We start from the raw sequence: 144,179 nt of genomic DNA, 5'->3' as shown, positions 1-144,179 counted from the left end.
TAGTTTATTTTTGGCTAAATAATAAACACCTATATTTCTCTTGGACAAATGTTACAGTAATTCAGAAATAATGTATAGCAATGGAGTCTTTTAACACTATTTATGCACGATTGGCTGTTATAAGTCGGGGGTAATATATTTTTACGACGTATTATTGCCAGAGTATATAAAAAGTGTCAAAACACTCTTTTGCTATAAACTATTTCGATTCTAATATATATTTAATTATAAAATATAGAATGAAATATGATAGAACTGTGTATTGGTGCATGTATGGCTCCAATGGTAGATCGTCACGCTTTTGTTTTATACACGCCAGGACCGGAAATGGTAATACGTCTTGCGGAATAGTTCCATTAGGGCGCAAACGATGGCGAATTATTCTGCACAGCTAATAACCAACTCCGTGCGTGTGTAAATTAATTAAGATAGTTATGCTATGTGACATTTCGTTTCAAGCATGTTTTAAGTAAAATATTTTATCAACTTTAAAAGCGCTATTTCTCGATGCGTACATTGCGCTATAAATATCACATGGACGTGACGTCAACATAATATTGTGATGATTGGAACATTGATAGTCATATTAGAACTAGAGATAAAAATTTGTTCGGTCCATACCTTTATTTGGTTCTCTTACGGTGATTGTGTACCAGGCATAAGATACACAATATCATTCAAGCAGCACTACAATCACATCACCAAACTGATGTTTCGTAAATATATACTAATGTAGAACGCTTCTGTCTTATATATAGGGTATTCTAAGATGACTCGGTTTGATTTCCAGTTAAACAAAGAAGGAAATCGAGCTCTGTATATTCTGCGATATATATTTACGCGCGGACCGGTAAGAGAGCATTATGACGTCAAATATGACGTCAAATTGCCACATGACGTTCGATACATTAGTCCTCTGGAAAATGAAGTCCAGCATAATATTTATTAAAATATGTCAATGGGCATGTCAGAATGAAAACAATCAAGGCCTTCTTGTGATTTATCGTCTAATTTACTACGGTTCATCGTTCAGATGCTTCAGTATTTAACCACTCGGGCTAACGCCCTCGTGGTTCAATTCCTACGCATCTGAACTCTGAACCGTGGTAAATCATACGATAAACCACTCGAAGGCCTTGATTATTTGTTAAGTATATGGCCACCACAAAATCGAAATCAAAGGGCGTTTCCCATAACGTCACCAAAAACAGCACCACTTCCGTTACTATATATAGTAACAATCTAAATTAAAGGTATCAAAATATACTTAAAATGTTATGTTATGTATAATGTCGGTTACTTTGTCTTTACTGTCAGTTTTAGACCATAAATTACAGAGCAGCATATTTTAGTGAACGTAAGTTAGAGATATGGAGATATATTCAACAAATATTTACAAGGCATATAAATAACAAATTTTTAAACAAATATGTGACAACTAGTTTCTGATGACTGTCATGCAACAAAACTCTCTCTGAATAGCTTGACTGTCTGAAAATGTCATTACTGTAACCCGATAAACATAGTTTCAGGAGAAAGGAAGTTATAAATTATATCATTATTCAGACTAAATATGGTAAATGTCCCCTTGAATTCGATATATATCCGAACATTAACCGGAAGTATCGTATCGTTTATATCGTAGATCAAAAGAATGTTACCCATTAGTTTGCTTTCTTGCTATTTATATGATAAATACAAAGCCGTCAGTTGCTGGAAAGATTTACTGAAAAAAGAATTTTAGAATCCATATAAGCTCCAATATTACTTTAAATAATATCTATAATAATTTTTGGTGTAAATCGTAAAAAACAAAATAATTCCGTCCAATATTTTCCACTTGCCTTTTATCCATTGTGTGGCTGAAGTTACCGGCACGACTGAAATAAAAAAAAATGCATGTACTTTCAAGTCCTAAAGTGAGATATAACTCACCTGATAGAACAATTATATGAAACAATTAAAAGGAATTTTAATGATGATTCCTTCTAGAAATGTAAAAAAGTCAATGCAACCGTCATTTTATCAAGACGGAATGTTTAAAACAAGATAACAAGGTACTTAGCTCGAAAGCAGTAGCCGTCGAAGTTATGTTCTTTTCCATACACAGAAATGATCATTTGGAATCATAGAATACACCCAAGCAACATTACAGAAGACTTTGATTTCTTCTGTTCATGGGAGTTGGGGTGGGGGTGAGATGTGCACTACCCCTTACGCCCGATAGCATCAACTTATCCATTTCAATTGAAATCTTAAAGTATTGTACAGAGAAACACATTTTGAATATTTAAATGCAAAATTTTAAAATCTTTGGTCTTCTAAAGGGAATTATGGAATCATCAGTTTTAACTGTACAATGTAATTACATGAATATCAGTCAGATACCCTGGATTTAGTTTGCAAATCGCGAAGTTTTGCAAACTCAGCTGTTTTTAGCTTTTCTCCGATTTGTTGATATCTAACGTTTAATTTATATATATCTCAAAAGGTTGTTATCACATATAGTAATTATTGATTAAGAGAAGATCGAGTTGAATTTCAGAACGTTTTTCTCGTGTAACTGATAAAGTAAGAGAAAAGCTAACACGCGATGTTCCGCGGAAAGCAAAATCCCCACGACAAAAAATATTGTACTCCTACGTGAGGATAGATATCGTCCCAAGACTTAATATTATTTGAGGTACATAGAAACAAATGGCCAACTATTCTGTCATGCTCGATATCAAAACATTAAATAAATATAAGTCCAAAATCGCAAACTAAATCCGGAGACTGTGTATTGCCAATTATTTACAACTGGTTATTTGAGACGATCTTATAAACTATTATTTTTCAAAATACATTTGTGAGCTTTTCACTCTGCATTTTATGCATGATACGATCAGCATTAGCCCGAAAATATTTTTGTAATGATACTAACTTAATTCAAAATGTCCTTTTGTTTAAAAACTACAACAACAACAACAAATTAGTATTATTTACCTGCCAGAAAACACAAAGCCGCACATCCTATCACAGCCATGCTTTATCGTCCGTTATGCCATTTAGACAGAAATCTAACAGAATCAAGTGAGTACTTCTGAAGTAATATCTATACTCCAGTGGTAACGAGAATTGTTATTATTAGCTTTAAGAATAAAATACTGTATACAATAGACGCCTCAACGTTATCAAGTTATATGGAACATCCTGTCTTTCCTTAAACATCAAAGATAATATTTGAGCCGTGCCATGAAAAAACCAACATAGTGGCTTTGCGACCAGCAAGGATCCAGACCAGCCTGCCCATCCGTGCAGTCTGGTCAGGATCCATGCTGTTCGCTAACGGATTCTCTAATTGCAATAGACTTTGAAAGCGAACAGCATGGACCCTGACCAGACTGCGCGGATGCGCAGGCTGGTCTGGATCTATGCTGGTCGCAAAGCCCACTATGTTGGTTTTCTCATGGCACGGCTCATTTGATATTGTTTTAAACATGTAATCGCATATTTATGCTGTAGCAAACTGGGTCTGAACAAAAATAATCTATAATCTGAAAATTCTTTAAAAAAGTAATCCAGAAGAATGGGAATATTTATTCAGCTGTTGTTGTTTTTTTTAATCTTTCATTTGAAATTTTAAATCAAATTATTTTAAAGGTTCGGAAACGCCTATTGCAGTGTCTTAAAAAACAAACGCAACTAAATTGTCCACACATAAATAAGCTCAAGGTCTTGTGACCTTTTTATTACTGCAGCTTTTAACTCGAGAAAACATGCACTCTACCCGCTCAATTTAGCGGTAGTGTGCATTTCGTACGTATAGGCTGACTTTTTTTCAAAGTAAAACGCGAACAGTTGGAAAAAAGGCATAAAAAGACACTAATCTTTTAATCAAAAAAGTGACGTTTGGTAGCATTTTTCTGAAAAGAAGACCGATTTGTTTTTTTTTTTTTTTTTTTTTTTTTTGTGTGATTTAAGATGTCGGACGATATTTTATTGGAAACAGAAAACATTATTAAGATGAGAACATCAACATTCACGATTTTGATGGAGAAAATCCACAACCTAAATAAGCATGTACTATTTAAGCAAAAACAAAATAAATGAAATGATATTAAAATCTGGCCTGTACAGTAAAATGTGATAAGTTATTGTTACAAAGTACAATAACTACTTCGTTATGTTTCGTATTACAACATTTTTTTTTCTCCGTCACAAACATTAAATAATGTCAGTTTGAACATATTACTGCGAGCCGGACTAGGCTTGTGTTGTTTCTTCTTCTAATTAGCGCGCCTGCTTAGCTCAGTAGGTAATAACGTTGGTCTACGGATCGCGGGGTCGTGAGTTCGATCCTCTGGCGGGGCGTATGTTCTCCGTGACTATTTGATAAACGACATTGTGTATGAAATCATTAGTCCTCCACCTCTGATTCATGTGGGGAAGTTGGCAGTTACTTGCGGAGAACAGGTTTGTACTGGTACAGAATCCAGGGACACTGGTTATACTCCAGTCCCCAGGGGTGTTTCGTGTGCAAAAAAGTTCCAAAGCTAATTTATACATCAATGTGTAGGGGAATATCTCAACTTTCAGAAAATCTCGGGTGCATTTGCCGCATCATGGTACGTTTTTAGAAATCCAAGATGGCCGGCAAAATTTTAGAAATACACAGATTTTCACTTTGGGGTCCTTATCTTATAGAAATACGAATTGATTTTTATTCTGATGTACTAAAACAATAGAGAACACATTTTGCCACTGATTTAAACCCATTTATTTCAGTTCTTGAGATATATATCGGAAAAAATATTGAAAATATCGTGAAATTTTCTCAAAAAATAGCCAAAAAATGGATATGGTTGTAAATTTTCATTTGGTTTATTTAAAGGTTCGATGATAATAACCAATTTTAGTGATTTGTTAAATTCGACAACATTTTTCATTACCTTAATACCATTTGTCTTGTATAATGACACCTCATTGTTAGCCTATGGCTAAAATAAGAGGGTGGGGTAATTTAAAGTTTTGCTAGGAAAAAAATTATTGAACTGTATGAATTTTCCATGATGATTTTTGTTTCCTCAGTAATATTAAAACGATGTTTACGATGGTTTTATTGGTACTTACAAATGTGGGGATAAAAATACTATATTTCGTTAAAAATAATTGGTGAGTTGGGGTCGTTGCCATGGATACAGCAGTTAAATAACAAAGTACCATTAGAACTGTTTAGGTGAGTTTGGTTTCATGAGAAAGTTAAGAACAATTTATATAATATTGTTTAAATGACAAAAGATCGAAAAACTTTAAGTTTCATTGTAGCGAGACCACGAAAGCTCATTTATAAGTGTATAGGCACTCGGGCAAACACAATTTCGGATAACATTGAAATGTATGTTGAAAGTTTATGTACACTTATGTAATATTTACTACCCCCTTCATTAAATGTAACATACCTTTTTTCATTTAAACTTAATAACCATTCTTTCAAGAAAGTGATACAGCACAAATATGTGTTATTATCTTTACATTTCCTAAAGAACTACTGGTACGGAAACGAGTACATGGGGACTTTTGCAGTATGGCCCTATTGCTACAGTGGCAGAATATGCAGCATGGTATTCCAGCTTTTCGGCAGGTACATCGTTTGGTTGAACATTTCTTGCATGGCCATACTTCCACAAGACTGTCTGGGACACTTCGATGGTTGTTAACTGGTAACAGTAATCCATTTTTCTGTTCATATCCAAATAAGGTTGGATCCACGTCTACATTCTGAAGACAGTTTATCTGAATGTAGCACGTGTACAGACACCGAAATATATGTGTACGCAGAGAGTAGCTACTCGGCGGCAGTGAATTTATGTCGATAGCCTTGCTTGTGTAGTACATGGAATATCTCAATTCATCCATTGTTTTATATTCGGAGCTGTTCTTCAGCACTTTAACGAGAAACCACTCTGCTTTTGCAATGATTTCTTCTAGATTTTGATCAATTATTGTTTTCCCAAAGTCTGACAGAAATGTTTCAAACGATGCCTTCAATGCTGAATGCTTTGTGCCCACTTTACTGGTCGTATCACATCCAGTTAAAATATGAGCGGCCGGAATCACACGGCACAACTCTGGCTTCTTTTCGGCAATCAAATGTAGTGGAATATATCTAGTCGTGTCACCTACTCCAGCGCGCATCCACAGCTCTGTCAAACCACTATTACTTAGCTTTTGGAAGAAATAAAGTGCCAGAATCATAATATCTGTGTCACTTGTAATCACCACAATACGCTTAGCTCCAGAATCCGTAGCATGAAGAGCATGTGGAATAAGACGCACGTCAGCTTCTTCGATTTGTGAGTCCAGATGAGTGAATGCCGTCGCTAGTCCACCGATGAACGAAAAGCACTTTGTGCAAATACCAGATGATGTCGTGAATACACTAAGAACTATCTGTATGTTAGAATTTGAGTATTCTGAGTTTGCTGCAATCCATTTCCAAATAAGCTGCTGGAGTTTTTCTTTGTTTTTCTTTGACAGCCAGAATGTGTCCATATTGACAGGCAAGGGGGTGTCTTCTTGAATTATATTTATATCAACTGGTTGTATGTTCGATCTTCTAGTTCTTTCTGAATCTTTTATAGAGCCTTCCTTGTATGAGTCAAAAATGTAGTCTATCCTGTAGGCATTCTTGCATGTATTTAATGTCATCCTCATAAACATCTCACACAGATCACCAAACGTGCGTATACCTCTTCGGTTTACCCTTCGGTTATTTGCCATAACATCAACGAGGCAAACTGTTTCCTGTTGTGGCCATGCAGATGGTGAAGACTCATCATTTATGTCGATGAATTTCTCCAGCTCATGAAAAGTTCACTTTTTGAAGGCTTTTTCATTAGTCCATCTTCATCAAAAAGGCCGTTTGAGGGAACGATGTCATAGGTAAAGATTGCTTTAAGGCTGTGTCCTCTGGCTTGGTATATCTCTAGGCTTCTGTGTGCAGCGGCCTCCTCTCCACTTCTTTTCTTCTTTGAAGATGTTGCCTAGTTTCTGTCACTGATGGAATTAAACGTTTTAATGCTGTTTCTGTGAATGGGTTCGCTTAAACGTTTATCCTTGACAAATCGTTCTCTTCTAAATTCACTGTACAACATATTTCCTTTGTCTTGAATATTGAGGAGACTTTCACGAACACTGTCGGTCATGACCTCTTGAGTAATAATGTTGTGAAACTTGACTTCAGTGTCAGGGTTAACGTTAAAAGGATTCTCGTACAATTGTATGTACGCCATCATGTCCTGTACATTTTTTTCTCTAGCATGTGTTTCTGATGTTCTGAATTCATGACTGACATTCAGTTCATGCTGAAATAGCTTAGTCCTCCCAAGCTCTCGGTGGAGATTGCTAACTGCTATCATTTCATGGTAGTTCAGTTCCCAGGCAGCCACAAAGGCCTTTTCCGTGTTGTACCGATTATTCCCCTGCTGCTTTTCTGTGATCGGTTAATAGTCTGCTCAAGTGCTTGGTCAGCTGCTACCGCTCTAAATGTTACATTTGAGCGCTTGACAACAAACTTTCCCATTATGAATTCACGATGGATTTCTGGTGCTGTTTCTGGAAGCCTTCTCATATCTTCTAGGTACAGTGAACACCATCGGAAGTAGTTCACACAGTCGAAGACGGCAAAGTATGGCAAAATAGATTGAATGGTGTTCAGATGAAGACCCCAGTTTCCCTCACGGTCGGCTCTTACCAGGTTTCGCAGCAGCTGAACCAATTCAATGAACTGGTCCCAATACTGGAATGTCTCACTTTCTTTCCTTCTCTCATCTCGAAAAACATTGAAGTCTTCTATCATTGAGTTGGCAGACTGCTTGAATTCTTCCATGTACTCTCTGCTGTCAGCCAGTTTACCAGTTACACTTTCATGGAGCTTGTCAATTATATCTAGTACAGGTTGTTAGCGTTCTTTACCATTTGTAAGGAAGAATGCAGACCATTGAAGTCGCTCAAATGCTTCACAAAGCAGTAAAATCCCTTTAAAGGAACGTACATAATTTGATCCCGCGAGAACTGACTGAACAACATTGGGTCCTTATACGGAGTTCTCAAGCCATATATTTTCGGCGCTACTATTATGCAAGTATTTTCCGATACAGCCAAGGAATTTTTTGGACATATGGAACGATCCGAGGCACAAGATTATGTTTTCAAACTCTGCGGGGATTGCCATTAGTATTTCCCTTGCTATGTGATAGACCCCTTCATCGCATGTTACTGGCAGATGGTCTTGATCTAACTGATTCAAGATATCCTGTAAATTTCGAAGGGCGGTGTACACTGTCTGGTATTCTATTACAGGACTTGGAATGACGGGAAGGAAACCCACAATTTTCTCATTCAAAGTTTCATTCGATACTACTGAGTTGAATGCACTCCAAGAAGGTATAGTCTGTCTTTTATGTGCAAGTACGGTTCCTTCATCTGTTGATGATAATGCCATTCTTGTCAAAGTCCATGCTAGATCGGTTGTTCTTGCATTGTCGACAATGTCCTTGTCTACCTGCAAGATTTCTTCAGAGACATGAAAATCTTGTGGATGATCTGGTCGTTTTGCGGGTTTTACATATTGTTAGGATGGATCGAGGGACAAATGCTAAATAAGAAAAGCAATAAAAGTTTACTATATTTATTTTCACACTCAACCTGGTGTAAAAATATGTCAATATTTATCTATATAACAACAATATTTAAATGTAACCATTCATTGAATAATACCTGTATCTTATGAGTATTCATGCTCAATATATCTTCTTTATCTTTATATTTATCTTTATCTTTATCTTATTCTATCTTTACCATTCAGATCAATATCCAGTCTCCAACTGATGGCCATTTAAAATTCGGCCTATTTATATGAATGTTTTTGTATACATTGTGATGTCATCTAGAATCAGGTTTTCCCGTAAAAACTGGGTCGCCCTCTAGAATTCTGGGAAACAAAATGGCGGACATTCACAACGTTGTTGTAGGAGCAACTTTATATAATTAATACAAGATAATACATAAATGATTGAAACAGTAATTATGGATATTACTTAAAAGGGTACATTTCTTAATGTTATTACCAATAATGGTTACTACATATTTTCCGAGAAATATTATTTTTGATTGAAAGAGCATTGCATAAAGTAGTGGGGAACAGCACATCAATATGTTAGAAGCTGCTGGCATTCCAGTTGCTGTTGAATTGGCTTAGAGCCACAGACCACAGACGTGTCTGAAATGCTGTGTTTCCTATGTACAATACCTGACTGTTCCTGAAACAGGACTGATACCGTATCATGACTGCCATTGATGCCAGACAGCGTTGATTCCTCATGATCAAAATTGTCAAATGCAGACAAAGTGAACATGTGTTTATCAAAAAGACTAGGCAACGGCACCTTTCCATTACTGTTTTCAATAATCAAACTGGCCATGTCATTGTGGTATCTTTGAATTTCATTGTAGCTGATGGAAAGTCCATAATGGTTGAAACTGGTGATTAACTCTCTGCTATTACATTTGTCGTGTATTGCCTGAGCGTTCATTGCATGAAGTGGCGTTCTTTTCCTGCCATTGTAGACATGATAGTAAATTATCTGATAAAGTGCCTTCAGTTTTATTAGTTTTCTGTCAATCGTTAAAGGCTTGTCCGTTTCATCTTCACTTTCATCATCATCATCATCATCGTTATCATCAGTTTCATCATGATCGTCATCACCTCCGCCACTTCCATCTTGAGGACCGGTGACATTTGTTAGAGAAGTTGTTTTCAAACTGACATTCAGAAGAACTTCAAAATATTTTAACCATTGTTTCGGAATTTCGGTATTGGTCCATGACTCTTTGAGATCAGTGGCACCACAAAATTTATCTTCTAACTCATATTCTGTCTTGAGCAATTCTTTTCTAAGTAAATTGGCACATTCTTCAATTGTCTTTTCTGTTTGCAAAGTGTTCTGATATACTCCGGTTGCACTCTTTAACATGACTAATGCGGACTTGTTGGCTTGCTTTGATGGCAAGAAGCTTATTTCATTTCCGTAATGGTTGAACAGCAAAATTCTTAGTTCTCGGTTGGTAAAATGTGATATACCGACTGACAAGGACCTATTTATTTGGTTTCTTAAATCGCTCAGCATAATTGTGTTTCCATTCTGTAACCCTTTATTTACACCAGCTATAAACAAATCAAAAATATTCCGTTTTAAAGACTTTGGGTTTTCCTCTGGTAGTGAACATTGCCTATCATCATACTGTTTAATATATTTACGCATACAATTAGTATGGTAAAACAAGTTAGCACCAAACACTGCACATTCATCTGCAGATCACATGTTCTCACATAGACAACATCCTGTAAAAAAAAACAGTGGCTTCCAAAAAAAGTTTGGCTCTTGTACTTTCTGAAATTTTATATTTAATATGATCACCCTTGTTTCTTATTTGACCACAAACAATGCAAACAGTTTTGGTAGATAGATCATCTGGGGAAACCTTTACTCGCGGTTTCACATTTGATCGACTTAGTCTGTTAAGTATGCTATTGTTATTTTCGTCACTCGCATTTGTATTTTTTTATTTATATTTTCTAAATGGTGTTTGTGTGTATACGTTTTATAACATTCATTAGTAACATGGTAAACAAATTCATCAGTTTCTGTTCTCAGCAACCTCTCTGTCACTATATCGTTCCGTATTTCAGCAGCTTCTCGGAGTCTTTTTCGACCGTCGATTGAACTGCGTGTTCCATTTTGCGTCACGTTTTGGCATATGATGCATTTACTCAGGTCTACATCTGAAGACAGACTTCTAGGTCTTTTTGATGGAGCACCATCCATTTTAGTTGACAACCTACAGATAGAAGATATATCTTGTAATTCGTTTTGATGTTTCATTTCTTAGTGTATTTGTATTTATGCGTATTTTATTTTATCTTAAGTGTTATACATGACATTTTGTATAAATTACATTTTAAATAAAACGGCAACGTTGATCGTTTTGATGAATATTAATGAAAATTGCCAGTTTGTTTAAGACTTCTTCCAGCGGTTCAATTGATATGGAGCGGACACATTTATGACAGACAGATACATGAATGAACGGGCAATTTGTTTACAGTCAACAACAATAACCCAATATTGCACGGAAATTACATTTTAGACTGTTTTTTCTTATACCTCGGATGTCTACGTTGTACTGAATGAGGCTGTTCTGTGACGTCAATACTTCATCAGTAATATTTGCGGGGCCCTGTAAAATAGAAAACAGTAATATAAATTTGTGAAACATTATTCTGATATTTAATGTACATGTTTTCATTTGTTTGTTTGTAACATGTAGTAGTAAAACATTTTTATTTTATTTCTATACAGCGATATTTATTCTCTAAAAATTGCAATGCGGTTATGTATTTATTCATCGGATAATCACCTGATAATAATTTTCTATGTTGACCACAGCGACACATCAAACTTGATTGACTCTGCGATCATCTGGAACATGTATATTCATCCGACATATCTGAAAAGTAGTTATCAAACTATAAAAACCACTGCGAGTGATAGGCCTATGAAACCCCCATGAGAAAACCAACATAGTGCATTTGAGACCAGCCTGTGCATCCGCATTGCCTGATCAGGATTCATACTGTTCATATGTTAATTTTCAAACCCTATGGGAATATATGAACCCACCATTAGTACGAATCCTGATCTGACTGCGCAGATACGCAGGCTGGTCACGATCCATGCTGGTCGCAAATGCACAATGTTGGTTTTCTCATGGTGTGGCTCATTATCATAAGGTAACCGTATCATTGTTCATTGCAAAAGATAACAATTATAATTAATGGTACTTCTTTTTTTTTGTCATTCTTTTCCTAGTATTCACGTTATGATACATATTTTTACAATGTCCCGGACTTGAAGGCTTTACGTTAGTATCATAATAATAGTGACTCATTAGCCATGTTCATGGTTTTATTACCTTTAACTTGATAAAATACACAAGGCATTTACATGATGGTAGTTGGACTGCACATGAAGATTCTATGTAGACTGCATCTGAAAAATAATTTATTACATTTTTTTCAGTTAAATTAGTCACCTTTTACTACACAATGTTACCTCAAACAAAAAAGCTTTCCTTTAAAAACCATTGTATATGCAGTCTTATCATATTTTTACTACCGACATATGGAAATCTGTCAGTAAAATATTTTCACATCTTATAAGTCAGAATGTGAAAATTTGATATTTTCACAGTATGGTGTTTTGGTACAGTAAGTGAAACTTTCACCGCAGTTAACTACAAGAAGAAGGCAAAATAACGGACCACTGAACAAGAAAATGGCTGTAAAACATTTTCTTTTGAAACAAACATACAGGTGTGGGTACTCGTTTTCTTAGTTAGACCATTTTCTAACTATCTAGATCAGTTTTGAAGATTTAGGCGGTTTCATTGATAAGCATTAAATGAAAAGAAAATTTACGTTTGTCGTTGAATATGACAAATATCTCAAAATAAATAAACCTTGCCAATCGCTGCAAATTCAAGAAAGTGCCCGAAATAGTGTTTGTCCGAGTACTATTACACTTTCTTGAATCATAGAAGCGTGACCCACCCGTAAGCACACTATTTTTTCTTCAAGGTGAAGTAATTTATTTTATACAGAACATCATGTATAATTCACATACATACACACACACACATATATATATATACTCACCTATCTCATCATGTATAATTCACATACATACACACACACACATATATATATATACTCACCTATCTCTCAGAAAATCGCTAAAAAATCCGTTTCACAACTGACCGTCTGCTGCGAGGCAAATGGCGAAATCGTAGCAAAGGGAGGTAATTGTTTTCAAAATCTTTATATACAGGGGGAATTGGGCTGTAGTTAAAGTAAACAATAAATCGCGAATAATGTATTAACGGTTTTTAATACGTTTATATTTTCTGTTGTGGAAAAATAAGTATAACTTTTTCATTCAATTATAATTTTTTGTCATGTTCTTGTTTATTTTACGTTATTTTTTTTTACAAGAAAAACCCTATTTATTGTTAAAACATAAGGCAGAAATAGTATCCACAAATATCACAGCGTTCTTGAAATTGTAAAAAAATATCAAAAAGAAAAACGAATGATACCAAATGTGATGTACATCATAGAAATATGAACGTAAAGATGATATCCATTCAGGGTTCTTACCAACTTTAAATTGCAGTTTTCTTTCATTTCTCAAATTGATTTCCAAGAAAATTGGCATAACTGTAGTAGAAATGCATTAAACAATAGCTTTCATGATTTCCATGTTTATTTTAAAAACGTTTTTGTAAAATACAAATAAAAACTATGGAGTTTTTTCCAAATTTAGGAACATTTTTGGGTGATTTGCGATATATTATTTTATATTTTTCCAACAAATTCGGCTGCAACGGCATATTTATTGTATAAAATCATAAATGTATTATTAAATGAATGACTTAATCTTATTTCGATAATCATTTACAAACATTATCTTTCAATATGCGAAAAAATATGAATATACGCATTTTTTTCACATTTTGACGTCCAAACTTCAATTTACCCCACCCACTTATTTTAGCCATAGGCTAACAGTAAGGTATCATCATACAAGACAAATGGTATCAGGGTAATGAAAAATGTTGTCGAATTTGACAAATCACTGAAATTGGTCACTATCATCGAACCTTTAAATAATACAAATGAAAATTTACAACCATATCAATTTTTTTGACTATTTTTTTGCGTGAAATTTTCACGGTATTTTCAATTTTTCGATATATGTCTCAAGAACTGACAAAAAATGGGTTTAAATCAGTGGCAAAATGTGTTCTCTATTGTTTTAGTACGTCAGGATAAAAGTCCACTCGTATTTCTATAAGATAAGGACCTAAAAGTGAAAATTAGTGTATTTCTAAAATTTTGGCGGCCATCTTGGATTTCTAAAAACGTACCATGATGCGGCAAATGCACCCAAAATTTTCTGAAAGTTGAGAGATTCCCCTACACATTGATGTATAAATTAGCTCTGGACCTTTTTTTGCACACGAAACACCCCCAGGGACTGGAGTATTAGGTTAATTGCCCGACGTTACATGACTGAAATACTGTTGAAAAACGGCGTTAAACCCAAAACAAACAAATCTTCTAATTTAACAGGTGGTTAATTACCATATTTATTCACTGCTTTTGTATTTTAGAACTACCGGCTATTTGAAGGACGTTTCCTCTTTATAAACCATTTTATGTTAAAGCTCAATGCATCAGTGACGGACGGACGTGCTAAGCGAACACAATATAAACGATAGCTAAAACACAGAAGATGACTCCGGGATAAAATAAGGGACAATTTTTAATGGTACAATAAATGTAATATAAAGAAACAAAACAGAGAAAACAAAAGCGTCTACTTTTTAATCGCTCTTACAAATTATGGATGGATATAACACGGTTTGAAATAATTAAGATTCACAAAATGTATTTATGGAAAGATGTCGGCGACTGGATAATTTATTAAATCAGTAATTAACGTAACTTATCAAGATCTACACCAAAAATATAAATGATGACTAGATAACTTACCATGTGAATTAGGTCACAGACACTTGGAGTCAGGACCCCCTCCCAAATCCACTCCGCGCCTGGTTAAGTTTTGCGAATATGTTTTAGCATTTTACCATGTATTGAACATATGTGACGATCATAAAACGCATTTTGTTACATTTCAGCGTATTTTTAAAAAATGCATTTTTTTTTACCATCAATGCTCTCAATATCTGAAGATTTGAAACAGTATCATGGTATATTATTTTGATATCAGGTCATTGAACTGATATCAAAATTAAGCACCTTCCATATTGATGGACTAATTTTTTACATCAGCTTTCTTCCACATCGGATTTTTCTACAGATCCAGTTTTGATGTTGAATGACTTTAAAAAAAAACAGAGATGAGGATATATGTTGTTCTAGGTAGGTTGTATGAATTTCATGATAAATAGAACAAGTTAAAGCATAGCAAAAGTTCCTTCTAGGGCACATTTATATAAATATATAATGATCTTGTAAAGTTTTGGTTGCAATGTCTGTTGGTCATCAGCGTGTGGAACCCCATTCCAGGATCAGACACAAGGACAAGACCATTCTACATTATTGACATTCCATACCCCCCCCCCCCCCCCCCCCCCACCCACTTCCCTGTTTAATCAAGGAATCAGTGGCGCATTGGTTAGCAGTTTGGACTACAATGACAGCGATCCGGGTCCTGAACCGGATCGATTCCCAGCTGTGGCTAATAACCCGACTAGTGTTCAGTGCTGTGTGATTTACTTTACTTGGTACTGTTTCCAACTGTATCGGTCTAGACTGGATGCTGGGAGATAAATATGACGCCTGTCGTGGGCTTGGCTGGAAATAAGTTGTACCATCAATTCCAGGTGGGGCCTTTCGTCGACTACCCATGTTAAGTAGCGCCCCTGGGGCGTTACATTTTGCACCAAGGGTGCGTTTATTTCTGTACCAAAATACAAAATAATCTAAAATTTTGAAAAAGAACTATGTTGTTTTATACTGCCAATAAATGTCAACTAAGTATTTACGCTAGTTATTTAACATAAATTGTTAAATCCAACAACAAAGTAAATCCGTTACCACTTTCAGTTGAGTAAATACGGCAATAAGACATTCCCCTGGTCAATCCTGTAAGTATTCCAAGGTCAAGGAGTTTGACTGAACAGCTTGAAACATTACATCAGGCTTCTAGGTCAGCTGCTCAGTCAAGTGTAACTTATCAAATTAAAAAGTTCCTTCTCAACAGAAGGCTGTATGAATTTCGTAATAAATAGAATAACATACAACTGTCTTTTGATATCAATGTTATCGGGCTCGGCAGATATGGGCGGAAAGGATTCGATTCACTCACCCCTTCCCAGGTCAATACTAAGCTTGCGCCGATCCAAGGGAGAACCCCACCCCTACCCCCTGGAAAATCCTAAAAGAAAAAAGAAGAGAAGGGAAGAAAATGGTTTTTCGAAAAGGCAACAATAGGACCGCATTCAAAGTGTATATGGCTACTGTTACATACGACCTTGACGTAGTTCATAATTATGTTAATTAGCTCAAAGAAACAAAGAATTTTACCTTTAAGAAAACTTAATGTTATCATTTTTTCCAAAATTTAACTGGTGAGTTCATAAAAACGTGAAAATAAGGGGTATATTGTTTATAAAATTGCAATGGAAAATGTTTTCTTAAATGCTCCTAAAATGCCTCAGAATGCAGGAAATGAAGCGCTGAATTTCAAAATTTTCCGTGTGTGTGTGTGTGTGTGTGTGTGTGTGTGTGGATGGGGGGGGGGGGGTGGATGCCCCGGACCCTCTAGCTGTTCGGCTACTTTTCTATTTCCGGGTAGATATAAAGGCATATCTATCTTACTGGTTATTTATCATTATTAATTCTTTAATATATCTGGGGAATGTGAAACGGTTAATGATTCTACATGACGGGTGTTTTAAAATTCCTAGCTCCGTACTTCCGAGGCTAAAACATAAATATCAGAACAAAAAGTCGGCCAGACGCGCGGCTGTCATCCATCCACTTTTTTTCAAGTGAAAATTAGGGAAATAAAGTGGTGGTTGGCAGACACATTCCACACCACCTGGGTATGCATCTATGTTCGTACTATACATATATGCTACGAAATTGGATTTAAAAATAGAAATGGATGAATGGCGGAGTTCAAAGTGAGGCCCGGTTAGGCTATTTTTGGTCTATAAAATTTGGGTGCTGTGGCCGATTTTCACTACATCTGGCGTGGAAAGCGACAGGTGCATAGGACCGGAGAGGCGTCTTTATGTAGTCTATAGTGTCTGCAATGGTCCATAGTAGTTTCAAAGAAAAATAAGCAAAAACGAGATTTCTATGGATATTTCAACACTGTTACCCACACGTCAATGTGGAATTCGCAAATTTGCACTCCCCTGCCACCTTATTGCTTTCACCTGATGTTTGCAAGGTGCTCGCTGAAGGTCAGGGATTCCGTTTTATTATAAACCGGAAAACCCTTATCAGAAATGATAGACGAATGTTTTTATTTTTGATTTAAAAGGAAAACAACGATTTTGGACAGAATTCGATACAGGTCAATACATGTAAACGTTTGATTTTATAAATTCCGGGTCCGGGGCATGCCCCCCCCCCCCCCCCCCGGAAAAGTTTGAAATTCAGCGCTTCATTTCCTGCATTCTGAGGCATTTTATGAACTCACCAGTTAAAGTTTGGAAAAATAATAACTTTAAGTTTTCTTAAAGGTAAAATTCTTTGTTTCTTTGAAATAATTAATAATTATATGAACTACGCCAAGGTCGTATTTAACAGCAGCCACATACACTTTGAATGCGGACCTATTGTTGCCTTTTCGAAAAACCATTTTCTTCCCTTCTTCTCTTCTTTTCTTTTTTCTTTTTGGATGATTTTCGAGGGAGAGTGGTCTCCTTGGATCGGCGCATGCTTAGTATTGACCTGGAAGGGGTGAGGGAACCGAATCCTTTCCGCCCATATCTGCCGAGCCTGATAACATTGATATCAAAAGACGTTGTATGTTATTCTACTTATCATGAAATTCATACAGCCTACCTAGAACAACATATGTCCTCATCTCTTATTTCGTAAAGGTTGACTTCTGAAAGCAGAAACTAATAAATTCATATTTTACGGATTTGAACATTCATCCGCCTCTGAAATACTTGAATGAAACAATACGGCAGCCACACAGAACTTCGACAATGTTTATTGACTTTCTGATATAAAAATATAATATCAATGAAATAAACTCTTATCTGCGTAAAAATCATCCTCTTGAATAAATCAAAACATGCTTTATTTCCACATTATCAAACATTTGACTCAGACAACTACATGTCAAAAGCCCTGAAAATTTCACTTCCAGTTCCAGACTCAGAGATAGACTTAAAAATGTAATCACTAAATTTACACTTATCCAAGAAATAATGACAACACAAACATTTTTGCTACTAATTAACAAAAACAGATGCCTTAAGTTAGGCATAAATCAAGAATAAGTAAATTGTCAAGTGTATTGTAAACCTTTCCAAGAATTGATCTAATGGCATGTAAACATTGTGATGTCATGATGGACGCTCCACAGTGACGTTATTAAGCGATATTGTCTATGTGATAAATGTGGAGACAAGCATATTTAAAGAAATTGGTTGAGATTACATTTTGTTTTTGTTTTTTGTTTTTAAAGTCATGCAACATCAAAACTAGATCTGTAGTAAAATTCGACGTGGAAGGAAGCTGATGTAAATATTAGTCCATCAATATGGGAGGTGCTTAATTTTGATATCAGTTCAATGACCTGATATCAAAATAAAATTTATAGCAAGTGATATCAGACACTTTGCTGTTTGCTTAGTAGTTGTATGATAAATTACTTTATAATTTAACTTATATCGCATGTGCAAGTAGCTGCGCGGACAAATTGTTACCTGCCAATCTCGGTGTTGATTCTTCGAGTACTGCATCTGACCTTTTTTATTTTTCAAATTTCATCTACAACGCCGTGAAACCATCTATTGATTTCCAGTGTATATCTTCACTTTAAACGAGAGTGCTACTTATTGTTTTTGTTTGTTTTTTAATCGAAAACGACACAATACTGTGCGATACCTATATAGATACGTATCCGCTCTATGGGGCGCCGTTTTACTATTTTATAGGCATTTTTTGATATCAAAAAATCATTTCTTGATATCAAAAATTCGATTTCTTGATATCAGAAAATCATTTCTTGATATCAAAAAATCAGTCACATGAAAATCGATTTCTTGATATCAAGAATTCATTTTCTGATATCAAGAAATCGATTTTTCTGATATCAAAAATTCGATTTTTTGATGTCAGGAATTCATTTTCTGATATCAAGAAATGCTGTCCATTTTCTGATATCAAAAAACAGAATTTTTGATATCAGGAAATGAATTTTTGATATCAAAAAATCGTGTTATTTCTTGATATCAAGAAATCGAATTCTTGATATCAATAAATGATTTCCTGATATCAAAAAATCGATTTCTTGATATCAAGAAATCAATTTTTTGATATCAAGAAATCAAGCCTATTTTTTTGTATCAAAAATTCGGCATTTCACGATCTAAATATAGATGGATTGAACAGGATCATATAGAATTGTATAATCCCCGCTATGGAACGCCTAGACTGTCTTGACATGATGATTATTACTTCATCATGTGCATTTCCCAATATATTCGGTACAAATTATAATCTTTCTTGTAGATAAAACAGTTTGTTATGTACATTTTACTAGTTTATCCGTTACATTCCTTAGTTTGTGTTGTGCATTCACCAGTTTATACTGTACAATTGATAGTTCCGCCCGCTTAGCTCAGTAGGTAAGAACGTTGGTCTACGGATCGTGGGGTTGCGAGTCCGATCCTCGGGCGGGGCGCATGTTCTCCGTGACAATTTGATAAATGACATTGTGTCTGAAATCATTAGTCCTCCATCTCTGATTTATGTGGGGAAGTTGGCAGTTACTTGCGGAGAACAGGTTAGTACTGGTACAGAATCCAGGAACACTGGTTAGGTTAACTGCCCGCCGTTCCATGACTGAAATACTGTTGAAAAACGGCGTTAAACCCAAAACAAACAAACAAACATCGTCATGTGCATTTTCCAATATATTCGGTACAAATTATAATTTGTCTTGTAGATTAAACAATTTGTTATGTACATTTACTAGTTTGTCCGGTAAGTTTCTTAGTTTCTGTTGTGCATTCACTAGTTTGTACTGTCCAACAGATAGTTCGTCATGTGCTTTTCTTAATATGTTCGGTACTAATCATAATTTGTTGTGTAGATAAAACAGTTTGTTATGTACATTAACTAGTTTGTCCGGTACATTTCTTAGTTTGTGTTGTGCATTTACTGGTTTGTGCTGTCCAATTAACAGTTCGTTATGTGCTTTTTCCAATATTTTCGGTACAAATCATAACTTGTCTTGTAGATAAAGTAGTTTGTTATGTTTTAGTAAACAGATATGTATTAATTATCTTTTCAAAAGTTTCCGAAAATAAATAATTACCGAAAAGAACTTATTTAACATAAGTAGTATATTTGTTGTAAGTATGAGAATCCACTTGTAAAGACAAAAATTGTAAGGGTACACGTTGTGTAATTTAACATTTTAAGCAATCAAATGGACAGCACAAACTGGCGAATGCACAACACAAATTAATAAACGTACCGGACAAACTAGTAAATGTACATAACAAACTGTTTTATCTAAATAACAAATTATGATTTGTACCGAACATATTGGGAAAATCACATAACGAACTATTAATTGGACAGCACAAACTAATGTATGGACATCACAAACTAATATATGTACCGGACAAACTAGTAACTGTACATAACAAACAGTTTTGTCTACAAGACAAATTATAATTTCTACCAAATATATTGGAAAATGCATACGACGAACTATTAATTGTACAGCACAAACTAGTGTTTAGTTTAAACATATTTTATTGCTCATTCAATATTTACAAGCATATACAACATTTTTAACAAACACAAACAAATAAGCAAATGGGTCGGGCCACAAGTTCTTACAACATCAGATGACGGCCCTCTCCAACAGATATAACACGAAACAAATTGGCGGGAAAATTAAAGGCTTTGTAAATTTGAAAATGAAATAAAGCATGTATATATTTTATGAGAGAAAGAGAGAGAGAGAGAGAGAGAGAGAGAGAGAGAGGGTGGATGGGGTCCAGCTTCTTGGGAAGTCAGTCTATTATATAAGACATTTCAGTATTTTCAACATTATGTTCTCATTCATAATATCGTATATTAATGTTTGAATCTTGCAGTCTGTTTTATGTATTTTTGAACCTGTAAGAATATAAAATTATTCTCCTCATCCGTATATCTATCGCTACCACAGAGCAGAGTTTCTAAATTTAGCGGATGAAACATACGAGTATCGCGAAATAAGTTAATTCTTTGAGTTTGGAAATAAGTACAGTTGAAGAAAAAATGTTCTGCGTCCTCATTTGGATGACCACATTCACACATAGGATTATTACGAAGATGATTACGAAAGAGATCACCATTTAGGTTACTACAATAATTACGCATGCGTGCATGATATACCGAAATTTGTCTGTCACCTGCGCAGTAGTATTTAGGAATGTTGCGCGCTTTAAATTTTGTCTTTAATTTAGTTTTGAAAATATTATTGATTCCGAGTTTCTTATGTCTAGTTCAAGATTGTTCCAGAGAGAAGTGGCTGACGGAATAAAAGAGGAACTGTATATCTGAGTACGACGGGCTAATGTTTCATAGTCGTTATTATTACGAAGAGGATAGGGAGTAGTTTCAGAAACAGTTGCAGGAAATATATCTGCTAGATAATTTGGCAAGTTTCCTTGTCTTGCTTTATAAACAGTTACAAGTTTTTGAATAGTGCGCCTGTCTTTTAATGAAACCCAACCTATTTCCTTCATTAACCGTTCAATTGAGACTGATCTGGTTAAGCCTGTTACAATTCGTGCTGCTTTGTACTGAATCTTTTCTAAAGCTTGTTTCTCATAGTCGGCACATCCATCCCATACAACAGATGCATATTCTAATAAGGGCCTTAAATAAGATATGTATATCTGATTCAATGAATTACGATTAATTTTAAATTTCAGTGATCTCATTGATCCAAGGACTTTCGAAGCGGATGACATAATATTATTAATATGATCATGCCATTTTCCATCAGATCTAAATGTTACTCCTAAATGTTTATGACTTTCGACAAAGTCAAGACTAACATAATTAAATATCAATGCAGGTTTACGTTCTGACCCTAATGTAAAAAATACTACTTCTGTTTTATTAGGATTAAATTCTACGAGCCATTGCAGAGACCAGTCACTAATTATCTGAAGATCATTATTTAAAGTGCGTTGCATGAAATCTATATCTGAAGATGAGACAGCTAAGGAACTATCATCAGCAAAAAGACGAGCTACACTTAATAGATTATCAGTAATGTCATTAACATATACTAAAAAGAATAGAGGACCAAGGACCGAGCCTTGAGGGACACCGGCCGATACAAATTTTAAATCTGAGAAAGACGATCCGATAAACACTTTTTGATTACGATTAGAAAGGTAACTTTTGGTCCACTGCAAAAGATTTCCACCGATTCCGTTTTGTTTTAATTTGTAAATTAGACCTTCATGCCATACTCGATCGAACGCCTTTGATATATCACAGAAAACCATACATGTTGGTATTTTATTATCGTAAGACGAACATATTTGGTGATAAATATCTAATAATTGATACACAGTAGAATGACCTGGTAAGAAACCCGACTGCTTTGAAACTAGTGAATGCACAACATAAACCAAAAATGTACCGGACAAACTAGTAAATCTACATAACAAACTGCTTTATTTACAAGAATGATTATGATTTGTACCGAATATATTGAAAAAACTGATAATCATTAAGTCAAGACAGTCTAGGCGTTCCATACCCCGCACTGAAAGACTTAATTAGGGGTTATCCCTGATTGCATGTCTATTTTTAGAATAGCGGGAATTTTTGATATCAAGAAATACTGGCCATTTTTTGATATCAAGAAATCGAATTTTTGATATCAAGAAATCGAATTCTTGATATCAAAAAATGATTTCTTGATATCCAGAAATCGAATTCTTGATATCAAAATATAGTCCGTATTTTTAGATATCAAGAAATGATTTTTTGATATCAAGAATTCGATTTCCTGATATCAAAAAATATAACTAATTTTTTGATATCAAGAAATGATTTTCTGATATCAAGAAATCGATTTTTTGATATCAAAAATTCATTTCCTGAAATCAAAAATTCGATTTTTGATATCAAAAAATAAACAGCATTTCTTGATATCAAAAATTCATTTCCTGATATCAAAAATTCGATTTTTGATATCAAAAAATAAACAGCATTTCTTGATATCAAAAAATGAATTTCTGATATCAAAAAATCGATTTTTTTTATATCAAGAAATTCATTTTTTGATATCAAGAAATGATTTCTTGATATCAGAAATTCGATTTCTTGATATCAAGAATTATTTCTTGATATCAAAAAATAAATCTTGATATCAAGAAATAAAAATTTTTGATATCAAGAAATCATTTCTTGATATCAAAAAATGCCTAGAAAATAGTAAAACGGCGCCACATACCGCTCTATTATTAGAAGCAAAATAAACGCGTTCACAGTGTATAGTTTGCTGCCCACGTGATGTAAGTGTCATAAAATACTGTAGCGTCTCATTCTATATTATTTATATCAATGTTTACAAAATAAAGCCAATGTTTACAAAAGAAAGCGTTGTAACGGTTTATAAAAATGCGTGAGAAAAACTGCGAAAACTCGAATGTTCCCGTAAATCTGGAAACTAGAAATTATCAACCATTTAGGTTCAACCATATATATGAAATAGTGGCGTCATTTTAACTTTCGGTGATACTTTTTTTTTTAAATTACAGTTCACAATGTGTGAGTTAGTCGCTTTAACTTGATAGATATGAATTTATACAAACATTTACTAACTTGAAAGGTGTCTGTCAGGGCTTGGCTTGCTAATATTGTGTCCATCTAGTTTAAAGCACCACCTGTTATTAAAAGAACACCTTGGTATTTAAATTTGCTAACGATTTCTATCTGTTAATTATTATAAGTAAACTCTTTAAGCTAAATTATCTAGAAGCTAAGCATCTTTTCTAATATAATTTTTGTTTTCTCCGTATAAACAGCATCCATTTAGAACAATAATCAAACAAAACATGTAATGGGTTCTAAAGACCGCCTTCTGCAGACTGAGAAAATTACACAAGTAATAATATCATCAGCATATAAAAAAAGAGTTTGATACATACTACTATCAATACCTTCTATACCCTTGTTCATGAACGTTTCTTTTGTGTCGTCTAAAACATGACAAAAAGTAAAAGGAATTGTCTACATCAATTGACACTGAATACAGACTCAGAGTCTGCCTGCTGCAAACCTCGTTTTGAGCAATAAACAACTGGCATCTGTCTCTATTTAAAATGTCATGCTAGTCGGGAAATTTGTCCTTCCTTACTTGAACCCTGTTGATAAATTTTGCAGGTTAGGCCATCTTAATCAAAAGTATTCCTTTCAGTGCTAAACCGGTCCCTAACTCCCCTCCGCACGGTGGCAATTTCATTTGGGTGATCCCTATCAATGCTGAATCGCGAGTGTCTAAGCGTTTTTAGCCTGCTTCAGGATGTATTCGGTACCCTGATGATCACGGAATGTCACAATTATGGGTCGCCTAGGTGTCTGTGTAACACTTCTCGCGCGAGCCTAACCGACATAAAACTCTCCAAGGTCTAGATCTAAACAATCACTAAAAACAGAAAGTACTTCATATGTATCTTTAGACCTCACGTCCGCATGGCCGTAGAAAATAAGATTATTGCGCATTGAGCGCGCTTCAGTATCTATTCTATGGTATGCCAACTGTTTCAAGTGACCATTTCTAAGCTAATAATATGCTCCAGGGTATCAACTTTTCAAATTGTGTTTTTATACGCCCGAAAGGACGTATTATGTTATACCCCCGGTGTCCGTCTGTCCGTTAGCAATTTCGTGTCCGCTCTGTAACTCTTGATCCCCTTGAAGGATTTCACAAATGTTCAACACACTGAGACGACGTGCAGAACGTATGTTTCGGATGACCCGCTTCAAGGTCAATGAAACACTTAGGGGTCAGAGGTCATATATGACTTTGCTTTGTGTATATTGCTCTGCATTGCAGTGCTCTTGTTTTTATTTGGCAGATCCCTTTTTTGTTCACTTACAATAAAAAGTTTTGAATTACTTCCCTTTTATGTTACTATAAATAGCTTATTTTGAAACTTTTTTTATTCGTAACAAACCGGTTTTACATTTGTAGAAAGTTTTTACATATACGGTAAAATTATTTAACGTTTGTTATCATTTTTACACATGTGCCCATTTTTACATTTGGGGGTCCTACACTCCAATGTTTAGATGTATTTTGACATACCTGTACCTGGTAAGGATTTTTTTGTGGACTTAGATTTTTTGTTGTTGATTTTCTTTCTTTTGTTGTTCCTATCCTTTGGGCTTCAACAGTCAAGTTCTCCAAATTTTGCTTTGTGTATATTGCAGTACTCTTGTTTTAATTACTTCCCTTTTATGTTACTATAAATAGCTTATTTTGAAACTTTTTTATTATTGGCCGTAGGGAAAAAAACCGAGACCACTTTTCTGTGTTACAACATGGATGGTACCTTCATTATTTAGGTGTATTTTGACATACCTGTACCTGGTAAGGATTTTTTTGTGGACTTGGAATTTTTTTTTTATTTTCTTCCCTTTGTTGTTCGTGTCCTTTGGGTTTCAACAGTTAAGTTCTTTAAATTTTGCATCCATCCTCTTGATGTAACCCTTCGGGCGTATATTGCCCCGCTTGGCGGCGCTCTTGTTTTTATTTTCTCAGTCATTGACAATAAAGACCTATCCTTTTTGTGTAATTTCTCTATTTTTTCGTCGGTATTCGAATAAAATGAAGAGTCACTATTTGATGTTTTAAACGACCTACCTTGAAGTCATGTGCGTAGTGGCCTACAGTACCCGCCGAAACAGTCGATGTACTAGTGGTGAGCTATAGCAGGGAAGAAGTGCATTATGGTATACCGCAAACTGCAGAGAAGGCGCCATTCTTACAAAGTAGTTTTCTATGATATATCAGAACTACGTAGTTCAGCATTCGGGAAAAATCCCAGTAAGTAAGTAAACAATTACTTATTGACGTTTAAGACTTATTTAGACCGCAGTTATAGGGGTTCGATTCCTTCCCATCCACTGCTAAAGAGGGTTATATCTTTAAGAGGTTGGGACCGCAAAGTCACATTCTGTCCATTAGGGGTACTAGCATTCCACATATTTTGTAACATATTAAATGACTTTAAAACGTTCGCGTAAATACCCTCGTCCACCCTCCTAAATCCTTCAAAGTATATAAAAAAGCAATACAAAAACTTTACACTCTCAACAATGACTAAAAATATATGTCCGCCATCTTACTGCACACCTTCGTATATACATTCCATTTTCTGTTGTTTATTTATCACGCTTTTCTTTGTGACCATTACCTGTGTTAGGATATATTTTTCATTCATATTGGGGTCTCCGCTACCGAGTGTTTGCTTGGGTGTTGAATTCTTAACATAAGGAAGCTATCCAGCTGACTTTCGGATGACCGGTGGTTCAGCCCGTGTGCCCGCTCGTGATGGAATAATGCACGCATGTCACATGTAGGCTGACTTCCTTCACCCCCAAAAGCTGGAAAGTTGCCATATGAGTTATAATTATGACGGTTTAACATTAACAATCACACCCACCCCGCAAAACAACTTCCTTGTTATAATCTTGTCTATGTATTTTAGAATAGATTATTCATATATATACTGTTTTAAAGGTGTTTTTTTCGGCGGGGGAGGGGACTGCTTTCTTTAAATGTGGTTGTTCCTTTAATATTTGTGGCTTTGAGTTTTCCTTTGCCTTGGTCATGCAGTACACCCTAGCTCTTTAACAAAGAAGTGTTTATGTCTTATTCAAGTATTTATAACAGTAACAATAGAACTTCATAAAGCTAGGTAATCGGAAGTTTATAAATAAGTAAAAATGTGGTGTAAATCAACGGAATCGTTTTATTTATTCCAAACAAGAGACATAAGATCGGGAAAATATGCAGAAAAAAATCCAGTTCTATTTTTAGATTTCATTTCACTTTTGTCCTAGAATTTCTTAAGAAGAAACCCAGAAAAGGTTGTCGTTTTACGATGATCCACGGTTGAACTTGACTGATTGCCAGTCCTAACCCACACCCTTTCGTTATGGTTGCAATTTACGATACCTGAATTAAACCCTTGATCAAAGTGACTAATGCCACCCTGATTATTAACTCCAGCATACATACGGGCAATTGGTATTCTATCCTTAACAATTTCAGTTTCCACGTGACTTACGTTGACCATCACAGCTGACTGAAAAACATAAATTCCATTTACAGGACAAAGAAATGTATAAAAACCATTGTCAAATCTGTTTCCTTCATTTAAAGGAGTCATATCAAACGGGATAGCTTGTTCTTTTCCGAGACCAGTCGCACCATTTGAAAGATAGGAATTGAATGCAACGTGAGTATTGTTGACATTGATTTCTCGTCCAGTAATTCCTGCTATAGTGGAAGCTGAAAATATAAACATAAAGGAATGAAAAATAACAAAAAATATACATACATGTATACGATAAAAGAAAAAAAGTGAACTTGATTAGTTCATAATTATCTATCTACAGGCATTATTTTTTTTAATTCGTACTAAGATTGTTCTACGAAACCGGTAGAAATCCGTATCCAGATCATCTGAATATTTATCATTGACGTAAATCATCCGTGCAGTCTGATTATGATCTGCATTGTTCGCTATTCAGTCAGTTTTGTTTGTGGTAAGCATTCCTTTTAACAGTTAATAGTACTGTCTAAATTGAAAGATGGACAAGTTCAAAATAGAAATTTAGCATGGTAACGGTTAATAAGATTTGTGTCGGTCGATGTATTGAAATATCTCACCTTCTTCTAATTCCCACATCAGGTAACCAGAAAACGTTGAAAAAAGGTACTGCAAGATAGATGTTCCTTGACTAACTCGCACCCAGACCTTCTGATTCTTGTTGCAACGTACAATACCAGCATTAAAGCCTTGGTCATGTTGGTCATTGGACAGTCCGTTGGCAGATGCGTATACACGTACGAATTGGTCAGCGTCCTTCACTATCTCGGCCTCGATAACACCAAAGCTGGACATTATAGAAGACTGGAACATGTAGACTCCATTAACAGGACATGTAAATGCGTGTTGAGTAATATTATCGTAACCCTGGTGTTCGTTTAAAAGCACTTGGTCAAATGGAATAGTATGCCCTTTTCCAAGGTCGTTGATATTCCTTGACAAATAAGAATGAAATGCCACGTTGATACTGTTTACGGATGCTGAAAATACAGACATTTCGATACTTTATTCATTACCTTGCCATACATAAATTCCATTGCAATTTTCCAAGTTTACGTTAAACGATAGATATAAATATATAGGATCAGCATAGAAGTCCAGTTATTAGAATCCGCTAGTGAAAGAACGCTTTCACAAATACCCAGATAATTGTACAAACTAATCTCGATTTACGTAATTTAATTTAATTTACTTCCAAATAAGCTTTTTAAGGTAAATTTCTGAATATGAGCCGCGCCATGAGAAAACCAACATAGTGCGTTTGCGACCTGCATGGGTCCAGACCATCCTGCGTATCCGCACAGTCTGGTCAGGATCCATGCTTATTGCTTTCAAAGTCTATTTCAATTAGAAAAACCGTTAGCAAACAGCATGGATCCTGGCCAGACTGTCCGGATGCGCAGGCTGGTCTGGCCTTATGCAGGTCGCAAACGCACTGTGTTGGTTTTCTCATGGTGCGGCTCAATTATGTATTGTCTTAGCTGTGTCACGTTTAGTTACATGCAAAAATGGCAACGTTACGTAAATCTATATATAAAGTCTTACCTGGAGTTTTCCAAAGGAGATAGCCAGAGAATGTTGTGAATCCTTCAGCCCTCACAGACGTACCAAGATTGCCATTCACTCTAACCCATACCCTCTGGCCCTTTTCGCAATTTGTTATTCCTGCGTTGAAACCCTGGTCATAATGAAAGTTAGTCTTGATACCAGACGAATACATTCGGAAGATGGGGGAACCTTCTTTAACAACTTCCGTTTCAATATGGCTGTTTGCTTCACTCATTAAAGCAGACCGAAACATATAAACTCCATTCACAGGGCAAACAAACGCATGAAACAACGGATCAAAGCCTTTATTGTCTACAATAGTTTGATCAAAAGGGATCGTTTGACCATTACCGAGTCCGATGGCACTAGCGGATAGAACGACATAAAAAGCCACAGTGTCATTTCCCTCATCGGCCTGTCTTCGGGATGTCTTTGTTACCTGTAACTCTGAAATACATAAATTCAGCTAAAGACAATAAACCTTTAATGACAGCCGGCGTCAAATTCTGTTTTCGCCGTATACAGTTTCGGCATTCTCCAGTTTTAAGGCAAGCTGTGTGTGCATTGAGCTAAATCTACTTCCGAAGAATGCCGAACTGCCTAACAAGAATTCACAATTTCATGGAAATTGCCGAGTATCATTACGGGTCCATTACCTTATTGATAAAAAATGACCAGACTTCAAGTATTTGTATTCTTATTCAGCGGTACGCAGTTGTGATCCTGTTCATCAAAGTCGCCGAAAAATTCTATAGAATTAAAGCATTTCTCTCAGATTTTTAAAATTCACTAAAATTGAAGTGTCAGTTTCTTGGCTTGAATAAGACTATTTAACCCTTAGCCTGCTGGTGGCAAGTGATTTGCGACCAGTGCAGAGCAAGATCAGCCTGATCATGGTCTGCAATGTTCGCTATTCAACAAGTACATTTTCAGTGAACACCCCTTTCAATAATAAGTGGTGCCTTAAGTAAATTGTCACTAAAAAGCATGAAAATCCTGACTATGAACAGTGACGCCTGTCAAAATTCCGTATAAAATAACTGTGCTTTTACGTGCTTAATTACCTATTGTAATCATGGGTTGCATATACACAATAGAATTTGAATAGCCGCGGAGCAGGGCTTTAAGTAGTAATTCCAAAATTTTCATGCAATGCATGTAAAAATACTATCATGGAAATACAAAAGAAAACAACTAGACGCGCCACAAAATAACTGTATTCTTTTGTATCTCCATGATGGTAATTATGCATGCTTTGCATGTAAATACTTGAGAAATGACAAGTATCTAGTTACGCGTGTACAAACTGACAGTCGCATACATAAATACATAAGGCGAAAACAGTGTGTTTTATATCTGTATAATATCATTTGATTAATGTAGTAGTATGCACAGTACTTGATGTGTTAAGATGAGTTTAGAACTTTGTTTTTACAGTATAAGATTCTATTATTCTATGTTTCTGAAACTATACTGAAAAGAGATTCGAAGAAGGAAGGGTATATTGTTTTGCAGATGTCGGTCGATTACAAATGCACTTAAAGCCTTGTACACAGGTGAGCGCTTTAGGGACAATGGCCCTCTTGTTTTTCATACCACATTACAAATGAAGAGCTTCACGTGTTGGATTTGGAGGGTTTACGGAATTGTCCGTAGACCAATCAGTTTCTGGATAATAACCCAAGAATGTTTAGGCCTATGATCATGAAAGTTAATAGGGAGCTTGGTCATGACCAGCAATTGACCGTTATTGATTTTGAGATCAGTAGATCAAAAGTCAAAGTCACAGTGACCCGGAACAGTTAAACCGTTTCTGGACGATAACTTGAGAACGTTTTGGCATATGATCACGAAATTTAACAGGGAGGTTGATCATGACCAGCAGTTGACCCAGTTTGCCAAAAAAAAAACACTAGAGAATGCTTTGGTCTAAGGTCACAGTTGATGCGGAAAAAACTTATATAACCCATAATTTAACTTAACATTTTTCTTGTTTTAAAGGTGCAGTTTGAAATTTGCCTGGTCAGCATTCCATAGAAAACCTACCTATATGTTACATCTTTTCCATGTAGTATTTAGTCTTGAAGGTACATCATATGTTAAATTCAGATCAAATATGGAATATGTAACCTACATTTAAACAAGCACAACGGTGTATAAATCATATGACCAAAATCCCTCACAGTACTCGTGCAGGTGTTTACACGAACATTCATGAAAGTAACATTACACATGTGCAGCTGTAGACTTAGCATAAGTTTAATTTTTCCATCATTTACAGCTTAAGTCTGAATTTAACAAATTTAACAAAAATGGACTATGTATGAAGATGCAACTATCTACTCAGCGCTGATACCAGTGCGAAAAAAATCATGAAAAATCCAATTTTGATAAATTTAAGGCAAGTGTTGAGCGAATGTATTGCATAGACTTAGCCCCATTGAAAGCAGTTCAATGTTAAAACACCGTACTGCGAATACAAGGGAGTGATGTCATGAAAGTGTTTTAATTGCGATATAAACTTGTTAAGTGCTTTCATGAGATTTTTTACATCTTCCTCTTTTAAAGATTATTCAAATTATCAAATAAAGTCACTGGCTCATAATTGCGACCAATGAAATGACAATGCCCTGTGACTGAAATACGTCCCACAGTTTAGGGGTTTAGGCAGTAAACAAGGGAAGGACAGCTTAAATTATATATTTTTATATTCACCATCATTAAGATCCGACAGTTTATTTTCTCCTTCGATTATATTATCGTCCTGTACCATGTCATGTAGTCCAATTTTTGATAATTCTGCGGGTCTACCGACCTGCTTTATGAAATATTTTTCGCGCACGAGGTGAAACACTGCACGCGGACTTTTGATTTGCACAGAGTCTACCCCAGTCCTTAACATAATTAAAGTCCATATGGTACAGCATATTTTGAACATGCGCAACGCATCCATCTTTATTCAGTCAAGTTTTCAAATTACGACATAATAGAATTATACTGATAAGAAAGTGTTATATATTTAAAGATGTCTCTTATTTCAAGCTAGCGTATGTTTGATAATATTAGTTCTTCCGATTATATACATGGATCTTATCTTGTTTCGTTAAGCTTTGTTCGCACGTATTTATCTGCAATTTACTTTTTTTACCGCACCGACAAATTAATCACAAGCATAGTTATATTTTTATATAGGCTAATGTCCAGAACTGTTCGAGACAACAATACACAAGATGGGGTATTTTGGAGGAATATTTAATAACGCAAAACTCAGCGACCTATAGCTGTTGGCCGCGGACTCCTTCCTTCAAAAAAGATGAAATACTAGTATAGTTTTGTTTATGTCGGTCGGTTTGCCAGTCTGTCTGCCGGTCGGTAAGTTGACCATAACAGGTCAGGGTCAGTAGCTGTCTCCTGTTGTTTTGTGAATCAGCACATCACATACCAATGTCTGATTTACCTCGAAATATAAAGATGTAAAGTAAGAATAAACTTCCTGGAAGCTTTGAGCATAACAACCAGTCAGAACCATACATCGCAAAGCAGGTTACTCAAAAACAGAAACTTGTTTTTAGACTGAAACGGTTTTTGATATCGAAAATGATTGAGTCTGCAATAACCAAATTCAAAGATTGATTTGTTGATCAGGAGATCAATGGTCAAACTGAAAATATAAAACAAAAAACTGGTTAATGTGTCGGCCAATTTACCCGAAGGTACTGAGTTCGGGCCCAACTGGGTTACGACCAAGCCTTCTCATATCACACCAGTTTTTGTGTTTTTCAGGAAGCGGACTCATGATTCAAACAAGCTCAACCTTTCTCCACAATTAGCATAAGCTAAAAGAAACTGACAAAAGAATAAAAAGAAGCGAAAGAACAAAACCCTCCTCAGAGGGAGGAATGTATATCATCAGTAGATAACCACTATTGTTCTGGGGTCAGTATGTCAAATGTCAAGGCCACAGTCACCTTGAGACTGAAAATGCTTTCTATTTAATAGCTATAGACCGTTTTGACCTACCTTTGTCACACTTAATAGGATGTGGTCAGTAGATAACCCGATCATTCTGTTGATCAGTGGATCAAAGGTCAAGTTCGCAGTACCTTTGAGACAGAAAATAAATAGGAAGTCGTCACAATTCATAGCATGACTGTTTGTAGTTTATATATGGTTCAAATTGTTTTTGGATCAGTAGGTCAAAGGTCACAGTGACCTTGGGACTTAAAATAATTTCCGCTCAATGACTAAAGAACTGTCATTAACTTCAAAAGATGATTTGCTGTGGTCAGTAGATGACCCCTATTAATTTTGAGGTCAGTAAGTAAATTGTCAGGATACAGTAAACAGTTTATGCTTAATAAGTAAAGCACGCTTCTCCTAAGGTGGTTGCTTGTAGTCAATATACGTTTGTTGGTTTGTTTAGGGTTTAACGTCGTTTTCAACAGTATTTCAGTTATGTAACGACGTGCACCTAACCTTTGTTCCTGGATTCTGTACCAGTACAGACCTGTTCTCCGTAAGTAACTGCCAACTTCCCCACTTGAATCAGGGGTTGAGGAGGAATTATTTTAGACACAATGTCTTTTATCAATTCGTCAAAGAAAACATACGCTTTGCCCGAGGATCGAACTCGACCCCGCGATCCGTAGATCTGCATTCTCCCTACTCAGCTAAGCGGGATGGCATAGTCTGTACATGGCGCCTACTGTCTTTTATTTCATTTTGTCAAAGGTCAAGGTCACATCGTACAAAATTACTTACCCTCTTGCCTCAGGTGGTCCATCTTTGGGCATATGTATTTTACAGACAACTTTAGTTTAGTATGATATAGAATGGAAGACGTGGAATACCACATGTCGCCCGAGAAGAAGTCACTTTCCATATTATGCTTAAGCCGTTTATTCACATCAACCAGAGGATCGACATAGGCCCTTGGCGTTTTCTCAGAGTCACCGTAGGAATATCATATACGAGAATCAATCCTTCGACAGGACAAATTGGTACTTTGCTTATAAACAAATTTTCACCGTAACACAATTACAATGTATATGAAAAATTAAGTTGTGTTGGTTTCAGCTAACATTGTAGTTGATTTGAATTTAACATCGAGGAAACACAAAGTATTCATTTCAAGTAAAATCGATAAAAGGATTACAATTACAGAACGCAGCCAAGGAAAATGATAACAGAGTCGGTTGGATTGAGTCTGTGTATGAGAAGAAATAAAAATGCGGAATACCTCTCACGACCCTATACACCGTTTTAAGTGGAACTCAATCATATCAATAAATTGAATATTCTCAAAGGACCAGAACATATAACAAGACTAAATCCAAATCTTTTCTTTGCCTTAAACATTATCCATTGGTTATATAACCTTTCAGTTGTCGGTAGCTGGTTATGATCTAGCTGCTTAGGTGGGACACGTTTAGATAGTTTGAAAAATCCAAAAGATTTAAATGGAATTCAAACGTTCAAGAATTCAAACCCTTAGCCCTTACCCTGCTAAATTTCTATAATGAACTTGTCAATCTTTCAATTTGGACAGTACCATTAACTATTAAATGGGTAAATCACCAAAAAGATACTAACTAAATGGCAAACAGTGCAGATCTTGATCAGACTGCACAGATCTACAGGCTGATCATGATCTACACTGGTCGCAAAGGCAGAATCAATTGTACCCAGCATAAGGGTTAGAGCAAAACCGCTCGATAGCATATAGGCATACAGACACTAAATAGAAAAATGGCGCGAAAAAAATGGTAGTCGCATAATGGCGGATACAAATAGTCCTCAGTTTTTTTATTGCTCTGTAGAACTATTTTCCTTATTTTCTTTGCAATATTTTTGCTAAAATCACATGACAGATCTATGCTTGACATGTAGGTAGCATTTTCATAATGAAATAAAAACATGACAACAGTTTTAATGGAAACTTAGATCATACACCACCAGTATAATTTGGGGTCTCATTTTAGCTGATTTTGCAGTTTATGTGTTTGACTGAAATTATTTTTCTTGCATCAAACATGACCCCCACTTTTCTTTTGATTTTTAGTTAGCACTGACAATATTCTTCAAGAAAATCTAAGTTACAGACATTTAAAATGGGTCCTGATGTGTGCTGCGGTCATTGGAAATAGGTCAATTTTATATAGAATAAAGAACAACAACTATTTAGTGTGTTATAACCTATAGACGGATTTTCAAAGCTATTGATTGCCATGATGTTTTACCGGATGTTTTAATTTTAATGCGCTTGCGCTCTTTACGTGTCGCAAAAAACTGAAACCTACATTAATTATAATACGAATTGTTTTGCCACAATAAAGAAGATTTTTGATCACACAATTTATTGCATATAATGCCTTGATAAGATTTGTTATTAATCATATCATACCTGAGAAGCCGGCTTTATTCTTATTTTCGTCAGATGTCATGTATAGATCCACACACAAAACAAATATACACCTTGTGAATTACATTTTGAAATGTCATTGTTTCTTTTATTTTATCCGTCGAAGGAGATTTTTTCTTCAAACTTCAAAAAGCTGTTGTATATATTTTTCTCCGATTTGAATGACATCTATTATAAATTCTTAGGGGACGCGGCTCTTTGTCACTGAAGTTGCTGTTTTAAGTAATATACGGGAAATTATTACGTAACTATTATGCAACATGATAAAACATAGGTCACCTTGGTTTAAACTCATCAGAAATGGAGTAAAAGGTAGATTGTTTAATGTTATACGTTCACTTTATAATAAAGTTAAACTATGTGTTAAACATTTAAATGATATATCTGATGTATTCAATTGTGATAAAGGATTGTTAAAAGGGGAGATACTAGTAATGTCCCCTTTGTTATTTTCTTTGTTCATTAATGACGTCGAACTATATTTACAACAAGATCCTAGTGCATGTATTACAGTAACTTTAGAACAACTCTCAATTTATGCATTACTTTTTGCTTATGACAGTTTATTACTACATGCTGTATATATAGCTATCTATTTACATTCGCTCTATTTTTTTCCCTTGAAAATTTTGAGGTTCATTTCGTTTGAACAGCAAAAGGAAAGGCGCGAAAGTTACGTCAACGCGTTTGACGACGTCCGCGTATAGTCAGGGAGGACGTTCCTAAGATGACGTCGCAGTTGTTCCGTCTGGTGAAAATGGCCAGGAAGCTGGTTTAAATGTTATATCAAACAATTATATCAAACAAAATATGTGCAATAATAATTTAATCTTGTTTACAAATGGAAAGGAAATATAATGTAAATATAAGAAAGAATAAAGTTATGTTCTGTTCTGGTGATCAAGACCATACCATTGGACATTTTTTTATTTCGCAGATGTCACCTAATTAGACCGGGTAAAATCCATACTTCACTAAACTTTTAATTTTAAGTTTGACTTTTAACGATATTATCATGTAAGCTAATGCGACAAGTAGATCTCGTTTTGTTTCACCTCCTCTGTTTGGCCAAAGGTTTTATTTAGTTTAAATTCTGTTAGTCTTAATATATTGGATTTTGATAGGGTTATTTCTGTAAATTCAGTTTTACTCTAGTCAGACTATTTTGCTTTGAATAGATCACGTCAAAAATTTAGCCTTCTAAAGGATTTGTTACACCAATTAGGAAGAGACCTCTCAGTGTTACATGTGAATGAATCTAAAATGTAGTTCAATGAAATTGATAAAAGCATATGAGGATGCGGTAGTTTTATTTTATTTTATTTTATTTTTTGGGCTTAATTTTAGTGCTTATTATATTGAGAAAAGATCTAGACCACTTTCATTGTGAAATTTGCAGGTTTTAGTTTTATTTATTTAGAAAATGTCTACATATGCATATTAGCTAAACAGCAAATTTCATAGGAGGATTTTCAGAGGATGTTGTTTTTCATAACAGATTATGTTAATATCTCAATATGTTTTATTTTAACACTAACTGGCTATATATGGTTTTCAAAGCATTGAAATGCTCTTAAGTACTGAAAAGTGAGGTGTACATATTTACTTGTTTAAATGGCATAAAGAAGGAACTGAATTGGTATTATGTAACCTAAATACATGAAATTGTTCGTTCAATTTGCAATCTGTATTAAATTATAGTTCACTGATCATGTAGAAATTGGATAGGATTTTCGGAAACATATTGGACGTTCTCAGTTACTTTAAAATTTCGTCTTATTGTTAATAAATGAATAAAATTCATGGCGTCTTTATCAGAAAATAAAATAGGCAGGTCGACAGATTGTAAAACATAACTATAAACAAATCTTCGAGGAGAGATTCGAAAGTCCTAAAGATGAAATTCCTTTCGACAGCCCAAAACGACACTGGTTCTCACCTTGCCCAAGAAATCACAATTAGATCATAATTGCTCGTACAGAAAGCAAGTTCAAATCTGTCTCAATTGGATTCGATGGCTTCGTCTTTTTCTTTGTTTTTAGACAAAAATCCTATCGAAATAGGTGGACCGGTGGTCTAGTGGTAACACGCTTGACTGTCAATCAAGAGGTCCGGGGTCCGAATCCCGGTCCAGGCAATGGAACTTTCTGAGATGTTCTTGAGTGTCACCCACTTAACTAAGAGGCCAGTACTGGTTCTTTCCAGGAAAGACGGCTTCTCGCGTATCGATGCTATACACCAGACTGTCTACTCGGAATTAGCTAGGCTAAGTTAGCCAGACAGGCCTGTATTGATTTCTCTCTCTTTCTCTATTCATGAGGCTTTGTCTCACAGAGCGATATGAGGATGACTTTGGCGTTATGAGTGGCTGCTATGTAAAGCGCCTTTGAAAAACGCCTTTGAACAAGAAAATGGCGCTATATAAATCTGGTTTAATAATAATACCGTCCCGTCGAGCATTTTGAAAGTTTTACTTTTCGTAGAAGTTTTAAAAACCTATTATAAATAGAGGATATTTGTTTGTTTTTGTGTAAGATGAAATTTTATTTCATCGAGTGAGCTTCGAAAATAGTATTCCACGAGTGGCGAAGCCACGAGTGAGAATACTATTTTCGAAGTTCACTCGATGAAATAAAATTACATCTTACACAAAAAAACAAACATATTTTCTTTTTATTTTATGCTTTTCCGCAACAATAAGACAAATAAACTGGCACTTTTCATCTTATTCGATTAAATGTTTCCCAATGGTAGCCCCAAATATACAGACCAAAGCACAAGTGATCAAATACCAATACCCAAATAAAATATGCCAAAAATATATCGGCAACAAACATATTTGCTAGGAATATTTTCCACCAAAACCCATGATTAATTCATTTCTTTGTTTAATATGATATGTTCTACAGTAAAAAATATCTATTGCAACGTATGTAAATAACTTTTTTACGTAATAGTAGCGGAGTAATATTAAATGTCAAGTATTGATACGGCCGCCATGATCGAAAAATACTCTGAGCGAAGAAAGGATTTGTGTTGTTTCGGAAACAAATACTGGATTTATATTCATTCTTGTCAAGGATAAAGTGCTATTTTTCATGTTACTGAAGCGTATGAAAAGAATCTCTTCATAGTACCTGGTGACAACGACTTAACGAATGCGGAAAATGCTTCATTCAAAGTGTAGTTGGAATCGGACAGGACAGCGTACTGGATGAGAAAACGGAATATTTGTTTACCTGCTCGGCAATAAACTGTTTTGTGATTTTTTGATTCAGTGACAGTTTTTGCTAGGCTGTACACGAATATACCTGAAAATCTACAAATTTAGTGCAAAAAGACCTACAGAACAGACCTTCAGGCTTCACTGAATTTTGCAGATGTTGGCGGTATGTTCAAACTACTTTTGTTTGCTGTAAACAAGGCGCATAGCGAGACGAAATTTAAATGTGTTGAAGTCTTAACTTCAATATAAATTTGATTTGTACATTTAAAATTACTCAAAATGAGCAAAAAATGTTAAATGCAGGAAACTGCATGGAGAAAAGAAAAAAAATATTCAGGGATGTATGCCCATATTCTTTGCCTTCGGTGGGTTTCAGTATCATTTCAAGTCTAGTTATGCGCCTGCATACTGTTGCTTTTTACCTTAGTAACTGATGATAAAAGAGAGTTAACGTAGGAAAATATATAATATTTCTTCTAAGAAATTGCATTAATATAAGCATTTACTTGCTTGTTTTCCAATCCAACATTTCACAAACGTATTTTGCACATGTATTTTGACTATGTAACTTTATCGAAAGAAATAAAATATGTTTAAACTAAGAAATTGCAAATGGCGGCTAACAACTCAAATTTCTTATATTTCATTCGTTTGACTCTCTCTCTTTAAAGACAGTGGTATAGTATATTACTGCAGTCAACAATCAAGTTCAGTAAATTGGATAATAAAAGGTAACATATAAAAAGGTTTTACCCTTGAAGAAGCATTCTCTGTCTGCAAAAATACTTAAAAGCAACTGAATTTCAGTCTTTTTGAAAGCTATTCATTCTAAATTATTGATTGAAATCCATTTTTCTATATTTACCAACAATGACCTTGATACCTAAAATGAAACAAAAACATCAATCTCAGTGAAAGTTACCTGTTTACCAGGTTTGGTCTGCTTACTTCATTCCTAACTGAAGTTATCATGAGACCTAAGCAACTGAAACTATATATATGACCATGGTCTACATGCAAGCTTCCTAAGTTCCAAGTATGGATGCGATACCCTATCCCGTAGTAAAGTTAATGAGCAGAAACAATTCTTCTGTTGTTAGTAACAGCGACCTTAACCTTGACCCCAGTGTTCATAACGCATAATAGTCAACAGTTTCCAAAAAGGCTTTCTATGTACTAATAAAACCTGTTAGATGTTCCTTTGGAAACCAAGCAAAATAATAGCAGACCCGGTTTGATGAGTCTGCTCATGAGAGGTAATGAAATGTGCAACACCTCTCACACCACTAGCACAGACTTAAGCGGAATTCTATTTAAGTATAAATGAGTGTACTCCATGATCCCAAAGGACCAGAAAATATAACAGCACTAAGCTTTGTCACAATATCCCATAGCAAAATAATTTTTGTTTTGTTCGGTTTACGTGGAACCGACACAATTGTAGGTCATATAGCGGCTTTCGAGCTTTGATGGTGGGGGAAGACCCCAGGTGCCCCTCCGTACATTATTTCATCACTGGTGGGCACCTGGGTAGAACCACCGACATTCCATAGTAAGCCAGCTGTATGATTTCTTTACATCTGGTTTTACTCAAGCAATCTGTTTGAAACTTGCAGGACCGCATTTCACTACAGCATTTAACATTAAATCCTGTTTGAAATTTGACTCCGGACGTACAAATAAACGAATAAAACACTATATGTTTGTATATATAATTGCAAAGACAATAAATCTTGTCTTCTTCAACCAATCTAAATGAAACTTTCTACAACGCTTTATTGAATTCCATCAAACCATGTCTGAGATATTACTCAAAACGAACAGAAAATACTACATTTGTAAGTACAAAGGGCCATAAATTTTGTCTTCCTTTACCAATCTAAATGAAACTTGCAGGGCCGCATTGCCCTATAGAAGTTAACATTTCTACTATGTTTTATTGAAATCCTTACATCCATGTCTGAGATATTACTCCCGACTGACAGAAAATGGAATAAAACATGTACGAAGGGCGATAACTCTTGCCTAACTCAAGCAATCTTACAGGGTTGCATTTCCCTACAGCATTTACAATTCTACTTTTTTTTTCATTTTAATACATCACGCCATGTCATAGATATGGTTTCGGTCGGACGGAACCATATCCCTCCGCCTCCAGGTGGGGATAATAAAACAACTTTCGGGACCTTAACAGAAGCCGTAATAGTACTTATAACATAACACAATTTTTATTTACTTTTTTCTTTTTAAGCTGCCGTACGTTATTTTCAGTGATCACATTGATGTCGGATTTTTTTTTATAGTTTACAGATCACGTCTTTTAATTTAATTTAATTCGTTTAGCTCCCCTTTCTTAGTGGTTTATTGTATTCCTATAATTGATAAAACTACTTTCAAAACCCTGACACAAGCCGTAACACCAGTAATATCACTACAGACGAACATTTTAGTTAATATTTTGTATCTGTCGTGCGTTATTTTCAATATTGTTTTTGATATCGGCATTTTTTTTTAATTTAAACATTCCCCAACAAATCCGAAATTTTCCTTTCTAAATAAAAATTATTTTATAGAACTACTTAAGTCAGCAACGGCGTATTGATAAACTAGTAAACAAATGATATTTTTGAAAATATACATTCTCCGACAGCTCCGATATATTTCATTAAGTAAACATTTAAATCTTAATCTATCATTTTAGGCGATTGGACATAGTTTTTCTTTTGGAAGCTCTTTTAACATCATGTCATACATTTTTCCCACTGCTCCTCAGGAAAAAATACCGGATAACCAATCAAATGCGATCTATTTTAACCACCGTTTTCTACTTTCAAAACAAATCACATGCTGCTCTTCTGGTAGAAAGGAACTCATGATATCTGGAGGGGGTGGGGTGGCCAAATGCTCGGATAGATTATTATCAAGTGCTTCGGTATCGGTAGAATCGTAATGGTTCGAAATACTCCAGAGTCCTCACTTTCACTTATACTTTCAGGTTTCGGTTTTTTAAGAATACGGATGAAGCCTGGTGAGGATTTATGGCGCATTCGTTTATTGATGCGCTTGTTTTTATTGAATGGCGGAGTTTCAAAATCAAAACACAATGGATTTTTATTCAGACAGTCACTGCTTTATAAATACCGATGATTTACGGTTAAAAAGTAGCTATGTAGTTAAGTCAGTAGATCGACAACATTTTTGAACTTCTTGATGATACTGTCCCTCATTATCTCCGGGCTATACGATGAAAAAAAACTACATTTTCTTTGTTAGTTAAGAAAGAAACCACCATGTTTTTTGTCACCGGAAGTTAGAAAAGCATTTATATATTTATGCTTCTCCTGAAAAAGGATTTAGTTCTAATTAAACTTTTGACTTTGTTTGAACATTTGATATATTCTCATACTCTTATAATTTTACTTTTATGTTCTTGTCTCCAGTAAGTATGAAAGGCATTTCGTTGATTATTTTTTCTTATTTTCTCTCTTTTACTCCTTTTTGTCTCATACATATATCCCAAATGTGTTCCTTATTAAGTTTCATCTACGTATTTTGGTGTGAAATATATATACAAACACTACTTTAGGATGTCTGTTTGTTTTGATGGAAAGTGATGTAGGCTTGGGGGCTGCGTTCTTTTAACTCGGCTGTTCCTATTGTATCTGCAGCCTTGATTTTCCTTTTGGCTTGGATTTAGTGTTGTTATATTTTCTGGTCCTTTGGGATCATGGAGTCCAATCAACATACTCAACATACGTGTAATTGAGTTCCGCTTAAGCCGGTGCTAGGGGGCGTGAGAGGTGTTGCACATTTCATTACCTCTTATGAACAGACTCAATCAAACCGAGTCTGTTATTATTCTTCTTGGTTGCATTCTTTGCTTTCAAAGGATCTTTTTACAAATTTTATTGGTTATGCCCTTTAACATTGTTCTATGTCGGGTTTAAATTCTTGGAGGAGTACCAATAGAACATAAAACAGTGTGAGTTTGTGTTCGGGTTTAGCGTCTTTTTTCATAACTTTTCAGTCAGATAAAAGACTGTCTACTTGGCAGTGAGCACAATGCCCAACTTAACAGTGCTGCCTCACTGGATTAGAATATCTCGCCGTAGACATGAGACATAGCCCCACCTTCTATTGACACTCAGCTGACCAGTCGACCTAGAATTTGTCCTCAAATCAAATTGCTGAGCGCCGAGTGAGGAAGCTACTAGTACCTTTTTCAGATCTTTGGTATGACGCGGACAGGGAATGAACCAACGAAACTCGCATTCGAAGCGGGCGCACTATTATTAGACCACCGAGGCGGTTTAACGTCAATGTGAAGGAAAGTTGAAAACTAAAAATAAATGTGCAGATCTATGGAATCTTTTTATCTGTTCCGAGTCAAAAGATCGACAAGTTTGATATGCAGAAAAAATCTTCTGTTCCATTTTAATTTATGTATTACTTTTGTCCTGTGTTTCCCCAAAGAAGAAAGCCGGAGAAGGTTGTATTGTGATAATTTATGGATGTACCTGTAGGACTACCAACCCATACCCATACCCTTTCGTTAAAGCTGCAATTTACGATACCTGAATTATACCCCTGGTCAAAGTAATTACCCACGCCAGCGAACATATTACTGAATGAAGATTCGTTCTTAACAATATCAGTTTCGATTTGACTAGCGTTGACCATAATAGCTGACTGAAAAACATAAATGCCATTAACAGGACAAATGAATGTATGAAACCCAATGTCAAATCCACTTCCTTCGTTTACAGAGACCTTGTCAAATGGGACAGTTAGTTTTTCACCGATACTAGCCACACCAGTTGATAGATAGGAATGGAACACAACTTGGGTAGGGTCCATATCATGTGCTCTTCCTGCTTTCTCTGGTATAGCGGAAGCTGAAACCAAAGACGAAAATCAATTAAGTCTAACAAGAAATGAAAATAGAATTAGCGCAGAAAACAGAAGAAAATAATCTTGTTTTAAACGAGTCATATTTATTGATCTTTTGCCCTCTTAATATTAAAAAATGTTTAGTTGCGGTACAAACAATTCCACTAAATACAGTACACGAATATGGTAGGAAGTTTTATGGACTATTCAAATACATAAATATTATTATGTTTTGAATTTCCAGATGATAACAATTTATTTTATATGCAGCTTCAAAACAGTTTTGTTTACAAAACTATCACTGAATAGATTAAGTTGAAAATTTCTATTTACATAGCATATCAGCATAAGTGATATTGATCAAAATTATATAAAGCACGCAGCCACACAAAAGGTTGATACCAACAGATTCGTAGCAGAAGAAAAAGATATTATGATTAGCAAATTAATAATTCTAATAATTAATATTTCCATTAATGCCACGTCTTATATTTTTTAGCGTGAATAACATTCGTCTTCTTGGTCTTACCTTCCTCTATTGCCCACATCAGATAACCAGAAAACGTCGTATATTGATACTGCATGATTGATGCTCCTTGTCTGGCTTGCACCCAGACATTCTGGCCCTTGTTGCAATGTATAATTCCAGCATTAAAGCCTTGGTCATGTTGGAGGTTGGATTCTCCACTAGCAGCTGCATATATACGAACGAACTGGTCCCCATCTTTCACTATTTCAGTCTCAATAGCTCCAAAGTTGGAAAATACAGAAGATTGAAACATGTATATTCCATCCACAGGACAAGTAAATTCGTGTCTTGTATTATTTTCATAACCATCGCCTTCGTTTAAAAGCAGCTTGTCAAACGGAATAGTTTGTTTACTTTCAAGGTCGTTGATATTCTTCCCCAAGTAAGAATGAAAAGCCACGTTGATACTGTTTGCGTTAGTACTTACTGCAGTCTGGGACGCTGAAAAAAAGACATTTTGATAGTTATCCATTAGCTTAGCTTGTCAAAAACAAATTCTTTTACTAGTTCTGTTCACCAAAGTTCTATTGCATGAAACTTAATAACATGGAACCAAATTATAAGAACTCGTAAACGCAAAGACCCATTGTACAATATCTAGATTGTTTTGCATGTTATCCTGTAATTGTGCATATTATTTGAGTTACCACTGAATGAGCTTTTTCCAGTTGCAATTTGTCTGTATGTATTGTTCAGGCAGTGTCAGTTTAATTAATTTATAGATAATTTGATTTATTTTCAATAGCATTGAGCACAATAAACTGTAACGTTACGCTAATCTATATACGAACACATATGTCTTACCCCCAGTTTCCCACAGGAGATAGCCAGAGAACGTTGTAAATAAGTGCCTCACAGACGTACCCAGATTGCCATTCACTCTAACCCATACCCTCTGATTCATTTCGCATTTTGTTATGCCTGCGTTGAAGCCCTGATCGTACTGATAACTAGTCTTGATACCAGATGAATACATGCGGAAAAAGGGGAAACCATCTTTAACAACTTCCGTTTCGATATGACTGTTTGCTTCACACATTAACGCAGACCGGAACAAATAAACTCCAGTCACTGGGCAAGCAAACGCATGGAACACTGTACCAAATGCATTGCCTTCATCTAAAATAACTTGGTCAAATGGGATCGTTTGATCATCTCCGAGATCGGCGACATCAGTGGAAAGAACGACATAAAAAGCAACTTTGTTATCTCCTCCATCTGCCTGTCTTCGGGATTTCTTAATTAAATGGGACACTGAAATATAGATATACGTACGTATATTACAGTAATTGACTGTGTTTCTGTTATATGAAATATTGAGACAATGTTAAAGGTGCACGATGGAAGATAAATTACCACTTGTTCAATATGCATAATACCCATTTGCCGAATAGCGCGTTTTAGGTGAGAAATGAGCGAATGAACTGGGCCGTTACATTATTGCGATCATGACCATGGTTCTTATAATATACCTATGGTAGGGTTTAACATGTACAATATTTGTTTTTCTTTCTGGTCTGGTGCCAGTGGAGTTTGTGTTTCAAATCGATCGGATTTTGAAGTGTGCGTTTTCTGCTTCAACTGAAAATATAATGCTCTGTGCCCGAGGTTCTACTTTAGGCAGGAAGGTAAAGCGAAAAAAATAGTGCGACATTAGGGCATTATCTCTATAGCTCTTTAATGAACTGAAATAAAAGATTAATTCTAACATGGCTCGATTTGATTTCCAGTTAGACAAAGAAGGAAGTCAAGCTCTGTATATTCTGCGATAAACAACGGTTGACGCGCGGACCGGTAAGAGAGCATTATGACGTCAAATATGACGTCAAATTGCCTCGTGACGTCCGATACATTGCTCCTCTGGTAAATGAAGTCCAGCATAATATTGTTTGAAATATTTCAATGAGCATGTCAGAATGGAAACAATCAAGACCTTCTTGTGATTTATCGTCTAATTTACCACGGTTCATCGTTCAGATGCTTCAGTATTTAACCACTCGGACTTACGCCCTCGTGGTTCAATTCCTACACATCTGAACTCTGAACCGTGATATATTAGACAATAAACCATTCGAAGGGCCTTGATTATTTATTAAATATTAAGTTTTGATATTCACCATCGCTATGATTCCACACTTTATTTTCTACTTTGATAATACTAGTGTCTTGCTCAGTGTCATGTAGTCCATTTCTTGATATTTCTGCGATGCTGCCTATCTGCTTTTGGAGATATTTTTCGCGCACGAGATGAAATACTGCACGTGGACTATTGATTTGTACAGATCCTGCTCCGATCCTTAACATGATTAAAGTCCATATAGTATAACATATTGTCATCTTGCGCAACGCATCCATCTTTATGTAGTGAAGTTTTCAAATTACGACACAAGGTCTACTGATAAGAGAAATTAAATTTATATAATTTATTTAATAAGGCCTCTATTTGAGACAATATTTCAAACTAGAGCAACAGGGCAAGTTTGATGACATTAGTTCTTCGTATCATTTACATGACTCTAATCTTGCTTAGTTAACCCTTACCCTGCTAAATTTCTATAATGAACTTGTCCATCTTTCAATCTAGACAGTACCATTAACTGTTAAAAGGGGTGCTTCTCAAAAAGATACTGAGTGAATGGCGAACAGTGCAGATCTTAATCAGACTGCACGGATGTGCAAGCTGATTATGGCCTACACTGGTCGCAAAGGCATACTCTGTCTTGTCCAGCATCATTAAGGGTTAAGCTATAACTGAACGTACATGTTTGCAGATTTACTAATGTTAACTGTGTCCAAAGACTGCTTCCTGGATCTCAAAAAATTATGTTAACCGTGTCTAAAGAATGATTCCTGACCCGGACACTTTATGTTAACTGTGTCCAAATAGTGCTTCCTGACCCAATCAAGTTTTATTATGCCCCCATATTATATTGACTTTTATCATACGACAAAACCTTTCTTTCATAAACAACAAGGCAAAGATTTTACAGATATAACCCTTAAAATGATCTAAATTAAACAGCCAATAAGGAACCAGTCAGCTAACTTCCCATCTAATTTTGACTTTCCTTAAGCAGCCAAGTTGTGTCACTCCCTTGACTGGTTGCTAAATGCAGGTTTTACCAAAGTCTTATTTCTATGTATGTAAACGATTAAAATAGTTTGGATGGGAACAGGTATCTCAGACTCCACGCCTGTTGATAAACATCACTCTAGAATTTGTGCTGTAAAAGGCAAAGATACATCATACTACCCGTTTTGAGTTTAAGCCGGCATGGCATACAGCATCTAGTATCTTCCTAGTTTAGAAAGCAAGCTGAATAGAGTTCCTACCCCCACCCCCATCCTGAAAAAAAATCAAACAAATACAAAAGAACAGAACAGAAACCTATATGAGTTGCAGACTCAGTTTCTCTGCCCTGCAAGTAGATAACTATATTTTTTACTGTCCATTCTTCAAAACTTAAATTATTACAAAAGAACAACAGTAAACACCACAGTCAAAGAACGCAGACTCAAGTCATACAGTGTTGAATGACACTGTCAGTTGCAATTAACTATCAATTACCGAACAATGTGCATACATCCTACCATATGTAAAAGGTTTGAAATAGTTATTGAGGATCAAACATGTTCTTGTTGTCCACTATGATAAACCGATCTACTGCGCATAGTATTTGTAGTGCAATGTGTGCAGCCTGATTGAATTGCAATGTATACTGTCATGATTATTTTATTGTTTTAAGTCTTTATTGTTCCTTCTATTGAGAAGGAACACTTTGATTCGGTAAGTCACACTTGACTGAGCAAACAATACAAAAAAAAGAACGAAGCATACAAAAAAGAACGAAGATTAGCAGAAAAGGAACTTTGATCGAGAATTTGTCAAATTTCTGTCCAGGTTTCAAGCATATCGAATGTTCATATGTCAGCAATAATTATTATTTTGAATAACACTAACATCAATAATCACTAAAGTAGCACATATTCATCTGATGTTTAAACCAGATAGATCTATAGGCAATAAGAATATCAATGCAGAAACAAGCGCCACATTAATTTATTAATGATTCTGACACGACCCGATTTGTTTTCCTATTAAACAAAGAAGGCTCAAAACTGAGTGTTATTATTCATTTTAACATGGCTCGATTTGATTTCCAGTTTAACAGAGAAGGAAATCAAGCTCTGTATATTCTGCGATAAACAACGGTTGACGTGCGGACCGGTAAGAGAGCATTATGACGTCAATTATGACGGGTAAATGAAGTCCAGCATAATATTTATTAAAATATGTCAAAGAGCATGTCAGAATGAAAACAAGCGCCACATTTATTTAAGAATTAATTTCTAACAAAAGAGTGTTTTAACACTATTTATGCATGATGGGCAGTTAAACGTCGGGCGTAGTAATTTCATGAGGGCGCAACCCGAGTGAAATTAACTGTACGACGTATTACCGCCCGAGTGTATAATTAGTGTTAAAACATTCTTTTGCTATGAATTATTTCGATTCTAATATGCCCTGAATCTAAAACAGTAGATAAAATATAGAAGCGCTCTTCCTTGGTCGCAATAAAAACACTGACGTCACCGCACGTTAACGTGACGTCATTCTAGCGTAAGAGTGTTTTAACAGAGAAAAGCATAATAGAATAATGATTCTGACACGACCCGGTTTGTTTTCCTATTAAACAAAGAAGACTCAAAACTGTGTGTTATTATTCATTCTAACACGGCCCGATTTGTTTTCCTATTAAGGAGGCAGGTTACCTTGTTACCAGGGTAAATTCAAATTAGTTGAACCGCAGCATTTTTTTATATTTCTTGTAATTAATGTTCTAACTGCTACAATCTCAATTTCGTTTATCTCTGTTCCTTCAAGTAAATCTTTTATTAAGGTTTGAAGTATACATGTCCCTCCAAAAGTATTTTATATTGAAAGAAGTAAATACAGATATTTAGGCCTAACACTTTTCAACTCATTGTTATCCGCAGAAGTCTGCATAATTGATAATTTTACTGGCATGCGCGTTAGCTTTCTAATATAAGCTTAAATTGTATATGTCGCAGGGCTCGTGTTTCCATGGTTACGCATTTTCTCTCATTTTTAAACAGCTAAGTATGAAAACGGATTTTTCGACGGCTTCAGTGCCATTCTGTTAATGACCATCAGGGAATATTTGGGTAATATTGTTAGCAAAATACCAAGCCTTTTACATGGTACCTTATTTTTCTTAAAGTTAAAAGTAACCATGGCAACAGAGATTTTTAAAATAGCTTATATCTTGATTTTTATCGTAATTTCTTATAAAAAAAAATAGTTAATAAAAGTATCTTTCTTGTTAGTGTAGCTTTAAAACATCTTATTTCTAAGGTAAGTAATATTTCCGTGTTATTTGCATTGATTTAAACACATTTCACAGAGTAAAATACTTACAGCAATACCCCTCATCTGACATTTTTATGGAAAAATCGTTTTGCATGCTGCAATGATACTCATGGATATTGTTGAAATGCACATAAAAAGCCGAAACTGTTCCAGTGTCAACGCTTTTGAATTTTAAATTTAGATATATAGGTCACGGGATTCGTTTCCATGGTAACATCAATTCAATTTAAGAAACGACAATTTTCTACTGCAATTTAAAAGGAAACTGAAAAATAGGTATTACAAATCAAACTGCCCAATTTTTATTTGAAAATGGCCGTAATGGGTAACATTTCACCCAACTATATTCCCAATAACATCAGTTACCATCATTCATTTTCTTACATTCCGCATTACATTTCAATATAACTACAAAAAAAACCCCCAAAATATTGATGATATTTTAGAGCGAAAGACTCATAAAAAATATTTCAGCAAACAATGGCAGTTTGAAAATAGTTCAAATAAAGAAAATGCACAGAATTACGTACTTTCAAAATAAAAGCTATAAATTTTGCGCGGTAATTCCGGTTGGGCATGCGCACATACAAATATTAAGGTAACCTACCTCCTTAAACAAAGAAGGCTGAAGGCTGTGTGTTATTAAACAACAATTCATTTTTCTGACGTCACAATTATTAAGAAATAATATATCTCATTTAGTGATTTGTCGCTGAATAAATCATTGTTTGGAGTTCAGATGCGAAGGAATTATATTGCGAGGGCGGAGCCCGAGTGATATAATAATACGCATCTGAACGACAAATCACCAAATGAGATATATTATTTCGATTCTAACACGTTACCAAGGATTTTAAAGGTCATCCTTGACAACATTCATTAAATATTAGCCCGTTTTCAATTGGTTTCTTTTCCAGCGCGCCGCTATGCCGTTTGACGCTATGACGTAATAATTGTGACGTCAGAAAAATGAATTGTTGTATCATAATTCACTGTTTTCTGCCTTCTTTGTTTAATAGGAAAATGAATCGGATCGTGTTAGAATACGTCATAGCGTTAGACAATATAGCGGCGCGCTTGAAAAGAAATCAGCAGAAATTAGGCACATAGTTGATGGATATCGTCAAGGACGTACAAAATCATTCTTGAGCTAACTTGTTAGAATCGAAATAATATTCCCTATCTCAAAAAGCGATTTGCTGGTGAATAAATTCATTGTTTGTCGTTTAGATGCGTATTAGATCTATTATATCACTCGGACTGCGCCCTCGTGATAGATATCTATAATTCCCTCGGGTCTAAACTCCAAACAATTATTTTATTCAATGTCAAGTCACTGTTTGGGATAGATCTATATTATTTCTTAAATAATATGACAGAACAAACACAGGGACGGGAGCCAGTCTATGAGACATTTGGCGATAAGGAATTCTCCGTAACTAGGTAAAACCGAGTAATTAGTGCCTTTTTCGGTCTTGTGTAATAAACTTTGTATTGTTTTTAAGACAACACTGGCATAATTCAGGACATTTCCTTTCTGTTTGTGCACGGACAACACGTATGTTATAAAGGTCACTCTATTAAAAGTCAGGTTTTTAGCAGATCAGAAAATGACCTCACTCTCAGATAGTCGATGGAACTCGAAAACAGCTTGTTTATGAAAGATATGAAATAAGAACGTGCTCCAGGACAATTCATACCAGAAACACGACCATTTTTAACGCATCTGACACAAATATTGACTACTAATAATTTTAAAGTGATACATTTTCTATGAGCTAAAGAAATCACTATGGCATACAATGCATTGTTTGTATTCCGAATGATGATTTTGACAACATTGAGTATGAGAAATTACACGTGTACGGGCACGTTCTTAAGGGGTCGTTTTCTTATATTTATAAAGTGTGTGTGAAGGTAAATGGAAAGATAATTCATGAGTGCAAGCGTTGTCCCCTCGACTTTGTTATCGGCCGCCGTGCCTTACGCTCGCAAACAGAGTATATTTCACTGATTGGGATAGGAATAGCATGGAAAATAACTGCTTTACTATATTGATGCCGACGAGCTTGATTGTATTACATAAAGTAAATAGCAAAGACTAATGGCAATATCTTGAGTACAATACACTGGATTTCCATACTGGAAGAATGTTATTCATAGAACCGACAGATAAATGGTTATGTCGACGGAAGTTTTTATTACTATTTTTCTAAAGTCTGTGGCTGTAGAGCTACATCCGTTGCTTTCTTTCGCTGTTATCAAAATTATTCTCAAAACAAACAGAAATACTGTACTGTTTTACTTAACCTGAATCACACTAAATATTTGGGCGGCACGAAACACTAGTATCTGCAAAGTACATAATCAGTCTCTTGACCCTGATATCTAAACCTTTTTTAGGAGAGCAAGTGCAAACAATGTTGTTATTTTGTTGCAATTCTACAGTGCAGTGCTCTCATTTAACTAGAAACATTTTTGTAAAAACTACTGCAAACGTTCTGTTTCCAAAAAAAAACAAAAAACAGCAGAATATATAAAATATTGCAGACCATCTGTTTCCGCCTGAAATAGCAATAGTGCACGCACGTATGCTCAAAATATGATTAATAAAGATAAAATGTATGTCTTTTCATTTTATTGTATCTCGGCAGAAGTGAATCAGTGAGTTTCGAGGTAGTAAACTCTCTAGATGCTAGAAAAACTGAAATCATTTCTGTGAGCGTAATCAGCGGTGTCAGGGCTGACTGTTACTGCATCACTGACATGTCGGGAATTACGGAAACTTGGCTAATATTCATGTTGTACACGATGTTCACATAGGTATAGAGGAGAAATGGATGTTATTGTAAGAAAAAGTGTCTTATCCCACGAAAACTTGGAATTAAATGTGTTATGCTGATAATACAGCTTTCATTAATTTTGTTAAAAATAGAACGTGATTTCGTGTTAGTTTCGGTTATTTTGTAATGCTTAATTATATGAGTGTTTTGATACTGAAAATTGGATATAAAATTTTGGTGACATTATCGTGTAGAAAAGTATTGTAGTTGCATCGGATCTTCAGTTTATGATTTATTTTGTATGCACATAAAATGTCTACAGACCTAGATAATCAACCGTATGACAATGTGGAGTTTCCCATACGGAGACCGGTACCGGGGACCCAGGGTGGCTGGATCAGCCCAAACATGACCCAAGCCCAGAGGGAGCACTTGATCATTGGGTCCACAACAAAGGAACGTACTCACACACTAGCCCCAGTTGCAGAAGGCGGGCTAGCTGAGGAGGAAGGAGAGGAGTCAGAGGTCAAGGTCGAAGATCAAAGACAGAAGGTCGGCGTGACAACGTCATACACGGGTGGAACCGCAGCGTCATCACAAGTTAATAACGTGAGTTAGATTTATATTCAAATTTGACTAAGTAGTCCTTTTATTTAATAAAACACAACAACGAAAGAAGTGGTAAACTTTATACCATTATTTATTTATGCAAATTGATATATCGATGCAATATAACCCAAATAACAAACACTGTGATTCATACAGCTTATGTTTATTTCTTTGCTTGTTTTTCATCGTTTAGCAACGCCATTTGTATCATATCAGTCATACCTGTGAAAAATAAGAAACGTTCATAATCTTCATCATCGTATTAAATTTCATCATTATTTTCATCACCATCAAAACGGTAATAATAACGATACGAAAATAATAATATAAAACAGCAAAGTAATCATTAGCACCATTATCATCATCATCATCAGCTGCTGCACCATCACCATCACCATCCCCACCACCACTAGCAATCAGCATCATCATGTCTGCATCTTTTACTATAATAAACAAAAATAAGCTTTCTGTCTCGCAGTTAACATTTTACCTCAAAAATGCGCGTATAAAATGTTCTGAACCATTATTTTAAACTATAAATGTAAATGAATGATCAACCCGGTCATTGCTTAATAATGACCCTTATAACAATTGCTTCGGAAAGGTAATTGGTAACGTCCCCCCAGGTGTTCAATACGTTTGAGTAAAATATCAAACCTGACAACGATACGAGTATTTCGTACATTTTTGTCAGTCTAGAATGACAGCAATTACTTTCTTCATTTTTTTCTAACAATCGAAATAATCATAAAGCTGTTATAATGTTTATGCAATAAATTGTTTTGTAGTGTTTTGTATATGAACTTACTTGCATATTATATGTATGGACAGATTTGCGTATAATCTGACTCGTGTATGGACAGATTCGCATATAAACTACTCGTGTATGGACAGATTCCTATATGAACTGACTCGCGTACGGACAGATTCATGTATGAACTGACTCGCGTGTGGATAGATTCCTGTATGAATTGACTCGCGTATGGACAGATTCATATATGAACTGACTCGCGTATGGACAGATTCATGTATGAACTGACTCGCATGTGGACAGATTCTCGTATGAAGTGACTTGTGTATGAACAGCTGACTCATGTATGAACAACTGACTCGTGTATTATGAACAACTGACTCGTGTATGAATAACTGACGCGTGTATGGACAGATTCGCATATAAACTACTCGTGTATGGACAGATTCGTGTATGAACCGACTCGCTTATGGACAGATTCATGTAGGAACTGACTCGCATGTGGACAGATTCTCGTATGAACTGACTCGTGTATGAATTGCTGGCCCATGTGTGAACAACTGACTCGTGTATGAACAATTGACTCGTGTATTATGAACAACTGACTCGTGTATGAATAACTGACGCGTGTATGGACAGATTCGCATATAATCTACTCGTGTGTGGACATATTCATGTATGGACAGATTCATGTAGGAACTGACTCGTATGTGGACAGATTCTCGTATGAACTGACTCGTGTATGAATTGCTGGCCCATGTGTGAACAACTGACTCGTGTATGAACAATTGACTCGTGTATTATGAACAACTGACTCGTGTATGAATAACTGACGCGTGTATGGACAGATTCGCATATAATCTACTCGTGTGTGGACAGATTCATGTATGAACCGACTCGCTTATGGACAGATTCATGTAGGAACTGACTCGCATGTGGACAGATTCTCGTATGAACTGACTCATGTATGAGCAACTGACTCATGTATGAACAACTGACTCGTGTATGAGCAGAAAGTTTTAGACTCTTAGCAATCATGCTGCAGTGTTTATAGCAAACATATGAGCTGATGTACCACAATAAATATATTTTTGCATTTTTTGCAAGTTTTAAATACACCAGATAAATCATCGCTATGAAAATAATGATTCATTACCGCCCAGATATATTTCATCATGAAAACCAATCACTTAATTACAAACACGTAGACTAAAAAAAGTAAAGAAATAACAAATCATTTACACGTGATTTGTTTGATTACAGGTACATTTTTAAGCCACACAAAAGTGTTTCATTAAAATTTTTCTAAGAGCATCAAAGCCCTTAGGTATGTGTTGATAGGATATTTGAGAGGAAGTTCGCACCTGCAGAATTCATTATAAAGATGATATCTTCCCAGCAATATACACAATGCACTGACTGTGTCTGTAAAATACGATTCCTCTTGATAAGAGATAGATTCTAAAATGAGCCGTGCCATGAGAAAACCAACATAGTGGGTGTGCGACCAACATGGATCCAGACCAGCCTGCGCATCCGCGCAGTCTGGTCAGGATCCATGCTGTTCGCTTTTAAAGCCTATTGGAATTGGAGAAACTGTTAGCGAACAGCATGGATCCTGACCAGACTGCGCGGATGCGCAGGCTGGTCTGGATCCATGCTGGTCGCACACCCACTATGTTGGTTTTCCCATGGCACGACTCAAATGTTTGGCATTTACAAATACTTACAAGACTTTCTCAGATTCAGAGAAATACTTTTTGACTGACATATTTTACATCTTGCAAACCTCATGTTTTTTTCTGACAAATGTTTACTGCTAATTAAGCTCGTATAGGTAAAGATAATTTCTGTAGTATACCGAGAGTTTCCGAAGACATATTGTTGTAGAAAAATCATGCGCAATTCAGTAATGTAACAGTTGTGTTCTGATATGCTTCCAAAATTCGAGCAGTCTGTACATTTGTTCCTCGCTACCCGCCAAAATTTTATGATTAATAGACGCCTAACACATTTCAGACTGCGGGTTGCTTGATTTTACATGACATACAAGGAAGTTTTCCGATCCTTTTTCTTTTGCAACTCCTGGGTCATGCGTTTGTTAAGCAAAAGAACTATTCCAACTCCTGGTACAATAACTTCTTGTCAATGAATAGAACGGCATGCGTACTTTTCTCTATACTAAGAAAGAGCCAGGTGTGAGGACTTCATTTACATCAGCCAGTTACCATAGTTGCTCGTTCTGCATTCTTTGTTATAACGTAGGTAACATTTTCATTATGTTATCATCATACGTGAATCAATTACCAGCTTTTACGAAACTTAGAACTAAACTCGTATTAGCATATGGATTGGAATTTCATTTTCTTCCGAGACATTTCTTCATCATTATGAAAATAAAAAAAACATTGTATCATGCATGCTGTTTCAAGCTACAGTACGTTTTTCATATCCACTCAACATTGGTAATTGTTTATGCATCACAGTATTCTTCTATCTTCTGTATAGTCACGTATAGGCAATGATATACCTTTTAATAAAGTGAGTATATCGAGTGGGGAACGCGAATGAGGTCTTTGTGTTTCTTAATTTGAGCCGCGCCATGAGAAAACCAACATAGTGCATTTGCGACCAGCATGGATCCAGACCAGTCTGGTCAGGATCCATGGTGATCGCTTTCAAAGCCTATTGCAATTAGAGAAACCGTTAGCGAACAGCATGAATCCTGACCAGACTGCACGGAATGGTCTGGATCCATGCTGGTCGCAAACGCACTATGTTGGTTTTCTCATGGTGCGGCTTATTTATATGCACTTAGGCTTCTTTCGCAATTACACCTCGATACGTTTGGAAGAAAATTTCAGAGATTAAATCTTAAAGGTTTCTCAATGGCATTCACTACCGGTATGAGAACGCGAATATTTATTGTGAAATATTCATGTAATTTTGATGTAATCGTGATACATTAAACATGAAATTAAAAAAGGTACAATTACTAGTACCGCTCGTCATAACGTGATGTTCATTACTGGAAATAAAAGTTGCTTTTTAATTGGAAGTCCTGAACAGGTTGATTGACGGCACTTTGCGCCTAATTGACTGACATCTGTTCTTCATAAAAGTGTCCATTATCTACATCCACATATCAATGAAGAGTTCAAAGCTTTATAAACTATAGTCTCTGCTAACAATATGAGGAAGATCATGAACTGTTTGTGTATGTAAACAATAATATTATCATAATATAAACGAAAATGCGCGTGCTTTGGTAAGAAGACAATTCATACAATTTATTGAATCTTTACTTATTTTATAGTTTGCACCAATCATATCTTACTAGATACACATCCGATAAATACTTATTATATGTATAACTGATAAATACCAGGACACGTATTTCTCAATAAAAAAGTAATTAAGTCTACGGTGCACATCTCGATATTTTTCCATTGGCCGCCTTATTCCTTCGACTTTTGTGTATGAAGAGCCAAGAAACATAGCACTGAGGCAGTGTCAAAGATTACTGTATATTAATTTGAGTTAATTTCGACAAAGGTTATTTAAAGTCCTTGCAGGAAAACTTCCGTATTTTAGATGTTACAGCACAAAAATATCCAATTTCAAGCCATGTTATAAAATAGATTAATTAAACTCTTCTTTGTACAAGATCAGTCCCATGAAAACTTATTTTTCATTCCATAAGGTCGGAGAAAACATCATTCATTTCCAGTCACATAATCTTAGGTATGTGAAACTTACTAATTATTCTCAGGTGTTTAATTGATATCAGAAAATTGACAGATGTTAACTGAATCATAAAAAAACCCAAATAGTTTCGGGATCTTCGGAGTCTGTCCTGTGTAATAAAGAACTGTTGCCTAAATAAATGTATGATTTCACAGATGTAAGGATATTGATAAAATAAATAAAAAAGATTAGTCGGCTCAACTGGTGTCAGTTATCTACAGAATTTCTAGAGGTAAATGAATAGTTTCTGTCATGCCAATGTACGCATTATTATAAATAAATAGTTCCCTAAAAGTATAATAGTCAACAGTACATTGTTCATTTAGACGCTTCCTAAAATTTAGGCCCTGTCAGAAAAACCCAACTAACATCGTACTTTCATAAAGTAAAACAGAGTTCTTTACATGAAATTTTATATATTTGATATTATAAACGTGAAAATGGAATCAAGTTATAACTTTAGATATTATTACTTTAAGAGGCTAGATGTTTTACTTCAAGATCTATTTGATCAGATTGAACTCGCTGTATTGAGACATAAATTCGAACGTTAAATGAAATCAGACAGATGCAAGTTGTAAAAGATTCAAGATGAATTTGAAATTCCAGTAAACATTGATTTTATCTCGATTTCAGAATCTAGCGTATGTTTAGACTGAAATCTCCTGCGTTTTTAATATGTATATTTATTATTTGTAAGGGAATGTTACTTCGCACGGTGAAGCCTGTCTGGATTTTTTGCCTCCATCTGAGGTCTGTGACACGATCCACAAAGTTGAGCTTGCAGCGTTGTTTTCTTTTATGTTTTCATGATACAACAGGTGAAAAATTACCCATGTATCTACCACGATTTTGGCGGCGACTCAAAAGTACTTGATGCAACAGTAATAATAAAACATCTGATATTATTCTAAAAAAACATGGAAAAGGCGTATAGAGAAAAAACAGATATTTTTAGAGTCACTGGAAGTGTTCATCTTAATTGGCGCCAGGTTTCTATCAACATAATTGCATAATACACACCCCTGACAGTGGGTTATTAATCTTTGTTTAGATGCGTACACTAAGTGTATTTCCCCTGTTTGTCAGCATGCAATTTCGAACGTCCTTGTCATTAATATATCTAATAATGACGATAAAACGTTACGTTTGGTTCTAATGTATTCATCACATCGATGTACGCTCGAATGGTATTTCAAAAGACATGGGTTGTGTACGCAAAGAATACGACAATTAAACATTTTCTTACAGCGTCCTGCACAAATTCCAGGCTCTGATTCACAGCTGATTAACATCTGATATCATGAAAATTCATCGTGTCCTACGCAGTTTTACTTGAATGTAAAGAGTTATATCCGGGAAATTTGAAAGATGCCGACTTGATGAGAAATGCATGCCATTTCCTCTTTGAGGGCAGCAGTTGCGAAAACAAAGTCAATGAGCGTTTTGTATGAATGATTCATCTATTAAAAGGGGATCCACCGTCAAAAGTTGGAAAGTTGGTGTGGCGTTTAACCCAACTAAATCAACAACAAAAAGTAATGCACGTGCATTATTTACAAAGAGATGTTGAGCGCATAAATGTATGAGACTGAGTGAAGAAAATAACTGCTGGTAAAGATAGTACAGTAGCGATTTTAATCTTGAATAATACAGAGTTTGTCTGGAACAGTAATTTTAGATACCCCGTAAAGTGTTAAGCTTGTTTTTTCTTGTAAATAAGCATCAGAACTAGCTATAAGTGGTTTGTCATTGTTTCGGCTTTAAAGGCTGCCCACGTTTGATTCCTTTTCTGGTTTTGAGAATATAATAAAAAAATATGTATTGCATTGCTTGATAATGATAGTAGCCAATCCCACAGTTACACTCAGTTCCAAAAGAAAGTGTGCACTTAGTTTTCTGTTATTTTTTCTCGGTAATTTTCATGAAAACTTATAATGTTTGGTACCAAAATTTAAATCAGTTCGTAAACAAATTGGTGTGCATTTTAGATTTTGAGTCATACCTGAGAGTTAGTGTATGAAAAAATGAAACAAAAACGTCGGGGAATTTTTTGAAATATTTAAACTTAAAAAGTGCACACTTTCTTTTGGAACTGAGTATATGTACAACATAATAATTATGTGTAAAAAAAAAACAACAGAAAAACGCCCATTGCACAGAATATCGAACATGTAGGCTGGTTCAAATAAGTAATAAGAAGTGTGTACTGGTAGGAAAATATTGTATGTTCATTTATAAAGACTTAGAAAATGATAAACTGACACTAACCGAATTGAACAAAATGATGAGGAAGGCAGGCACATTGTTGTAAAAGACCGATTCGCTGGTAAGAACTGAAAAGACCGATTCGCTGGTAAGAACTGAAAATTCTTTGTTCAGACTTTGCTGTACAAGCTTGGTTCAAATTTTGTGCTTGTGTTGTGTTCTTCACATAGACATACAATCGCTGTTTATTTAAGAAAAATGAAAACATTCATTCATTTATTGCCCCGTTAATGAAATTTGGTATCTGTGCTTTTTTTCTCAAATAGTCGGTTGAGATTGAATTAGATTACCTTATAATATCTTATTACAGATTAAGTTTTTCTGTTTTTTTGTTGTTTTTTTCATGGTGCATTTGATCCAGACCTAATACTACGCCTTAATCTACTTTAGTTGATATATTCAATTTTTAATAACTTCACCAGAAAGTTTGAAATTCCAGTAAACAGTGATTATACCGCGGTTACAGAAACTTCAGACCATGGTACAGGCTTTTATTTCTTTAGTATATTAAAAACGAAGAATTTGTAAATTAATACAAAAAAAAAAAACAGACAATACCATTGCAAGAACAGACTTGTACCATTTACAAAATTGAAAACGATTAAAACCTACAGTACTGTTTTCCTATCCAGCTGTGATTTAAAATGTTTTTTTAGATATTATATTTTGTTTTACACAATGATTATTGCATTTTTTTTTTACTTCATATCGAATTCTGTATCAAAATTGTTTCAATGTGTCTTTATGTACGGAGTTCAAAAATCTTGTGCCGTCATAGAAAGTCCCCCTGCATGATATAACAGGTGGGAAGATCGCCTCGTCACCCGCTAGTTCAACATCTTCACAAAAGGTGGATGGAACAGGAATTACATGAACAGATAACATATATCAAGAAGCGATGCACTTGTGTTAAATATGTTAAATGTGTACAGTGGAAAATATTTTCTAGACACACTCTTAATATTCGAATTATCTTGAGGTTCAAGACTTGTAACAACGGGTTACACAACGATGATAGAGAGTCCATGTATACCACGTACCTGTGTATCTCTCTTCCTGTATACATGCGGTGAAATGTAAACCTACAAATGACGTTTCTTAAATTATTCAATTTTGAATTAAATATTTTATGAAACATTTAATGCATGACAAATGACACAACACAGTAAAGCAGATATTAGCTGATGGCACAGTAACACATAATTGGAACTTTTAGTTATGATCCAGTAAATTTAGTAGCTAGAGGGCAAGAAAGAGTGAAGCACGTATCTTTTGAACACTTATTTGAAGATTAACTTTAACGTAAATAAAACCTGGAAAGTAGATCCCCCGGAAGCACCGAGAACAAGGCAAACAGTGAAAATTGCAGACTCGGTTTGATTGAGTCTGTTCATGAGCAGTAATGGAAAATGCAACACTGCCCACGCCCCCTAGCACCGGCTTAAGCAGTATTCAATCTTCAAATCTAAATGAGTTGAAATCAATGATCCCGAAGGACCAGAAAATATAACAACATTCAGATGAAGTCGGGGCGACTCTTTACGGCCGCCATTTGACTTTGTGATACATCATCGTCTGAAAGGCTCCGACATCTAAAATACAATCTCAGTTCACAATGAATACCATCTTATATCTCAAAAACAAATAAATTTAAAGCCTTCTGTCCAAAAATGTTGAGAGCAACTGACCAGGTGACAAACATAAATGTATATTTAAGCCGAGCGGTAACCCATACGGCCACTCCTCCAGAAAATGTATCTGTAATCTTAGTTGGAGGATAATGTAAGATGCAGAAACACTTTAATACCTGAAGCTTCCTTGCTATTGTAGCATGTCAGGTGTAAATCAAGCCACCCATTTAGAAATAATTTCACTGCAATATTTCTTTTGTTACCGTGTACCAAATATCAAATGCTGTTTCATTAAAAACACGACCGCAAGGGGACTGGGTTAGTTTTCTCTATTCGGCTATATGGAAAACTTCGAAAAGCTTCCATTTTGAATCTGCTGGCCCAATGCAAAAATCATTTTGCGGAAATGTTCCTTAAGTAGAACCAGTTCATTCAAACCATCCTGTCATTGAAAAATCATAGCTGCCAGGGGACGAAAATGTTTTTCCTGTATGTCTATATGGAAACAGTGAAAAGTTTCTCCTCTGAAACCGATGGTCCGATTTCAAGATAATTTCACAGCGGTGTTCCTTGGTTTATTCTACCAAATTCGTCCGAAGTATATTGATTTATCTAAAATCATTGCTGCCAGGAACCGGGCTAGTATAAATTATATGGCCAACGGAAAACTATCAAATCTCCCAGAAACCCCTGGCCTGATTTCAAAATAATTTCACAGCAGTGTTCCTTGGGAGACCCTGTAACTGTTCAGATTAACAGTAAAACCCAGGTGAGTGATCTAAGGCCATCCTGGTCTTCTAAGACAAGATGAAATCAAATTATAACATTAGATGTCATAATTTAAGTGGCTCTGGTTTACATCAAAATGTTTGAACAGATCGAATTCAGTGTATTAGAACTCAAATTCAAATGTAAAATAAAACCAGACAGATGATAGCTTTAGAGATTCAAGTGGAATTTGAAATTCCAATAAAAAGTGACTTTATCGCTATGCCAGAAAGGCCTTGGCATGTTTAGGCTGGAAGCTCGTGATTTTGTTTCTTTAGTACACTTGTGCATAAGATTTGTTTATATTTTATTTGTAAGACAGACTACACGGCTAGTTGAGATCTTTGCACGAGAGAATCTTTCCCAAAACTGTGTTATGTAAAATGTATGGCACGTTCTACAAAGTTGTGTCTGTAGGTTAATCTCCGTCTCCATCGTACAGCACCTGTATATATCTTGATTGTTGCGGCACATCAAATATACTTGACGTAACACTAGTGGTAAAGATATTTGGCATTATTCTAAAAGCAATTCAAAAACTTATGAAGGACACTATATTGATGTTCACATCATCTCCTGACACCAGGTTTCTATCGGCTTATTCACAAGTTTGATAGCGGGTTATTAATCACAGTTTATATGACACGTGTATTTTCGTCTCACGTTTTGCAATGTTCTGACTCTTATACATGCAGTGCCTTTCAAAAATTCCAGTTTCTGATTCACTAATGGTTATCATCTGATATCTCGAATAAAAACAGGTTGGCCTACGCAATTTGGCTCTTAAATGAAAGTTATATCTGAAATTGATGGAAAATGCAAGACGTTAGCCCTGCAAATGTGCAATTAACATGACTGATAAAATGTTTGTTTAAACATTTTTTTTTATTCTATATACCCTTTCTGCAAAATAGTAAATCATTACCTGAAAGGCGTTTCTGTTATTTTATCATGTTCATTTCTTTTAAAATCACATCCCTGTTCCTACAATGGAAGTAAGTTGCTCGTCTTCTGAAGCAGCGATGAAATTATATATATGAAAATAATTATAAACACATGTATAGATGTTTTTCTTATTATATATAAACACTATGAAAACCAAACAAAATCACAACAGTGTGAGGAGCTCTCCGGTAGTAAACATTTATCTCCCTTCCTTTAATCATGTAGTAAAGTAAATCCTAGTGACGCTCCAATTTGCTGCTTGAATTGTTTGTTTATGTTGTCTTATCGATCTTCTTTTGTACTTAGCCCCCGACCGGTGGGACTATAGGAATGCCGTCCGTCTGTCCGTTAGAGGGCAGTATGTAGAGTATGCACGTACTATTGACTTATGCTTGTAGGTCAAAGGTCAATGCCACAATTGAAGGTCAAGTAAAAATTGTTTGGTCCTACATGGAAAAATGAAGCCAATGACAGATAACTCTTCTGAACAAAGTATGGCTAGATTCAGATGTGTTTCTCCAAAATATAGTTTACTTCAAAATTTATGAATAAGCATTCAAACAAAAAAGTTGAGCATTATCTTTCATTTTCAAACGAACTAGTTTAAAGACATTTTTTTATTTATTACTGCCGATAATTTACAGGTATGGTATGAACATAGGAAAGAAAACATTATTCGTGAGAAAAAAATATAAAAAGTCTATATGAATTTTACGACATCGAATCCCTCAACATTTTACAAAATTCGTTTGCCAGGAATAATCAAGGCCGCAAAATGTATGAGTTAAAACAGAGCGATATAAAGTTGTATAGTCTATCTGATGGTCACACAAAAACTGTACCAAAAACTGTGCCGAAGACGTTATTTCACTTTTTATGAAACGCACCTTGTGTTTACAAATATACCTAAATATACCGTTACAGAAACTTCTGTAAATATAATGCAGACGTTCTTTAGTATAAATGAAATGGTTGTGTCAGTTATAAAGAAATGACAATCATCTTTTTAGCTAATCCACCGAAACAACGAAGCCTATGTCGCTGTCAAAAGTTCCCGTACTTACTGCACGGTGCTATGTTAAAATATTGCTATTGTGAGATAAGCGATATGCACTTCAGTTTTGCACTTGTCGTTGAATACGTAGCCTTAGGTACAATAATAAAGTGGCAGGGGCCAGTTTCGCATTTGGCCAGGGTACGTTTTTTAAATAAAATAGACATATGTACTTTACAGGCATATATATTCAACTGGTTATTTATGATGTTTATTGAACTAAGGATTCCTGTGTACGAGTGATTATTGTGTAAAATAAATATGTGCATGTATCGATTTTCCTAGCTCCATGTAGACGGCCGTGTCTAAAACTTTACCTGAGGTAACGGAAGTCAGACGAATTGGAAATCCAGCTTCAGCTCAAATTTGCGGAAAAAGTAAACGGTTATGAGATACTTTTCTTCCCACCATTATTTTCGTCTGGCCACATGCTTTAAAAGTATGCATGTGTTTTAGGTCAGTCATTTGCAGATAATACGGTACAGGTCACGCAAGGAGTGCATTTTGGGCCATTTTTGTCTAAAAATTTAGTGTCCCGAAACCTGCGTTTTACTCGTTTTTATCACAGAAGAAACAGAATCGGCAGACTGAAAATGTCAAATAATGAAGTGCTATGTCTATGCGAGACATTCGCTCAACAATTGCCTTGAATTTGTCGAAGTTGGATTTTTTTTTTTATGATTTTTTTCGCACTGGTATGAGCGCAGAGTTGTGGAGTTTTCAGATTTACTGTCCCTTGCCCCCATAACTGTCTTGAAGCATTTTAAGTCCCAACACTGTTGCCAACAACCACAAGGGACGAACACTAACAAAGTTTTCCAACCCGCCCGCTTAGCTCAGTAGGTAAGAGCGTTGGTCTACGGATCGCGGGGTCGCGAGTTCGATCCTCGGGCGGGGCGTATGTTCTCCGTGACTATTTGATAAACGACATTGTGTCTGAAATCATTAGTCCTCCACCTCTGATAATTCATGTGGGGAAGTTGGCAGTTACTTGCGGAGAACAGGTTTGTACTGGTACAGAACCCAGGAACACTGGTTAGGTTAACTGCCCGCCGTTACATGACTGAAATACTGTTGAAAAACGGCGTTAAACCCAAAACAAACAAACTAACAAAGTTTTCCACCGGTAAGGGACTTCTGTATTGCCTTTGCGATATTCGGTCACTTGTTTTGTAAAAATGTCATTCATTTACACTTTAATAATAAATAGTTGAACGATTTCGTGCTTGGGCCATGGCTAACGGTATTATGTAAAATAACAATTTGTCACCAAAAACGATCGGGATTTTTCGAAGCATCATTACGGTAAATCATATGGAACATATTGATTTTGTTTGTTTGTTTTGGGTTTAACGCCGTTAATAGTATTTCAGTCATGTAACGGCGGGTGGTAACCAGTGTTCCTGGATTCTGTACCAGAAACAAGTTCTCCGCAAGTAACTGTCAACGTACCCACATGAATTTATCAGAGGTTGAGGACGAATGATTTCAGACACAATGTCTTTTATGAAATCGTCACGAAGAACATACGCCTCGCCCGGGGATCGAACTCGCGACCGCGCGATCCGTAGACCAACGCTCTCCCTACTGAGCTAAGCGGGTGGGCTCATGAAACATATTAAAGTCCCATGATTTTCCCCTTCGTTAAACAGTTATGTAAACTAATGTATGTTGCAGAAGCGTAATAGTATACCAGAACTCAAGAATACCTATTTATCAAATAACTTCAAAATAAATAAATAGATAAATCCACATGTTTTAGATTAAAGACGAAACCGATTTAATGCAATGGCATTATGTCATGTCGAGATGATATTTTATAGTGTTTTATTGTAGAAAGTATATAATCGTTTCCACGAAATAAAAAAATTTCGAACGTTTTGAACTTGTTTTTAATAGCAGTACTTAAAACGTCAAAGTTTTATTACCTACTTGGCAAATCTCTTGTAATCAACGTGACATCTCAAGAATTACATATACGTATACTATGAGTAAAGATTTCTGGCAGTGGAAAGCGGGAATATAAAACGAACGATTTTAGCCTCCATTCATTATAGACCAACATGAAAAATAGGAGCTCTGATAATAAATGCTGAAATTTATAAGAATTCCGCATTTCTGCGGAAGCTAAGCAGATATCATTGAAACTTGGCACATTCACTTACCCGGGCATAGTAATGTGCAGGGCATAGGAATCCCTTTTCCTATTTTCATGCTCAAGATCAAATCCCAGATGAAATTAAACCTGGTATGCCTTATAACACTTCAATGTGTACAAAACACAGCAGCCCGCATCATAACCAAGACTCCGCGTTACAATCACATCACACCAGTCTTGAAGGAGTTGCATTGGCTTCCGGTTCAGCACCGAATTGAGTACAAAATCTTGAAACTTACATACAAAGCCATGCACAATGAATCTCCCAAATACATTGTCGATATGCTGGACATGTACAAGCCTCGTAGAGACTTAAGGTCGGCAAATGGCCCAGTGTCTTTGGTTGTACCGAGGAGTCGAGCGGTAAGGTATAGTGACAGAAGTTTTAGGCATCAGCTCCAAAGCTTTGGAATGCCCTCCCAGCAAGCATCAGAGATTCAAGCTCACTGCCCGAATTAAAAAAATCTTTGAAAACGCATCCTTTTCACATATGTTATATAAAATAACAAAATCTGAAATACTGTTGAAAATGGCGTTAAACCAAAACCAAACAAACATGACAGGTTTGTTTTGTGTTGAGAAAGGGATTGCTCTCCTTTAATAGCGTATATAATGTAATTTAACGTTGAACATAATTTATGGATGCTCTTGTTTTAATTACTATTCCTTTTAATCTTTTACCAATGCATTTGCATGTATATATATGTATGTATGTGTTCTTTATGTCTTTGTAAAGCACTTCTGAACGTACATATTTTGTATGAAAAAAGTGCTATATAAATGTAATAATAATAATAATAATAATAATAACACCACTGCAGATTGTGGTGCGTGGGTCATTTCATTACCTGTGAGCTCAAGATCACAAGTTATCCAAAAGGTCTACTGCACTGTCCTGTTTGGGTAAATAAATCATAGTTTGCTTTTTGCTTTTGTAAACTGTCTTCAGCTCTAAATGTTTCTATTTGTTTATTAAAATACAATTTGATTTCAGAAACTCTTCCATAAATTCATTGATTGATGAAATGGCAATAGTTAACGAAATGATATGACATGAAATGCAAAAACTAGATACAGTGTAGGAATATACTGACCCTTAATTAAACGGTGCATTTCGAAAGCAAGCGAATCAAGTGTGGTAAAGAACGCAAAATAAATGTGAAAAGACGTACAAAGGTTACTGCAAGATGTAGAAAAGGGATTGGCTCAAGTTTGGCTCAGTTTATTGTCAGATTCTTACGTAACTTTCAGTATATCTTATCTTATAGAATAACATGTCCGTATAAAATACAATTGTCATGAATTAAAAACTGAAGATATCTTCAAACTTCAGTTTAAAATGTCCTTGTTACTACCTCTTGTTGTTTCCCGTTTATGCAGGGATCACCCTTAACCCTCTTGTTTACTTAGTAAGATCCATTTTCTTGAGCTCATAAAGATCATTAAAGGGACAGGAAACATAAACATTTATAAGCATCAAAGTCGGGGTCTCCGAGACCCGCAAGCATACAACTAGAATATACTGCGAATAAGAAGACATCCTGCACAAACTTACATGTTAAGTAAGAGAATTTCCATGATGTGTTTGAAGCATATACCATGTATGCGTGCAATCTGTCTCATTGACTTTATATAGTCAGAATGATGATTGTACATAGTTTATCATCAAGCCTTAAAATATTTTTTCACTTGTTTCATATGCTCGCTATATCTTATCTGATCAATAAGTCCGTTCCGTAGTTTTAGTGTTGTACGTCTAATTTTAAAAAAAAAGTCTGGAACAATTCCTAATTTGTTTTTCTTTTCATTATTACACAACAGTTTTCTCTGTAACCAAAGATTTACACGAAAAGAATAATGCAAAGCAAAGCAATCATAAAGTGGCACCGGTTAAAAGAAAGTTAATTAAAACAGTGTTTTAGATCTTCCAAGAATGATGACTATCTAGATGGTGCGCACCTGCATACTTTGCAGTGGCCTTCATATACCTGCCTCCTTGTTTTATCTGCAACAACTGAAAGATTCTGCCAAGAATCATTACGTCTAAAAAGATATCAAAATTAACTTTGTAATGTTTTGAGTAGTAGTATAGTAATTGTTTGTGCGAAAACAGTATGACCTCGCCTGACCCCTTGTCCCTATTCTAAAATATCCAATGTCGGCCAATTTAAAAACCACAGATTTTAAACCCAATTAAAAGTTTTAAATACATATGATATAGATGAGTTTACAAAATAAAATATATTGTTTGAAAGAAAGAAAATTTACAGATAATGTAAATCCTCACTATGTTACAGCAAAAAATGTGAGGTTAATGATAAAAGCAAAATGTAAATCTTGCGGAAAAACGAAATCAAAATTCGTTAAAAACAAAACTGGAGGTAAATTAGATATCCATAAAGCAATGTTACCTTTATTACCTAAGAAAGGTTTAACACTCCCAGGATATAACTATTGTGGACCAGGAAATCCTTTAGATAACGGACCTCCTGTCAACGAACTGGATGCAGTATGTATGAATCATGATTATTGTTATGATAGTGGTGTAAAAAAGGGTACATGTGATAAGCAAATGCTTTCCAATTTAAATAAAACTAAATCAAAAACATTTGGAGAAAAGATTGCAAAACATTTAGTTGTGAAACCTATAATTAAAACGAAATACACACTTGGTCTTGGACAAAAACAAAAGTCAAAAAACGGGAAAAGGGGGTAGAGTATACCCCCGGAATAAATTGGAGCGATGAATTAGCAGAAGAATTACACAAACCAATTAAAAGAAAATTTAGGAAACGAAGGGTAATAGTTAATGATATTGATGATACTTGGTCAGCTGATTTAGTTGACATGCAAGCTTTTTCAAAATATAATAAAGGAGTAAAGTACTTATTAACCGTTATTGATATATTTAGTAAATATGCTTGGGTTATTCCATTAAAGAATAAAACTGGAGAATCTGTTACTGAAGCATTTGAAAAAATAATTTTAGAAGATAGAATTCAGGGACAAAAGTCCCCGAAGACTGCAAGGATTCCACAAAATTTATGGGTAGATGAAGGAAAAGAATTTTATAATAAAAAGTTTGAATCATTTTTGAATAAAAATAAAATTAATATGTATCATACATTTAATGAAGGAAAGGCTGTAGTAATAGAAAGATTTAATAGAAGTTTAAAAAGAATAATGTGGAAATATTTTACAGCAAATAATACTTATACTTATTTAAATAATTTGCAGGATATGGTTGATAAATATAACAAAACAAAACATTCTAGTATAAAAATGACACCAACCGAAGCTAGTAAAAACTTAAATAAAGGTACTGTTTACTTTAATTTATATGGTGATTTAAAGATACCAAAGAGCAAAGCAAAATTTAAAATTGGTGATCGAGTTCGCTTAAGCAAACTTAAAAGACATTTTGAAAAAGGATATACACCAAATTGGACAGAGGAAATATTTATAATTTATAAAATTAATAATACAAATCCCAGAACATACACTATTAAAGATTTAAATGATGAAATAATTCAAGGTTCATTTTATGAACAAGAACTTTTACCTACTACACAAGAAGTTTTTAGAATTGAAAAAGTTATTAGACGAGACTATAAGAAAAAACAAGCTTTAGTAAAATGGAAGGGTTATAGCGAAAAATTTAATAGTTGGGTACCATTTAGCGATCTTGAACAAATTTAATTTAGAAATAAAAAGTTTAATTATATAAATGAGTAATAAAAATCTTATTTCTAATAATAATGGAATAGAAACAATAGATCAATTAATTATTCACTTAACTAAACTAGCTGCTGCTTACAGAAAAAGTTATAAATTTTGTGGGAGAGTAAATACTGGATTATATATTACAGCAGGTATTTTTGGTTGCTCAGCTGCATTAGTACTTGTTCCAGCTATTCCTATATTTGTAGCAGTTGCTGGCGCTGTTCCATCAGTAATTACCATATTTACTAACAGACTAAAGCTTGACGACAAGAAATTTATTTTAAAATCACATCATCATAAAATAAAGCAACTTATAACAAAAGCACGGATTGGAAAAGTAAATAAAGAAGATCCAAATAAAGTTATTCAGGATATTTTTACAATACTATTAGAAATGCAGAAAGAAAAAAATTATTCAACACCTCTTGAAATGCACATGAAGGAATTTAAACTTAATGGATATAAAAGTAAAAAAGAAGAAGAGCTGTATTAAATTTTACGTGCGTTTTTAGAGATTTTTTTTCTATAAGTATATTATATAGATGGTTAATAGAAAGGTAGATAGAATGATTATACCAAAATTATCTAGCACTTTAGGAGAAATAATGAATCCAGACAAAAATTCATATAAAAAAGTTCTTAAAAGAAGAAATGTTATTAAATATCGGTTAAATCAAATAGTTAGCGATGAATATAAAAACCACGTTATTGATAAATTACAAAATGTTATAGATCCTTATCTTTTAAAAAATAATTTATTTGAATGGGACTGTGGTTGTCTATTAACTGAAGAAGAAAATGCTGAAAGATTATGTGATTGTCCCAGACCAAATAATATTCGAAACAATCCTAAAAAAGTTATTGCAACCGATTGTGACACTAATGAAGAAAAAACATATAAAAGCACTTATGCAGCATCCAAAGACCTTAATATTAATTCAGGGTTAATAACAATGTGCTGCAAAGGAAAAAACCAAGTTAAAAGTGGAATATCAAAAACCAGCGGAAAAAGATATAAATTTAAATATTTTAATTCATCTTAAAGATAATTTAAAACTTTATTTATTTTATTATTTTTTTAATTATTTTTTCCTTAGTGATTTTTTTTCTAAATATAATATATAGATGGAAATCGAGAGATCTACAAAACAATATTATAAGAAATTTGAAATTAAAATTACATATAGACAAGATCCAAAGAATCAATTATATTTAACTATAAACGACTCTTATGAAATACTTAAATCTGAACTTAAAACTTTAAAAGGTATAAAAATAAACGTTGTATTAAAAATAACTTTTGCAAAAATGGATAAAACTGATACAATATATAAATCAGCTTATTTTCAATCAAAGGCTTTAGAAATTATTAACACAAATGAAATAAAAAAAACTTTACATCAAGCTTTTGATGAAATAATAAATAGAATTGGTAATTGGATTTCTGAAGGAAGTGGCTGGAGAATAGAGTCAGTTGATGCTCATTATATAAATAGATATAAGTATAGTCCATTGGCTGCTTCAAGTTATTTAGAGTTACCAAAACCATTACAAAATTCAATGAAAGGATTAATAAATATAAAGAACGATGATAATGAATGTTTTAGATGGTGTCATTTAGCTTATAAATTTCCTGTTAAAGAAAACCCTCATAGAGTTTCGAAATATAAAAAATATATAAACGATCTTGATTATACTGGAATTAAATTTCCTGTTACATTAAATCAAATACCTAAAATAGAAGTTTTAAATGAAATATCATTTAATATATTTGGATATGAAGAAAATAGTATTTATCCATTGTACATATCAAAGTATCAATACGAAGAACACTGTGACATGTTGCTAATTACTAATGATAAAATAAATGATAAAATAAATGATAAAATAAATGATGATGACTGTAAGAGGGTTAAAACCACTGTAATCCAACATTATGTTTGGATAAAAGACTTTAATAGATTAATGAATAACAAAACAAAAAATACAAACAAGAAACATTTTTGTAAAAGTTGCTTACAACATTTTACTCAAGAAAGAATATTAAATGAACATATTCCAAATTGTTTAGCTATTAATGGTACCCAAGGTGTAAAAATGCCAAAAGAGGGAAGTAAAGTACAATTTAAAAATTATCATAAAGGTTTAGCAGTACCTTTTGTAATTTATGCTGATTTTGAATCAATAACTAAAAAAGTTTTAACTGCTTTACCATCAACTGAATCTTCATTTACTGAACCATATCAAAATCATATAGATTGTGGTTACGGCTATAAAGTTGTTTGTTGTTACGACGATAAATATACTAAACCAACCCAGATTTATAGAGGTCCTAATGCAGTTTATAAGTTTATTGAAAAAATGCTTGAGGAAGAGGAATATTGTAAAGAAATATTTAGTGTTAATTTTAACAAAGAACTAAGAATGTCTAAAAATGATTCAACCGAATTTAAAAAACAAAAGTTTTGTCATATCTGTGAAAAAGAATATAAGGAAAATGAAAATCCTGTTCGAGATCATTGTCATATAACAGGAAAATTTAGAGGAAGTGCTCACTCAGAATGTAATATTAATTTTAAACTAACACATAAAATTCCTGTTATTTTTCATAATTTAAGAGGTTATGACGGTCATTTTATTATGCAACAAATAGGGAAATTTAAAAAAGAAATTAATGTTATTCCTAACAATATGGAAAGATATATGGCATTTATGATTTCTGACTTGGTCTTTATTGATTCATTCCAATTTATGTCTCAATCATTGGATAACTTAGTAAAAAATATTCCAGAATTTAAATATTTATCTCAAGAATTTAATTGCGAAAGCATTAATTTATTAAAGACAAAAGGTGTTTATCCATATGATTACATGGATTCATTTAAAAAATTCAAAGAAACAGAATTACCTTCTAAAGAAGAGTTTTATTCAATTTTAAATGAAACACATATATCTGATAATGAATACGAACATGCTAAAAATGTTTGGAATAAATTTAAAATTAAAACAATGGGAGAATATCATGATCTATATTTAAAAACTGACGTATTACTTTTAGCTGATGTATTTGAAAATTTTAGAAAATTATGTTTAGAGTACTACAAATTAGATCCTTGTCATTATTTTAGTAGTCCTGGTTTAGCTTGGGATGCAATGTTAAAAATGACTGGAATTAAGTTAGATTTAATAACTGATATTAATATGTATCTTTTATTGAAAAGGGACTGAGAGGAGGAATAAGTTATATTTCAAACAGATACAGTAAAGCAAACAATAAATATATGAAAGATTATAATTCAAAAGAAGAAAGCAAATACATTATGTACCTTGACGCCAATAACCTTTACGGTTGGGCTATGTGTCAACCTTTACCCTCTGGAAACTTTAAATTTATATCCGAAAAACAATTTAAGAAATTAATTGAAAAAGGGTTTAAAACTAACTTTATAGTTGAATGTGATCTTGAATATCCAAAAGAATTACATAAAACCCACAATGATTATCCTTTAGCTCCTGAAAAAATTAAAATACCAGATCAATGGCTTTTGATTATAGTAAAAATATTAAAACAGAATTTGAAATAGGAAAAAGTAATGTAAAAAAATTAGTTCCAACTTTAATGAAAAAACAAAATTATGTAGTTCATTATAAAAATCTTGAACTATATACACAATTAGGGTTAAAAGTAACAAAAATACATAAAATATTAACTTTTGACGAAAGTCCTTGGTTAAAAAAGTATATTGATTTTAATACTCAAAAAAGATCTAAAGCAAAAAATTCATTTGAAAAGGACTTTTTTAAGTTAATGAACAATTCTGTATTCGGTAAGACGATGGAGAATTTACGCAAGAGGGTTAATATTAAATTAACACATGATGAAAATATTTTATTAAAATACATAGCCAAACCTTCATTTGTTAGTTCAACGATGTTTAACTCTAACCTTTTTGGTATTCATAGAATAAAAGAAAGTTTGTTATTAAACAGACCTTGTTATGTTGGAATGTGCATTCTAGATTTATCAAAATATTTAATGTATGATTTTCATTATAATTACATTAAGGAAAAGTACGAGAGTAATTGTAAATTATTGTTTACTGACACTGATTCATTATGTTATGAAATAAAAACCAAAGATGCGTATAAAGACTTTTATAAGGACAAAGATTTATTTGATAATAGTGATTACGATAACAACTCAAAATTTTATTTTGATAATAATAAAAAAGTAATTGGAAAATTTAAAGATGAAGCTGCTGGTGTAGTAATTGTTGAATTTGTAGGATTAAGAAGTAAAATGTATTCATATTTATTAGAAAACGAAGTTAACATTAAAAAATGTAAAGGAATTAAAAAAACTTGTTGTTAAGAAAACAATAGTTCATAAAAATTATAAAGATACTTTGTTTAATTCAACCCAAAGTAATCACACCTTTAAAGTTATTCGTTCTAATAAACACAATCTTTCCAGTTATGTTATAAATAAAACATCTTTATCATGTTATGACGATAAAAGATATATTCTTGAAAATGGTATTGATACATTAGCTTATTCTTAAATTAATTAAAGTTTTTATTAAAGTTTTTATTAAATTATAGAACCATAAATTGTTAACTGAATATTCATAACGTTTAAAGAATTAATATAAATAACATCATTTATTTTAAATTCATTTGCATAATTAATAGAAATAGATTCATTTTTTCTGTTATTTTTTACATTATAACTTTGAAGAATTACATTTTCTTTATTTTTTAGTTGTAATTTAGCTTCTCCTTTATCTAATTTAATTGCATCAACAAGAATAATTAAGATGCAATTAAAATTAATTGTTACATTATTACCATTTTGAACTAAACCAGGACTAGCATTTACAGTTTTCCATTGAAATAATCCACTATCAGTATCTTGGGTATAACTTGTTAAAAACAATGGAGGTTTTTTTATTAATTGCCTTTCTATTTGTTTTTCTATTTTATTTACTTTTTCATTTATATTATTGAATATTCCCATTATATTAATTATTCCAGTTAAATTTCAGTTAAATAAATGTCCTTTTTAGTTAAAATAATTTATAATAGTTTGTTCATTTACTCTTTGATTATGAATTTTTAGTGTTTTATACAATAAATCATACAACGGTACTTTATCTTGTAACATTTTAATGAAAAATAAACAATAATATCCACAAAGCATACTTGTTTTGTCTTGATATTGAACATTGTTGTATTTTACATTTGGTATATACTGAATTACTTCTTTTGGTGGAGGAAGTCCAAATGGGTCGAAGTATATTTTACCAATATAACAAACCCAATGTGTTCCAGGACCAACAGAGTCGTCCAAATTTATAATTCCACACTCGTCCTTTACTTTTAATTTTAATTTTGGTAGACCTGTGGTCTCCGAGAGTTTCACTCTTGGTAAATTATTTCTACTAAATACACCCCTAAAGTTTTTAATTTTTAATTGTTTTACCCATTGTTCAATTTCAAAGTTAGATATTGGTTTGTTTATAAATTTTATTTTTTTTTTACTATAGGAATTCGTCTGTAAGGTCTCCGTTGTGAATCAATCTGTAGTCCTTTTCCACTTAACAAAGATGTAATCAAAGGTATTCCTAGACTAGCAGCCAACATACCTAAAAACCCACCGTCTTGTTTTTGTTTTTGTGTTAATTTAATCACTCCAGATCCTACTAATTGCTTTCTTTGATTAGGTGTAAGATATGGTGATATCATATTTCTCTTATCATTAGCTACTGAAATAATACCATTTCCAAGTATTTTACTAACACCAGTACTGGCCAGTCCAGAAAGGGCCCCAATGCCTAGAGGGGCTAATATTTTTGGAGCTATTTTTGCTGCCATTGGAAGAATTGTTTTTCCTAACAAACCAGCCAAAGCTCCTAAAAATCCACCATTTTGACCTTGACTGTACATTTGTTTTTTTGAAATTGTAATTTCTAATCCCTTCTTATTTGCAACAGCTTTTTTAATTTGATTAATTTGTGTTTTTGTTAAAAGTAAAGGGAAGTTTCCATGTAATTGTTCATGTTTTAATCTAAAAGTATGTGGAATTTTGTTGTTGTAGGCTCGGGCTAAATTTTTCTTTTGTCCATCTGTAAGGTTAATTTTATATTCAATATAATTTGATGACATTATATACTTTATATTTATTTTAATTTTTACTTTTAATTTATATTTATTTTATTTAAACAATAACAAGTTCATTTCCAATAGTATTTATTTCAACTGTTTCTTCATACAATACAATTGCGTAAACACGAATATTAGCTGCTGGTGGAATATTTAATTTAGCTGTTAATGTAATATGCTTAGGATCTTCTGTTATTACTTCCTTTTTATATTCCAAGTTAAAATGAATAAATCCAAACAAACTTTTAAAATTAAATCTATTTAAGAGACTTCCAGTAGTTTTGTTATTTTGTTTATAATAATAATTAATTACATCATCATATATTCTTGATATACTTGTGTATTCTGTTTCTGGATAAAAAACACCATTACCAACTTCAAGACGACAAGAGCTCAAAATGCAATTTTCATTTGCTGGATTAATTTGAAATGTATCTAATAAATGTGGGTTATGTTCTTGTGAATTACTTTTATCAGGTCGTTGTAAATAAACAAATACATGTTGTGGTTTTATTACACCAGCCGTTATTCTAAAGGTTATATTAGTTTGTTGTGTATCAGTTGATTGCGTCATCATTTCCCTAAGGTATGACCATCTTGCTTTTTTAAATCTTTCAGTAGTAATTAGATCAAACCCAAATTCATTAAAAATTAAACGTGGAACCCATAGAATTAATTTTGTTACAATTACTCTACCTGGGTCTCCACCAGCTCTAAAAATTAATTCATCATCATCTGTCAGCTGCAGTGTTATTTGAATTTGACTTGGAGGTATAATATTAGTTTCTAAACCCTGAAAAAATGAATAATTATTTAATGGAATTTTAGCATTTACCTCTTTATTACCCTGGATTAAATCCTTTCTAATAGCGAAACCACTATTATATCCAGCTTGATCCTTCCTACTTTCAGCAGTAGCAGCTTCATCTAAATAAATAAATTCATTTGTTCCAGTTGATTTTGCATAATCTTCAGATAGTTCAACCAAACTCTTAACATTTACTACCTTATATAAATTATTACAATCATAAACAATTTTTCCATTTTGTTTAACCACTAACTGATCAATTAATGAAGCTGCATTATTAATTAGAGCAATTTGATCTCCATCAGCATAATTATTACCATTAGCAAGCTTATTTACTTTAAAACTTACTTCAAAATAACCATTAAACCAATCAAAATATGAACTTCTATCATTAATTGTAAAGTGATATCCGTTTTTTTGTTGCTTAACATTATTTCCCAAGACAGATATTAAAGCTGTATCTAATTGAATAGGAGTTAATTCATATCTTTCACAATATTCTTTTGTTCTAAACATGTATATATTATATATTATTTTATTTTTTATTAAAGTTAAAACTTTATTTTTTTATAAATTAATCTGTTAATACGTTTTTGTTGAGCTGAAGTTCCAGCACGAGCTAAAGTCCCAGATCCTGACAATAATCTATTTAATCTTATATCAATATCCTCCTCATTATCATTATTATTTTTATTATTATTTTTATTATTATTTTTATTATTCTTTTCTTGTAATTCCTTAGCAATTAAATTACCAACTGCCGGAGCAGGTTTCTTTTTAAATTTTTCAACAATTTTAGCTGCAGCTAAATTTCCAACTTCTGTTCCAACCTTTTTTGTTCCACTTTCTAACGCAGCTTTTCCTGCTGTTTCCAAAGCTTTTTTTCCAGCTGTGCTAATTGAAGATGCGGCTGAACTTGAAAGCAATTTCGTTAAAGTGTCAAAGATACCTGTCCCGTGTATGATTTCTTTTCCTGTGTGAGTATTAACATAAATAAATATTCCTTTATTTTTATCATAAACTTTCTTGTACATTATATAAAACTAAATTTTAATAAAAGTTTTAAAACTTTAGTTTTAATTAAATTTCTTTTAAAATTAGTGTAAAACTTGTTTCAACCTCATTAAAATTAATTATTCTACCAAATACATCTGTAATATATATTCTAATTGAATTTATAATATATTTATTAATTTCAGAATATCCAACTCTTTGTGGTTCTTTTGTAAATGGATAAGCTCTTGTTAAATCTGCAGTACTTAAAGCATAAATAATATCACTGAAATTACCATCAACAAGTGAATTATCAATAAGATCACAATGAATGTAAATTGTATCCACAGAGTTAGTTATATTTGGTGTTTTAGTTCCCCATTCAGTTTTGTCTAATTTTTTTTTCTCAAATCCAAGCAATGTATGAAAATTTGATATTTCCAAATCCAACTTAAAATTATCTGTAATTGAAATCAAAATCTTAAAACTACTTAAATCAAATTCCAAACTTATTGGAGCAATTTCTGATTTATCAAATTCATAATCATCATTACTTATTAATGTTTCTCTAATATAATTATTAATATCTGTGTAACTGTAAGAACCATTTGTAAATATAATATCTTTCCAATCCTTACCATTATGATAACGAATTCTTTTATTGTCATATTCATCACTAATATTATGCCAAGAGTAGGTCATAGTGTTAATACTATCCAAACCAACAACATAAGTTTTATTTTTATCTAAAATTAAAGAACGACTAAATCTGATTGTAAAATCACTCGGAGTATTTTTATTATCTTTAACTGTTTCAGAACTTAATACTATTTTTTTGTTCCATTTATATAATTATCAAACATATCTTTTTAATTAAAATTTAAATTCAAGAAAAATAATTTTTATATAACTTTTCATGTTGTTCTGGTAACAATGTTTTCATTTTTAATAGTTCATCAATTATTCTAATACCTTCATTTTTTAGTTCTTCATTATTATTTCCAGCATTAATTGAACCACAAATTAACTCCAAGTCATTAACCAATTCTTTTGGATTACATGGACAAACGTCATAACCTTGTCCCCTAATTACTTTTTTAAATTTCATAGATCTTTTATTGATAGGTAATCCTGACTTTTCTGTTAATTCTTTGAATATTTTTCTTGAATGATTTGAATGCTTTTTCTTATTGTTATATCTTTTATTAATCAAATCAATTAAATCATCATCTACTTTAGTGTTAATAACTTCTTTTCCAGTTATTCTATCCTTAGCAATTAACTTATTTTGACCATAAAGTTTATTTAAGTTAATAATTAAATTACCATATTGCCCATTTGGTGAAACTTTATATGGATTATGATATCTTATTCCTTTTCCCATATACTTTTTTCCTGTTTCTAGAATATAATTGATCGTTTTTCTATATTTTACTAAATTATCCGACTTAGCTATAATTGCTTCCTTTTGCTTTAGATCAAGATCTGTGGGATTTTTCATTCTAGTTATTGCACCAGATTTATTACCCATTTTTTTTATTTCATCCGATACATGTTCTATGATACCCTCTACTTCTTCTTTAGTCATTCTTTCATCAGGATTTTTAGATTTGCTGTGAAAAAAGTTAAACACTTCTTGTGGTGTGTTATATTTTTTTTTATCTAAAAGATCTAAATCAATATCTTTATTAAAATTAACTGTAAATTCTTTTGGTCTTGCTCCTGATTCTTCTTCTGATTCTTCTTCTGATTCTTCAAAAGGATCATCTTCATCATCCAACCCCATATGATCTTCAGGAATTTTTTTTTCTCTGTTATAATAATCTTTCAGTATTTTATCAACCTCTTTTTCGTCTAGTTTTTGTGGTATTAGTGGTAATAATGGTTGTTGTAGTCCCGGAGGTGGTGGTTCTTCCATTTTCTCTGCCAATTTTTGTTGTTGTTCTACTTCTTGTATTTTATCAACAAAACTTTTTGGAAGTAACGCTAATTGTTGTTTTATTCCAGGTAATGCTTTTAACTGACTTGATAATTGTTCTTTTTGGCTTTCTATTTTTTCAGTAATTGGTTTATAAATTTCAGTATACATATCCCGATTTGTAGCTTTTCTTATTTTTTCTCTCATTATTTCTTCTCTAAGATTTCTCATCTTTTGCCCAACTAATTTTTTTCTTATTATCATTTCATTAAGTTTTGATTGCATTTATATAATAATGTAAGATAATTTAAAATAATGTAAAATAATGTAAGATAATGTATTATTATATATAAATGGAAATTCCAAATTATGATACAAAAAATGATAAATCCAATAACTTTAAACAATTTTATCCTTTTATGCCAGATTCATGTTTTAGAATGTTAATATGTGGATCGTCAGGATCTGGAAAAACAAATACATTAATGCATATACTTCGAAAACCTCTTATATATTATGATAAATTATACTTATATGCTAAAAACCTAGAACAATCTAAATATCAAGATTTAATAAATCACTTAAATGAAATTGCAAAAAAATTAAAGTAGATCCAAATGAAATACTTGAATATTCAGCTGATCCCGACCAAATTGAACCTTGTGAGAATCTTGAATCAAAAAAACAAAAAGTAGTAATATTTGATGATTTTGTATGTGAAGATAAAAAAGTTCAAAATGAAATAACAAAATACTTTATTCAAGGACGTCACAAAAACTGTTGTGTTATTTATTTAAGTCAGTCTTACTATAAAACACCAAAAGATATTCGAATTAACTGTTCACATTATATTTTATTTGAAAGTCCAGGTAAAATGGAAAATAATAGGATTTGTGATGAACAAAATATAGATCGTGATACTTTTGCTAATGCAACAAAACAGAAGTATGATTTCTTATATGTTGACAAACCAAGGAAGTTTTTAAGAAAAAACTTTACTGGTAATATATAATAATTATATGATGGGAGTTTTTAATGATGTAAAACAAATTAATCAACCTGACAGTATAAGTAAAGTTAAATTTGATATTGATTTAAGTGATTATGCTACTAAAAAACAATTCAAAAAGCTTAAAAAGGAAACGGAATCGTATCTTCATAGAAATAAGGAACTTGATAACACAATGAATAGAGCATTAGATATGGGAGGTAATGAAATAATCAACCTAGGAAATCCAGATAAACCCAACGATGCAGTTTCAAGACGGTTTGTGTATAAAAAAATTCAAAGTGTAATAGATGACTATAAACTTGAAGATGTCAAAAGTATAAAACAAACACTAGAAGTAGAAGTAAAGAATATTGAAGAATTAACAAAAGATTTTAAAAAGAATTCATTATTAATTAATCAATTACAAGGTAAAATTGAAGAAGAAATGAAAGCTATGACTGATTCTATTAAAGAACTTGAAGAGAAATCTGATTTGACAGATGATAATATAAAAGAAGTATTTCGAGTTAATTTAAACATTTTATACACTCAAGTTCAAGAATTAAAAGATAGTATGATTAAACATGAAGAGCTAAAAGATAAGATTATTGAAGCTGAGAAAAAGTTACAAAATATGTATCAGTTAGAAATTAGAACAGAAATAAATAAACTAAATACTGAAATGGCAAAAGGGAATCAAGATTTACTCGATACATTTTCAAATAAATTTGCAGAATATAAATCTGAATTGGAAAAGGCAGCTTCACAAAGAGGTGATGATCATGACACAGCATTAGATGACTTTAAAAAAGAAATTAATTCTAAAATAGATGACTTTAAAAAACAAATTCGAAATTGGATTAGTATTGTTGACAACCGTCACAATTTAAAATATGCAGAATTAAGTAATATTACAAAAAAATTGCAAGAAGATACTAATGAATTTAATGATAAAGTTGAAAAAATAATAAATGATTTGGACTCTGTAGTTGAAATATCAGCTAAACAAGAAGAAGCAATTAAGATAATTAATGATAAAATTAATGATAAAATTAAAAAAATAACAAATGATTTGGACTCTGTAGTTGAAATATCAGCTAAACAAGGAGAATCAATCACTGCTAATACTCAAGTAATTACTGCTAATACTAAAGCAATAACCGCTAATGTTGAAGAAATTACCACTAATACCGAAGAAATTAAAAAAGTAATAAATGTTTTTCATAAACAAGAAACACAATTAGCTAGAACAAAGGCTACTGTTGACAATTTATCTGCTTCTGAAGTTGCCGCAACAAAACGAGTTGATGATTTAGCTGAAATAATTCTTAAACTTAAAAAGAAAGACAGGAAAATAGAAAAAAGGGTAGAGGAAGTAAAACATGAAGTGTTTCTCTTTGAATACTATTATAATCATACTTTTGATTACATACAAATGAAAAAGTATTTTGACCGTCGTGGTGCCTGGATACATTCAACATATAAAAATATGGCCGATCTGAACTATTTAAATATATTTGAAATAAGACCTGGAATTATCGTAGATTATAAAGATTTTATAAACACAAACCAAGAATATAAAATAGATGTACTAGATATGCTTTTGAGTGGTGTGTTTATAGTCAGAAAAACCGGAACTTATATAATAGATATTAAGATTTTATTAAAGGGTGCAAGCTCCCCGGGTGAACCGTATAAACCGACTAAAAGCCCAATATCACATTTTATATTTAGGTGGCGAAATAATAGGCCTCAGGATGATGTTTTACTTTTTGGTATATTTGATAATGTAAATATAACAGCTGAGGCAGCTGAGGACTTTGATACTGATAAGTTAATATCTATGTATAAGAAAAAAATTAAAATTTATCTAAAACAAGGAACAATGTTTGATATTCACCCGTATGAGGATTCGGCATCTACAGAATTAACATTTATGCTTTTGATGGGCAGTTACATCAAATTCTACATATCGGACGAACCTGTATCCTCTGATAGAAGCAGACTTTTGGATTAAAAAGCTTAATTAAAAGCTTAATAACATACAATATCAAGACAAAACAAACACATTTTGTGGTTATTATTGTTTATTTTTCATTAAAATGTTACAAAATGGTATAAACATTTATGATTTATTGTATAAAACACTGAGATTAAACAATGTAAAACATAATAAATAATTCAATCATGCATATGTCTATGGTATACTCAAACGGTTGAGTGATTTCAGTTGTTTGTACTTAAATCTTGTAATACTTGTTTAATAGTTGTTAAAAAGTGCAAAAGCCGTGTTCTGTACATTTATTTTAACCCCGACGCCAGGTAGAATTTATTACGTGCACACCCGACGCCGGGGTGAACCATTAGTCTTTCCTAAGAGACCTCATCTGTAGGCTCACCATACAGCTGGTTTTTCCTAAGTCATCAAACCTGCCCGGTTTTGCAGCCAGAATCACCTTCAACCCCATTGTTCTTGCCTCCCGAAACCTTCGAAACTAGAGACAAGAACGAAGTAAGGCAATTCAGTGCTATTACAACATTGACGGAAGAATTCTTTATGTGCACAACCAGTTTAATGTCATAACAGCAGGCTGTAACCGTTAACAGTCAAGACGATCCAGTACACAAACCATACTGCAAGCTACCTTTAAACAGACAAGGAAACGTCAGATTGACTTCCGGAGCTAAACATAACAGAACTCGCCTCAATGATATAAAAGTGAAACCGGTTATATATAGTGTATATTCTTTATTATAATAGTGTTATGGTTTTGAAATTATCATAATTTTATTTTCATGTGTTATAATTTATTCAATTACTTTTTGTTTCTAAATAATAACAACTCCTAAAGTAATTTTATTCTTCCAATATTAATTAAAATAATTTGTATGAATTTCAATTATCAAAGGGAGATATTACTTGTTTTTTAATAAAAAGAGGGATAGATTTGTAAATAACCGACCTTATTATATTTGTTATATTTAGCATTTGGTTTCCCGGTCTGTGTTATTTTTAGTTTGAAATTTTCTTGTTTCATGGATAATTATTAATGTATTTATTGGTATTGTGTACATTTTGTGTCATTTCTAATGTCTTTAACAGTTGTTTTATCTATGTAGAAGGATTACAAAACAAGGAAGTAAAAGAGTTATTTAAACAGAAAATAAATGTGGTCTAAATTCAACCACATTATATTTTACTTCCTGTATGTTATATTAGGCCAAAGTTATTCTACATTTTGTCTCTCGGTGTAGTGTTTAAAGATTATTTAAAAGTTTTTAAGTGGAAACTATTTTTAAATAAAGATATATGTTTTCTTCATTTTAAATCATCTTTAATTAAATCATTTTTAGTTAAATCAGAGGTTTTTATTGGGTTTAAAATCTGTGGTTTTTAAATTGGCCGACATTGGATATTTTAGAATAGGGACAAGGGGTCAGGCGAGGTCATACTGTTTTCGCACAAACAATTACTATACTACTTTGAGTGACTTGATGGGCGATGTCGGCAAACTTAATCTACGGTAAATAAGAAAATATGATAAATATAGTATTCCAACAATGTACGTATATTCATTTACCCAAACAGTATGGTGGCTGATTTCTGCCATTTCCTGTTGGCGTGTTGGCGGGTCAAAAACACGAAATCTCGACAAAAACCTAATTTGTCGAGGTTTCGTGTTGTCGTGTCGGCGGGGCGAAAACACAAAAACACGACAAATAAAGGGCGCCGACACGACATATTTATACCCGCCAACACGAAAACTCGACAGATAAATTTGTCTAGTCGGCGCCCTTCAAACGTCGAGTTTTCGCGTAAAATCTGTCGTGTTTTCGTGTTTTCGCCCCGACAACACGAAAACACGAAATGGCAGAAATCAGCCACCTTAAAGAGAATTCCTATAGTTTTTTTCCTTTCATAGAATTTTTTTTAATTCACATATATGATAGGAAAATTTGTGCTGAAAATAATGAACAAATAAAAACAATGGGTCACCAGGCTTGTTTTTGTGAAAAATTGTTTTAAACAAACCCACTATTGCTGAAACTGCCAGCGATTTTTCAACATTTTCATAATTTTCTGCTTTTTTTATAAATACCAACCAAAATATACATCAAGACAGCACAATAAAGTTTTTTTCTTTTTACAGATTTTATTATATATTTATTTGATATAATAGTTATATTTGTAATACTCTATCCTTACAATAATGGGTACAAATGAAAAAAAATATATTGTTTCATATTCACTTTTGTGAACTTTTTTCAATGAAAAATACCAAAAGTGAAGAATATTTTTTTTAAATTTTGAAAAAACTCTTTCATAGAATTTTTCCCTGTTTTTCTTGTGTATAGATAATTGTATTGTGAGCATAAAAATGGCTAAAAATGTATGGGTCACCAGGCTAAATTTTATGTTAAGACCGCGAGAATACAACACCTGTTCGGACGGAAAATGGCGCGAACCTGGCCAAATTGATTACATGTACATGTATGTCTGCTAGAAGTTAAAGAAAAGTTTTAATTTTTTTTAATTCTTTCTATAATTTAATACTAAATAATCTGAAAGGTGATATTGTTTTATCAGTACTAAGTCAATTATCTTACATTATATGAACGACACTGTCTTTGTACTAAAATGCGATGTGAAAACACAACCACAAAAATAGCAAGATACCTGTCAGGCATGATACTTGTCAATACAACATAAAACAGTATCAACATTTGATTACTGATAAAACTTATCAAAAATGTTATTTCATTCCAGATTCCTCATTTTTAAGATTGTCTGTCACATGTTTCAACAAATGTTGACTTCAGTTCAGTTTTCCATAGAAAGTGACGGCTGCGCAGAAAGATGCGCATAAAAAACTATAGGAATTCCCTTTAAAACAGAGATTTTGGAGAACGAGTGTGGAGGTACATAGTTGAAATAATGAAATTGTTTGTAAAGCTAGTGGGGTTTTAACTTTAAATAATATGAAAACTAATTTTCAGATAAACACCCCAACAGAAGTAGATAAAAAAAACTAACAAAACACCAACCACCGATTAACTGGCGATAGACATGATGTGTATAATAGCAAAACATTTTCTCGGTACACTGTTAATGTTCAAATTATCTCGAGATTCCAGGCTCTTAGCAACTGATTGCACAACTATGATAGAAGATTGATAACTAGTGTATATACCTGTAAACTGACAGACCCGAATGTATAGTTGTCTCTTTTTGTATCATTTAAGAAGAAAAGTATATTTACAAATCATAGTTCCATTTATGTTACTTTTAAATATTCCCGTTTGAATAGGTTACAAATGACACCAGACAGTTATGATATAAAATCACCTTATATCGTAAAAACGACTCGAGAGTGGTTCAAGTAAGCTTGGAGCTTTCATCACAATGGAGCTAAAATAAATTAGTATAAACTAAACTAAACTAAACTAAAAGATAAGTCAAAGGAAAGAAAAGAAAGGAACGAGTGAAACTTATAATTTGAAATCCTTTGTTCCTCGCTGATATGGGTTTGAAATGTATGGAGAAGGGATGAAGAATTCTATCGTCTCCGACGGATTTCTGAAGGTCAGGACGGGCGCCTGTTGTCCTTGACCTTGAAAGTTTTATATATATCCTAAATAGCTAAACAGAGTCCGTGTGACCCGACAAACTATAAATTTTAACTGACGTTTTTCAAGTCAACATGCGTAGAGAGCAGATTGGAAAACTACTGTCGTAAAATTTAAGTTTTATATCAATATTAATTCTGTCATTGAAATTCATCCAGAATATTTCATATTCTTAATTAGGCTCTGCATTTGTATATAGTAGATCATAGAAGAGCAGCAAATCCTAGAAAACCGGTAATTGTGCTTATGAATCGTAAACTAGCTACCTTTATTATACCTAAATGCATAAAATATGACATTCATCATTCAAAAACGAAAGTAAAATCGCATTAGTTTTCGAAGGTACACATGTGATAAATAATATAAGTGACATTTTGTCACTCAAAACTGAAGCATTTCAAGAATATGTCAATTAAAAAGTTTGAAAAAAATGGATAACTAGTTGTAATTAGGACTTACGTGCAGGCATCTATTCGTCATTACATTGTCTACTGTCTGTACTATAAATGATTTATGAAGAGTTCAAAGATCTGTAAACTCAAAATATCTTTGAGCAATTTGGTTGAGTTTGAACCTAGTATACATATAAGCAATAATACAGACAAACAATCAAGGGAATACTACGAGAACAATTGGCTTGCCCTAGACATTATTGTTTAATGTAATTAGCTACCTGTTTTTACCTGATACACTTCCCGAGATTGCTCATGGGCAACCTACGGTGAACTCCTTGAATGTGTTTGACGACTTTCTCCACGGAACAAAACAAGTAAAGTAAAAGAACCAAACAGCCTTCCGTGCCTTGGCACCAGATCTTGCTGGAATGGTAATTTAATGCATGGCCAACATATTTTGCAATAGCCCGGCAGTTAGCAGCAACATTCGTTTATCAGCAGGCTCTCAGAGAACTTGCCAAGACTCATAGCAAACATTGTTCCCGTCAGAGACAAATTATGTAAATTACATTTATCATATTTTGACGAATTATGGATGGCCGTTTTCGAACCTAATGGAAGACAGTTAATAGTTAATGTATTTTAATACCACTATCCATGACATCAATAAGAGAAATTGAAGGTTCAATAACCAACTTTCTGCTGTGCTGAAGTAATCTACATTTTTGTACTTATTTCAACATTTTACGCAATATCTTTGACTCCAGTTCCTTACAGACAAATGTGTATCTTAGAAAATAACGTTTTCCTACGCAATTTCGATTACGACTCAGAAAAAAAAAGTTAAAAGCATTTAAGGAGTAACTGAGCTGATAAAATTGCATGCATACCTTTGCTCTTTGGCAACAAAAATCGAAAGAAATGACACGCTCCAGTTAATGATCAAATAATATTCCTCGTTTAATATTTGATATTAAGTTTTATACACAAATTTTTGTATGATGTTTGCAGTAGCAGCAGAAATTAAATATCTCCAGGTCCTATATTATTTTCAACATGCTGCCTTCCGAACGTTTTTCATTTTGCTTTGAAAAGGTGTCAGGAAGTCTTTGTCTCATATTGTCAATATTAATTATTGTTGTTTTTTAGTGACTCTCCACGGAAATATTTTGGGTATGATAAATAGGAGTGGGGGTGGGGGGGGGGGGACGCTAGCCGAGTGCATTTTTTCTGCTTTCAAAGAATCAAACACAGATTGACAATATTAATTATTGGGTTTGTTAGTAACCCTCCACGCAAATATGTGGGGTCAGTATGATAAATGGCAGCGAGGCGTTAGCCGGGTGCATGTTTTTTCTTTTGCTTACTAGGGAATTTTTAACAGATTCTATCATATTAGCTCGCATGAAACATATCTTTGTCAACTCTGCTTTAGCTTTTCTTAAAACCTTCCATGCCTATGAGAGTTTTACCAAGTACCATAAAAGTGAGTTTCTTTCGCACAATTTTGATAGCGGTGTTTTATTTGACCACTCCTGGCAAAACCACGTTAGCTAGGGGACTACTTAAAAACAGTGTTCAGCTTACATAATAACTGACGCAGTATGTTCCAATGTCACATCTTCACAACGTACCAACATGAAAATCTGTAAAATAAAATCCTTATGTTACACTAAATCGTACGATGTTGAAGATTTAATCACAAATCCAACTTCACAACGACATGTATATAATAATTTTTACAATGCACTTTCTGTTCGTTCTATTTTAGTTTGTATAATTTCACTGGGGGCAGTTCAATAAGAAGAGTTGAAACAAGTTGAAAACATGTCGATTTTAAAGATAATTTTAATAATCTTAGAGGTCTGCTATATGATCATGTTGAGTATTTGTTTGCATCAAAAAAAGAACCAGTTCCACTTTAACAATGTGAGCTATTTGCCGCATGTGGTATTTGAAAGATTTGTATCTGTAGAGACCACCTACATGCTTTATATAGACTGAATGTAATGTTAACATGTCTTCTTCTTTTTCAGATAAACAATTCCAGCAATGTTATTACTACACCTCCAAGATCAACAAAAATGAATCATGTGGTCACGCCTGCAAAAGGCAACAAGCTGCAAATCAGCTCTGACAAATCCGCTAATAAATCAGACACTTTCTCGCGCCTTGTGTCAAATAAACCACCCCCATCTCCATCACGTGACAGTCGGATATCATTCGTTTCTGACCAGTCAAATCCGCCAGAAGAATTCACATGGAGCGCCTTTACACCAATGTCTCAAGAAGTGTTCGAAAATGCCTATAAAAGGCATAACTACTTTTATAAATTCAGTGACAAAGTATTAAAACAAGGTACCAAAATGAAGACCAATGTTTGGGACGTCTCCGGAAAACCAGGCGAAACAATGACATATGAACAGTTGTTTCAAGGTAATAACAAATCAGTACCATGTAGTGTTTAGAGTTTTTTGATTGTTTGTAAATGTTCGTGGTGGCCTTAAAATAGCTTAAGCAGAATTCCCATGTAAATATATTTAATTTAAAACATACACAAATATTGAATCTTTGGAAAAAAATTAACTTGTCTATACAATTATATCTCCTACTCACTACAGGCAACACACTTATTTCCTTTAAGACATATGATATATGTTTGAACTGATCCTGTATGATGTTTTACTGTTTATGTTCACAAATCATATCTATACCGGTAGCACCGTAATAATAACACCTTCTTCTAGAAGTACCCGCTGTTTCCTTTTTCCTTTAGATAGCACTCCACGACACAATAATTGATTGTTTACCCCTTGTAAATTCTACAGCTAATAGTATATTGCTCTCCATTATCAAGAGTTGAAATGCCACAACAGTTTCTGAGTAAACCTTGAAAACAATTCATCATTTATCAGGTTTCAAGAACATTCAGAGAATACTACAGCATCTTGATCTGTTAACACATGATTTGTTTCTTTATAGAACAATGATTATAACTTGTCACCCACCTTGTATCGTAGGCGCGTGTAATAAGCATTACCCTTTCTTATAGTTTGTATCATATCTGGCGCAGTTTGTATCATATCTGGCGCTTTGACAAGTCGATCTCTGTAACCGAACTTCCGGAAAGACGCGGAGGTCAATGTTTCAAAAATTGTCTACGTCACAGACAAAGTGCATTCGACGCAAATTATATAGCCCTACCTTATTTCAATCAAAATAAAACAGATTTAGTTAGTCTAAGAATCAAACTTACAGAATACATACATTGCTATGTTGTTTTAGGTACATAAAAAATCTAATAGTTGACACAACAGCTGTTGTATTTGTATGCATGCATGTATTGTTTGTCAGATATCAGCTAAACAGTTGCTTCCGAGGGGAATTCCTTTCCATTATATAGAGATACAAGCAGCTTTTTTATCAATCATGCGTATCTTTCCAGGAGTACTAGCAGACGGAGAAAGACTTATACTGGGCGGCAGCTGGTTGTATTTCCGGGCTGTGGAGTTTTTCGAACCGGAATGTACGAAACAGATCAAACCACCGCTGGGAGAAGGCAGGATCTGTCTTACCAATCTCAGAATGTTGCTGTTGTGTGCTGAGTCTGCTTCAGGTATTTATTATTATCAGGTGAACTAACAATGTTCTGTACAAGACAAGCTTGTCCAGTAAGGTTATAAGCCAATTTACATTGTGTTATACAAGACAAAGTTACATCGGCAAATACGAAATTAATGTATTCAATACGAAAACATAATGGACGGTCACGCGGTACAAATGCAAATCACTGATTGGAAAAGAAATATATGTATCGGATAATAAATGATCATATTTCATACTTGGAAAAACAAATATTAATTTACCCAACTTGTTTGTTTCAACTTCTATTATATTTATAGATATATTGAACCCAGCTTGAGCAGCCAATATCTTATCAGCTGAGTCACCGGTCTATCGAGTATCGCTTACTGTTATTCCAGTAATGATGCTTTTTCATTTAACATGACAAATTATCATTGTGCAAACAAAATAAGAACGTTCTTCTATAGCTATGACCCCTTTGATAAAACCTGATAAAACAATGTGCTAAATTAAGCCTGGGACAGAAGTTGGATATTTTGTTTCAAAGTTTCTTTTCTTTTACTAATTCAATATTTTGTAAAGCATTGGCATCAGTCACAATGCTTAAGTTCAAAATGGATGTGTAGTTAAACATGAATAACAATTTTTTTTTTAAAAAAAGCATCTTTTATCTGAGGAACGACATTAGCTTATTCAACAAGTACTATGGTAACAGGCACTCCACTTCGAGCTGAACAATTAAACCAGTACTGTACTGTAGTTATTCTTATTCCGTCGAGTTTGCTGAGCCGTGGATGTTGCAAGCCTCTGACTAAATTCCTAACACACATATTACGTTATGACTCAACATGTAGTATATAGCTTTACAGATGCATTAATCCAACCTTCTTTTTAAAAACAGATGCCAGCATAGCAGAATATGGAAATCCCGAGGCAGAGAAGGGCGGTGGTTACAAACTGTCCGTGTCAAAGCTTAACAATGTCTTCTTCCAAAACATTCCTATCGACTGTTTCGAGAGTGTCGAGTTGAGCTCCACTGTAGGTGTCATGGCCGAGAGTAAATTGACTGAAAGAAAACCAGCCTGCTGTGGACTCTTCTCCTGTGTCGGGGTAAGATTATTGACTGTATTCAGGCTACATATAGATGATAGAAATAGTTAATATATTGACGAAACACATCTATTAAGAAATATTTGTTAGAATTTAATATATATAGTTTTTTAGCTCATCTGAGCCAAAGGGTCATGTTGAGCTTTTGTGACCGGTCAATGTCCGTCGTCCGTCGTGCGTCGTCCGTCCGTCAACAATTTCTAAAACAATCTTCTTCTTGAAAACCACTAGGCAGAGTTACATCAAACTTCACAGGAATGATCCTTGGGTGGTCCCCTTTTAAAATTATTCAAAGAATTGAATTCCATGCAGAACTCTGGTTGCCATGGCAACCGAAAGGAAAAAAAATAAAAATCTTCTTGTCTAAAACCGCAAGGCCTAGAGCCTTGATATTTGGCAGGTGACATCATCTAATGGTCCTCTATGAAAATTGGTCAAATTATGCCCCTGGGTTGAAAAGAGGCCCCGCACCGGGGGTCCCAAGTTTTGCATAGACTTATATAGGAAAAAACTTTAAAAATATTCTTGTCTAAAACCAATAGACCTAGGCCTTTGATATTTGGTATGTAGCATTGTCTTGTGGTCCTCTACCATAATTATTCAAATTATCACCCTGGGATGAAAAGAGACCCTGCCCCGGAGGTCTCAAGTTTTACAAAGACTTATATAGGATTTTTTTAAAAAAATCTTCTTGTCTGAAACTGCAAGTCCTAGGCTTTTGATATTTAGTATGTTGCATTGCCTAGTATTCCTGTACCAAAATTGTTCAAATTATTACCCTGGGGTGAAAAGAGGCCTTGTCCCGGGGGGGTCTCAATTTTTACATAGACTTATATAGGAAAAAAAATCTTGTCCTAAAGTTCAAGGCCTAGGCCTTTGATATTTGGTTTGTAGCATTGCCTAGTGGATCCCTTGCAAGATTGTTCAAATTATACCCCTGGGGTGAAAAGAGGCCCCGCCCTGAGGGTTACTTGTTATGAGTTATATAGGAAAAAGTACTTAAAATATTAGATCATAGTTCCTAGACTGTTTAATTATAATTACCTGACTGTGACCTTGACCTACTGACCTACTTTCTTGTTTTTTAAGATACAACCTTGAAATTTGGATGACATGCACAGTAAAGCACACATATCTTAAAATTGACTTTCAGTGACCATGAATGTGACCTACTGACCTACCGTATTAATATTTTAGCATCAGTTTGTCATTTGAAACATATGGCTCATATTACTCAGGTGAGCGTTCCAGGGTCATCATGACCCTCTTGTTTACACATTTTCCGAAGTTCTGCTTTTAAATTAATTTATTCGAAAAAACAATAAAATACATTTGGAAATACAGAAACAGAAGTAGAAGAAATGAATTATTTTTCAAAAATATCCGAAGCGGTCTTGAAGTTCCGAATGCCATCCCATACATGAACGCGGTTTTGTTCTATTTATAAAGTTCATTTAATGTATAATAGAATTCTGCGTTTTAATGTGACGACTCGAGCACGTTCGATTACATTTAAAAGAAAAATACACTCAGGATTTGTGTCTGATAAAACGTAAAGCAAATTAATAATTAGATGAACACTGCGTAAAGCTTTGAACTTCAATCATAAACAAGCTAAGCTAATGGTATAGTAGCTTATAATAATGACTTCGTAAGTTGATGCTGATATGAATTAAACCCTTACATCTATTTTTCCAAACCATTCCAAGATTTTTTCTTTAAATTTGATACCTCTTCTTAACTGCTGAATATCATTAAACGCAATTCTCTGATGGATTTAATCGATATGGTGTAAGTGTAGAAAACATCTTGATAAATTACGTCAAATGTTTACTGGTGTATTTAAATAATCTAAACTGTTTTTACTGGTTGCAGGTTGGACGTTGTGGAAACACTTGGGATGCCTCTCCGCCATTACCAATCAATGTTGTGAAGAGAGTTATTCGCCTTGGTGTGTACCTACCACCTTGGCGGACACCCGCCATAATGCTGGTACATCTGCACCCGAAAATGTCACTAACATCAGCACGTGATTTCGTTACCAAATTACAGAACCACGTGCCACAGATGCAGTATCACAACAAGCAAGGAGCTACCTTATTGTAAGATAAAAACATGGCGCTTCCTTACTGTGAAATAAATTTTTTCAAACGAATGCATCTACACTGTAATATCTATCTGAAAGCTACCGTCGGTAATACCGGTACGAGTAATATGCTTTCTAAATATATTGCACAGGAACATACTACCTGGAAATATGAAAATACAGACCATGTTTAAAAATGAAATAACATTTGCAGGAAAAGATACAGGAGAAACGTAAAACACTTGACATTAACCAGTGTCCGACTGTATGTTTGTGATGGACATTTGAATACAATTAAACATCTAAAGGAATGGATTTTACAGAGGTACAAGAAGAAACATGCAGTGCGGCATTTCAGTAATGATGGTAATTTTTCAAATAATACGGCCCTTTACTGTTGTTTGAAATTTATGTGAACGGTTTGAATAAATGTCGTAAGCTTGCAGCCAAACTGAAAAATCGAAACTAAAGTTCATTCATCTGTGAAAACATAATTCACAGAGGTAATTAAAGTATTTTCATATCAATAGAAACATTTTGTTTAAGGATTGTGTGCTATTTTAAAAGGTGTCTCTATGGAAATTAGTAAATGCCTTAAAACTTTTATAAAAGAGAACATGGTAATTCGTGTATATATGTACGTAAACAATTCGGTATGCAGCTGAGCGCGCAATATTTGTAGTGTTTGGATAATATTTATTTATCTTACAATAAAGTTTTGAAATAATAGTTTGCAATACTTTATATTTTAAAGCATGCTTAAATGACGTGTTCTACTACTGCCTGTGACATATATCTTAGTTTCGACGCCCGTCAGAAAAGGACTAGATATAACTTAAAATGCACCACAGGTGGGTTTAGGCTACCTACTCACCTACTGATGATAAACAAATGTACTGTATCAAGGTCTATAAAATGATGTGGTATTCTGGCAATATTATATTAACAATGACTGTTATATAAACAATATGCGTGGTACGAATAAAAACAACAAAACAAAGGTGTACAACAAAACGCTAATTTCTATGATATAACCAACACCCCTTACATATACAAAAAATGCAGTTACATTACAAAAGATTGACAGGTACAGTTGTTGTTCCAATTATCTTTCTTCATTAAAGATATTTCAATGTTGTTCAAAGGCAAATGCATTATCTAAAACAATACTTCTTGGAGTTTGTTTCATAGATCAGAGTTATGAAAATGGATCAAGATGCAATAAAATAAAATACTGTTACTTGGAAATACTTAACAACACGAAAAGGTAATTAAATTAAGGATAAATATTTGTTTGGAACCACAAGTATGAAAATGAGAGCAATTAAACCTTGTAAAGTGTGTACCCTAGCTGCAAGCCTCAAATGAATATTAATGATCAGTTAGAATTTTATTTCCTTTAGTAGCATATATACCTTTTTGTAGGTTCTCAGGTTAGTATTGCGTTGTATACTTCCAATCTATAAAAATACAAACCTTTGAATATTTTAGCAATGCGAGAGATGTTCACTTTTTATTTAAGATAAAACATCTGTATATGATATCAATTTAAAGGTTAAAAACATATCTTTCTGTTGATGTATCTTTCACATTATTCCGATGAGTTACAATGCTTGTATCAAAACTTTTATAAGTCTAATCATAGAACCACCATCCTCCCGTAAGACAAATATTGGCTGTGTCATTGATTAATTTTGAATTAACTTTAGATTTTTGGTGAAATCGCGAATATCGATGACATAAAATGCAAAAAGCTAAATACAATACAGGTATATCCTGCCAAAGTACACGATTCATTTCGAGAATAAGCGAATTAAGTGAGGTCAAGAACGGGATAACTAGTGGTGATTAGGACCTAATTGTTAGACATTTATTCGCCATTAAAGTGTCTATAATCTTCATACAAATGACTGATGAAGTGTTCAAAGCTGTGTAAACTAAAGATCTCTGTGATTAATCAGGGGAAGAGCATGAACTTTATACATATGTAAGCAATAATATAGCTAGACAATAGAATTCTAGGGCAAAGAGTGAAACACAGCTAAGTTATGTTCCTATATTATACTACCAGAATATTTCAAAATATATTTGCACACTTAGACCAGAGTTCTCAATAGCCTGAAGAAGGCCAAATACTGAATAATGTATATAATGGTAATGCAGTAAAAATGTTTGTAACTTATGCAGAGCAGTCAATGCTGTTTTTCATTAACTAAAAATGGAACAATATAATTAGATTACACACTCGTTGGCACAAGCCAAATCGTAAATACACAGCAAATAATATGTATCTATACTCAATGATACAATAAAAAAGATGGAAAGAATTTGAGGCTTTATTAATTTTGCCTATAATCACGTACCAATGTTACAACCTGTAAACCTCTCAAATATACACGAAATATCGCTGTTTTAATATATTCAATTGTTTGAACTGACTGCGCTTGAAAAATGTAAATATGTACACTCACTAATCGCAGCTCGTAGGTCAACCAGCCCAAGTACAAGTAGGGTCTCTGAAGTGTTTGCAGCAGGAACCATTTCTTTGCATAGTAGTATAGTATCAATGATGATTGCCCGGTCAAGGGACTCGCATTATTACGTGATCTGGCCTTGATTTTTAGCTCACCTGTCACAAAGTGACAAGGTGAGCTTTTGTGATCGCGCGGTGTCCGTCGTCCGTCGTCCGTCCGTCAGTCCGTCCGTGCGTCCGTCCGTCCGTCCGTAAACTTTTGCTTGTGACCACTCTAGAGGTCACATTTTTCATGGGATCTTTATGAAAATTGGTCAGAATGTTCATCTTGATGATATCTAGGTAAAGTTCGAAACTGGGTCACGTGCAATCAAAAATTAGGTCAGTAGGTCTAAAAATAGAAAAACCTTGTGACCACTCTAGAGGTCACATTTTTCATGGGATCTTCATGAAAGTTAATCAGAATGTTCATCTTGATGATATCTAGGTCAAGTTCGAAACTGGGTCACGTGCGGTCAGAAACTAGGTCAGTAGGTCTAAAAATAGAAAAACCTTGTGACCACTCTAGAGGTCACATTTTTCATGGGATCTTCATGAAAGTTAATCAGAATGTTCATCTTGATAATATCTAGGTCAAGTTCAAAACTGGGTCACGTGCCATCAAAAACTAGGTCAGTAGGTCAAATAATAGAAAAACCTTGTGACCACTCTAGAGGTCACATTTTTCATGGGATCTTCATGAAAGTTAATCAGAATGTTCATCTTGATGATATCTAGGTCAAGTTCGAAACTGGGTCACGTGCCTTCAAAAACTAGGTCAGTAGGTCTAAAAATAGAAAAACCTTGTGACCTCTCTAGAGGCCATATATTTCACAAGATCTTCATGAAAATTGGTCAGAACGTTCATCTTGATGATATCTAGGTGATGTTCGAAACTGGGTCACGTGCCATCTAAAACTAGGTCAGTAGGTCAAATAATAGAAAAACCTTGTGACCTCTCTAAAGGCCATATTTTTCATGGGATCTGTATGAAGGTTGGTCTGAATGTTCATCTTGATGATATCTAGGTCAAGTTCGAAACTGGGTCGCGTGCTGTCAAAAACTAGGTCAGTAGGTCTAAAAATAGAAAAACCTTGTGACCTCTCTAGAGGCCATATATTTCATGACATCTTCATGAAAATTGGTCAGAACGTTCACCTTGATGATATCTAGGTCAAGTTCGAAAGTGGGTCACGTGCCATCAAAAACTAAGTCAGTAGGTCAAATAATAGAAAAACCTTGTGACCTCTCTAAAGGCCATATTTTTCATTGGATCTGTATGAAAATTGGTCTGAATGTTCATCTTGATGATATCTAGGTCAAGTTCGAAACAGGGTCATGTGCGGTCAAAAACTAGGTCAGTAGGTCTAAAAATAGAAAAACCTTGTGACCTCTCTAGAGGCCATACTTGTGAATAGATCTCCATAAAAATTGGTCAGAATGTTCACCTTGATGATATCTAGGTCAAGTTTGAAACTGGGTCACGTGCCATAAAAAACTCGAAACTGGGTCATGTGCGGTCAAAAACTAGGCCAGTAGGTATAAAAATAGAAAAACATTGTGACCTCTCTAGAGGCCATATTTTTCATGAGATCTTCATGAAAATTAGTGAGAATGTTCACCTTGATGATATCTAGGTAAAGTTAAAAACAGGGTCACGTACCTTCGAAAACTAGGTCAATAGGTCAAATAATAGAAAAACCTGGAGACCATATTTTTCAATGGATCTTCATGAAAATTGGTCAGAATTTTTATCTTGATAATATCTAGGTCAAGTTCAAAACTGGGTCACATGAGCTCAAAAACTAGGTCACTATATCAAATAATAAAAAAACGACGTCATACTCAAAACTGGGTCATGTGGGAAGAGGTGAGCGATTCAGGACCATCATGGTCCTCTTGTTCTCACTAGGTACACGTGGAGATCTTATGGATTCATGTATACTTTATCTGTTAAATATATACAATTCAAACATCAAAGTTAAATTTTGTTCACAATGAATTCTAGTGACTTGAAAGCGTCCAGTGACTATTCGCATTTCGTTTTTCTCATTATTCCGCCACAATCAAATCTTTCACGGTATTTAACTTAACCAAGTGAAATACATAGACACAACAAATTTTAATTCAACAAAGCACAGTAATCAAACAGTCGCGTCGAATTAATATTTGTACTCAAAACACCACCAGCTCTTACAACAATGATAAATATGTAGATAGTGCACACTAGCGACCAACAGATGGCTAAGGTCGAACCTCTGAAAGATTTGCAAAGAAATATTGCATTGAGACAGACATCAAATTTGTTTGATAATGTTTTGAATTAGTCTCGATGAGCGATGCCAGCAAATTTCATCTACAGCAAATAAGATAATTACAATCATGCACATGTATTATTTACAAACACACAATAAGCGCGTCTGCAGGTGCGCTTCAATAATTGTGTACATATGCATTAATTGCAAAAGTCTTAACACCGTCCTGTTGCGTTTAGATGAGATTTATCATCACAGTGGATGACTTCCTATCTGAATGACCGCTACCAAACAATCTCAGTAAATGGCGAACTATCTTCTCAAGTCCATATGAAATACAGTGTACCACAAGGATCTCTCCTAGTACCGAAAAACTACATCATGTACACAAAACCCGTTGGTTCAATCTGCAGAAGCCATGGGCTGAATCATCACTTTTATGCCGATGACTCACAATTCGAGGGCTCAACGCGAAACTAGTCTATCTGCTTCTATTTCTATATACACTTAGACTAGTTGCGCGTTGAGCCCTCGAATTGTGAGTCATCGGCATCGGCGAGAAATTACCTGTTTTTAAAACGTTAGTAAAGAATTATTTACTAGACAGTTTAGCATAATTACTTTAATGTGTTTTAATAACTATTTAATGTGTTTTAATAACTATTCTTATGACCTTCGACGTATGTACATTTTAATTTAAGCTCGCATTTTACTTTTTGATATAGTTGTGCAATTTCCATCTAGTCACATAATTCCTTATTTGATATAGCTGTGTAATTTCCATCTAGTCACATACTTCAATTTCCATCTAGTCACATAATTCTGTAAACTCTGTTATGCCTCTCTATGTCATGCCACCAACACAAAGGACCACAATGGAAATAAGAGTTTTCTCTTTTTTGTGTAATCCTTGGTGACGGTGTGCCTGTCATGGCTATCTTTAATTTCATGTATGCATTATGTTATTATGCTGTAATTACTATACATGTTGTTTTTAATTGTCCATGTATGTGCACTCCTTACCGAAATAAATCTATCTATAAATCTATCTATCTATCTATAACTATACTTATCGTTTAAGCCAAGAATTATTTCCCACCAACACGAAGCCCTATCTCGGATTGAAATCTGTCTTAACGACATAGTCTCTTGGATGCATCAGAACATGCTGAAGCTCAATAATGACAAAACTGAGGTCATTTTGTTTCACACAAATCACACAAAAATACCCGAAGATATCTGCGTGAAAGTAGGACCTCTCAGATTAAACCATCAATTTGTGTGAAGAATCTCGGTTCTAGAATGGATTCAAACATGGTCATGACACAGCACGTTAACACTCTCTGTAGAGCTAGTTACGCACAACTTCGGAAAATTGGCCACATCAGGCAGTACATCACAGCTGATGCTACCAAGTCTATTGTGAACTCTCTAATTATTTCGAAAGCAGACTACTGTAACTCGCTCGCTGCTATATGGAATTTCCAAAGACTCACTGCAAAAACTTCAATGTGTACAAAACACAGCGGCCCGCATCATAACCAGGACTCCAAGATACGAACACATCACGCTGGTCTTGAAGGAGTTGCATTGGCTTCCAGTTCAGCACCGCATTGAGTTCAAAATCTTGACACTTACATACAAAGCCATGCATAATGAATCTCCTAAGTACATTGTCGATATGCTGGACATGTACAAGCCTCGTAAAGACTTAAGGTGGGCAAATGGCCCGTTGTCTTTGGTTGTATCGAGGAGTCGAGCTGTAAACTAGGGTGACAGAAGTTTTAAGCATGCAGCTCCAAAGCTTTGGAAAGCCCTCCCAGCAAGCATCAGAGATTCAAGCTCACTGTCCGCATTTTAAAAATCTTTGAACGTACATATTTTGTATGAAAAGAGTGCTATATAAGTTAGGTATAATAATAATAATCATCATTGGCAATATTAAGAGTATTTTAAGGTCTATCTATTTGTGGACAGTATACGAAGATACACATTTATTTCTAAAATATGTATGATTTTCATAAAGCTAAATTCAGATATATTCCACTCATCAAGACTCCTCATTTACGAAAATCAGAAAATAGAGACGTACACTGATGTTAATGACTGTTTTCTGTTTAACTTTAATCATACATACACAGAATGAAAGTTTATAGGTAAGTATAAGATGATTCAATAACACAATCAAATTGCTCTTTTTCAGAAATTATAATAACACACAAACATGTTTGTGGTGAACCCATGTATATTACCTAAATGTTTTGTCTAAATAGAAATAACATCTAACAGTAATATGTTCATGAAAACAATTCACAAAACATATACTGGAAAACATAAATAAGCTATATGCCAACCATCTAAGTAAAAACAAAACTAAAAGTTTTCCATCTAATTTTTCGAAGAATCGTATTTCAAATTGACCACCGTCAGCTTTTACATCCTTGATCTCTTTTTGTTTTGCTCAATCTCATCAATTCGTTTAAGCTTTTAAATATAAAAAATTTAAAGAATAAAAAGTAAAGGAAAATCCCTAAAAAATAGTGGTCCATATGGGCTTCGAATTAACGTAAAAGATCTTCAGTCCAGAGCTTTGACCGCTGGACTACAGACTAAAATTATTCAAAAAAAGTTTTCATCCAGAAGTTACCCTAGTAAATGTCAAGATCTCTTTGATCAACCAAATACGCCTATTTAGGTGCATATATTGGCATGAATAGACTTGGCATGTAAAGACGGGAGCCTCATGTTTTTGCTTCTCTGGCACATTGGGGAATACGGTTTGTATTTTGATTATTTCATTTGTTCGACAGACTACAGTGATAGCAGGATCACTTTATCCGTTTTCATGACACATCAGCTGAAAAATATACCTATAGCTACCACCTTTTTGGCGGTACCTAAAACGTACTTGACGTAGCAGTAATAATAAAAACATCTGATATTACTCTATGAAGCATGTATAACACTAGCTTAGCAATCACGTTAATGTTCAAGCAACTCGTGGCACCACATATCTTCCAAAATAATTATATAGTTCATAATTATATAGTTCATATAAAAAAAAAAACATTAACTTGGGACGTTTCCTCCTCTCATTCTGTAATATAAATGCCATTTCAAAATGTATTTTTCATTAACATGTAATGAAAATAGGTTTCTTTCGTATATTTTGATCTGGTTAACGCATCACAGGTAAGGTCTACAAAAGATATTTAAGCATAAATTTGGGTCGTATACTCATTTATACATTTATAGAATACGGTAGTCAAACATTTTCTTGCTTGTTATCAAAACATGCCAGTCTCTGATTCACAAATGATTTATCATTTTAAATCTTTAAAGTAGTCTTGTCCAAGGCAATCTCATTTCATGAAAGACTCATGAATTTAAGAGTTGTATCTTAGAATTTGAACAAAACCGACTTGATGAGAAATGCATGCCATCGTATCCTCTTTTATGTAGGTCAAAACAAATTGATGTCTTGTTCTTCGAATTGTTTTTCAAAAATATTTGGGGCGAGCGAGCGAAAAAATCTTTAAAAAAATTCAAATCGTCATTTATTGAAGCGAGCGAAGAGCAAATCACTTACGTCATATTTCAGATCAAGTGTGTTTCTGTTCATAGGCCGGAAAAACAAATGTGTGTGAATTAAAATTCAGACAGCATTGTCTTTGGAGTATTGATTGTTTAATGTGTGATACATACAATAAAATATAAGAAATATATCAGCGTTATTATCATTCTGATATGTCTTATTTATCCCGTATCACTTAACAATTTTCTCTGCTCGTTGACATTTAACCTCTTAACCCTTGAAGTGCTGAACCAACATATATCCATTACAAATGCAGATCACACAGCACTCAACTGAACCTGCTAATCTGAGGTGGTACTATTCGGTGCTAAGTCAGCAGGCTGGGTTTTACTGTCAGAAATCAAATGAAAATCCAGCGGTTTTGACTATACAAAGTATAAAAAACAAATGTTGACACTTTTGGGTGACATATTAGCAAATGTCTAGAATTTCTGATGTATCATCATGTATCATCTTCAGTATCAATCAGCACAGCTGTTGCTTTTGTAATCTCGGCATTACAAAAATTTAATCGAATAAACTGATACTACCGGTGTATGTACTCCTTCTGTGCGTTAGGAAGACTACGTTGTCGAATCGGTGTCTGTGTCAGAGAATATGTTTTTCTGATGTTCCGATAAATTAGAAGCAAGGTGAGTTTAAACTTCGAAATTTTTTCTCTTTTTTTTTCGTTCCTACTGATTTTGACCCAGCGCAAAATACGCCAGGTAGAGGCTACTGGCGGTCAAAAAAAATTTTTTTTTCATTTCCCGTCAAATTGATGCGGGAAATCCGACGGACAGGTAATCAGTTTGGTGTGGCCAAAGCAGTAAGGAGACAATGTCAAGGTCATGGCTTAAGTAACAGCTAACTCGGTTTGATTGAACCTGTTAATGAGAGGTAATGGAATGTGCAACACCCCTAACGCCCCATAGTACCGGCTTAAGCGGAATTATGTTATAGTAAAAATGAATGTTCTTCGTGACCCAAAAGGACCAGAAAATATAACAACACTGAGTCCAAGGTTGGGGAGACTTACGGCACTTATTGACCTCTGTTGTAATACTAATCAGAATCTGTAAAGCATAGTTCGCATACAAACAAACATATTGGTAGACTCTAATTAACTGAGTCTGTTCATAGGAGGTAGTGAAATGTGCAACTCCCCTCACGCCCCCTAACCATTACCGTTTCATTTAGGAGATTGATTTTTTTTAAAATCCAAATAATTAATGCGGATAGTAGAAGTAATTTAAACAAATAAAATAGGTAGATATTAATCATCTCCTTTTAGCTGTAACAAAGAATAAACAATTTCAGAAAACAACGTTTCATTTCATGCCGAGATTTATAGTGTTTCTGTTTTTCCACTCAAATTTTATCGTAAAAAAGGATAAAAATTCTTCTAGATAATTACAAAGTCGAACGTTTTGAACTTGTTGTTTATCAGCAGTAATTGTAATGTTAATGTTTTATTCCCCACTTGGCAAGTCCCTTGTAATTAACTTGACGTCTGAAGAATTACAAATGCGAATGCCATGAATTGCAATGAATGTCTTCACACAATGATAAATTTTTCAGTTAAGATTTCTGGCACTGGTAGGCAGCAGAAATATAAAAATGAACAACGATAAATTTCAACCGCGATTCATTGTATAATCGTACCGAGAATAGGAGCTCTGATAATAAATGTTCTATTCTGTTAGGACTCCGCGTTCATATATTATTCGTGCTCGGTAAAAACACTTTCCACATTATAGTGGAGTCCAGAGATTTTATTCGTGCCATAACAATCTGTTGTGCGATGTGCAGTGCAAATTCACGATCAAGAGTAGCCAAAAGTGTCTTAAACTATTGCGCTTTCCTGTTTGAACCATAAAATTTTACCCTTATCTCACCTTATAGAATTTAGTCCTATACTGTAAAACAACGTAGCAGTTATTCTTACTCTTACCTCGAATTTGTAAAAACATATTTTAAGAATTTATCATACTGTTATTGTTCGTTTAACATTTAACGTCAGTGTCACTAAGAGTTAAAACTTAAAAGGGTTCTAGATATTGCATTGTCTGAGCCATATTTCTGTTTCCAAGAGTTTGTGAAGAACTGACGCTGTGGTTTGTGGAACCTAAGGTATTTTGTAGGGTCAAGAGGTTAACCCGGTATGAAATTTATTTTAGTTTGGCGTATATAATAATCACTGCGTTTAGGTGATTCTTTATGGTTTTCCTTCCCACCCCTATCCTCCTCCGCCTCCAAAGTCAATGTCTAGAGGATAAAAATGTCTCAGATATAGTTGTTCTTGCCTGAGTCTGAAGTGAAAACCATTTTCTTCTTTTCAGCATTCTTTGTGACAATATTGCAGTTTGCATTGCAATGAAAAGGCCAAGAGGTTCCAGGTATAATTCAAACTCATCTCATAAGTAATTAAATTATCTTTTTTAACTAAACATTACTGGCTTAAATCAGCTTCTCTCTCCACTTTATTGGAAGCTCCACGACGTGTATTAATTATATGTAATATCTATAAAGTTAATATACTAGAATTCGATCTCATAAGTCTGCATATGAATTAGGCTTAGTTTTTTATTCTTACACGAACTGTCCTTGTTCAAAATGTTTCATTTTGATTATTGTTAATTAGAAAATGTTCCTGAAATTCATTGATTGGTGAAATCGCAATGGCTATATAATGAATATTTATAAAACAAGAAGTTAAATTCAATATAGGTATTTCTGACCATGTAAACGGTGTTTTCATAGAAAAAGGGATTGAAATCAGGTCAAGAATGGGATAACAAGTGGTTATCATGGCTTTATTACAAGACATTAACTTGTCATTACAGTGTATGTTATCTGCGTACAGACAGTTCAAAGCTGTGTAAACTAAAGACTGTTAACAGCTAGAGAAAATCAAAGCCTTGAGATGTCTGGTGGTTGCGGGTTTTGCTAGATTTATTTTCATTTTTAATGCCAATCTATAAATATACATGTATACGAAACAAATACTAATGTGCCTCATATCTAAGATAAACTCTGCCTGACCTTACATGAACAGCTGGAAGTCAGTGATGTAACCATGGGCTGGAATACCTAATCACTGACAGATCTTATATAATCTAAATGGCCAGTGTGAATGGATAGAGGATGAATAAGAACTGCTTGATCATTGATAATTCATCTGCATTGTTCATGAATGGGACTACTTTGTGTAGCACATGAACATCCACTGGATGTGATTTGGAATCAAATAAAGATGCTACATGATTGTCAGAAATACACTTAACTTTGGTAGCGGGATAAAACCCGCAACCAAAAATCATTAACTGTATACGTATGTAAGCAACTGCGTAGACAAAATAATTCTCGTAAATAATTCTAGTTCATACCACAATAATAAGCCTGTGTTAAGAAGTCAACCTGCTCAAGCTGTCATTTGACGTATGAAAATTGTCCATGATATATTTGCCGCAAGCTTTGTAAACTGCTTTAGTGATTTAATGCAGTCTGTTCGATCAATGTGTGCGTTTGGGTTATCTTCATGCCTTGAGAACCTATACTGTATCGGAACATTACTGAATAACTGTTCAAGGTTTTGACTTCAACCTGGCATATAGATAGTAGTAGGTAGCGATGAGAAGATGTGCAGAGTGCATGGACTGTAGCTCAATGATCAAGGTCACAGCATGGTCATATTTTATGTCTAGAGCATAACAACTATTTAAGGTACTGACTTCAAATGTGGGTGGAAATAAGACGATTCGAGGATTGCAACAATCCACATTAATGCTCCATTCACCACCGAAATAAAATCACTTTTAAGTTTCTTGTGTTAGTATTCCATCAGTGCCGGCGGAAACCCACAACCCAAAAATCGTCTCTTCCCTTCCTTCTCCTCTAGTGTAGAGGCTCTTGTTCATTATATCGCAACAATCAACACTTAAACTTTTCTTATCTGTACCAAAAACGTCTACAAGAAAACTGTAAAACACATCAAAGCTTGCAAACAATTATATCGGATAAATGAATGTTATTAAAGCAATGCGCCAGATCTTTCAAGAATGATAATTATGCAGTTGATGCACACCTGCGGCCTTGGTTTATCTTCAATAATTGAAAGGTTTTGGCAAAAACTATCGCATTCAGACAAATATCAGGGTGAGCTGTAATGATTGGAATTAGTCTGATGGGCGATGTCGGCAAACTCAATCTACGAAAAATATAAAAAATAATAGATACAGCGTCCCAATAATGTACTTGCATTGTAAATGTATATGGTTGAAAGAATAATTATAATGAAATGTAAATATAAAGGTAGAGGTGATTCTAATTTTGAATGATATAAAGAAAACGGTATGGTCACAGTCACAGAGATCTATAAATTAATTCAAAATGTTTATTGTGTTTATATACACTAGCAGCGATACTGCCTATAAGTTGTTTGTGATTGTTCGAAAATGTTTAGGCCGTGCAATATGACAGGTTTGATTCCGTTCCTTGACTTGCTTTGAGATAAGAATGATTATAATGTATAATGTTAATTAGTAGAATCCCATCATATTATGATTAAGGTGTGTCGCCGATCATCTATTATATTTTGTTTTCGTTTTAGCATTATAGGATACGTGCTTTCTGTATTAGGATACAGTGCACTCTGCAACCAGTTATAGGGTGTGAAGAAATTGATAAGAATACCCTTTGCCAGCATCACTGGCACCAGACCAGAAAGAAAATAAAAACTGTACATGTTATACCCTACCCCTAAGTATACTATAGGAACCATGCTCATGAACGGCAAATTGCACTAACACATTTCAATCGCGCATTTCTCACCTAATACGTGCATTTCGGTAAATGGGTACTATGCATATTGAACAAGTGGTAATTTATCTTCCACCGTGCACCATTCACATTGACTCAATACTTCATATCAAAGAGACACTCTGCATATTTTATGCTTTCGTCGACGTAACAGAAAAACCTTGGATGAACTTCACGTTAACAAGCGCGTATTGTTGCTATTCTTGCATAGAAAAACATGACACGACGACTAAATTTATTGTTTTCATCTGTGATGACTATACGATTCCGGTACAATTTTAGTTACCATTCTGTTGTTCTTGGAAACGATAAACATGTTTTAAATATCTATTACCGGGGCCCACAAATCAACAAAACTACTAAAAGCATGATTATCCTTGATTATCTATGATATTTATCCTTGTTTTTTTTTTAAGGTTTTTAAACATTTTTTCTCGTTATGACATTGCCTATAATTTTGCATATTACTTAAAAATTTGGTAACCAAGACCTTAATTTCAAGAATAATAGCTTAAGTTTACATTCGAGTTATTTTGAGTACGAACCCTTTTCACCTACATATATAATTGCAAATGAAAATCTTTAACAAATAAAATACTAAAAGTTTTATATTTGTATCATTCCTTAGGAAAAGTATGTTTATCAAATTTTTACTTTGGCAACTAGGATAGGAAAACCAATTTTTAGAAACAACGCCTGTGGAAATCTAAGTTGTATTTAGCGCTAAGTGAACAGAAATAGGTATAAATAATCAGATATTAAAGTTTCAAACCCACCCGTGACTTGACCCAAATCTAATTTACCACATTTAAAGAGCGATAATGAAATTTACAGCACGCCTGACAACCTCTATCACTGGCTTCGGTTGTGCTCTATTCTGAAATAACATTAAATCGACTCTATGACCCTAAAGGACCAGAAATAATAGCAATTGATGTCAAGACATATCAATTTCTCGTTCTTGGGTTATTTCAATATCAACGTTGTGAAAATCCTAATGCGCTTTAAAATTAATTCAAAAGGAATAAGTTATTATGAAATCAGATTTTTTTGAGTCTACAACCAATCATTTTGGTGAAATACAGTTTGATAACACTACATTTCAGAAAAGCTGTGAAAATATATAAAAAAAAAATATAATCTTGTTCAAATTCCTTATTGGTACAAATGTAGTTGTATTCTTCGTTAATAAAGACCCTGTAGAATATTAGCTGTGCTGTAGATTTGCAGAATTAGCAAGAACTTCTTGATTTCTTTTGCGTGAATGTACTCTCAAATGAGTTAACAAGATATTGATGTGTTTTTGGTTTAATATACAAAATTAAATAACTAGTGAAGAAATGACCCCAATCATCAGACAATAAATGAAAACATTTATTCAATTATAGTTCCGGTAATGAAATGCGGTATCTGTATAGTTTTTTCAAAAGTCAGGTTAGATGGTATTAAATTATCAAGTTATATCTGGTTTTTTAAGTTGATCTGCTTTCTCTCATGCTACGTGTGATCTTGATCTAATATTATAGATTTAAATTTCGAAGGGAAAACTGGATATTATGTATGTAAAACAGACAAGTAGCCAGTATCGGGAAATGCATTTTCCATAACCAAGTGAAAAGTATTACTATTTTACAATCTAGCTGCAGTGTACTGTAATACAATCTTGTTAACACAGTATATTTGTTATTTCTATTTCGAGATGAATTTTAATTTCAAATCAAATTATCTCATTGTTTATATGTGTGTGGAGTTTCAGAATGTTGTACAGTAGTATCAGAATAAGGACAAATCTCTGTATGATATAACAGGTGAAATGATAGCTATTCGCTACCCCTATTTTGGCAGCATCTGAATAGAAGTAAATGAAACAGTAATTACAAGAAGAAATAACAAAATATCAACTACCATACTCGTGATAGACAAGTTTAATGTGTATAAATGCAAAACGTTTTCTCGGAACAAAATGTTTAGGTTATCTCGAGGTAACAGGTCCTTATCAAGCGATTGCACAACTATGATAGAGGTTAGTAATCAGTGTATATACATATTTTCTAAACCTTTTTCTTATTTACGACTAAAAGTATATTTCAAACGACATTTCCATTTATTTAATTTTTATTTGCATTCTAATTGTGTACACTTTATTTCCAACGGATAATACTTAAATGCTATCGTTGAGGCATAACGATAAAAGAATTGAAATAGAAGAATATTTTCTTTTTTGTATGAAGTCTGTGACACGTTTGTAATACTACGTGCTTGTGTCTGTAATGCTGTATAGAGAATAACAGGCTACTGTCTTTTGATATCAATGATATCAGCCGAGACCTGATAACATTGATATCAAAAGACAGTAGCTTGTCATTGTATTTATCATGAAACTCATACAAACTGCCTAGAAAAGCATATGTCTTCATCTCTTATTTCGTAAAAAATGTCTTCTGAAGCAAAAAATTAAATTTATATTTTACGGATTTGAAAATTCATCCGCCCCTGAAACATCTGAACGAAACAATACAGCAGCCATATTGAATTCAACTCCGACAATGTTTTTGACTTTCTGATATTCTTGTAAAAAATATAACAATTAAATAATTTCTTACCTGCGTAAAAATCAAAAATCACCCTCTTGAATAAACCAGAACATGCTTTATTTCCATATTACAGTGTACAACATTTGACTCAGACAACTACATGTCCAAAGCGCTGAAAATTTCACTTCCAGTTCCAGACTTTAAAGTTTTTAAAATCACTAAATTTACACTGATCCAAGAATTATAATTAACTGGTTCAAGAATAATAATTAACACAAGCACTTTTGCTAATACTTAATGAAATGTGCATGACTTAAATAAGGCATAAATCAAGAATAAGTATATCATACATTGTCAAGTGTATTGTAAACCTTTCCAAGAATTGATCCATGTAAACATTGTGATGTCATGATGAACGTTTCACAATGACGTCATTCAGTGTTATTGTCTGTGTAATAAAATTAGAGACAACCATATTCAAGGAAATTTGTTGAGATTACAGAATTTATTTAGAAAAAAAAATTGTGCAACATCGAAACTGGACTCTGTAATAAAATTCAATCTGGAAGGAAACTGATGTAAAAACTAGTCCGTCAATATGGGAGGAGCTTAATTTTGATATCAGGTCAATGACCTGATAACAAAATAAGATATCAGGCAAGTGATATCAGGCACTTTGCATAGTAGTTGCATGATAAATTCTTGTACCCGTCCCTATGACACAATCGCTGTATCTACCACGATTTTGGCGGCACCTCAATACACTTGATTTAACAGTAATGATAAAAATGTGGTAGTATTCTAAGAGAAAAATTATAAATGCGTATAAAGCAAAATATTTTTAGACTCAAATCATCTCGTGCCGCCAAGTTTCTTACGACATAAATAGCAAAATTCATTATTATGGTAGCGGGTGATTAATGCATGTTGACATATATACCCGGGATGTATTTCCTTCAATTTCTGATATATACGAAACATTTCAAATGTCTTCCATTACTTTAACTTATGAGTTTGCTCAACCCGGGGCTAGAGGGTGTGGACGGTAGCTTGCATTTCCACTGCCGTCAATCAACATGCTCAATCAAACCGAGCCTGCAACATTTTCATTTATGTCTTGGTTTTCCACTTTTTTCTATTTTATTATCACTGCAGCGTTGTCTGTGCCGTGTGGCGGTTGTGTAAAGTCTCCGTACTTTCAGTCAGAGGTGTTATATTTCGATCTCTTCAGATCGTTCAGCACAACATTTATGTTGAGTTAGTGTACTGTTTAATGTTTCAGCTTGAACATTGTGGCTCAGGTGGTTCTAATACTCCCACTTTAATAGCTTCGCGTATTGTTTAATCACCTTTAGGCTAAGTTGCTTGCTCTTTAATTTTGTCTTTTTGCAGTTTCTGTGATATGCAGGCTCTATTCTCTAAATTCCAGTTGTTAAGCTCTGCCTACTGTTTTCTCATTTAAGGCAAACTTATTGTTTTACCTGGGGATCATACACCGCTTTTCATTGAAATGTACTCTGTATATCATTGAAGGTTCTATGTACACCGCCGTGTGAATACACCTTTGGGTGTCTCTAAATTTCATTTGGGTACTTGTAACATGTGTAAATATTAAATTCTGCACAACCCGCGGCTAGAGGGCGTGGACAGTAGCTTGCATTTCCACTACCGTCCATGAACAGTCTCGATCAAACCGAGCCTGCAACATTTTCATTTATGTCTTGTCGGGCCACCTTTGGTTTTCCACCTTTTCTATTTTACGACCATAATACGTTTCATTCTCGCATTGAATGAAGATACGCAGGAATAGTATTTCAAACGATTTGTATTCAGTTTCTTGCATCACCATTAAAATGCATTCTTTGATTCACTAATGATAATCACCTGTTATCTTTAAAAATCATCGTGTCGTACCTTAGAACATTTCATGAAAAGTTCTTTGATTTTGAAAGAAACTGACATGATGAGAAATGCATGCCACTGTTTGCTCTTTGACATCGCGCATTCGAAACTGTGGCTTTAGTAAATGAGCAAATATTTTGACTGATGTAGCTTTGAAGAAAATTGATAATCTATCTTTTAATACGGGAGAGGTTTGGTTTTGGAACATTAAACCAACAGACTTTAACATCATCAGCTGCTTGTGGTTTTCATCTTTGTGGTTTACCGGGCCCGGGTTGAATTGCCAACCTTCCATAGATCATGTGGATGGTAACACAGGAGAAGAATCTCCCTATCTTATAAAATTGGTACAATAATAGAGGCATTTTACTGAAGATCAAAATAATTATACCAATATTTATTCATCCTCTGATATTACAATCAAAAACAACTTTTATAAATGTTATATTTGGTTCAAAGTAACAATGTACGTTCTTTCATTCTTTTTTAACTTTAGCATTTTAAGTTCTGTCTCTACATGATAATGCTTAGTCAGCACCGATGCCGTATGTCAATCCAGTTACAGGCAAAGAAACAATAGTTAAAAGTAATGAAATCTTATTTGGTAAAATAGATATACTTGCATGGAAGTACTGACAAAACTTCTTGTTTGAATATATATCTTATCTGTCTCGAAAGCTTTTCTGTCTAATATATGCAATAAAGTCTTTTGGCTTGTTATTTCTTCTCTTCATCGTTTCAAGTATGCAAAACAAACACGTGAAATACAAAGCATTCTAATATGCTTGTTTCTGTTAAAACACGCTTACGCTAAATGACGTCACGTTAACGTGCGACGACGTCAATATTTTTTCTGCGATTAAGAAAGAGCGCTTCTATATTTTATCTACTGTTTTATATTAAGAGCATATTAGAATCGAAATAATGTATAGCAAAATCGTGTTTAACTTAAATCAGTACACTCATATCGGTTATACGTCCCCAGAATAATTCATTCGGGCTACGAGCTCGTGAAATTATTCCGCGGACGTATAACCTACTTTCGTGCACGGTTTTTCTATACATTATTTCCTAAATAATGACCATGATTTTAACTTCGCCTGATATACAGCATTGATGTAACATTGATAATATAAAATACTGAGATAGTATCAAAACAATAGTAATCGTAACAGACATGTTAAATTATTACAGAAGTATTTTCCTGACACTCAGCAATGTTTAGGTTTATGTTATTTCTGATTTCGAGCAACACGATGGTGTGATACTACTAACAATAAAAAGTTATTAGAAGATAAACACAACAAATAAGAAATAACAGTCACAAATATATGAAGATTGTGGGAGGGGAATATTGGGTTAACCACTTTACCGCCCAAAGATAATATACAAGTTTTAACATACGAATACTTGTCATAAAGATCATGTTAAGGTTATCTGATTTTGTTCTCTGGCTATGACTAGTACTCAGGTAATACCTGACTAAACTGTTATTCTGAGTAAATTGAATGTTTCACAGCACTAGGTAATATCGCAGTATGACGAATAAAATGATTAAAGAAAATAACATTTGTATTTAACAAGAATATTTCTTATCAAGATTTAGTCGTCCCGGGTCTGATCGCGAAAATATATAAACATTTTCTAGATAATTACAAATCTCAAACGTTTTGAACTTGTTGTTTATCAGAAGTACTTTGTGATGGAATATTTGAAAAATCTTCCATATTTCCATCTTGGCAAGGTGTCTGTAATCAATATGTTATCTTGAGAATAACAAATGAGGCTCTGATGAATTGTTATGATTGTATTCCAAGTTGTGCAGTTTCGAGATAAGATTTTCCTGGCAAACTAAAGCAGTCATAAAAGTGAGGGATTAAAAAAGCTCTTCATTATATATTATTATATGTACGGAGGAAAAAAAGAGAGTTAGAACATTCATACATCTCATAGCTTCACTACTCCAACAAATAAATTAATTCACTCCTAATTTTGTTCAATTAACCATTTCCAAAAGAGGTACAGACACGCTGCATCTGTATTACAGCTTTTTTTTGTTTCTTAATATCCTGTTGTACATGGGGCTTATGTTTGTTTTCTTTAATATTGATTCAATGTTTGTGTTACGTTTGTGAGCGTGCAATATCGATGTCTTTTGCATTTTCATTTGAAAAGGGGCTTGAACACATCTATCTTATATAAGAATCAGGTTGTGCTAATGCTGCCTCACATTTATTACAAATATTTAAAAGTATTTTAAAAATAATCTTGATACAATTTATACGATAATTCCTGTTTATACTACTGCCGCAACTGTCATTAAGTATAATTAAATCTTAGATTTGATTTTAGAGGAACATGTAAATCAAATGAAAGATATTGTCCACAAAACGTCTGCACCTTTCTCTAAGGTTACTACGTTCTTTTATATTGCATGTTACCAAAAGGAGTGTTAACAAAATGTCGAAAACATGGACCTACATCTATTTTCAAATTATATGTAATGGGTGCATTGTTATTTATTGTGAATAAATTTATAATTATTATCTTTTATTTATTATCCATAACTCTTACAGATTCGCTGCCTTGATCAATACACATGTACACTAAGCAGCAGGGGTACGAATGATTTATGCAAGAAGACAAAGAAGATTACTATTATGCCTTTCAAAATAATTAATTTTGCTTTTGTCACTGAGAGCCACACAAGCCGACTCCAGCATTCCGGGAACACTTTTCAGAAATTCATATATCAATTATAGAATTTACAGCTAGATTACATGTTGTGTCTGGAAATTCCGAATTAAACCACTCTATAGAATCCTGGAGCAGAGTTGGCGTGTTGTCATTAAATCAATGTTGCTATAAAAACATAGAGTTTTGACATTGCTTATTAATGGAATTGGTGTAATTTATGTAATATATTCAATGCAATAAGATATAATGTTGAAGTCGCAATATTTGTACATCAGTATTTAAACTGTAATTATTTAAATATAATTAGCACAGTATTTGTAATGTATTTTGATTTAACGCAATGAATGTTTTATTAAAAAGAACGTGTAACCCCTTCACCCGCTCAAACAACTTGCATTATTTTAATAGCGTACACGTTGTAGGAAAGACTAATAGGAGTATTGGCAGTACAAAAGCTTTATGGTGTCAGAAAATAATTTTTTTCGAAAACAGAATCAACCTTAAAAATGGGAAGTCACATTCAAGCTATATTTCATGATAATTTTCCTTTATGTTAGCTGCTTTAGAATCCCAAAATTGTATCTCAGTTTACTGGTACATTCAATGAGATACCAAATGTTTATACGGTGAAACACGGATCAATATCCAGCAGGAAAAGCCACATTCAAAACACGAAGCCTTTCCAAACTATTTCCTAAGACTTATTTCAGTGTATACATAATATGCTGTAACTTTGTTAAGATTTTGACGCTTGGTGTCATTTTATTAGTTTGGCTAAAGTTATGCAAATGAATATGAAACACTGGTGTTTATACATGTATAGTCAATGGGATGGGGGCGGGGGTTGAGTGGGGAGGGTACTACATGACAGAGCTTTATGTTGCATTGTATCTCTCGAGTTGATTGCATAGAGTAGTATTCCATTCAAGTGGACCCGACATGTCGAGTTGGAATACGATTTTTACACAATATATGTTGGCTTATAGATAAATGTAATTGTATTTCTTTACGTTAGTATACTATTTTTTGTCAGATTAGGATAAAGTTTGTCGCCCAATGTTCTAATTTGCTTTGGTCCTATCTCTTCTATGAATAAAATCATTAAAATTGATAGTACAATAGAACGCATAACCAGTTACACAGTCCGGTAAAAACGATAACACAGAAATACATTCAACATTCATTGTAATTCAAGACATATGTTTTATAAAACTGGTTCCATTTCAAATAATCTTAGTGCATATTTAGTAGAAATAGTATATGTATATAAATTTAGACAAAGAAAGGTTTTAGCTGTACTGAAGAATCGGGCAGTTAGAAATATATTCTTGATTACTTTTACTTTGGTATACTCTATAACTTAACAAAGAACAATGTGTGTGTGTGTAAATCAGACACAATGTGATTTGTGAACTGAAACTAAAAGTTGGCTGTAAATAAAGATGGTTCAAGACATGTGATCGCCCTTTTACAAAAATGAAAACAACCATGCCTTTATTGGTCCGGTAATGAAATTTTGTATCTGAATTTTTCCTTAAACTATTCAGGTCAGATTGAATTAAATTATGATATTTTATCGTATTATATGGGTAGGTCTGGTTTCTGTAATGTTATACTTAATTGATCTGGATGTAATACTGTGCCATTACAAACAATCAAAAGGATGCAAAAATAAAAATAAGCGAAATCAGACAGAATTTATTTTAAAAGCTTCATTAGTTCTTTGATTGTTTTAAAATTATATCTCGGTTTTCACGAACTTTGTTCTAGCCTGTTTCGTCGGACTGTTAAATCGATGTCTCCTGTTTCTCTGTTAGTGTATTTAACCACTTTTCACAAATCTGTTTAGCAGACAGTACTCATAATGCCGCTCGTTCCATGTTTATGTGTTATGTGTTAAAGATGGTTTGATAAGAATGATTAGCTTCTAATCATATTCTAGATTTATAAATTGCATAAACAGTCTTACAAAGCTCGTTTTATCCCTACTTCAGTCTCATGTACTTGTTCTAATTCAACATGTATGTCAGATTTGGAAATGTTGCTTCCTGACAGGTAGTTAGTATCTCGATGGTAATATACTTTAAACCACTTGTAGCAGATATGATTTGGTTTGGATCGCTATTATGTTGCTTGGTTGCGTTCTATGCTTCCAAAGGGTCTTTACACAGATTTTATTAACTATCACCATCAAAACAGTTCTTTTAATGTCGTGTGGCGGATGTAAAATATTTCCTCGCACTTGGACTCGGTGTTGTTATATTTTCATGTCCTTTCGGATCATTGCATACATTCGTTTTATTATAATAGAGTTCCGCTAAAGCCGGTGCTAGGGGCGTGAGGGGTGTTGCACATTTCATTTCCTCTCATATACAGACACGATCAAACCGGGTCTGCTTCTATGTTGCTTGGTTGCGTTCTATGCATCCAACGGATCTTTTCAAAGGTTTTACAGTTATGAAACAGATGTCTAGATGACTCTTAATCTGCATGATCTTTTTAAAATAGACAATCTGTGTTTTGGGTTCCATGCAGTAATGCTAATTTACAGTTCTCTATATACCAGAATGATATAATTAATATTAAAGATATGATTAAAGATATTTTAATTCTAATGATTTGAATATGTACGCACCCTATGTAACATCGGTGGGATATATATTTCTCAATTTATGAGATTTGCTATAGCTTGCAGTCGTGTTGGGACTGTTAGAATGTAATTTAAATATATTAGCAATAAATTCCTCTCGAGAATATACTTTACCAGGGCTTATAATCGTAATTCATGGCTTTAAAGTCACATTTTATCTTAATCTAAATTCAAGGTATTACAACCTGACTTCGTTCGGCTCTGGGACATGACAAGTTACCAAAGTAAACTTTTAAAAGGTTTATTAAAAGAGGCGGTTATGACAGATTATTGTCATGTACACTGCATGTTTGGTGTTTCACCCTTTAACAACTGGACCTACTTTTTTTCTTTTATTGAGTCTGTTGGAGCATGTGAATGACTTCATGAAAAGCAGTTCCAAACTCCACTAGGACTGCGCTGATTTGATAGCTGTATTGTTTTACTGTATTGTCTGGACTCAGTGCTGTTTAACTTATTACTTTGTCTTCTGCAAATGCATAAAGCTCATGCGTATTTGGTTCATCTATTTATTTAATTTACTTTCGTGTTTGTATTACAATAACTATGTTTTGTACATAAATGTGAGAGTGATACAGAAACTTCAGGTAGTGCTAAGACAGGAACTAATCTACATGTGTTCCGTCAATACAATGAAACCTATAATTTGTTAATTTTTCTGTCTGAAGTCTTTTTGAGTCTATTTGTGTGTTTTTTTTACCCTTGTCATTTCAAAGTATGAAAATATACTTCATCTGTTCATCTGCGTGATATAACAGGTAAAGCAGTCATGCATTTACCACTTCTTTAACGGCACCTCATATTTAACATTGGAGTAGCAAAGATAATATAAAAATGTTAGAATTAATCCGCGGTTACATACATTGAGCAATATAATTGCACAGGTCTGAGTGGGTTATTAATCACTGTATAAAAACTCTGAATCACGAATGTTTATCATAAGATATCTAGGAAAATAAAGATTTCCTACGCAATACATGAATTTATGAGGAATTTGGGAGTAACTGGCTTGAAGAAAATGCATGTTTGCCATTGCCCCCTGACAACAAAAATCAGGAAAAGTACAAACTGCTGGTTTCGCTTTATGATCAAAATATTATGACTGATATAATATTTACAGTTTTAGGTTAAACAGGTTTTATATAGTTGCAAAAACCAACAGATTGTTAAAAGTTTTCAACATTAACTACAGTTCATTTTGTATCTAAAATATGTTTACTTGCTTATATACTAGTAACTAACGCAATTTCAACCACAAGATGTTTATTGTGCGTAAGTTGCCACCACAAAATCTATACTATAGATGAAATTGTTTAAATCAAACGTGTAATAAATATCAGTGAAGATATTTCTAAGGTATATTGTTTTCTACACCTTGCTGTCCTATAATTATCTTTTCCATTCGAAAACTGGTTGAACGAAATTTGTCTCATATCGCAACCAATCACGCGTTGGTCATTTCTAACATCTTCGGTAAATTAGTTTTATCGTCATACGCATTAAACAGACGTGAATAGTTTATCTGGAGCCTCACAGACCGACTTTCCGTCCCGTATCTCTGTTATAACACTGGTAAATATATATTACATGTAGTCTTTGGAGACGACATATTGCCGCTAAGATACTCATTACATTAATGTTTGAAAGTTCGGGAAAACATATAACAATACAGAATGAGATGCCCACGCGTATTGACTATATGAGTCTGAGAATTCTGACATTTCTTGTTAATGCAATATGGAATTGTCGTTATGAATTGGAAGAATCCAGTCCAATAAAGGCTAACTTTGCAATCGCAATTTTAGAATTTCAAGAACTGTAATATTGTAAATTCAGAAGGTGGTTCATAAGCAAACTATTTTTTAGAAATAATTACCAAAGAAAAAATCACTGTTTTGATTTCACCTAATTATAAATGTTTTAGTAAAAACAACGCGTTCATCATTCCCCACACCAGTAATATTTAGCATGAAGGCTTACGTAGCGGAATATGACGGTAAAACAGAACAATATGTTGTCGATAACATTGCAAACTTTCACCAAAAGCGAACAAGAGTATTATATGAATGTATCGTTTTAAGATTTCAATCCATTTTTGAAGCTACACAAATACACGAAAATATCAAAAATTTACAAACCAGCGTTAAACATATTGACGGTAGAAAATGACAAGATGAAAAAAAATGATAACGAAAGTCCTGTCTTATGTAACTGACGTATGGACACACAGATGGATGAAAAGACTGAAAAAGGATAAAAAGTATCTTTATATTCTATATTTTGTCACAGTTCCATGAAAACCACACATGTACTTTAAAAGGTGTGACTGACAGAAGGATAGACAGGCGGACAAACACACAAAATAACGTGTTTTATACCTATTTACTGAATTTCATAGAAAGTCTTTTGTACTATTGCATAATCCACTTTGTGTCGTGTTTTAGACTATTTGTTGCCAGAGCAACCGCATTTGTTGCCATTTAACGAAATAAAAGAACGTGCATATTCTCCATAGTAATATCTATTCATGTAACAAGTTTCAAAATAGCCCTGTTCTTAAAAATATCGCAGGTTCCGCTTTACCTCTTTTTGTCATATTTTTAGAATATAGGTTAGCAGCATCCCTGAGTGTGTGTGTGTGTGTGTGTGCGTGTGTACGTGTTCGGCGTGCGAGTGTGTGTGTGTGTGTGTGACTAACTGACGGGCGGATATATGAGGGGCAGACATCTGTAGGTGACTAATAACGTCGTTGTTGTACCTTATCTAAAGTTTTATTCTGCCTTTTCTGCAAATACAATTTACGTGTTTTCTGACCTTTAAAAATAAGATGTGGTAGTGAAATGAATAAATTTGTCTTATTAACAGCAATACAAGGTTTTGAAAAAAATATAATTAACAGTTTGTAAAATATGTAGGAAATATTCATTTAGAAACGAATTTTATTTTCTTTCTTTTTATATGTAAAACAGACACTTTTAACCGGGTGGAAAAAGACTTCTGAACCTATGCAACATACAATCATTGAGTTAGCAATTTTCGTCTTTCATATATATGGAACTGCCGTACTTGTTTTTCAAACATTCCTTGCTAAAACATACATTATGTACATTCGGGTGAAATTACCTAGGTCAAGGTAATTAAGAGACAATTGCAAGAAACAGAAGGGACGGCATGTAGATAGAGTAATAACATAGATCTTCCGCAGAAAAGCGGGGTCCCGAAGTATTTGAACTTGAATTTGTTGAGACTAATGATTGTGAAATTATTATAGGCTGAATATACTTAAGTTCCAATATTATCGTAAAACGTCATTAAAATATTCTAGTCTTATTATCATCATATTCTAGCCTATCACCTTGTCCTACACAATTTTAGAAAAGTTTCCTTAATATGAGTTTTATTCAGGATCGTTTAAGTAACAAAATTGCTCTCCTGTCCTTGCAGAAGAAATACAAAAATGTGTGTGAGTAAGTTATGACTGATGTAATACAGAATTTCAAAACTTAGTTCGTTTATTGGTTATGAGGAGACTGTGGTACATGGATAACAATTTCAAACCTGGTACCTGCTTTAAGAGCATGTGTGATACTTCTTCCACGTTTCTTGCATGTGATAGCATGTATAATATATACATGTGAATCGTTCGTATGTGTTTGCAAGTGAAAATAAAATAAAACCATGTTGAGAAAAGACACACAGTTCTCGAATATAACCAATTGCTCTCTGATTAGCCATGATTAACAGGTACAAATCATGTACCAATTATCTTCCTTTACACTGGTACCCGACATGAACTGAGTGTAAACACCTCGTCTAAGATCTCTTCTAAGGTCAGATTTAATGAGTATGGCTAGAGAAACAAAATGTATTCCCGGTATTCAGCTGTTCAACGGCGTAATTAGATATCTTTGTACTTGTTCCGGTCGATTATTTTTCATTGGCGCAATTACTCAATTACTCAATGCATAAATGGGACGACTTTAAAGTGAAGAAACAGTATACCAGAGCAGCACTTGATTAAGTCCTTTTCAAGGGGTGCAAGGGGTTTTGCAGATTTCATTACCCTCATGGACAAACTCAGTCAAACCGAGTCTGCTATTAATTTGCTACGTTGTATTATCGGATTTTATTAACTTACACAATGTCTTTAATCGTAAACGCTATTCCCGCACTTGAACTTAGTGTTAGTTTTTCCTTTTCTTTTTGAATCAAATTTTTAAAATACATATAATTTGTTTGTCTTATAGAGTTTCGCAAGCCGGTGCTGAGGGCGCGAGTAGTTACCTTTAATGTGCGGTCTCAGTAAAACCCTGTTTGCTATGTTTCTCTCTGTTGCGTTCTGTCAGTAAATGCTGGGTTATGAAATACTGTATGCTCCAGATGATCCAGGTAATTGTTTGCGGTCATATTTATTCGACTAATTAGTGATCACTTTAACTAATAGCACTTCATGGAAGTATGCTTTGAACAGGGAAAAATAGCCCACACTCCTGGTGGTCCTGTTTTAATGAAACAGAAATGATTTGAAATAATTTAGAGGAGGGTTACTCACAAACTATTCCTGTGGAATTATTTTCAAATCGAATCAACTATTTCAGAAGAGAAGAATTTCAGTTTTCCACATAACCATATGGGGAAAACTAGCCCGCGGCCATGTTTTTTTTTAACGAAATAGAAAGTTTTGAAGGACTTTGGGTAGAGGATCACTAAAGGAACATTTCACTGGAGGAGATTTAAATATTTTCCTTTTTGTTGCCGTGGTAACCAGAAGTCAGCATGGATGATCTAGATATGAAGGAATCCGAATTGATGCTGTCAATTGTCTTAAAGACGCACTACAAAATTGCTGTATTTTTTGTATGTCCATGATGGTAATTATACATGATTTGCATGAAAAAAAAGAGATATACAAGTATTTAGTTACAAATTGACAGAGACATATCGATATATTAGGCCAAGACAATGTGTTTAATATCTTAACATTTTATTGAATTACTGTAGCAATATGTACAGAGTAAAATTTCAATCACATTTTGTTTCTACATTGTAAGATAGTTATTCATCTATATTTTTGAAACTATGCTGAAAAGAGATTGACTGAATAAGTTTGCAGATGAAGTTGTCAAAACACATTTATTCAGGATTCAGGAAGGGCCTAAATTGTCCACCTGAAAACTTGTAGTATAGCTGTATATTACCTGTATTATAAGAATGCTTTTCATAAAGTTATTGTGGGTGAAAAAAGTAGATCACTGGGTCGTGGTGTGTCTTTAAGAGCTCATAAAGAGTACTTTATGCTCAGATGCGGTAAAAACAAATATGTATAAGCAAACTTTACAAACTATAATGATCTTTATGTAAATATAAACGGGTATTAACTCAATTTGCAAGTTTGCACGATTTACGGGAAAATATACTAATATCTCATACTGCGACTTGCAGCATATGCGTTTTCTCTAAAACATATGGTTTATTTTTGTCATGCATGATGTTTATTATTCTAGTTCGATCTTTCTTATCTATACCAGCAGCACCGAAACAATTATACCTATCTCTTGACACTGTCAGAAAACAAACTTGATTATAAACTGATAATGTACTAATACCTTTTTTTTTCTTTTTCGTATAAGATAGCGCTCCAATACAATATATGACTTTTCATCGGTTCTATGTTCAATGGTAAATATTATATTGCACTTAAAATGCTTCAACTGATTCTCAGGAAAGATTATTCTTCCATATTTCAAATACTTTACACAATTTTGAAGATTTTAGCTTCTTGATGTGTTTACATAACACTAAAGATCTCTATTTGATTGCTTTCGTTCCTTCGCAATACAACTGAAGAGAAAAGAATTAACAAGTATCGTAAACGGGCTTAGTAAGGTTTAATGTTGTTTACAAACTTCGAAAGTGTCTGGGTCATGGCAATTTTCCAATTGTATCTGGTAAAATTATAAACCGTGTCATTGAAATAGTTATGATCCAAGTATTTTGAGACACCCCGCATGTATTGTGGTCTGCCTCCAGTTGTATGCTACGCTTTTCCTTTTTGATTGTGTTGGACGAAATCAGTTGACAACTGATAGCTCTTAGAGCTCCCTGAAACTCTGTTTTAACACTTATCTACTGGACAGTTCCGTTGAACCCTTAAAAATTTTGTATATGTTTCTTTACGTTTGGAATAACCTATTTAAACTTTCCTTTGACTTGAAGCACTGTTTAAGTTAAGAGTGATGTTTGGATATCATCAAAAGCGATTTTAACTTCCTTGCTTCGGTTTGGTCGCTGATCGTCCGAACCCAATGCTTTCTTTGATATGTTTGTGATGCCCATGTTGTCAATTAGTTTCACATTGTCCGTGTAGTTTTGTGTAAGTATCAATTCCTGACACTTCAATATATACACTGCTTTAATGTTTCGTTTAGATGAGGCTGCATCTCGGAACGTGGCTTCTCCTATTGCATCTATGTTTTCACTGTAATGGAACGTTGCTGGTGCTGCAACAAGTTGGTCTTCCTTAAATCTAAACTTCCGGAAAGACTCTCAACCTTGAGGGGACTTGCTCGACTTAATCAACTTCCACGTCTCGACTTTGTTAGCTGAAACTAAATAAAGCAGGCATCAATTTAAAATATATGGGCACTAACTTAAGCAATCGAAATCAAATGTACAATATAAAAAGTTGAAATTATACTAGCAGACTCACTACAGTATATCAATATTAAAATTACTGATATTTTCCAGGATATAACTATAAGACTTGTCAAAACATGTGTTTTATTTACGATGTATTTTTATCAGATATCATCAAAACATTTGCTTCTATGGGGGAATTTCCCTTTTCTCATAATACAGATACCAGGTGCTTTCAGTCGTATGTATCTTTCTGGGCTGTGGAGTTTTCCGAGCCGGAATGTACAAATCAGACTAAAACACCGCTTGTAGAGGACAGGATTTGTCTTACCAATCCCAGAGTGTTGCTGCTGTGTGCTGAGACTGCTTCAGGTATACAAAAATTTCTATAATGGACTGGTCCATCATTCCATTTGGGCAGAAGCATTTATCATTTGAAGGGGTGTTTACTGAAAAATTACTGACTGAATAGCGAACAGTGCAGACCATGATCAGACTGCACGCAAAGGCAGAATTACTTGCCGCCAGAAGGCTAAATGTTAAAGTTGTTATAACTTGATTGTTACATTGGCCTACCCAGTATCACATTAAAATGGTCACTCTCTGCGACCATTTCTGTTTCGCAATGCTTTATTCTTTCATTATTTATTTCTTCGTATTTTATTCTGCTCAATTTATTTATTTATTTTGTAATGAAAGCTTGAACATTATTTGCAGGTGATATTATTCGAGTTCTCTCATTAGTTGGGTTCTCTGAAAAGACATGATCGTGACACCAACAGGGTTTTTACCACAGATACCGGGGTTGAGTGGCCGACACATAATTCATCAATTTATCTGTTTAAAACCGTCTGTAATGGAATATATTGAGCTGCATGTGCTACAGGGTTCTGATTTACTTTCTCTACTGCATGCAGTACTCTAAGTAGGATTGAAATCGATATGTACTATAAGTTGACTGAAAGAAACCAAACCTTTTGTGGGTTCTCCTATTGTGTCCGGACAGAATTAATATGTACATTAGATGAAATGCATGATATTATATAGAAAAATATGTTATTTAGACTTTGATCGTTTCGTCAAAAACTCTACTTTTTACGAAGATTATATGTTTAAGTCAAACAGTAAATTGTTATAAGATTTTCGGTCCTTCAGATAAGAAAATCAAGATAAAATAGTATTTCTAAGACTCTGTTGACGTTTTCAAACAGAAGATTTGCTTTTTATTTTTGTTTGGTTTAACGTTGCAACGACACAATTATATGTCTTATGGCGACTTTCCAGCTTTGATGGTGGAGGAAGACCCCAGGTACCCCTCCGTGCATTATTTCATCACGAGCGGGCACCTGGGTAGAGTGACCGACCTTCCGCAAGCCAGCTGGATGGTTTCCCCACATGAAGAATTCAACGCCCCGGGTGAGGCTCGAACCCACATCGGTGAGGGGCAAGTGATTGGAAGTCAGCGACTTTAACCACTCGGTCACGGAGGCGAAGCCTTGTACTTTTCTACATGACTATTCACATATCCAAAAAAGATCATTTGAACTTCGTGAAGTCTGAATCTTTTATCTTAAATAAGTACAATTAATTTAAAACAGTATTTCAATATTTTAGCAATGCCTTTCATTTCACAAAAAAGTATATTCATGAAATTTTTAACATGTTTAGAACAATATCTTGCTATTAACTTTTGACCATGTTAACACTTAATGCAATTGTTTTCATTTTACGACATCTAGTCCTACCCATTTTAAATCACAAAAAATCGAATCAATGTTATTATATATAAATAAATAAAAAGTAAGTATTTATTTTACCTTGTAATCTGCATCGTTACCTGACAGTAAATTAAAAGAACGACTGTTACAACCAGACATAAAGATAATACATTGTTGATAAAGGTAACTGTTTATAGTAATATAAGTAAATTGGTCCCATAAAGTTAACACTTACGTCAAGAATAAAGGTATCACTTCTGGTCGTATAGCGCTGGTTTCCGTCAGCAATAAAGGTATCTGATTTGGCAATGAACGTAACACGTTTAATATGAACGTAATCCCTTCATATAACCATCGTACATAATCATCTCCAGTACTTGCCAGCACTTTTCTAAATGTGGTAGCCTTTCCCTTTTGATTTAAAACAAAATGTGTATCGTGTCAGGCATTAGAACATTGTTTATCTTTATGGTTGCAACAAACGACCACATACATATTTTTTATATGTACAAATGTACTTTACTAGTCTTTCTACAAAACACCTAGATAATTCCTTACGGCAAAGATAATTAACAGGTGCTCGACAACAGTTCTGACATAAACAAGGTATTTTAGTGGTGAAACGAAACATTTTTACGTTTTATTTTTTATAAGTTTGAAAGCATAAGATATATCAATATGCATGTTGCTATGATTATGATATGAATATGATATGCGATTCTAAAGGCCATTATAAGATGCTTGTGTGTTGTTGAACAAAAGACAACCAGTCAATAACAACACAGTTCTGTAGTATTTCCAGCAACGGTTCTACAACGTTATGGTATTCTCGCGGTATTATAGAGCCACAATAAGCGTAACGTGCACATTACTAAGCATTACAAGTACAGCGCAACCCAGTCACTACCTTTACAAATGACTGGCACGTACAACTCGTATACCAAGTATCTCCTTTTTGTTAAATGCTTTGCTGGTGCCCAGTCATAAAACTAGAAGAGCAATATATCATCTAACACAATAACTTCTGGAAGTTTGTTTCATAGTTCAGATTTAATGAACATGGAAACAAATACTGCTCCTGTTTCCTACAAAGCATATAGTTATATTACAAATAACTGGGAAGTAAAAATGATGTACGATTTTTTCTCCACTACGTATCATGCAAATGGAAAGGAAATATATCATCTAAATCAATAATTTGGTAGTGTATTTAAAGTTCAGATTTGGTAAGTATGGAACAAGAGACAATTAGATAAATACTGTTGATCTAAAATGTTTCATTGTATTCCCTGTCAGTAGGTTATTGCCTTTTATGTGTTCCTGTAAATACTTATAAAATGAAAACCTAAAAAAAAACATTACACGTATGTACTCAGTGCTTTTGAAGAAGGCAAAACATAAGAAACACCATTAAGAGCCAACGAAATAGGCTAGGACATAAGTATCAAAGCAGCCTTTAAACACCTATTCCGTTAGACACAATTGAAACGAACTAGATATGTATATTTTCAACAATTTATTTATTTATTTATTTGGGTTTTACGGCGCACCAACACAGTATAGGTTATATGGCGCCAAGCAGGACTATAAATTTTGGTTCCACATCTCATTTACATCGAAATAAAAACATGAGGTATGGAATAAAAATTTGCATACCTGCTGGAATCACAGAGTTACTGCAAAACCAAGTGATACGATCCTATAAGTCGCCTCTTGATCATACAACGGTAAAGCAGTGGTTCCAATATATTTTCAACAAAGAAGTAGTCTTAACATACTGAGTCTTAACCATGCTACACATTTTCCTTGCCAAAATTATTTTGTGTTAAAGCAAGTGATTATATATAAAGTAGAGAAATCAAATGTACTTGCTAAAAACTTTGTTAATTTTATATTTATCTAAAACCACCATTGAGGAGTTTAAACAAGTTTATCGTCGCTAAACTTCACTTTTTAACCCTTACCATGTCCCTCTATTACAAGAATGTGTAAATCAAAAACGACTCACCGAGTGAATTACTTACATATACGTAACAATAACCACAGGAACATATTGTAACATACAAATATGTCCTTGTAAAGGTATGCCTATATTAATCAAAATCCGCGGAACCGTACATTTATATATTCAATGGCCTTTGCAAAAGCCATATTATACAGTTAATATATTGTTTTTGTTTTTGTTGGGATTTACGTCGCAACGACACAATTATAGGTCATATGCTGACTTTCTAGTTTGCTGGTTGAGGAAGACCCCAGGTGCCCCTCCGTGCAAAACGTTATCACGTGTGGGCACATTGGTAGAACCGCCGACCTTCCGTAAGCCAGCTGGATGGCTTCATTCAACACCCCGGGTGAGGCTCGAACCCATATCGGTGAGGGGCAAGTGATTTGAAGTCAGCGACCTTAAATCGGCCACGGAGCCCCACCCCCCGCCCCCACCCCACCCTTGATTACATCGTAAGGACACAACGAAGCAAGACATAAGATAAATATCTAACCAGTCCGTCCCTTGATCAGAATTTGTAATCTAGTTACCATGAAGTTTCCCACATGTTCCGTTATCGAACAGTGAAAGTGAAAAACGTAGTGACTGGAAAACAAGGACAAAGTCAACGAACGAAGCCACCCACATAGCACTCCACATGGAAATATTGGTATGTATACATGTACACAGTAACTCAGCATACGTACATATTAACACAAACAAATAATATAATAGCATAGAAGTAACAAACAGTAACAAACGTATACATGAGAAAGTTCACCGTTTATAATATATATTTTTGAAATATAAGTAACGGTACACGAGATCTTAGTGATCATGCATCTGTATAAAACCTCTAGAGGGGCAGTAGTGTTTTTCACTTCCCTTTACCATCCATAAATAGACTAAATCTTGCAACATTTGTGTTTGTTGCTTTTTATGCTTCTAAAATATCTCCTCATTCTAAAAGTATAAACATGTTCCAAAACAAAACATTAAATGCAATTAATAGTAAATGTTCGTCTTGAAATATTTCGTTCAAAATGATTTTATTATTAAATTAAATCTCAGTCGTTTTGAACTTTTGGTTTAAGAAATTTATTTCGTAAGATTTGGCTCTGTCATTACTATCTGTTTTACGTCTAAAGAATTACAAATGGGGTTCGGGATGTATTCTACCTGCTGAAGTTTTTGGTAAGATTCCTGGCATAGCAAGTAAAGTCATAAAAACAAAACAACACAACACGATTCGTAATATATCTAATGTGGATCGACGAGAAATGTAATGGAATGAGAACTATGATAATACAAAAAAAAACCGGTGAAACACGTATTAAGATGTTGATTTTAAATACATACATGCACATTTTAAAATATTAAAATGATATTGTTTCATTAAATGTATTTTATGATGCTCATTTAACAAAGTTATCTGTAGAACGGGTAAACACCATGCATCTGGTGAATGACGACCGTTGTGAGATGGTGTCCCTATTTTTAACCGAAGTCCCGTTGGGCAGTGTACTAATTCTGCTGTTGAGTGTCAGTGGCGTCCATAATCTACAGTTTGTTAACGTATTTTCTTCTAAATAAACGTTGGTTATGGAACTTTTTAGTGTAATGTCCTTTACATTTCCAAAAGTAAAAGCAGTAAAGTTTAGATAAAAAGGTTCACGAAATTTTTGTTTTCTTTTAGACAAGTATGAATTTTAAACCAAAATAACAATTTCATAAACATTTAGAAAACAAGCTCACAATTATTTAAGTTGTACCAGAATGTGTTACTGCCTGCAAAGACGTTTGCAGATTGGAATCTCGTTCGTATTTATATTCTATGTTGATATATCAGTACTACTTACTAGAAGGCATATAAACCTAATTAAACATAATCGTTTATACACAATCATGATTTAATTGCGTACAAAACAAAACAAGACAAACCAAAAGTTAAACAGTTTTCCACACTGAATCAACCAAATACCTGTGTATTGCATCAGAGGTAAGAATAATGATAACTCAATAGCTAGTGCACACCTGCATACTTCACAGCAGTCCATAATGAACGGCATCCTTGGTGTATCTGCTGGAACTTGCTTAGAAATTTAGCTTAAACACAGATATGTTGCATTTTGTATTGTACTTTGTCTTTGCCAACATAAAAGTATTTGTAATTAGAGTTTCATAGGTATACCATTGTCTACAAATATCTGTTAACATCTGTAAATGAACAAAACGTTAAAATTGATATATCACTGAGTTTCAAAATATAATTGACTGTTAAATGGACGTTTCATAAGTAGACTTTTATAACATGGATTGCAGTTTGAACAATTTCCAACCAACCCATAATATACAAATTTTTGATTGATTTGCTTGCAACAAATCTAAATAAAATATATTAAGGAAAAGCACACATTTCTACAATATTTATTGCAACAGCTATCAGGTATTCTGACAATGTAATGCTTACATTACCTATGACTGACAGGTACAAATGATATACTAATTATCTCCCTTTAATCGGACATCGGACGTGAACTTTATGTCTTCTAGACCAATAATTCTGGATCTCTTCTTCTTTGGTCAGATTTAATGAGCGAAAAATAAGAGGAAATGATACTTAAACAAACGATAATCTATTTACTTAATATTTTCCAACGGCTGAAATAGAGATATGCTATGCCTTGTTCTGGCTCATTACTTTTCATTGGGATGATTATTCATACCAGAAAGCGTAGAAACAATATAAACATACTTTTAAACTCAGTACAATTTTGGAAGCTGTAGTTGTCAAATATTGAAAAGAAGTATTTCCAGTCAGAATAATACAGATAAAGAAGATATATTCTTGGAAGAGTAATTTTAACTCTTTGAGACAATATTCAGTGTTGCAGGGAATAAGATTCTATGTATCTGTTTAAACAAACAACAGAAGTGATTTGCTTTTAAATCCTAGATAAATATATAGTCTTATTCTAGTGCAAATGTAAATCTTTATTTCCAGACATTTACAGGTATTCAGTAGTATGTTGCCTGTTGCAATGATTTGAAACCTGTACATGATTATGTGCCTTTTACACTGATGATTTTAGCTATCCTACATTGTATACAAATTTACTTTTGTATATGTAGTGCATGTAACTGCAATAGTAATGAAGTTAATGGTCCTTAGTAAAAATAACAAGGTATATGTTTTTTACTTACATGTTTATGTGATCACTCGACTGCCAGAATTGTAAGCTAACATTTTTGCGGTTTGCTGTAGGAAGAAATGAAGCACATTAAGAAAATAACATTTTTGTCTTTTGTTTTTTTAACGTTGCTCCGGAATATCGGTGATAAGGCGAGTTTATAGCTTTTGATGATCAGGGAAGATTCCAGCTGCCCCTCCGGACATTATTTCGGTGACGGACCTGGGTAGAAATAGCGATCTTCCTCATTCCTGGGAGGCTTCCTGTCATGAAAGAATTCTACAATACTCTCTATGTTTCGAACCCAAAAAGGCATGGGACAAGTGATTCGAAGTCACCGACCTTAACAACTAAGCCAAAGAGGTCCAGATATTCTATAGATCAATAATACCCCAACCGTAACGAGAATTACTTGTCTTTAGTGTAGATAGTATAACTGCATTCGAGTAATAGTTTTACACTATAACATGATTGGCAGAACACATATTCCCGCAAATCTACATGTCAGATGGAATACAGACAGCACATGCATTTCTTCTAAGATAATGATCTATGTTTATATTTTTCATGCACGATGTTTGTTTCTGTGTTACTGTTCCATAACAATCTTCATATCAGTACCACCGAAACAATAATGCGAGCTATTTCTAGACGCTGTCAGAAAACCAACTTTCCAACACTACCTGAGATATACAAGTATTGCATCCAAATACATTCGCTAGCAGTTTACTCAGAAAACCTTGAAAAGAGCATAATTATTCTTCAAGGTTTCAGGTACTTTCTCACAAAATTGATTGAAAACACATAATAGCTTCCTCAGCGTTTCAAAACATAATAAATTTCAATGTCTGATTATTGCTTTTTTCTCAAATAAAACTTACAAATAGCGTAAGCATGCGTAGTAAGATTTCTTACAATTACATTCCTTATCCTGGTGCGAAAGGATCGGTCAAAATTATATAAAGCTGTTATCGGACGTAAATCATATAGGCCGCAAGATCAGGCAGTCAAATATAAACATGTAGAAATTAACCAGTAGAGTCCCTTTATTATTTTATATAACCTGCAGATATTCCCAAGTACGTAACAACAAAGATCTTTTATTTACACATGCTTATCGATTATCAGATATCACTAAAACATTTGCGTTTTCTGTTGTAATTGTGTGTGTTAGGGCTCCTCTGGCGAGGATAACTTTTATTTGCACAGCCCTGTGACCACCTTGGAGTAAGGTCGGGGTTAATAGTGAGGTAAGGTGCACCATACACTGCTTTGAAGTCCCGAGTGGTGTTTTTGCAACTGACCGTTTTAAGGCGGTGCTCAGATGCGTTCCTTTATTTGTTCATTCTGTCCTCTTGTGTTTGCTTTGAGTGCATGCATGCGATAGTGCGTGCGGGCTTGCGGGCTTGCGGGCTTGCGTGTGTATGCATGTTGGTCGTGTGCACGTCCCCGTGATGTGAGTTGTGGTTTTGGGAGGTTTGGGAAAGTGTCTTTTCCTGCTGGATATTCATTCTTGTTTTTTAACATTTCTCGTCGGCCAAAATTACACCAACCGGTCATTGAACATGAATAATAAAGGCTATAGTATCACAGTAAAATACAAATGTATAATCAAGTTGGAATTCACCAACCAAACTCCTTTATTATATTTTTGTTCAGCTCAGACGTTTTCCAGGGTATAAAGTTTATTCAACCTAAGGTACTTCCAGACATATAATTATGTCCACATCCCGGTAGAGTGTATAAACCAGATGAAACCGCTGCTGAGGGGTGCAGTATATGTCTCTAAAACCTATGAACAGAAACCACCTGGACATGCGTTATGAGCGCCGACATTTAATCCAACGGTTCTTCTTTTTTGACCTCTAAAAGTATGATCTGAGAAATGGTCATAGCTAATTCAATTATTCCATATGCTTAGCGGATTTTGTAAGCCTCTAAGAAACTTTCTCCCCTGAAATGCAAATGTTTGAGTGAGAATAACCGGAAACATGTAGTGTTGAATAGGCAGTTATTAACAGTTTACATAAAAAGGTTAATTTCTCTCTGAAACATATTCTATTGTGCCACTATTGATAGGCAGGAACGGGGATGGTTATAGCTACAAACTGTCCAAGTATAAGCCGAGCATTAGCACCGACATCAAAAGGGATATTTTAGTAGATCTCTAAAAATTGCTGGAGCTTCTTCTCAGTGGACTAGGTAAAATCCAAATCGTATTTAATCGCATCATAACGTTTCAGGCTTTGTTTTGTAAAACGTATGAATTTTTCATCACTTTAAATGATAACCATAATTTCAAATAACGTGATCTTCCTCACGTATCCCAATCACAGATATAAAAATATTTATCTATCTATATCTTTAAAACAACCGCCTCGGTAGCCTAGTGGTAGAGCGTCCGCTTCGAGTGCGGGAGGTCGTGGGTTCCATCCCCGGCCGCGTCATACCAAAGACGTAGCAACTTCCTCGCTTGGCGCTCAGCATTAAGGGGATAGTGCTAGGACTGGTCAGCCCGGTGTCAGTATAATGTGACTGGGTGGGGTATCATGCCACGTGTCTACGGCGTGATATTCCAGTTAGGCAGCACTATAAAGTTGGGCATTGTGCTCACTGCTACAAGTACAGTAGACACCGTCGTTTATATGACTGAAAAATTGTTGAAAAAGACGTTAACCCCGAACACACATACACACGTACGCACGCACACATCTTTAAAACATCTTGTCATACGCAATTTCATGTCAGAAAAGTTCGAACATTTATGAGTTACACCAGTATTTTCTAAAGGAACTATCTTAATGAGAGAAACATACCTTCCTCCCTTAGCCTTTGAAATCAATGCGTAAAAAGTGTTAGGTGTTGATTTATGAGAAAAATAGTATGACTGATGTAGTACTGATCATCAAGGTATATATTTAATTCTTATATATTAGAGTTGGATTTATTTTCCTCCTGCTGGTAGACTTTTATGTAATTTGCATTATTGCCAACACATTCATACCTGAACATTGGTATAATCACAAAAATAACACCGGACATTATACCGGTATATCATCGAGACATTAAGGTAACTATGGGTAATAAAGGCAAAAAACTTTCGTAAACATTACAGATTTGTAACATTTCGTCTCCGAAAAACTAGTCGAAAAGTTTCAAACTAACAATCAAATAATAATTATGCAGCGTGAAAACCTTTTCCCCTGATCAGTAAATTATGGTTTTCAAATAATTTATACCCCTGAATGATCCAGGTAAATGTTTGCGGTCATATTCATTAGACTAATTAATAACCACTTTGGCTTACAGCGCTTAATGAAAACTTCAAGTTTTGTAATTCGATAAAGGTTCCAATCGATAAAATACTATCGAATTGTAATGTTGTAACGGTACATTCATCTGACTTACATCCTGAAAGGTAACGGATCTTCTAGAGCCTATGACATTGAAGTGTTTAGTTTGACCTGTTGAACTTGCTTTTGTAGTATTTTTCTTTTACCGCTTATTCAGTTTCAGATGTCAAATATACTGTCAATAGCTGTCTTAACAATATATCAAGGTTAATAGATTGGTAGATCTAAATCATATTTTGAGCATCAAAAAGTAAACATGAAGACCATGATGGCCTTAGATCGCTCAGCGGAGTTATATAACTTGCTTTAACAGTTGTCACGCAAGGAATACATCTGAAATAGGGCCAGTATTTTTTGACAAGCAGATTTAAAAAATTTCCACTAAATAATTATCGGCGGGTAATGTGTGAAGGGGGATAAGGATAGGGTTTATAATAGGATGTTAAGGGACAATATCAAAAATGGTATATAAGAATAAAGAGTCACGTTCCTTGGTGGCCATGTTTTGTTTTTTGATTTTGTTTTTGTGGCAATCAGTGCATGAATGATCTGGATATGAAGGAATCTAAAATGAAGCTACCGTTCTGTTAAAACTTACACAGAAGTTTAGGAGAAGCTTCCAAAGGATTTGTGGAAGATGGACAGACCGACGACGAACATCCAACTGTTATTAAAACTCATTATGAGTAATTCGTGCTCAGGTGAGCTAAAAGATATATATTACTAAATTGTACAAAGTATGATGATCTTCGTGTTTCAATTTATTAAAATATGAACGAGTATGAACTATATTTGCGAGTTCACACTTTTGACAGCATAATATGCACTTCCTCTAAAACATATGGTTTATTTTTGTCATGTATGACGTTTATTACTTGCTGTTTATCTATACCAGTAGCACCGAAACAATTACACCTATCTCTAGACGCTGTCAGAAAACAAACTTGATAGTAACCTGATAATATACAGTACTATTGTTTCATTTTGCGTGCAAGATAGTGCTCCAATACAATAAATGATTGTTTATCGTTTCTATGTTCTATAGTAAATATTATACTGCTATTAATTATCAAAACTCAAAATGCCACAAACCTTGAAAGCTTCAGATTATTCTTTCAGGTTTCAAGTACTTTCACACAGATTTGAAGACTTTAGCTTCTTGGGTTTTTTACAACGCACTAAAGATCTCTGTTTGAGTGTTTTGCTCTCTTCAGAACAAAACTGAAACGAACATTATTAGCAAATATCGTAAACGGGCGTAATAAGGTTTAATATTGTTTACAAACTTCGAAAGTTTCTGGGTGATGTCAATGTTCCAATTACATTATATTTTGGTAAAATTATAAACCGTATTATTTAAACAGGTTATGAGGCACCCCTCATGTTTGGTGTTCTGCCTCCAGTTGTATGCTTTACTTTCTTCTTTAATTGTGTTTGACGGAACCGATGGACAACTCCATAATTATATTTCTTAGTGTTCTTTGAAACTCTGTTTAAACGCATGTCTTCTTGCCATTTCGTCGAACCCTTAAAGATGTGTGTCTTCTTGATTTGCCAAAAGCAAATGCGTTTATGATTTTTTATGGTTTTCAATTTTTACACAAGCATTTTGTGTTTTGCGTATTGTACATTTTGTTAACATTCAGTGCATTAGGGATGCACCTGTATTAACACTGTTCTGTGACTTGTGTTGTATTCTTCCAAAGGATCCTTTCAAAGACTGATGTGGTAAAGAACGAGGTTTTGGGGGTTAAAATCCCCAGTGGTGGTTTGGCCACTGATCGGTTTAAGTCGGTGCTTCAGTGCTTTCATTTATTTGTTTCTGATGGTGTAACTTTGTCTATGTTGTTGTTGTAGTGTTTCGTTTCGCTGCGGCTGCGGCTACGGTTTTGGAGCGTTGCTACTCTTTCTGGATCTTATTTTCTTTGTAATGTAATGTAATGTAGATGGCGTTGCAACAAGTCAGTTATCCTTACGTCGAATCTTCGGGAAAGATCAAACCACCGCTAGGAGAGAGCAGCTGCCAGTAAATTAAAAGTATAACTGTCACACCAGGCATATAGGCAATACTGGTTGGTAAAGTAACTGTTTATGGTAATATTGTTACGCTATGGCCGATGTAGTTTCTATGTAAACTTAAATTGATGGAATCTATTTCTATGATTATGCTGACTCGGTATGATGCAATTAACATCATTGTAGCCTGTTATATATATATATATATATATATATATATATATATATATATATATATATATGTAGATAGTTGTAGCCTGATTATAAGTGTTGCACCATGGCTGAGTTTAAGCCCTTTGGGAAACTTATATAGACAATTCTTCTATAAGTATGTTAAACAACTGGAGGTACTATTAGGCTGGCCGGTTTTCTTGCACCTAACTACAGAAATTATCAACTCCTTGACAGTTAAACTATAGTTTATTGAAGTAAGAATTTCAACAGAAACAGTTCATGTTCAGCAACAATCATCATTTAAAAAACTCACACAATAATTCTGTAAATAATTCACAGCTCTCAAGAATAGTGTAATAATATGGTATTTTTACTTATAAGGTCTATTATTCATTAAAGATAATAATCAAGCCCAGCCTCTAATAATTTTGATATCTGTCAGTAAGCTTCTAATACACAACTTAGAGCAGTTTTATTCAGCTAAGAGTTTAAAAATGCTTATCAAAAGTTAAAATATTAAAATACAGCAGGTAAAAAAACACACCAAGTATGAATATCTTTGTATAAAATTTGCTAGACTTAAATATTTCTTTAAAATTATCTGACTATAACAGCCGCTCAAGGCCAGAGATTTAAGATTGTGAACCCTGAAAACAGGCAGAGTGGGGTATTTATACCTCCCAGACTTCACAAAAATAGTTGTGGAAGTGCACACACAAAAATGTGAGGATAAGTGAACTCCACACAAATAAATGTGAACCCAGCTTCACACTAAAAACAGTGGAGTTGTGGAAGCTGTGAACTTTAGACTGTAAGGAAACTAAAGCCAATATTTCTATTAAAACATTAAAGATCATCAATAAAATTAGTATGAAAAGAAAGAAAAATGAATAATCTAAAAGGTTATAACCTCAAATTTCCTTTTAAGGGAGTTTCTAGGAAGCATATTTGCTTTAAATTTAAATGACATTTCTATCTACAGTAGAGTAAACAAAGTCTCCAGGCAGCAGTTGCTAAGCAACTACCCACAGTGCATTGCAAGTACAACAACAACAGTATGTCTGCAAAACCAGGAAGTCAGCTGTTTCTAGTTATTTAACAAAAATTACTACTTTTATAAACTAATAAAGTAGGTGAGGCTGGGCTAAATCAACAGTTTCAAGATCAAACTAGACAAAAAATTACATAAAGTAGCCTGAAACCTTATAATAAAATTACAGTTAAGCTCAAAGTCCCAATGAGTTAAGTAGGTCACAATACCCTGAAGTATTACAATATAAATAATAGGTGATAAAGTTAACACTTACGTCAAGAATAAAGGTATCACTTCTGGTCGTTTAGATGGCACCGGTTTTAATCGGCACTTAAGGTAACTGATTTTTGGTAATCAACGTAACACTTCTGATATGAACGTAACACTTCTAACAACCATCGTACATAATCATCTCCAGCTCTTGCCTCATTATTCACTGCAACACTTTTCTAAATGTGGTAGCCTTTCGCTATTGGTTTAAACCAAATGCGTATTAAGTCAGGCATTAGAAACTGTTTTCGTTATCTTAAATGTTGCATCAAACAACCAGATATATATCTGTATATTTGCTTTATTAGACTTTTTGACAAAAAACCTAGATAATTTCTTACGGCAAAGATAATTAACAAGTACTCGACAACAGTTCTGACATAAAACAATGGAGATCGTTTAGCGGTGAAACAAAATATGTTTACGCTTTATTTTTACAAGATTGGAAGCATAAGATGTATCAATATACATGTTGCTATGATTATGATATGAATATGATATGCGATTCTAATGGTCATAAAAAGGTGTCTTTATGTTTTCTGTTTATCAACAAACAAGAAAATGCAATCAATATCAAAACAGTTTTACAACTTTATGGTACTCTGGCAGTATCATAGTGCCACAATAAAAGTTACATGCGCATAACAAAGCATTACAAGACATTATTAATTTATATGATATTACCAACTCCTCAGCGCAACACATACACTACCTTTACAAATGACTGGCATGTAAAAATGATCTTTTTGTTAAATGTTTTGTTGGTGCCCAGTCATAAAACGACATGAGCAATTTCTCATCAAACACAAATAACGTCTGAAAGTTTGTTTCATAGTTAAGATTTAATGAACATGGATCGAGAGGCATAAACAAGTACCGCTTTTGTTATATGTTTACTACAAAGCATACAGTTACATTACAAATAATTGGGAAGAAATGATATACATACGAATTTTTGAATTATGTTAAACGTATTGTTGATGCCGAGGCATACAAACAGAAAGAAAACATATCGTCTAAGTCAACTTTAAGTTCAGATTAGCATGGAACAAAGAGACAATTAGATAAAGACTGTCTAGAAATTTATTCACTGTCAGTAGGTTATTGCCTTTTATGTGTTCCTGTAAATATTTATAAAATGACACCTAATGAAAAGCATTATTCGTATGTACTCAGTGCTTTTGTAGAAGGCAAAATAGGAGAAACACCATTAAGAGCTGACAAATTAGGGTAGGACATAAGTATCAAAGCAGCCCTATTCCAAACCATTGAACTAGATATGTATATTTTCAACAAAGAAGTAATCTTAATATATTGCGTCATATGGTTTAATGTCTAAAAATGCTACACAGTTTCCTTGCCAAAACTATTTTGTGTTAAAGCAAGTGATTATATATACAGCAGAGAAGTCAAATTTATTTTATGCTTATTGGTGAAATACTGGAAAATAGCAGTGAGATATAAATCGATATCACTCACTGTGCCGAACTTCTTTTTTTCCGGATAAATTATCTCCCTTGAAATATATTCTTTAATTACCTCCCTTTGCTGCCTTTAAAATTACTGGATTATACCAATACTCAAGCCATACACGAGTCATGAACTGCTAGACAATCCGATATAGAACTGGCTAGCTATATAATTAAATTTGCAAAAGAAATAATGTTACCTTTGTCAGCTTGGTTGCTATATGATGTAGCTACAGATATGTGTTTCCTCTACTTTTTTCCATTGGTTCACTATCATGTGGTAGATTTTACTGGCGACAGCACATTTAGTTGGTTGTTGTCTTAGTTAATTATCACAAGACATCAACTCAACCTTACGTAATATGCCAGCATTTTCGTCGAAGTACTTTCCCACTCCAACTCCATGCCCAGCCAGTTGTGTTCCAACTTCCATCCATTTTGTTATGCTATGCAGCTCCTAGTCTAGATCAATATTTCTTGCTATTTCTGTTTTATCCATTATGATATTTAATTCTGCAGCTTGATTTTCCAAGGACTTACGTATATTCCTCAGTTGTTTAGATTTTTCGTGTTGTTTTTTAATCTGACCTTCAGCGTGTGTTTTGGTAAACAAAGCAAGCTTCCGGTTATTCAACGAACTGACGGATTGACCCGAAAAGTTTTAAATATGCTTCTACTTGCCAATGTCTCTGTTAGCCGCGGACTGTGTATTTTACACAAAATATTTAAATGCAGTTTTTGTTTTTAAAAACAAAATGGCGTCGTGTTGATTTAATGAACCTAATCACCAATATTCGATATTAATGTGCCTAAGTGGCCATGGTAATTTAACGGATGTATCATATGTAACACGGTAGCTTAAATAAATCCGAATTTCGTCATGAAATATTGGATTTATATGAACATTTATGCACGTAATAAACAGAAAATTCGTTGATCTTCACAAACTAGCATAAAATAAAAAGAAAATTTGTTTGTTTGCAGTGAGATATCGAAATATATCATCACCGATAAGAGAGACAATTCTGATATTTTCACTCAGGCTCCGCCTTCGTGAAAATATTCAATTGTCTCCCTTATCGGTGATGATATATTTCGATATCTCACTGCAAACAAACAAATATCCTCTATGTACTAGCTGAAAACTTTGTTAATTTTATATTTATCTAAAACCACCATTGAGGAGTTAAAACAAGTTTATCGTCGCTAAACTTCACTTTTTAACCCTTACCATGTTCCTCTATTACAAGAGTGTGTAAATCAAATACAACGCACCGGGTGAATTACTTACATACGTAACAATAACCACATGGTCATATTGTAACATACAAATATGTTCATGTAAAGGTATATTAATCAAAACTCGCAGAACCGTACACGTATGTACTAAATAACGTTGCAAAAGCAGACTCCACAGTTAAGGACACGACGAAGCAGGACAGAAGATAAAGATCAAACAAGCCCGTCCCTTGAACAGAATTTGTATTCTAGTTACCATGGAGTTTCCCACATATTCCGTCATCAAATAGTGAAAGAGAAAAGTGTAGTTACTCGAAAACAAGGACAAAGTCAAAGAACGCAGCCACCCTCACTGCACTCCACATGGAAATATGGGTATGTACACATGTACATAGTAACTTAGCATATGTACACATTAACACAAACAAATGAAATAATAACATAGAAGTAACAAACAGTAACAAACATATACATGAAAAAGTTCACTGTTTATATATATTTATAAAATATTAGTATTAATGGTACAGGAGATCTTAGGGATAATGCGCCTGTATAAAACAATCCCGCTTTAGCCCGCGCCAGAGGGGCAGTTGTGTTTTTCACTTCCCTTACCACTCATGAATGACTAAATCTTATAAATAATTTATGTTTGTTGCTTTCTATGTTTCTAAAAGATCTCCTCATTCTAAAAGTATAAACATTTTCGAGAAAATTAAATGTAATTAATAGTAAATGTTCGTCTTGAAATATTTCCTCCACAATATTTTGATTATAAAATTAAATCTCGGTCGCTTTGAACGTGTGGTTTACGAAAGTTTATTATGTAAGGCTTGGCACTGTCATTACTATCTGTTTTACGTCAGAAGAATTACAAATGAGGATCGTGATGTATTCTACCTGATGCAGTTTTTGATAAGATTCCTGGCATAGGAAGCAAAGTCATAAAAACAAAACAACACAACACAATTCGTAATATATCTAATGTACGAGAAATGTAATGGAACGAGAACTATGATAATACAAAATAAACCTAGTGAAACACGTATTAAGATGTTGATTTTAAATATATACATGCACATTGTAAAATATTAAAATGATATTGTTTCCTATAATGTATCGTAATTTATGATGCTCGTTCAACAAAGGTATCTGTGAAGTGTAAAAATTAAGCCGATTTGAATTTAGAGCAAGTACGTTTACTCGCATAGAAACGGGTTAACACCATGTATCTGGTGAATGATGGTTGTGAGATGGAGTCCCTATTTTGGGCAGTGAACTGATTTTGCTGTTGAGTGTCAATGGGTCCATTATCTACAATTTGTTAACGTATTTTCTTTTTAATAAGCGTTGGTTATGGAACTTTTTAGAGGAATGTCCTTTATATTTCCAAAAGTAAAAGCAGTAAAGTTTAGATAAAAAGGTTCACGAAATTTTGCTTTCTTTTGGACAAGTATGAATTTCAAACAAAATTAACAGTTTAATTTATAAAACAAATACATAATTATTTTAAGTTCTACCAAAATATGTTACAGCCTGCAATGACGTTTGCAGAGTGGATTCTCGTTCGTCTGTACATTCTATGGTGTAACGGATATGCCATATTAATTTTAATATATCAGCACTACTTACTTGAATTAATTAAACATAATCATCTATACACAATCATGATTTAATTGTGTACAAAATAAAACAAGACAAACCAACAATTAAACAGTTTTCCACACCGAACGAGACAAATACCTGTGTATTGCACCAGAGGTAAGAAGAATGATAATTAAATAGCTAGTGCACACCTGCATACTTTACAGCAGTCCATAATGAGCGGCTGCTGGAACTTGCTTAGAAATAGCATCTGGTATTTCTGTTTAGTACAGATATGTTGCATTTTTTCTTGTACTTTGGCTTTGTCAACATAAAAGTATTTGTAATTAGAGTTTCATAGGTATATCAATGTCTACATATATCTGCTAATATCTGTAAATGAACAAAATGTTAAAATTGATACATCACTGAGTTTCAAAAAGTTTTCACTGTTGAATAGACATTTCATTAATAGACTTTACGTGTTTAAAAAGTACTGGTGCTTCTTCGTGTATTTTCAAACCTATAATATAAACATTTTAATTGATTTTCTTGTAACAAACCTAGATAAAACATGTTGAGGAAAAACACACAGTTCTTCAATATTTATTGCAATAGGTATCAGATATTCCGGCAATGTAATGCTTAACATTACCTATGACTGACAGGTACATATAATATACTTATTATCTCACTGTATGTGGACATCAGACGTGAACTTTATGTCTTTTAGACCAATAATGTCTGGATATCTTCTTCCTTGGTCAGATCTAATGAGCGAATAATAAGAGGCAATGATACTAAAACAAACGATAATCCATTTACTTCATATTTTCAAACGGCTGAAATAGAGATATGTTATTTCTTGTTCTGACTCATTACTTTATTCATACTAAAAATCATAGGAACTCTATAAACATGATTTTAAACTCATAACAATTTTGGGAAGCACGTTCTGCAACCAGAAATACGTAATTACCAATGTAGTATTTGTCAATATTGAAAAGAAGTATTTCCAATCAGAACGATACAGATAAAGAATATATATTCTTGGCACAGTTTTAACTCCGTGAGGCAATATTCGGTATTACAGGGAATATGAATATATGTATCTGTTTTAACAAACAACATAGTAATTTGCTTTCCAATCCTAGATAAATATATAGTCTTATTCTAGTAAATCTTTATTTCCAGACATTTACAGGTATTCAGTAGTATGTTACCTAATGCAATGATTTGACACAGATAAAGAAGATATATTCTTGGAACAGTAATTTTAACTCAAGGCAATATTAGGTGTTGTAGGAAATAAGATTCTATGTATCTGTTTAAAGGCACTCGCTACAGTTTTTCCGTACGGGCCGATGTTTACCCCAACACCGTGCCAATTTGGTTGTGTTTCTAATCGATGTAGCTCACTGCAGAGTTGATGCGGTCTTCTGCGCATGCCCGGAAGTGATTATCTAATGTCGCGTACGGCAAAATTTGCAAATTATTGTATGTTCGCATGCATCTAATGTACAAAATGTATAATATACTGACTAAAGGTTAGGGTAAGTATCACCATGGTTACAAAATATATACATTTAAAGTACTTTTAGTTCAAATTGCTTCAATCCGACATATACTGGAGTCTCTTATTTATACCAGCGCTCAAACTCTGCATTGAGTCACAGCTGTTTCTAATCCCGTACCGTACCCGTACCGTACATTCGTACACTATAGGTTTTGTTAAAAAAAGGGCGGAAACTTTCATCGTTCTATGCCATCAAAATGCTTTCAGAAACACCTTAAAATCCGCTTATTAAGAAATCTGCCGTTTGATAATTTTATATATATATATATATATATTTCTAAGTCATTTGCTCAAACACTGAAAGAGTATTTCGTACCAACCTGCGTTGTATAAATGCCCGCCACACCCCACCTCGTTGTAATTTGATTTGAGCGAAATCTAATATGGTGACCTATCAATTTTCTTTTTGTTTTAGATTATGTAGACATAACCAAAGGTATGTGCAGAGTTTGATTAAATTCTATTATGTAAAACGCGATAAAATAGCAGAAGTACCAACTTAAAACTGACAAAAATATGCAAAAATAGCCCTTGGGTCTACTGAACAAGTATTCCTTTCTTTACAAAATCATGTTCTTTTGATTTCTATGAGCATGTTTCAAATAGATATATTGTTTTCCGTTATAAAAATGCTTAGATAATCAAATTTATGCCGATTATTGTACTTTACTGAAATATATTTTAGGATTACAGAAATTTTGAAAAATGTTTAAAATAGCACCATATCTAGGGGCAAATTAAATTGAAACAAAGCTGGTGACCTAGTATTTTTATTTCATTTTTCAATACATCATAACATGATCTTTTGATACAAAACATTTCATCAAAATCTATTATTGAGAAAAAAAAAACGAAACTGTAGCGAGCGTCCTTAAATCCTAAATAAATATACAGTCTTATTCTAGTAGATTTTTACAGGAATTCATGCAGTAGTATGATACCTGTTCCTATGATTTGAAACCTGTACATGATTATGTGCCTTTTACACTAATGAATTTAGCTATCCTACATTGTGTACAAATTTGCTTTGGTATATGTAATGCATGTAACTGAAGGAGTAATGAAGTGAACGGTCCTTAGAAAATTATCATCAAGGTATAGTTTATATTTTACTTAGATGTTTAATTATGTGACTCGATCATCTCATCTAACTTCTTTGAGGTTTGCTGTAGGACGAAATGAAGAAAATAACATTATAATATTTTGTGTCGTTTAGGTGATATGGCACTCCGGAGAGTATTTCGGGGACTGACCGGGGTACAACCAGCGACCTTTCTGCTTCTTGGAAGGCTTTTTCACTTGAAAGACTTATAAAATACTCGCCAGGTCTCGAACCCAACGCGGAGAGAGACAAGTGATTCAAAGTCACCGGCCAAAGACGTCCGATATTCTATAGATCAATAATACACCTAGCGTAGCGAGAATTACTTGTCTTTAGTGTAGATAGTATAACTGCATTCGAGTGTTACGATCCGAAATGCCGACTATGAAATGACTGACAGAACACATATTCCCGCAAAACTACATATCAGATGGAATACACACAGCATATGCATTTCTTCTAAGATAATGATCTATATTTATATTTTTCATGCACGACGTTTGTTTCTGTGTTAATGTTCCATA

General features: G+C 33.9%; 3 protein-coding genes across 3 annotated transcripts; 1 reads left to right on the top strand and 2 right to left on the bottom strand.

Annotated features, from left to right (window-relative positions):
* Positions 1-26,865: 26,865 nt before the first annotated feature.
* Positions 26,866-31,838, bottom strand: LOC123545363 (uncharacterized). The gene is made up of 4 exons (XM_045331686.2): positions 31,510-31,838; positions 28,792-29,241; positions 27,807-28,226; positions 26,866-27,425 (listed from the first exon to the last, which is right to left on the bottom strand). Exons 1-4 carry the CDS (start codon positions 31,745-31,747, stop codon positions 26,971-26,973), a joined length of 1,563 nt encoding a protein of 520 aa, XP_045187621.2. The 5' UTR covers positions 31,748-31,838; the 3' UTR covers positions 26,866-26,970.
* Positions 31,839-42,677: 10,839 nt separating this feature from the next.
* On the bottom strand, positions 42,678-46,234 carry LOC123545367 (uncharacterized). The gene is made up of 4 exons (XM_045331691.2): positions 45,978-46,234; positions 44,665-45,114; positions 43,861-44,301; positions 42,678-43,336 (listed from the first exon to the last, which is right to left on the bottom strand). Exons 1-4 carry the CDS (start codon positions 46,213-46,215, stop codon positions 42,888-42,890), a joined length of 1,578 nt encoding a protein of 525 aa, XP_045187626.2. The 5' UTR covers positions 46,216-46,234; the 3' UTR covers positions 42,678-42,887.
* A 5,668-nt stretch (positions 46,235-51,902) lies between these two features.
* Positions 51,903-94,094, top strand: LOC123529005 (uncharacterized). The gene is made up of 5 exons (XM_045309162.2): positions 51,903-52,644; positions 88,621-89,020; positions 90,030-90,200; positions 91,071-91,279; positions 93,155-94,094. Exons 1-5 carry the CDS (start codon positions 52,348-52,350, stop codon positions 93,383-93,385), a joined length of 1,308 nt encoding a protein of 435 aa, XP_045165097.2. The 5' UTR covers positions 51,903-52,347; the 3' UTR covers positions 93,386-94,094.
* Positions 94,095-144,179: the final 50,085 nt, after the last annotated feature.

The sequence above is a fragment of the Mercenaria mercenaria genome, chromosome 1, assembly GCF_021730395.1.
Source record: "Mercenaria mercenaria strain notata chromosome 1, MADL_Memer_1, whole genome shotgun sequence".
Taxonomy (NCBI): domain Eukaryota; kingdom Metazoa; phylum Mollusca; class Bivalvia; order Venerida; family Veneridae; genus Mercenaria; species Mercenaria mercenaria.
Note: the sequence above shows the minus strand (reverse complement) of the source record. Positions and strands in the feature narration are given on the sequence as shown.

What these genes read in the sequence shown, in the direction of transcription:
- LOC123545363 (XM_045331686.2), bottom strand. Translation starts at nt 31,747, where the DNA reads ATGGATGCGTTGCGCATGTTCAAAATATGCTGTACCATATGGACTTTA. An exon ending in TCTCCTTTGGAAAACTCCAG is followed by an intron (nt 28,227 to 28,791) that starts GTAAGACTTTAT and finishes CTGTATTTTCAG; the next exon opens with CATCCGTAAACAGTATCAAC. An exon ending in GATGTGGGAATTAGAAGAAG is followed by an intron (nt 27,426 to 27,806) that starts GTGAGATATTTC and finishes TTATATTTTCAG; the next exon opens with CTTCCACTATAGCAGGAATT.
- LOC123545367 (XM_045331691.2), bottom strand. Translation starts at nt 46,215, where the DNA reads ATGGATGCGTTGCGCAAGATGACAATATGTTATACTATATGGACTTTA. An exon ending in AGTGTGGAATCATAGCGATG is followed by an intron (nt 45,115 to 45,977) that starts GTGAATATCAAA and finishes TCTATATTTCAG; the next exon opens with TGTCCCATTTAATTAAGAAA. An exon ending in GATGTGGGCAATAGAGGAAG is followed by an intron (nt 43,337 to 43,860) that starts GTAAGACCAAGA and finishes CTTTGGTTTCAG; the next exon opens with CTTCCGCTATACCAGAGAAA.
- LOC123529005 (XM_045309162.2), top strand. Translation starts at nt 52,348, where the DNA reads ATGTCTACAGACCTAGATAATCAACCGTATGACAATGTGGAGTTTCCC. An exon ending in CGTCATCACAAGTTAATAAC is followed by an intron (nt 52,645 to 88,620) that starts GTGAGTTAGATT and finishes CTTCTTTTTCAG; the next exon opens with ATAAACAATTCCAGCAATGT. An exon ending in GACTCTTCTCCTGTGTCGGG is followed by an intron (nt 91,280 to 93,154) that starts GTAAGATTATTG and finishes TACTGGTTGCAG; the next exon opens with GTTGGACGTTGTGGAAACAC.